The sequence below is a fragment of the Mus caroli genome, unplaced genomic scaffold (assembly GCF_978045245.1).
Source record: "Mus caroli unplaced genomic scaffold, Mus_caroli_1 scaffold_16, whole genome shotgun sequence".
Classification (NCBI taxonomy): Eukaryota; Metazoa; Chordata; class Mammalia; order Rodentia; family Muridae; genus Mus; species Mus caroli.
In genome coordinates this window covers 52,348,432-52,492,610 of record NW_028227271.1, presented here as the reverse complement: position 1 = coordinate 52,492,610, position 144,179 = coordinate 52,348,432, and the positions used below count along the sequence as shown (strand labels likewise).

General features: G+C 41.4%; 2 protein-coding genes and 1 long non-coding RNA gene across 3 annotated transcripts; 2 read left to right on the top strand and 1 right to left on the bottom strand.

The window, feature by feature from the left end:
• Positions 1-40,508: 40,508 nt before the first annotated feature.
• Rad21 (RAD21 cohesin complex component) lies at positions 40,509-68,483 on the bottom strand. Its single transcript, XM_021183432.3, has 14 exons — positions 68,377-68,483; positions 59,823-59,997; positions 55,587-55,716; positions 53,960-54,059; positions 51,802-51,908; positions 51,068-51,274; positions 50,164-50,289; positions 49,707-49,829; positions 47,877-48,100; positions 46,300-46,471; positions 45,750-45,898; positions 44,513-44,662; positions 42,840-42,923; positions 40,509-42,159 (listed from the first exon to the last, which is right to left on the bottom strand). The coding sequence occupies exons 2-14, from the start codon at positions 59,964-59,966 to the stop codon at positions 41,968-41,970; spliced, it is 1,908 nt and encodes a 635-aa protein (XP_021039091.1). The 5' UTR covers positions 59,967-59,997; positions 68,377-68,483; the 3' UTR covers positions 40,509-41,967.
• LOC147000779 (uncharacterized) lies at positions 68,483-107,293 on the top strand. The gene is made up of 3 exons (XR_015045602.1): positions 68,483-68,619; positions 104,980-105,081; positions 105,997-107,293. It is a non-coding gene; the product is annotated as an uncharacterized LOC147000779 (long non-coding RNA).
• Positions 107,294-121,233: 13,940 nt separating this feature from the next.
• Aard (alanine and arginine rich domain containing protein) lies at positions 121,234-126,881 on the top strand. The gene is made up of 2 exons (XM_021183969.3): positions 121,234-121,681; positions 125,964-126,881. Exons 1-2 carry the CDS (start codon positions 121,334-121,336, stop codon positions 126,117-126,119), a joined length of 504 nt encoding a protein of 167 aa, XP_021039628.1. The 5' UTR covers positions 121,234-121,333; the 3' UTR covers positions 126,120-126,881.
• The last annotated feature ends 17,298 nt before the right edge of the window (positions 126,882-144,179 follow it).

The following is a 144,179-nucleotide window of genomic DNA, read 5'->3' as shown; positions in this document are numbered from 1 at the left end:
TATGGAATCTGCTCACTAGTTTCTATAAAACTCCTGCTAAGGTCTTCAATTAAATCATGTTGAAACGATAAGTGACTGTACAGATTTGACATCCAAGCAAGTTTGACCTGTATGTATTCCGTGTAGGAACTTAGCTTCAGAAATGGCAGGAAAACATCAGTAATAATGTCTAGTGGGTTTAAAAAGTTTACCTTTGGTTCTCTATTTGCAGCACCCAATCGTCTTTTGCAACACCAGTTAGGACTGGCAGTGGCCAACAACAAGCATCCATCTTCCAGGGTTAAAAAGCTCATGTTCTCTGATCATTCTGTATTGCAATGGCCTTTGTCCAAAACTGGTATCTCATCATAGTCAAGGGACTTTTATACATAACATTTTTCCCATTAGGCAGAAGAAAGAAAAATATCAATCAAAATCCAGCCAACTGGGTTTCGAAAGACCATGAGGTCCCTCCTTCTGTCCCATATTTTCGGGCTTTCATGTATTTTTCTTTTTTTCTTCCAGTTCAGAAAGAAAGATATACCCTTATCCTGGGTTGTAAAAAGCAAGATGAAAATGGCTATAAAAGAAGTGGCCAGGAGCAACTGGCTTATTCTTTTACCTCCCATGGTTTATGCACTTCGTCAAAACACAATAAAAGTAAAAAAATAAAAAATAAAAAATAAAAAACTAAAACCACAAAATCTCTTTTCCAAAGGTGCTGGAGGCAGGAAGGAGAGGTAGGAGATGTGGTGGTTTGAATTAGATATGACCCTTCAAGGCTCAGACTTTTAAATACTTGGTCCTGAAACTTGGTGCTGTATAGGGAGGTGCTTCAGTCTTGCCAGAGGAGGTACACAACTGGAGTGGATTTTAAGAGTTCATAGCTGGTATGAACTTAGCAGATACCAGTTGGCTTCCAGCTTTCTCTCTCTGCTTCTGAATGAAGACGTGATCTCTCAGCTCCCTGCCCTGTCTGCCTGATGCCATCCATGCTTTCATTACCATCTCAAACTTTGGGTTCAAACCCAAATAAATGCTCGCTCCTAAAAGTTTCCTTGTTCATAGTATTTTATCATAGCAATAGAAATATAAGTAATAGCAGAGGGTAAACTGCAATGGGAGAAACCCAAGTATTTAAGTCCTTCCAGGCACAGGAGCTGCAGAGAAACCTGTGGTCCCTGTAGACTCAGTGTGATGGTGGAAATCTACACACAGCTGTCAGAAACATTCAGCCCTCCGTGACAGTCCCAGCTCTCAAGGAGAAGGAAGCATGCAGAGAGCCCTTGGCATCACATTGACTGCCCCTGCTGAGGAAAGAGAGACAGGAGATGCTTTAGCCTTTGTCCTAACCCACCCATCCTCCACGGCCCGCAAGTGTCTTCAGCTAGAGATAGATAGATCGAGGTCTCTGTGGAGATGGAGTTGGTCAGGGCTGACTGCAAAACCTGTCTTGAGGAAAAGGCTGTTGCTCATGTCTGCCTCATGTATGTCGTGCTGACAGAATGTTGTTGATATATATGATTAACAGAGGAGTTCAGTTCCCAGCATCCACATGGCAGCTCACAACTGCCTGTAAATTGAGTTCCAGGGTATCTGGTATCCTCACACCAATGCACGTGAAATAAAATTAAATAAATTATTGGGAAAGAAAACAATAATAGACAAAACTAGGAAGAGGTGCCGGAAACAGTCCGTTTTCTAAGGAGATGGCGATTGTACTGGCTGGTTTTGAGTGTCAACTTTACACAGCTGGAGTTATCACAGAGAAAAGAGCTTCAGTTGGGGAAGTGCCTCCATGAGATCCAGCTGTGGAGTCTTTTCTCAATTAGTGATCAAGGGGGAAAGGCCCCTTATGTGTGGAACCATCTCTGGACTGGCAGTCTTGGGTTCTATAAGAGAGCAGACTGAGCAAGCCAGGGGAGGCAAGCTAGTAAAGAACATCCCTCCATGGCCCCTGCATCAGCTCCTGCTCCCTGACCTGCTTGAGTTCCAGTCCTGACTTCCTTTGGTGATGAACAGCAGCATGGAAGTGTAAGCCGAATAAACCCTTTCCTCCCCAACTGCTTCTTGGTCATGATGTTTGTGCAGGAATAGAAACCCTGACTAAGACAGCGATGAATAAAGGGAACAAGATAAGAGATGGGGCAGCCACGATAGTGTAGGGGCCTCCATTGCTTCAAGGAAAGCCAGGCTAGCTTCACAAAGCCAATGCATTTAGCTTCAGATTTATCAACTAAGGAAACCTAGAAATTTTAAGGATGCAAGAGAATAAGCATCGTTAGGTTTTTAAGGGGGAAGGTTGTACATATCATTTGGTTATCTGGAAGTAGTTTTTTTCTGCTTTATAATGAAAGTTTCACAGGACAAAATGAAACAGTTTATTCTACTGGCCTTGTTCTAGAGATGGCTATTATGGAACAAAACTACCTGAAAAGATGTATCTTCAAAATCTGGGATAGCTGGCTATCTGGGGGGGCGGGGGTGGTAGCATTAGGCGGTACAATTTCTAGAGCCACTGATGTGGAATAATATTAACACTTATGACAATAATATTTATTTTTATATTTACAAATATATTATTATATTACTATTATCATTATTATTTGGATACTTGTTGCATATAGAAAATCCACTCTTTTTACAGTATATATAAGTATACAATAATCCCAATGTAGAGAGACTTTATCTTCATTTTCTAAGTTATGGAATTGTTCAGATAAACATAATAACAAATTCTTGGTGCTTCTCAGCTACTGAAAGTTACAGATGAGATTTAAAACCAGATCAATAAAATTCCAAATCTCAAATGCTTGCACCATGTGGCATGCTACAGGTACTATAGCTAGCCACATTAGCTGGGAAGACCTTAAAGGACCCAGAATTAAAGGTATGTGGATATAGCTCAGTGCTACATGGTTTGCCTAGCACGTGCAGGACCCTGGATTTTATTCCCCAGATTTTGGTTTCAATCTCAAACACTGAGAACAGAAAAAGAAGTCAAGAAGTTAGTTTTATCTTCACCCACCCTCAGCAGAGCATCCCGAGGAAGGGATTAGAGCTGTCATCAAGCTGGGCTGGCCTGGCTTGACTCATTCCAGGGCAAGATCAATGAAGGGACTTGGATAGTCCTCTCATCATGAATTCATTTGAAGGTTCAGGGCACTGCTGAATTCTGCCCTTTGAAATCTTAAACTCAACTTAAACAGAGATTGACAGGTTTCCCTTAGAAGAAATACCACGTTTGCCCAAAGCTTGGGGGTGGGGGGAGAGTTGGCCAAGATGTCATGTTGTTCTGTTTTAGCAAGTCCTTTGAAAATAAAATCAGGAAAGTTGAATTTTCATGATCTTGGGTAGGAGCTCTAAGGTTTTTTCTGTCGCTGAGGACAGGATTCAATTTAATCTAATTCAACAAACATTTACTAAATAGCTTGTATATGCCAGGTACTGTTTTTGACTAGGAAATCAAAGAAGATGAGACAGAGTTCTTACCCTGTAGGAAATCAGGGTAACCATGGAGATGGATACAGTCATTACAGTGGGATGGGATAGATACAACAAATAGAGAAGATGAGGAGCTGCTGGGGAGCAGAGACCCAGCATGGGGCTGGGAATGTCAGGCCCGGACTCAGCTGGGGTCACGTGGTTGTTTCCTGTGCAGGTTTTAGTCTGAAGACTTTTACTACCAGCCTGTCCTGTCCCAGACACGTGGTAGTCATGCTGCTTTTGTTATTGTTGTTTTTGGTGATGGATAGTATAATTCCAGACCTCTGCTCTCAGATTAAATGGAGAAGAAGGGAATTTCAGGTGGAGTTGTAATTTGCTGACCCTCCGGTGTGCTGTGGGACTTAGAGATGTCACTCAGCCTTGAGTTGCCATACGGAACTGATCATGTAAGACTTTGTTCAGTCACTTGCCAGATCTTAGTAGGAGCAACCAAGAGGTTTTTCTGCAGAAGGGTATGGCAGAAAGAATCTACCCTCGAAGGATGTCTTTTTTCTGAAATTTGTGTTGAAATTATACAATACTATGATTATATTCTACAGTCCCAGAAAACAAAGTGTGAAATTATTATTAATAACTCACCTTATAGAAACCTATACTTCTTTAAATTATTTTTTCTTTAAAAACCTGTACTCCATCAAATTGGAAAAATCTAAAAGAAATCGACAATTTTCTTGATACATACCACTTAACAAAGTTAAATCAAGCTGAGCGTGGTGTCGTACGCCTTTAATCCCAGCACTCGGGAGGCAGAGGCAGGCGGATTTCTGAATTTGAGGCCAGCCTGGTCCATAAAGTGAGTTCTAGGACAGCCAGGGCTATACAGAGAAACCCTGTCTTGAAAAACAAAACAAAACAAAACAAAACAAAACAAAACAAAACAAAGAAAGAAAGAAAGAAACAAAGAAACAAACAAAGAAAGAAAAGCAAAAGATAAAGAAAAGAAAGCAGTTTAAAAAAAAAGTTAAATCGAGATAAGATGGGGCTGGAGAGATGGCTCAGTGGTTAAGAGCACTGACTGCTCTTCCAAAGGTCCTGAGTTCAAATCCTGGCAACCACATGGTGGCTCACAACCATCTGTGATAAGATCTGATGCCCTCTTCTCGTGTGTCTGAAGACAGCTACTGTGTACTTATTTATAATAATAAATAATTTTTTTAAAAAAATCAAGATAAGGTGAACAATTTAACGAGTCGTATAATCCCTAGTGAAACAGTAATGACTGATTAAAGAAGCAGTAATTAAAAGTTTCTTAACCAGCTGTCAGGCTGACCAGCTGAGCTACTACTCAGGCTCAGATCCAGGGCCATGACTTGGTCCATCCCAACATCTACTCCATCTATGAACTGCTGGAGCATGTGAAAGGGCCAGCCTTGAAGAACCAAAGCTGCAGGATTTCTGTGACACAGGGCAACAACAGGATATCAGAGAGGAGTCTCAGTGAGGATCCAGCATTGATAGTGTAGCAGAAACCAGAGGCCTCGAACCAGACCAATGACTCATTGCAATGAACATTTATAAGAAAAACAGGTTGGGCAAAAGGGAAGACTGTGTAACACACTGTCACACCACAGCTTCCACAGTGAGATTTTGTTTGTTGGTTGGTTTTTCTTCTGGTGAGGAGGTTGCTAGGGTTTGGAGTGGATATGAAGGGACAGGGAGATGAATAGGATTGGGGTCCATGATGTGAAATCCACAAAGAATCAATAAAAGGTTATAAAAAAAAGTATCCCCTCAAACAGCACCCGCCCAAGAGGGCAAGATGCATTTAGCACAGAGTTCTACCAGACTTTCAAAGAAGAGTTAATGCTAATACTACTCAAATTATCCCACAATGTAGAAACAGAAACCTTTCCCAATTTGTCCTACAAGGCCACAGTCATCCTGATAACCACACAATGATTCAACAACAAAAGAGAATTAGAGACCAATTTCCCTTATGAACATAGATACAAAAATTCTCAGTAAGATACCTGCAAACCAAACCAGAGAAGACACCAAAAAGACTATCCACCATGATCAAGTAGGCTTTATCTCAGAGATATAGGGATGATTCAACATATGTACACCAATAAGTGTAATCTGCCATATAAACAACCTGAAGAGAAAGTGGGGACTAGCCTTGAACTCACTGGCACAGGAGACTTTCTAAACAGAACACCCACAGCACAGGCACTATGATCAACAATTAATAAACGGGACCTAGTGAAACTGAAAAGCTCCTAAAAGGCGAAGGACACCATCATTTGGACCAACTGACAGCCTACAAGATGGGAGAAGAGTTTTTGCCTACTTTGCATCTAATAGAGGGTTAATATCAATTCAGGCAATGGTGTCATGTCTTTAATCCCAGCTCTTAGGAGTCAGAGGCAGGCAGATATCTATGAGTTCAAGGCCAGCCTGGTCAAAAGCACAAGTTCTGGGGCAGCCAAAGCTACATAGAGAAACCCTGTCTCAATCCAAACCAAACCAAACCAAAACAAAACAAACAAAAACAAAACTAAATATCAAGGAAACAAATAACTCAGTTTTAAAATATGGTACAAATTTAAACAGAGGAATCTCAAAAGAGGAAACTCAAGTGGATAAGAAAGAAATTCTCAGCACCCTTAGTCATCAGGGAAATTCAGGGTATGCAAGGCCTGGCTATTTCTGTAAGGTCCAGGGGAAAGATCCATGTGTTCTTTTCACCTTCCAGCAAACACGCTCAACCTTTGGGTTGTAAGAAACTCCCATTTTTGAAGAATATCATTCTGATTTTGCTTCTGTCATTATACACCCTCTCCTCTGACTCCTCCTGTCCCCTCCTTTATAAGAAACAATGTGACTAATTCAGTCAACTCAGAAAATTCAAGATACTGTGTTTCAAGGCCTTCAATTATATATATATATACATATATATATATATATACATTCCTCATTGCTATACAACATAATATTCACTGATTCTATAGTTAGAACATGTAAAATAATTGGAGGCCCATTATTGGTTTATAATGACTTCTATTGTTGTTTTGATATGTTGAGTTAATATGCTTTAAAATGGTCATATAATTGTTACTCTTCACTGGTATTAGGCATTTTCCATTTAACTTGTGCTATTTGCCCATCTCCATATGATTTTTGAAATGCTTTTCGACATCATACTTCTCTAAGGCTATATCCTAATTTATGTAGTCATTGCATTACATCTTGTTTGTGTTAGGAACCTTGATTGTAATTATAATTAATGCAAATCTAATTTTTGTCAGGTAAGCAAAGGGAGTGATTTGTGCCAGCAATTTGGTAAAGTGTTTACCATGCTTCATGGGTTCTGGGAGCTTTGGAAGCCATTAAAGCTGGGGATTTCAGAGGAATGGTTATATGCACACACCTTGTTCATGTTTCCTGTATGAAGTGCTGCCACCTTACTCCCAATATCATGGTTCTTTCACTGTGGGAGTGGAGTAACATGACCATGCACAAATTCTCTTTTTAATCAGATACATTCATACCATTAACAAGAAAAGAAATCCCAACACCTCAAAAGCCTGGACTTTTTTATTTTAACATTTTTTTTAAAGATTTATTTATTTATTATATGTAAGTACACTGTAGCTGTCTTCAGACACTCCAGAAGAGGGTGCCAGATCTCATTATGGATGGTTGTTAGCCAGCATGTGGTTGCTGGGATTTGAACTCTGGACCTTTGGAAGAGCAGTCGGGTGCTCTTACCCACTGAGCCATCTCACCAGCCCCCAACATTTTTTTTTTTATTAATTCTTCGAATATTTCACACAATGTATTTTGATCATATCTTCTCCCTTAAAGTGGAAATTTCTGGTTTCTTGGAGACCCAGTTAGGTTATAATGAAAAAGACATGTGAAAGAATGTTTTGCTGAAGCAGACACAGGTGAAAGATGTTTTGCTATAGCAAACATGTGAAAGGTTACACGATGTTTAGAAGGAATATAAATATGACCCCACCGACAGTGGGAGCTGGAGCCCTGGCTCTATTTGCTCCGCCTTGCTAATCTTTGCTTACCACATACGTGTATTGGTTCGCCTTGCATTGTATTGCTGAGCTTCACCTGTGGTAACATCATAGAGAGAAACTCACCAAAGAACCTTCTCATGAGGTTCCTGCAGCTTCCTCCTGCTTCCTCTGACTCATTACTTTGTTTTCTTTTTCTGGATTGAACTGCCATTGCTGATGCATGTGTGGTGTCTGCTGAGTGGAGTGGACTGCAGCTGCTGAGATTCATGTTTGGTGTTTGCTAGTGGACTGGACTGAGAATCACCTCAAGGAACTATTTCTAAACAGGTTCACTTCCCCGGTATCCTAGTAACCCCACTGTGGGTCAGTTAAACCAGAATACCCAAAACCTGAGACAGTGCTTTTTATAAGTTGTCTGAAGCACCTTGAAGAAAATATGGCTTTGCCAAGGAAATGGGTTGGGCTCTATCCTTGCTTGGTTCTTCCAGACAACTAATTAATTTGTCCTCTCACAAGTTTGTAGTTATGGAAACACAATGGGTCCATAAGGGTGAGGACATCATGATGTGATGTCATTTTGTCGATGTCTGTGAAGCTTTTTTCCTTGGTACATAAGTCACCTGTGGGGACTTGCAGCAGGGGCTGCTCTGGTGTCCATTCTATTAAGAAGCATGTGGCTTTCATATCGTTGCTAGCCAAGGGAATGTTCAACTCTGAGGAAAACATAGGAGGGAAAGCCAAGAGGATGTGCAGAGGGTAAGAATGACTTAAAAAAAAATCTTCCAAAATGTGGATGGGTAGGCAGCAGAGCTTTCAGCAATGCACTTACAATGTAATAGACTTGAAAGAGAGGTATGGACTGTCTGTGTTTGGATCCAAATCTTAGATATTATATTGATCAGAAAAATGACTGTAGTTTCAAGTAGCAAACCTTATAATTCCTGAGAAATAATAATAAGGTCATGGATTTTCTCAACCTCTGTCTGAAAGAGGCACTGAATGACTGAAAGCTACGCCCATCCCCTTCGTTTTCTTTCATTGTTTTCTTTTTATTTTCAGTGGTCTTGCTACACAGCCAAGACTGGCCTTGAACTCTTTTTTTTTTTTTTTTTTTTTTTTTTAGTATAGAATAGAGTTTATTCAGGGCATGGGGAGGGGAGTTAAGAGAGTAGTAGAGGCAAAGAAAGGCAGAGAGAAGGAGAAAGTAGAGAAGCAGAGGCTGGCCATGACCATGTGGTGGTGGTGAGGGGGAAGGGAATGGGAAAAGAGGGGGAACAAGGGGGCAAGAGGCGAGAGAGTAAGAGTGCCTTGAACACTTGACATCCTCCTGTCTCAGCTCCCTAGTGCTGGTATTACTGGCATGAGCTACCATACCTAGCTTCCCTGAAAGCCTTCCCATTCTGTGCTTTGTCTGTGAACATTCTATTTAGATTTACAGAACGGTACATGTTTTTATGGCTTATACTATATACTCATGCCTGCACCTGCAGTAGAAGTCAGAGTAGCAAAGCCAAAATGGGTAAGACTATAAAAATGTATTCTCTGGACTTGATGATGGAGCTAGCCTTCTTAGGGGAAAAAAATACAATTCTCAGAGGAGTAATAAAACCAAATGTAGGCTTGTGTGGAGAAAGAGGAAAGGGCAGAGTGTAGATGGATGTGAGCTGATGACCTACAGCATCAGTCAGAAGGCAGAGCAGCATCTCCAGCTAGGGAATTCAACAGAATCTGTTCCATGGCTCAAAAGAAGGATTTAAGGAGGAACAGTCATGGCTGGGGTGATGGTTAAGAGCTTGCAAGGCTCCTGCAGTAGATCTGAGTTTGGTTCGCAGCTTCCATGTTAAGCTGGCCATAGCAGCCTATAACTCCACTCCATAGGATCCAGTACCTCCTCTGCCTTCATATATACCTGCACTCATGGTCTCTCTCTCTCCCTCTCTCTCTCTCTCTCTCTCTCTCTCCCTCCCTCCCTCCCTCCTACTCTCCCTCTCTCCCTCTCTCTCTCTCACACACACAAACACACAATTAAAACCAGAAGATAAATCTTCTAAAAGGAAGTTCCCTGCATTAACAAAAAAGGTCTCCAGAGGCTTTTCATGCAGAACAAAAATAAATATTGCCAGAGCTGGAAAGGTATCAGATTCAACCATATTTTCAGAGAATAAATCCTACCTCATTTTCTTTCTAATTCTACAGGGTTGGGGAAGAACCTCTAGGCATCTTTCTGATCACAGGTGGGATGGAATGGGGGATGTACAGGAGCAATTTGGAGGTAGACATAAAATACATGACCCATCTTTATAGGTGTGTATCCTCATGGATGGATGTCAACAACCTTGCTGTGTTGCTGGGATATAGTTTTATAAAGAAGAAACTGTGAGAATGGTAGCTAGGTTATTATTTCTTACAATTACATGTAAAGCTAGAAGTTTTTAATATAAGTTTTTTTTTTTTTTTTTTTTTTGGTTTTTTGAGACAGGGTTTCTCTGTGTAGCCCTGGCTATCCTGGAACTCACTCTGTAGACCAGGCTGGCCTCAAACTCAGAAATCCGCCTGCCTCTGCCTCCCAAGTGCTGGGATTAAAGGCGTGTGTCACCACTGCCCGGCAATAAAAGACATTTAAGTAACATATTGCACCAATGTAGTAGTATATTTCTTCATAACTGTTTTTTGTATCTATTAATCTTTTCCATGACAAGCATCTTTATTGCCTGACTCTCCATTCCACACTTAGATTATGTTTTTACTTCATTATCTTCACTAAATAAGGTATCATTTGCTCTGCTTTAGCTTCTTCATCTACAAAATGGGAACAACAGCACTTCTTTTTATGGGTTGGTTTGTATGTATGAATGAGACACACACACACACACAGGTGCAGAGAGAGAGAGAGAGAGAGAGAGAGAGAGAGAGAGATTGTCATTGTCTTCAGGACTAAATAGAAATGCATACAAAATAATTTGCCCACAGCTAGACAAATAGTCAATTCTAGTTAAATGTTCTTTCTATAAAACTCTATCGGAACCAAATAACCGGAATACACATATAGTTACAGAAGATTGGGTAAGAAGAAGTTTCATTTTGTTCAATGCTGTTTCCAAGTAACAGAGACAGTGTGGGTCCTAAAAATGCACACATCCTTCCAAGTTGAGTTGCGTAACTGTATGGTTTTAGCAGTCTCACAGAATCTTATGCTTGGTTTAATGTGTTGTGGTTACCACCTTATAATTCGGATGAATTTTTCTTCAGGAGGCTTTATATACGTGTATTTGTGTATCCATGTGTATGTACATACAACATTATACTCATGTCTGTATATATATATATATATATATATATATATATATATTTTTTTTTTTTTTTGGTTTTTTGAGACAGGGTTTCTCTGTGTAGCCCTGGCTGTCCTGGCACTCACTTTGTAGACCAGGCTGGCCTCGAACTCAGAAATCCGCCTGCCTCTGCCTCCGGAGTGCTGGGATTAAAGGCGTGCGCCACCACGCCCGGCTGATGTCTGTATATATACACCTATTTTTACATTGACACAAAAATTAACATAGCTCGTCCTTCTCCCCATCCAAACTGTCAAAGCCAGTATCTGCCCAGAGTGAGCAAGACTCGCCATGCCATTGTTCCCATCCAATGGTGTAGGCTGGAGTCCCTGTTCCTCTGAATCCAAAGCAGAGGCACCCTTGCTGCTCTCCCATGAGCGTTCAAAGATGTTATCCAAACCCACCAAAAGTATACTTATCCACAGGCGGATACCTCATGGGTTTGTAAATACAGAAAGCTAGGGGTGTCCTGGAAAGTATGCCATCCAAGTCTGTGGGTTTACTACTTTTGCCTCGCCGTTGTTCATTAGGTAGAAGGATTCTATGGACAAGCTCATCACTCTTCACAGCCACAGTAAAAATAATAATCCATGGGTCTTAAAGAAACAGAAGAGGTTCAAGAAGAAAAACAAGGAAAAATCAATAAACGATTGCTTCAGTTGTATTTCCAAATTGCCCAAACCACTATGGGGGCTGTGGTGTGAGGAGAAGCATTCCTGGGGTTTTACAGACAGCATGCGGAGGGCACTGCTCTGCGGGATGGCTGAGGATGCAGACAGGAAAATGATCCAGCAAAGAAATATTGTCCTTGGAGCCAAGAGGTGCGAGTCATGTTTGTCCAGGTGCAGTGCTTGGGAGCAAATGTGTGCACTCAGCGGCTGTGCCAAGATGGCCAGGTGTGCCCTAGGTCACCTACTTAGCCTCTGGGAGGCTGGACCGCTTGTGAAGCCCAGAGGAACTAGGGGAGGACTCTGTGCTGTGCCTGGAATGACAATAGACGTCAATCAGGACTTCCAAGAAAGCTTAGCAATGACGAAAGTAAAGCAAAAACTTACCTGGGGTTCAGATTAGTGAGGCCTCTGACAGTTCCTAAGTCAACCAGGAAAAAGCTGTCCTAACCGAAAAACCAGGAAGTGGCAATTCATATTAATATTAAATGAATTATTAATGCATTGTTAAATGAATATTATCTTTATTATTATGAACACTCCTGACTCCTCTCTCTAGACACCTTTTCTTCATTCATACTGGTTTGTTTCCACCAGGAGACAGTGGGACATATTGGCACCTAAAATGTGTCCTGCCACCCATGGCTATGTGAAGATAGGTGTTATTTAAGATCTCTGATTCTCAGCACATCCCTGTATAAATGGATTTGATAGTAACTGTATATTCTAATTGTTCTTCAAATATTTTTTATCAATCTAGAGTGAGAAAGACAATTAAATAACATCATGCAATAAACTATATCCATACACTCCCATGGCACGGAAACAAGAGATTTTATGAACCAGTATTTCCAATGACCACATTTGTTTGATACAATCATAAATCTCTTCTTTTCTCATTTCATTTTTTACATAAGAAACACTGGTTGTGACCAACAAAAGTTATTCCATAGCTGAATGTTTCAAAACCATTAAAAATCATAATATGTTTAAGTGTTTAGCTCATAGTGTTCAGTAAATATGAATTCCCATCTTGCTTTCCTCTCAGTCAATTACAGTATCATTCACTACAGTTTGTGCTTTGGAACGCTATGACATTTATATGTGATGCTTATGTTTACAATTCAATAAGCTGGAAACATCACATATCTGTATAGATTATTTGGTATGAACACACAAGGTTAGATACTTCTGAGCATTCATGATGGAAATCATATGACCCACGATCGTATTTAGTTTACAACAAATTAATAATCCAAGAAGTAAACGTTTGTGCTTGTTTGGTGTTTGTTTGTTTGTTTGTTGAGAAAGGGTTTTTCTAAATAGCTCTGGCTGTCCTGGAACTCACTATGTAACTAAGGGTGACTTTGAACTTCCAGAAATCCATCTATGTCTGCCTCCTGAGTACTGGGGTTAAAAGTGTGTGTTGCCACACCTGGCTAGAAGTGAATATTTTTAAAAAGTTGTTAAGGGCCATGCTGTGATGGCACATGCTTTTCATCCCATCACTCTAGAGGCAAACAGGTGAATCACTGTGAGTTCAAGGCCAGCCTGGTCTACAAAGTTCCAGGCCAGCACTAGGGCTGTTACAGACAAAGCCTGTCTCAAAAAAATATATTTAAGAATCATATTTATGTCCTCAACCCTATCTATAGGTTACAATAATGTTGGGGGAACCTTCAAAAGTAACCAATGACATTCTGACCATGGGTTAATCTATTGTGTTGCCCAAGTGGCATAAAGCTAAGAAAATGATGCAAGTGGATAAAAACATGGTAAGTACTGTCTACCATTACTCCAACTGCCTAATCCCTCCAACAGTACACATAAAAATTCTCTGCTGGAAAAAGAGTTTGACAATTTGTTTGAATTACTGTATGTGCTTTCAAATTATAAAATGAAATGCTTTAAAAAGCATTCCCAATGCAGGGTTTAGTATGAATTGTAGGGTCTACATGCATTTTTTTTTCCTTAAACAGGCAGCCTCAGGAAGGTGGACTGCTGTTTGTCCATGCCTGTTCATTCCTGTTATCACTAACAGCAGCTCCCTAATTTCTGTGCCCATCACGTTGGTTTCTCTCTGCTATCATTCTCTTCAAACTCTACTGAGATTCCCTTCTTTCCAAACATGTTTCTCTCAAATGCTTTGAGCCTTTAGAGCATGCGCCATTGACTCTTAGATCCCTGCCCCCCCCCCCCGACCCCTACTAGCACATGGCCCAAGGGGTAGAAACTCAGCCAACTTTGTTGAATGAATAAATGAGCACCGTTGATGTGTGGTTGTCTGGGGTTGTGAGGCAGAGCTGGGCTGGGCATTAAAGTAACTGTAGCAATAGACGATTGATACTTCTCAAATCCTTCTAGTGGTGGCAGGGCAAGTTCCTTGCTACCTGCCTCAATATTCTGGGTTTCTGAATGAAAAACACATACACAGACTTATATTTAATATGCCCCAAGCAGCTCAATGGTGGGGCCTCTCCACATGGCTAACAGCTCCTCTCCAAGACTCATGAATTATTACTTACTAAAGTTGATATTCCATCTGGGTTGCCCTAGACCCTATGGGAGTGAGGGGAGTCCCTGGGGCTGCTCTTCCTTGGCTCTGGCATAATTGGTAAGTTCTCTCTTCTGCAGCTCTCAAACTTGGCAACCTTATTTACCAGTCAAGGCCAACTGGAGGCAGGGACCATCAGTGTCTTACATGCAGAATCTCATGCAGTTTTGGGAATCGAATTAACATAATATAAATGTTAAACCAAATCCACCACAAGATTCCCCCAGAGGGCCCAAGGGGTAGAAACTCAGCCAACTTTGTTGAATGAATAAATGAACACTGTCGACATGTGGTTGTCTGGGGTGTTGTGAGGCAGAGCTGGACATAAACATAGCTTCTGAGTCCCTTCACTGCTATGTAAATGTCACTTTTATTTCCTCAGATGACGCGATGAGATGAGAACTGTACCCAAGTTGTATCCAAGTGAATACATGGCTTAGGCTGAGCCTAGCATGTTTCCTTCTCTGTTCTAACTATTCCCGGGCCTAGGCCTGGAAGCTGCTAGTCTTCATACAATCTAATCTTCTGTAAGCTGGGACCTCGTAGGCTTCAGCTTCCAGCCTCTGTGTGCTATGCTAGGCCAAAAATGTTTCAGCCTATGCTTACTGCCAAAGAAGCTCACCATTTCTAGCTCTTTCTGAACTCTGGCTAGCTGGTTCAACTCGGCTATTCTGGCTCAAATTCCTCTCAGAGCTGACTGATTCAAATTGGCTTCTCAGCTTCTGATTGAATTGTTCTCCTAGGAAAGACTGAACTCCACAAACTGAACTGCTCTACTCTGAATTGAGCTCAACTGCACTGAACTGGTCCAAACTAAACTCAGCTTCTCTGAACTGAACTGAACTGAACTGAACTGAACTGAACTGAACTGAACTGAACTGAACTGAACTCAACTGAACTCAACTGAACTCAACTCAACTCAACTCAACTCAAGTCAACTCAACTCAACTCAATTCAACTGAACTCAACTGAACTCTGCTGTACTGAACTGAACTGTCTCCCTCATTGCCTCTTTCCTGTCTGTTCTCGTGAGAGCTGGGCATATGCTGTCTCTGATTGATTCTACCAAATCTTTCTCTGATTTGTCACTTTGTCTGCCTCTCAATGATCGTTTGGGATTAAAGGTGTGTACTAAAGGCCCATCTGTATTTCAGCAGATGGATTAAAGGTGTGTTTTCCAGCCAGATCGTATGCTTGGATGCGATCCTTGCCAGAGCAACCATGCTGCTGGATTAAAATTTTTCGACACTGCGGCATCCCTTTTGCAAGAAAGATGGATTGCTTTACTACAATGACAAAGTGAAATGTCTTCTGCTCACCATTAAACCACAATAGGGTGTGATGGTGTCTGTCTGTAACCCCAGCACTCTGGAGTCACGGTGAGGAGTATCACTTCAAGTTCAAGGCTAGCCTGGTCTCCATAGCTGGACCTTGTCTAAACACACAAAACAAAAGCCCTAAAGAAGACAAAGTCTATAACCTGATATGCAATCTCAAGTTCTTCCATGGGTTTCTGTAGTTTGGCATCTGTTTGTCTTTTTAAATGCGGTGTAATGACACGCACTTGCAGTCCATCACCTGAGAGCTGGAAGAGACTTATTAGGAGTTCACAACTCTGCTATATAGCAAGTTCAAGGCCAGCCAGACTTGTATGAGATTCTATCTAAAGCCAATAAAAAAACGACGGCAACCAAACAACTTTTTATAACTTCTAGTCTGATCATAAAAGCAAAACACTAAAAAAAAAAAAATCTATGGAAGTCAGTAAAACCAATCATAGTCTAACTCCACGGGGAAATATTGAAGGTATTTTTGTGTACACATTTGCAATATATAATTATGTGTGTATGAAAATATTACACACAGCTTTGCAACCAAAATATTCACTTTAAAATATGTATCCAGGTCCTGAGAATTTATGCACAGTTAATGGTTGATAGGGATCAGGAGAGAGACATTTCCCCCCTAATGGTGTAGCCCTGGCAAGGCACCTATGCCCTGACCCACACTCCTGTAACAAGGTCAATGAAACTAACGGAGTTTACTCAAATGCAAAAAGATGCACACAAGCACACACACACAGAGACAGAGAGAGAGACAGAGGAAAAAGAGAGTGAGGTAGAGGAGGGATAAGGGGAGAATGGAGAAAAATTGAGTAAATATCAAAGTACATGTGTACGTTTATAAAAATGTCATAAAGAAAACAATAAATAATAATATTCAGTAAGCTGGGGAAGTACTTTATTGATAGAGTACTTTGCCTAGCATGTGTTGGCTTTTATTTGCAGCAAGGGGAAAAGGCACTAAAACCTGTAAGTATCTCAAGATAAAATTGTTCTTTTTGTTATTATTATTATTATTATATCTAAGTACACTGTATCTGTCTTCAGACACACCAAAAGAGGGCATCAGATCTCATTACAGATGGTTGTGAGCCACCATGTGGTTGCTGGGATTTGAACTCAGGACTTTCAGAAGAGCAGTTTTAACCGCTGAGCCATCTCTCCAGCCCGATAAAATTGTTCTTATCAGGGCTGGAGAGATGGATAGCAGTCAGTGGCTACTCTAACAGAGGACCTAGGTTCAATTCCCAGCACCTACATGCTATCTCATAACCATTTGTAACTCCAGGTCCAGAGATTCTGATGCCCCTTATTGGCTAACGCAAGCTGTGCATGAATGTGATACAGATGCACACAGGCTAAACAACCATACATATAAAATAGAAAAAATAAAGAAAAAAAATGCTCTCAACCTTGAATACCCTTCAAAACCATCATCTTTATCTAGTCCAGGAATCTGCTACCCGGAAGTTCTCACGAAAGCCATCCATCTTTTCCCAGGCCAATGGTGTTCTTATCTAATTCAGAAGCAGAGTACCTGCTGGGCACACAAGGTCTTGAGGCACACCACTGGTGCTCCGCAGTACGAATGGGACTGAAGGACATAGCCATCTCCACAGCCAATTTCTGTGTGTTTAGTACTTGTGCAAAAGGGCTGTTCCAGGAGGTGAAATTGCAGACACGCTTCCAAAAAGACAGCCCTTTGATCTGGACACAGTCTGCCCCTTACAGAACTATTTGTCTCCTGTGAAATCTGTATGTAGTTCAGTGTAGTCCCTTTCCTCAGCAGAGGTAATCCCAATGCCCACCTCCCAGGGTGGTCCCAATGCCCACCTCCCAGGGTGGTCCCAATGCCCACCTCCCAGGGTGGTCCCAATGCCCACCTCCCAGGGTGGTCCCAATGCCCACCTCCCAGGGTGGTCCCAATCCCCACCTCCCAGGGTGGTCCCAATCCCCACCTCCCCGGGTGGTCCCAATGCCCACCTCCCAGGGTGGTCCCAATGCCCACCTCCCAGGAAAGTGATAGGACAAACCTGAACCTTCCTCTGAGTGACTGTGGAAATGTGTTCTCTAGACACCCTCAAGTGTGCAGTTTTTTTTTCTCTTTTCGGACCACCCACTACATTGGTGTTTCAAATTCCCTCTGATAAAAAGGACTGAATTAGTATCCTGCAGAAGCTCCATTCACCCGAGTTTAAAACGGGATTCCATCTCAAAGTGTTTTTATTTACCATCGCAGCTCATGTAATTCGGGCGCCTTTTGGTCCCTGGCAGTCTGGCTTGCTTTCAAATGGCATCTTTCAGCTACCCTTGATTTGCTTTTGATGAGCACATGCCCTCTAAACACCACCAAAACAGCAGGGTTAGATTATGTACCAGGAAAGAAAATCCTGGAGGCTTGTGTGGCTTATTCATTTATTTGTCTACACATTAATTCATTCAACACTGAACGTTTATTTGTGCCTGGCGTTGGGATAGGTGTTGCACTACAGAGGTAAAAAGTACTGTCTTTGCCCCCAGGGAGCTCACATTCCTGTGGAGCTGGCAGACACCCAGGAAACAATTATGTTGCAGCATAGTAACACTCTAACAATACTCTCAATATTTGCTTACCGTGTGCCAGGCTGTCTGGAGCTGAAGGTTGAATAGCGTATTCACAGAACTAGACACTAAAAAGTTTACATCCCAGTGTTAAGAGAAAGTTACAGTTGACTGCTGTGGGAACAGCTATGAAGGCATTTGAGGATATTTTGCCATTTCCAGGAGGAACCATAGAATTGAGGTGGGTCCTTTCAACGGAATGAAGGCTAAAGGTGATAGAAGGTGTTCAGAGGATACTCAAAACTCTCCTACAGCGCCAGGCATAAATAAATGTTTAGTCCGAGGAACTGTCCCCCAGTGCAAGTGGGTAAGGATGAAAAGGCGAGACCACAAGGCAGAATACTGGACTTAGTAAGGAGTGGAGACATCAGCGTGCAGAAGCTAGGACTGTGCAAGGGCTTAACTTGAAAACATTGGTGGTTTAGAGTGCTTTTGTTTATGAGACAGGGTCTCGCTCACCTGGCTGTCCTGAAATTTGCTATGTCAACCAGTCAGGCCTCAAATTCACCCCCTTTCTTTGACTCCCACCCTCTCCCACCCTCCCCCCTACTCCTAGTGCTGGGATCACAGGCATGTGTCATTATGTCTGGCTTTTAGAATGATTTTGAATAGCAAATAAATGATAATCAACCTAAAATCCATAGATCCAGAGAAGTCAGGTATAGAGGAAGGGACTAGAGTTGGTGGGGGGCGGGTCATGGATCTCCCTGGGAGAGGGAAATAGAATGATTTTACTGCTGGACTGGGGACAGGTAGAGATGAGAATGGGAGGGTCAGGTGGGGAGAGGAGGGAGTGAGGAGAGAAAGCTGGAATTGAGGGACATTTGAGGGATGATATCGAAACCTAGTGCAGTGGAAACTCCCTAAATATATGAAGGTCATCCTAATGAGGTCTCCTCATAATGGAGGAGACAGAGTCCCAACTGGTTATCTCTCATCACCAAACAGGACTTCCAGTGCTGGGATTGTGTGGCATTCAATTGAGTTATTAGCCAAGGCTGTCCCATGAAAATCCCCAAACAATCCAGGCTGGTGCTAAGACGATAGGTTGCTCTCCACAAGCTGACAGTGGGACCCCATGGCCAAGGACAACACCAACACAGTTCCCTTTTTTTTTTTTTTAGGTATTTTCTTCATTTACATTTACAACGCTATTCCAAAAGTCCCCCATACCCTCCCCCCACTCCACTACCCACCCACTCCCACTTCTTGGCCCTGGCGTTCCCCTGTACTAGGGCATATAAAGTTTGAAAGACCAATGGGCGTCTCTTCCCAATGATGGCCGACTAGGCCATCTTCTGATACATATGCAGCTAGAGACACGAGCTCTGGGGGTACTGGTTAGTTCATATCGTTGTTCCACCTATAGGGTTGCAGACCCCTTTAGCTCCTTGGATACTTTCTCTAGCTCCTCCATTGGGGGCCCTGTGTTACATCCTATAGATGACTGTGAGCATCCACTTCTGTGTTTGCTAGGCTCCAGCATAGCCTCACAAGAGACAGCTATATCTGGGTCCTTTCAGCAAAATCTTGCTAGTGTATGCAATGGTGTCAGCGTTTGGAGACTGATTATGGGATGGATCCCAGGACCAACAGTTTTAAGGTAAAACAGTTCCTTAAACAGGGAGAAGTTAAGCTGGTACCCAACTGGAGCCTTTACCCTTACATTCTAATGTCTTTGGTATGGGAGGGTACTCTGCAAAGTACAGAAAGAGAAACGTTAACACCAGTGCACCCACCCACAAAAGATCTGCAATCTGTCCTGCCTGCAAAAAATGCTAGGGCAATGGTGGTACAGATTCATGGGAGTAGCCCACTGTCTTAGTTAGGGTTTATATTGCTGTGAACAGACACGATGACCAAGGCAACTCTTATAAGGACAGCATGTACTTGGGGCTGGCTGACAGGTTCAAACGTTGTCTATTATTTTCATCAAGGTGGAAACATAGCAATGTCCAGGTAGGCATGGTGGGAAAGGAGCTGAGAATTCTACATCTTCATCTGAAGGCCACTAGGAGAAGACTGACTTCCAGGAAGCTAGGAGGAAAGTCTCTCAAAGCTCACCCCTAGAGCAGCACACTTTCTCCAACAAGGTCACACCTCCTAATAGTGCCAGTCCCTGGGGCAAGCATATTCAAACCACCACATCTACCAATGTCTGATTTGACTTAAAGCCTACTCCCTGAGTCAGAACCCATAATGGGTCACTGTTTGGGTGAACAAGAACCAGAGACTGGATAGCCCAGAGAGTTAAGGTAAAACTAATCACTACTGGTTTGAAAAAAATGATATTCTGCTACATTTATAGATCAGTGCCTTATTCAGTCATCATCAGAAAAGCTTCCTCCTGCGTCAGATGTGAAAAGATGCAGGGGCCCGCAGCCAGACATTACATGGAGAGAGCATTTTTGGAACACACAGCTCTAAATGGGATTTTCCATCAAATCCATCCCCTGAGAGCTCAGGGAAGCCCATGGAAGAGGAGGTGGAAAGAGCCGGGGGGGGGGGGGATGGAAAGCATCAGAACAAGGTCCTCTGAATCAACTGAATAAGGCTCATATGAACTTACAGAGAGGATGGGAATTGGAAGGAAACCTTAGAAAGGATGAAATTCAGACTGAATTTACCTTCCATGGTTAGCATCTTACCACAGGAAGGACTGTGTGTTGTTTGGTGTTTTATGACTGTGACAACATGCTCAAGAAAACAACTGAAAGCAGTATGGGTTTATTTTAGCTTGTACCTCTGAAAGTCACTTTCATAATCAGCAAGTGACACTCACCTTGGGCCCGAGGTGAGACGGCAGCTCAAGTGCATTAGTTATGTCATTGCTGTGACACAATATAGTGGGAATTCAAGGGTGCAGTCCATCATGGTGAAGCCCTGGTACCAGGAGCTTGAGGCAGCTGACACATCGCACTGCAGCCAGGAAGCAGAGGACATTAACTGCTGATACTCATCCTGCTTTCTCTGTTATATTGGTCCATCAGTTAAAGTGGATCTTCCCATCCCAATGATCCTAACCTCCATAGTTCCTCACAGACTGTGCAATGTCCAGACGTTGGTCTCCAAGGTGATTCTAGATCCTGTCAACTTGACAATCAATTGAATGTGTCACAGTGAGCAGGCAGTTGAGGAAGCCGCTAACCTCATGGCAGCCGAGAAGCAGAGAGCAGACAGGAAGGGGCCAGACCAAGGCATAGTCTTCAAAGGCGGGCCCCCTCGTAACTCTCTTCCAATTTGTCTCCACTTTTCACACCTCTACCACCTCCCAATAGTCTATCCCAGTGTGGTACCCATTAATGGACTGAATTAATATTCATTCTTTTCATGTTCTAACAATCTCTTGATATACCCTCGAAGACACACCCAGAGCTCTCCTAAGTATCTCTCAGTATAGTCAAATTCACAAGTTAACCATTACAAACTAGAACCTCATGGAATTGCCTTGGGTGGTTGTTGGATAACTTTCAGGTTATTCTGTAAAGATGTCATCACTGCCATGGTAAACAACGTGTTTGATGACTTACACAAGTCCTCTTAGGAAAAAAATACAGTGGTGGCATATGTGCCCTTGGCTGTATCATTATCCATGGGCTTATGGATATTGCTTCCTTTTACTTTTAATGGCATGTTAATGTATCAGGGCATCACTGAGATCATGGGCCTGGGCTCTGGAGCCAGTACAGCACAAGCCTTAGCTCTCCACTCCTCACTTGAGGACTAAGTGTGGATGAATAATGGAACTATTTGCTTGATTATGATTCCCACCCTCAACCCCTGCACAAAACTCTCCTAACAATCCCACCTACCTCATAGGCATTTTGTGAGGGTTAAGTTAGTTCCTTGCTATTGACTTAGACTATAGCCTATCTGGTAAAACATAACTGCTAAACAACCACCAAGTCTCCTTGCCAGGATTGAATTCACAGAAACAAACGCAAGGGTTTGCGATGCTTCTTGAATGGGCTGTCTGTCTATTGCTTACCTGAAAAGCTCTGGCTCCCCACCAGACCTGTGGTGATGGCTCTGGATTTGTTGTTCTCTTCATCCATTTTCACAACAGAGCTATAGGGGCCTGCAGTACAATGATCCCAATGTTAAAGGAAAAAAAAGTACAGTGAATGGTGGTGCAAACCATCACACAGCTAGCCTGCAGAGGAAGCATGCAAAAGAAAACTGCTTGACCCATCCCCATGGTCACATGAGCTATTGTGAGGGCAGCCAGGGGCGAAAGTATCCAGATGTTTCCAGGGGGAATTTATGCCTCATTTGGTTTGCAACTATCCATTGGAACCTAGTGGGTCAACAGTGGGCTCACAACTGGCAAGGATTTCCCTCTCTCCCTCAATCTATCAGTAGCAAATAATTCAGTGGGGAAAGGTAGAGCCTCTTGGGCCCCTGGTCCATTCATGCCTGACTGTAAAAGGACCTTTCTTGTAAAGACCCAGTGTAGTCATCAACAACTGCTTAGATCATGACTGTAATTGCGATTACCTACACAGTATCTTCAGAAGATGGGGCTCCTCCAGGGGGGTCAAGGACACCAAAAAAAACCATGGCCCCACAGAATGAACTAAGCAGGGCTCTAGTGGTTTGAATGCTTGACCCAGGGAGTGTCACTGTTTGGAGGCATTGCCTTCGAGTAGGTGTGCCATTTAAGATCCTCTTCCTAGCTGCTTGGAAGTGGGTATTTTCTTAGCAGCCTCCAGATGAAGATGTAGAACTCTCTGCTCCCCGTGCACCTTGCCTGTCTGGATGCTACCATGCTCCCACCTTGATAATGGACTGAACCTCTGAACATGTAAGCCAGCCACAATAAAATGTTGTCCTTATAAGAGTTACCTTGGTCATTGTGTCTGTTCACTGCTGTGTAAAACCCTAACTAAGACAATTGCCTCTAGAGGCTCACAGAGACTTCAGTAACAGTGATGGAGCCTGCATGGATCTGAGCTAGGTCCTCTGCATACATGTTGTGGTTGTTTAGCATGGGATTTTTGCAGGACTTATAAGAGTGGGAGTGAGGGTGTCTCTGAGTCTTTTGCCTGCTCACGAGACCCTTTTCTTTCTACTGGGTTGTCTTGTCTGGCGTTGATATGAAGATTTGTTCCTAGTCTTATTGCATCTTGTTATGCTGTGTTCAGTTGAGATCCCTGGGGAGGGGGGTTGCTCTTTTCTCAAGGGAAAGAGAGGAGCAGTGGATCCAGGGGAAGGGGAGATGGACAGCATTTGGAGGAGTGGGGGGAAGGGAGACTGTTGTCAGGATGTATCGTATGAGAGAAGAATAAAAAAGGATGGGGTTTGTGATAGTTTGTAGATGCTCAGCCCAGAGAGTGGCACTATTAGAAGGTGTGGCCCTGTTTGAGAAGGTGTGTCACTGTGGGTGTGGGCTTTAAGACCCTCATCCTAGCTGCCTGGAAGTCAGGATTCTGCTAGCAGCCTTCACATGAAGATGTAGAATTCTCAGCTCCTCCTGTGCCATGCCTGCCTGGATGCTGCCATGTTTCCACTTTGATGATAATGGACTGAACCTCGGAACCTGTACACCAACCCCAATTTTAAGTGTTGTCCTTATAAGAGTTGCCTTGGTCATGGTGTCTGTTCATAACAGTAAAACCTTAAGATAGGACTTCTCAAATTCCATCATGACTAGGGGCTGGTAAGAACCCCTCTATCCCCTAGGAGCTATTAAGAACCCAGATGACCCTCAACAGAGGAATGGATACAAAAAATGTTACATTTACACAATGGAGTACTACTCAGCTATTAAAAAGAATGAATTTATGAAATTCCTAGGCAAATGGTTGGACCTGGAGGGCATTATCCTGAGTGAGGTAACCCAATCACAAAAGAACTCAAATGATATGTACTCACTGATAAGTGGATATTAGCCTAGAAACTTAGAATATCCAAGATATAAGTTACAATTTGCAAAACACATGAAACTCAAGAAGAACAAAGACTAAAGTGTGGACACTTTGCCCCTTCTTAGAATTGGGAACAAAACACCCATGGAAGGAGTTACAGAGACAAAGTTCGTAGCTGTGATGAAAGGATGGACCATTTAGAGACTGCCATATCCAGGGATCCATCCCATAATCAGCCTCCAAACGCTGACACCATTGCATACACTAGCAAGATTTTGCTGAAAGGACCCAGATAAAGCTGTCTCTTGTGAGACTATGCCGGGACCTAGCAAACACAGAAGTGGATGCTCACAGTCAGCTATTGGATGGATCACAGGGCCCCCAATGGAGGAGCTAGAGAAAGTACCCAAGGAGCTAAAGGGATCTGCAACCCTATAGGTGAAACAACATTATGAACTAACCAGTACCCCGGAGCTCTTGATTCTAGCTGCATATGTATCAGAAGATGGCCTAGTCGGCCATCACTGGAAAGAGAGGCTCATTGGTCTTGCAAACTTTATATGCCCCAGTACAGGGGAACGCCAGGACCAAAAAGTGGGAGTGGGTGGGTAGGAGAGTTGGGGGGAGAGTATGGGGGACTTTTGGGATAGCATTGGAAATGTAAATGAGGAAAATACCTAATTTTTAAAAAAGGAATTAATAGATATTGGGAGAAAGGAATCCTTTTCTTCAGTGATGGTGTCCTTCACCCATGTTCATGTAAGGAACCCTCATAATCACATCGAGTCAGGAAACAGAAGACATGAAAGGAAGGCAGGGAATTGTTTGGAGAAGGGTTCCTCAGAAGAAGAAGTGAGCAGGAGAGGAAATGGGATTAAAATGATGGAAGTATATTCTGTAGGTATGAAATTGTCAATGAATAATAAATGAACAAGTACATAAAATAATGGAGTCCGTTGGCCTGAATTTTGTTGAGCATTTGTGCATCTGTGGTTAAAGGCATTTTTAGCAAGTGGATTCCAGTTTTGTTAACATTTCTCTCTATGACTTTTAATTTCTTTCTGCTTTTATCTTCACTGCTTCCTTTCCTACACTTATCATGGGTTTAATACGTTCTGATACTAGTATATTAAATAAAATTTAATACATTAAAGACATTGACAGACCTCTATTCTTCAGTGCAATGAACATCTATGTGCTTGCTTAGCTGAATTTCATGTGGTTTTGTACCCCTAATTTTTTATTATGTATCTGAATTGAATGTGATATGGGGCTTCCTTATTACATTTTCATACACGCATATAGTGTTGTTTGATTATATTCATCCACTAGTATAATTTGTCCCTTTTTTCTCCCATCTGTCTCTTTCATCTTTCTGTCTTCTCTACTTTCAGGTCTTTGTGTGTGTTTCTTAGATATATGGGCAAGGACTTATTTATATTAGCGTGATTAACTTAGCTAGTAGTAGCTAACTAAAGAATATGCACCCTTCCTCCAGCAACTATGAATTACTTCTTGATCCTCAGGGAAGGGTGTTGCCTAGTGAGGTCCTTCTGCAGCTATTAAAAACTGACATAAATCCTCAGGCAGGGTTATGATTAAATTTCATATACTGTAATGGTTTATATTTTCATTTTCACCAACTGAAATTGATCTGTAACTTCCCTTTTGACTTATTTGATGAGTCATAGTTTATTTAAAAGTCTGTTACAGCCGGGTGTGGTGGTGCACGCCTTTAATCTCAGTACTCCGGAGGCAGAGGCAGGCAGATTTCTGAGTTCGAGGCCAGCCTGGTCTACAAAGTGAGTTCCAGGACAGCCAGGGCTAAACAGAAACCATATCTCGAAAAACAAAAACAAAAACAAAAACAAAAACAAAAAAAGCCTGTTACTTGAATCTGAAGTTTTCTAGTTGATTTCTGGTTTAGTTTCTTGGTAATCACAGATCGTGGAGTTGATTCACTTCTAATCCTTAATTATTATTATTTTTTTTGACTCTTGCCTTTTGGTACAGGATACGGCACATTTTGGTAAGTGTTGTGTACATGTTTATAGAGAATGTGCATTCTACTTTTGTTGCTCGTAGAGTTCTATAAATGTCATGTAGGTCAAATTGATTGACAGTTTTGTTAAAGTTGGTCATATCCTTAGAGATTTTCTGTCTCCCTTTTCCTCACAGTTTTTATGAAAGAGATGAGGAAAATACACAACCTAATTATGGATTTGCCAATTTTGCTTTGTGATCTATTGAGCTTACTTCATGAATGATGAGATTCTGGCATTAGGAGTATAAATATGTAAACTCCTATATTGTCATAAATTGACCCTTTTCTGATTTTGAGAAGCAATTTCCCTGGTAATAGTTTTTGTTCTCAAATCTCTGTGTGATATGAGTATATTCACTCCAGTTTTCTTTGGGTTATTATTTGCATAGTCTACCCATTTCTATTCCTTTATAGTTAGTCTTTTGCATTATTAGAGTAAAAATGGATTTGCAAGTTATTTGATTTGCTGTGTTTCTGATGAAAATAAATCAACTGTTTTCATCTTGGTTCTCTTCTGCATAACAGATCTTGTTCTTTGGTTCTTCTTTTCTGGTGCTTTTAGACAGTTGACTGTACTGTATAATCCATCATGTTTATTATATTGGGAGCTTTCTGTTCTTTGTGGCTTTAAACATGTTTGAGAAAGTTTTCCCCATCATTTTCACAATTTTCTTTTCTGTCCCCACCTTTGTTCAGGGACAAATAGTCTCTCGAGTGTTCAGTTTTATTTATTAAGCTGCCTGAATTTTTCCAGGGAGCTGATTGTCTGTCCAACTTATGTGAGTTGCTTTCTCTATGTTTCTTTTTGGACAGTTCTAATGGCACATCTACAGTTTACATTATTATTTTTTTTTTACTACAATGTCTCATAGTCAATTGATATTACTCATTTTTTCATTTCAACCATTATATTTTCCACATCTAAGAGTTCAGTTTTGATCTTTAATGATTATACTGTCGCTGCATCTGTTCAATCCTTGTTTTCTTTAACATAAGGAAAAGAGTTGTAATTACCAATAACTGTTTGTCACTAATTCTGCTATCTGTAACATCCTGACTCAATTGTTTCTTATATTTTTTTCTTCTTTTAAACAAGGGTGGAAGCTTTGGATTTGCTTCTGTGAATTGTACTAGGTTGGATGCTAAATAATTCCATATTTCTGTGTTCTTAAGCTTGCCCTTCTGTTTTCCTTTCTTCCTTCATCCCTCCTTTCTTCCATCTTCCCCTTTCCTCTCTGCTCCCTAAGTGCTTGTATTATAGGTGTGCAGCACCTGTTTCTCGGTGTTGTGGTTTGAATAAAAATAGCCCCCATAGGCTTATAGGGAGTGACAGAATTAGGAGGTGTGGCTCTGTTGGACTAGGTGTGTCCTTGTAGGAGGGAGTATGTCATGGGGGTTGTTGAGGTTTCAAGTACTCAAGCCAGGCCGAGTCACTCTCTCTTCTTGCTGCCTGCTGATCTAGATATATATTTCTCAGGTACCTCTCTAGCACCATGACTGCCTATGTACCACCACACATCCCACCATGATGGTAATGAACTAAACGTCCTTAGTGTAAACCAGCTGCAATTAAATGTTTTCTTTTATAAGAGTTGCCATGATCGTGGTGTCTCTTCACAGAAATAGAAGCCCTAACTAAGACACATGGAAACACTTGGATCCTTCCAAGTCTGTCACTTCCTATTTAGATGCAGAACAAAATTTTCTTTTTCTTGTCTTCACTACTGAGGCAATAATCTCCTGAGGTCTTTATTTAACCTCCATTCATTATTGGACTTGGCACTGTGAGAGATGGAACACAAACTCTTTCCATCTCTGTGCAGTCTCTTGGTCCTGAGCCACAGCTTCCTCTGTGTGGGTCTTTCCCAGGCTCTCATACTCCACATATGTGTGCCAATCAGCATTCAGGGGCAGAGTCAAGGTAGACTGGCCAGCGTTCAAATGCTGCAGTTCTTTCTCTACAGTGTCCTGTTCTTGAAGGTGACACTGAATTTTAGTCGCTTTGACTTTGTAGAAGTCCCAGTTCCACCTAACCAAATCAGTCGAGCTGTCAGGAGCCACAAAGGTTTCCCAGTTCTGCACTGAAACCTGGGGACTTTCTCCAATTGGTGAGCTGAGTTTGGATCAAGATGGCTTCCCCAGGGACATGGCCCCCAAGGAAAAGACACACACAGCTGCTTTAGTGATCAGCATTTGAAAACCACTGAACCATGTATGTCCTCTCCTTTTGGTTTGATGTAGAGTAAATCTGTGCCATGTCCTGCACTTGGCTAAGAAGGGAACATCTCTTAGAGATGTTTTAATTTCTTTTTAAAAACTGAGTGTAACCTTTAACATATTTAAATGATTTTTTCATTTATTAGACCTTCCTGTATGTTTTGCTCCTGTTTCTATATCAGGCATTCCTTTTCCATCTCTAAGAATTCTTTATGTTATAAAAATTGGTATCTTTTTTTTTTTTTTTTAACAAATCCTTTCTTGTCTCTAATTCGTATGTCTTCACTTTGTTTAGAATTAGTACTCATTCCAGAGCTGTTAGGGAAAACAGTAAGAATGCCCAGCGTGAAGTTTCTTAGTAGTTTGTTAAGTGCAGTATTATGTGTTTAGATAAGATTCATTTTATTTACAAATGTTCTGACCAATGATTAACACATATTAAGCTTCCCAAGTTGAGGGATGAGATGAGCCACATTATTTAAGACTTTTATCGATGGATTATTTGGGGTGGGTCATGGAGGTGAATCAAATGAATTAGTTTCTCTCCGTCTCAGGATAGAGTTTCATTTGAAGTCAGACTCTCAAGGGATCTCCCCACATGAAGGCAAAGGAATAGCATCCTTATCAACTCCTGATTGGAAAGCAGCATTCCCTGCCATTATGCACACAGGCAGGCAGCCACCCATTAGAGTGTCAGCAGGGGAGCCAGTGGCCTCGTCACCTAGAAGAAAGCACACACGTTTCCATCTTACTCTCTAGATACTGAAAGGGGACAGGTGTACAGTCTCTGCTGTTCAGTATTCATAGTCACATTAAAATTTATGGCTGAGATTAACGTAGTGTCAGATCTTGCTATTTAAATTCATTAATAAGGAGCATTATTCTTTAAAATAAGCGTGTTTAAAATAGTTGATTAACTATACTTCAACAAAATTAATTTTCTTTGTCACGTACCTTCTAACTTTGGATAAGCATGGTTTTGAGGATCAGTCTTTTCAATGGCTAAAGTGATAAAATAGACGCCTGGTTGGAGGCATCTTAAGAAGAGACTGGGTAGTCATAAAGCACTTCCTGTGTTTTTTTTTTTTTTTTTACTTCCAGCTCCACCACAGCTGGATGACCCCGGGCGTAACCTGACTCTCAGAGAATCTGACCTTCTGTACACATTTCAGGCCCAGTGAACTGCAGGAATCCTGCAGTTCTGACTTGATGGCTTCCATCAGGAACGGCGCTCAGTAGATTTGAGGGCAGATAGGTCTCTGCAAGGCTTCACTGCTTGCCGGCCAAAGCAGCTCTCCTTTCCTGATGAGACCATGCCAAGATGACTTCCCACACAAAGGAAACAGTTTCCCGGCTGACATTCCTGCTTGGGGCTACCTTCATTTAATCAGCACCATCCAACCTCTGGGTTGGAACTCATTATATTCAGGGCACAAGGGCTGTATCATCTCACTGGCTCCTGCCTCTGCCCTCCCGATCCCCCTTCTTCATCCTCACCCTCTCCAGCTGGGGCAGGTGATGAAGCCAGGAGACTGCTAGGCTCCAGCATCCTGGCCTTGCCAACCCCTGCTGAGACAAGCTATCAGTTTTCACTCTTGACAAAACAGGACACAAAATCAAATCCAAAGCAAAGGTCACTTGGAGTTGAAGTCTCTGATCTTGCCATTTTTGAGACCAATATTCTCTGACCCAGAACTCTTTCTTTAAGATAAACCCAATGAACAAAACTTTGTTTTTTCTGTTTGTGTTAGCTGAGGAATTTTTGCTGCACGTGTTGCTACTTTTTGCTTTAACTTAGCAAGAAAAACCAGCATTTATGGTTTCCCAAGTGCTTTCTTGTAATTACTTAATTGTGAGCACGACGGTGGACATCAGGTTTTCTTGTTCCCATCTGACATATAAGAGTATCTGATGGCCACGAAGACAGCTCAGTGGGTAAAGGTGCACGGTGACGGTTAGGTTTCGTTCTCAACTTGAAATGACTTAAGAGTCATGGGGAAGAGAGTCTCAGTGAGGAAGTGACTGTATTGGATTGGTATGTGGGCTTGTCTATGGGGACTGCCTTAATTAAGTCAATTGAAGTAAGAAGACCCAGCCCACTGCGGGTGGCACATTCCTTAGGCAAGGTTGCTCCGGAATCAAATAGAGGTATATAAAAGTCCTGCTGAGCAGTAAGCAACCAAACAAGGAAGAATTCATGCATTTATTTCTGTCTGCTTTTGACTGTGGATGTGACTAGCTGTTTGAAGTTCCTATCCTGACTTTCATCCAGTGACTGACTGTAATCTGGAATTGTAAGCCAAATCAACCATTCCTTTCCTAAGTTTTACACACACACACACACACACACTAGATGAGTAGATTTTTTTTTTTTCAAAAGCCATCTTAGCTCCAGATAGTTTTGAGACATGAGCTGGGAGTCTGGCATGCCTACCTCCAGAGGCAATGTTAGTTCTACTGCCTCCAGCTATAGGATGAGATGAATGTATAAATTCACTGAAGACACCTCAAACCAGTACTCACTTAATTTTTGTGTGTTTTATTTATAAGGTGTATCCCTTTCAGATAAAAATCACATGATTTCAGTATATTTGGAAATTTCAGGCTGTGGTGATAACTCAGTTGTAAAATACTTTCATTACTAGTGAGGAAGAGATAGGTAAACCCTAGGGCTTGCTGGCCAGCTAGTCTGGCTTAGTGGACAAATTCTGAGACAATGACAGGCACTATCTCAAAGAAAATGAGGTGGACATTACTCAAGGAGTGACAGCTAAAGTGTGCTCAAGTACACACACACACACACACACACACACACACACACATACACTACATTATATAAACAGATATTTAGAAGAACGTTTAAGTAAGTCAGTTTAGTAAAGTAATAAATCGCTCCCTTGAGCATTATGACCACCCTCGACATAGTTCCTGATGAGGTTCACAGTACCAGTATGGGCTCTTCTGGGGAGCAGGTCCTGAATTCACTTAGAGGATGATTGGTTACCCTCATAACCATTGTGCTACAATGACACAGATGGGGACCTCTTTGCTTGGCCAGTTGGTTTTATAGTTTGTAGCATTCACAGATGGGTGAGACTACTGGTACCCTTTCCCTCCCAGTTGTCTGCTTAGCAGCCTCCAGCACTTTGAAAGCTAACCCCCGGGAGGATCTTTCTAGCTCAGTTCCAGCTTGCCTCTGTCTAGCAACCAAGGTGTGGGGTGTCTTCAAGCAACGGGGTCTTATCCTCTAGAACTGACAGTCTTCGTGTTCATTTTTAGCTTGATTTTCCCGGAACTGTAAAAGTCTGGGTTTGTGATTCCTTATAACGTCACTTATTCCCAAACCTTTGTAGTGATCATTTTGGGCAGTTCGAGAATGCGTGGGTCTCTAAGCTCTGCCATAACTCTAGTCACCAAGACTTCTCAGGAGTGCTCACTAGTCACTGGTCCCTTGAAAACATCCCTCATTTATTCAGATCACTAAGCCACTGGTTTGATGCTTGTGGATCATCATCCTTGAAGATGTCCTTTTGGGGTTCAACCTTGACTTCCCAGTGAGCCTCCTTCAGTAACCCTTTGTGAGAAAGGCAGAGGGAGCCAGAAGTTGTCTGCTGCGGAGAGCCAGTCAGGTGGAAAGAACCCTTTTAGAGTTTGTTATGTGTGGAATCTCAGGAATTCACTGTGTTGGCCCTATGAAGTAAGGAAAGAAAGCTCAAGGCGGATGATCACACTCCTGATTCATACTCCCTAACAAATTTGTAAAATTGTATCTTGCTTCACACTGGAAAGAGTCAGTGCAATGCTTTGAACGTGGGCTCCGGAATTGGTGACTGGGAAAGTCCCAGTGTAACAGTGTTCAGGGGTGAAATCTGAAAGGAGACATGATGGCCAACATTCATTGTCAACTTGGTGGCCTTTAGAATAGTTGGGAGATGCAACTCTTGGTTTATGTTTGAAGGTATCTCCAAAGAGATTTAAGTGTGCAGGGGGGAACCTACCCTGAAGGTGGGTGGGGCCATCTTATGGATTGGGACTTTCAAAGGTTAAAGGTAAAAAGAAGCCAGCAGGGTATCAGCCCTCACAGCTCTACTTGCTGACTACTGTGGATGTAATGTGATGGGCTGCCTGGCGCTCCTGTCAGCATGCCTGCCTGCCATGATAGGCTGTTTCCCAAGCCACAAACCCAAACAATCCATCCCTTCCCTTAGTGCCATTTTCCCACAACAAGGAGGTATTGTGGTAATGAGAAGTGCACTCATGGATGGATCTGTCTGCTTCGAAAGAACTTACATTTCTGAGTTCGTCCGTTGTATCTTCGCCAAGTAAGGGCACAGACTTCTCATCTGGAGAACAAAGCAACAGGGTGGGAACCAGAGGCGGAACTTGCCAGTGTCTCCATCTTGGTTTTCTCGGGAACCAGAAATATGGGAAATAAAAATCAGGCCTTTGTAAATTACCCGGCTTCTAGTATTCTGTTACAGCAGACCAAAGTGGAGGAGGACAGAGACCTGGCTGTTATTTGCATGGGAGCTGCTACTCTCCCCCTCTGCCTCAAAAGTGCAGGGAGAGTCAGCCGGGCGTGGTGGCGCACGCCTTTAATCCCAGCACTCGGGAGGCAGAGGCAGGCGGATTTCTGAGTTCGAGGCCAGCCTGGTCTACAGAGTGAGTTCCAGGACAGCCAGGGCTATACAGAGAAACCCTGTCTCGAAAACCCAAAAAAAAAAAAAAAAAAAAAAAAAAAAAGTGCAGGGAGAGACAGACTGTGAATGTCAGGGCTTGAAAGAGGCTTATGACATCTCAGATTTCATTTTCCCAATTCAGACTTCAGTTCAGAGAACCTTCTCTTCTCTTCTCTTCTCTTCTCTTCTCTTCTCTTCTCTTCTCTTCTCTTCTCTTCTGAAAATTTACTTTTTCAAAAACAAGATCCCGAGAGGACCGGATCCATGTCTTACAGTGTCAGATTTGATTTCTTGAGGATGGGCTAGGCAGGGTGATTGTGCCACGAGTCGAGTGGACCACAGACAAGAAGTACTTCCGCATACCACAGGCACATGCTTGGCCCAGTGGACAAGGAAAGAGGCCAGAGCAACCTCTGGGCGATATCATTACCTTTGTTGAACATTTATCCTCATGTGTATATTTTTTGTGTGTAAGGTACCTGTCAGGGGATGACTTGCAGAAGCCGATTCTCTTCTTCCTTCATGCAGGTTCTAGGGGAAGAACCCAGGTTCATCAGGCTTATACAGTCCATGTCCTTTACCCACTGACCTATCTCATCAGTCCCAAGTAACGTTAATATAAGATCTTGCTGTATTTTCTCAGTTGACCTTAAATTTCAGTCTTCTCAAGTTCTGGGTTTACAGAACTGCACCAACACACTTACTTTGCAGTTACTTTTCAAAAACAATCTTCTAAGGCATCAAGGGCTCTATGTGAAATACAATATTATCTGAATGCTGACTCAAAGTAGTCCAGAAACAGGACCAGAGAGCCTCAACTTATATCTGGTCAGGGCCTGTTGTCAACCAGCAAAATCGTGCTCTCCCAAGATGCCTTTATGTCTCAAGCATAAGCCACATGGATGCCTGTGAACTTCCAGAAAGCAGCCCAGTGGAGGCTTTGCACTTTATTTGTTCTTTGGCATTTAAAACAGCTTCAGGTAGGAAGAAAAGTGCTGTGTTCAGAAACAAAAACCTGGGTGGTCCTAGCTAGTGAATAAGGTCAGGTGACTGAGATACTGTGAGGCATTTACTTTTTTTTTTTTTTAATATTGCAGAGAAAAACATTGCTTGAAGGTTATGTTAGAACACAAGACAGGAAGCTAAAAAGGAATTCAGATGACAAGGCACAGGGGCCAGAATACTCTAGTATAATTATTCTAGATTTCACTGTATAAGATGATACTCTGAGCAAACTTCAAACAAGACAGCTTGGATGTGAGGATAAGCCTAGATTATCTTAATGGATTTTTGATGGAATACCAAAATTTGGGAGCAACCGGGCTATGCTTTAATTAAGAAGTAATTCTCTCTCCAACCCATTTTTCATTTTAATGTGCAGCATGGTAGCTTGCTCATCACTTTTCTTTCTTTTTCCTTGTTCATGATAATCTTGAGTGTATTTTTTTTTTTTCCAAAGAGCATCCGCTGACAGTCCCCGGAGACCTGGTGCTGAGCTCTTATTCCTGTGGGCAAGCAATTCAGGTGATATTGTTCTTAGAGTTCAGCCATCTTTCTCAGTTTCATCTACTTTCTCAGCTGCCAACAGCCCCCTCATTTATCTGTCTGCTTCCTCTCATGCCAGGCCATTCTGAGAGGCCACTTGTCATCTTGTCAGCTTCCTTATTCCAATGGCCCATTCATTTTCCTCAGCCGTGTTTCCTTCTTCCTCGCTCTCCTCCCATGACAGCCTGGGTTGAGGAAAATTTTAAAGTGTTCAAGAGTTGACAGCACAAGATTTCGATTGGAGTAGAATGCAAAGATGAGTTGATTTAACAGCAGTGACAGGCTTTCAAATCAATCACTGCTCTTGGTTGTGAACAGTAGAAACTCAAGTTGCCTTATGGAAGGGGGATATATTGACAGACTTACTAGAAAATGATTGCAGGGTGTCTTTGTTTGTTTTTCGAGACAGGGTTTCTCTGTGTAGCCCTGGCTGTCCTGGAACTCACTCTGTAGACCAGGCTGGCCACTAACTCAGAAATGCACCTGCCTCTGCCTCCCAAGTGCTGGGATTAAAGGCGTGCGCCACCACACCCTGCTGATTGCAGGGTGTCTTAGAGTTTCTATGGCTGGTTTGAAATAAGGTGGCCAAAAGCAGCTTGGAGAGGAAAGAGTTTATTTGACTTACACTTCCATATTACAGTTTATTATCAAAGAAAAATCAGGGCAGGAACTCAAACTGGGCAGGAACATGGAGGCAGGAGATGAAGCAGAGGCCATGGAGAGGTGCTGCTTACTGGCTTGCTGCTTGCAGCTTGATTGGTTTGCTTTCTTACAAAACCCAGCCTAGAGATGGCAACACCCACTGTCTTAGTTAGGGTTTTAACACAGAGATACATGAATGATACCTTCAACCACAGGCCACTACAACCATACAAGTGAGAGTTTAGCTGTCATCTCATAGATGTGTAGCAAACTGTTAAAATTCAGGGAGGCTGAATGGGTATGAATGAAGGGCCTGGAGGATTTAAAAACTTCAGTAGTAGTCAAAGGAATGACTGAATACAGCGAAGCAAGAGAATGATCGTCACAGTGTTGTGTGAGAAGCAGTCACTGGTCATGGGATTTGTATACTATTCCAGGAAACCATGGGAGAGGGGAGGAAAACCAAGTTATAGGATGCTCTGCTAGTTAAAAAATTTTGTACAAACATTTGAAGGAACTGTGAGTGTAAGATAATGAAAAGTATTTGCCTGTGTGACTTGTTTTGTTCACAGAATGCCCATAAGGGCTCTATCCACGTTGTGACAAATGACAGCATAGTACTTCATTCTGTATATGAACTCCCATTTTCTTCACCCATTCACCTGTTCTCAGGTATTTAGTCTGATTAAGAGAAAGGCCAATGATTGACGACATATTCCGGAAAAGCTGACTGTGGGGCAGCTGCTTGTGGCTCACTGTAGGCTAACCTGTTTGCTAGTACTTGCCAGGATGCATGTCAGCAGTCCAGCGAAGAATCTGAGACCCCAGTGTTCTCGGATGCGTGTTGTCATTGTGAGACTCTACTGTAGCCACAGATATTACCGAGTGGCAGCTTGGGTTTCTGGCAGTAAGCTCACACCTAAAGAGAGCTGGAAACAGCACTTACCATGTGGCGCTACTCAAACAGAAAACTCATTTCTGGGAATACTTTTCAGCCTTCTAGTCTCTGGTTTGCTAAGGTATGTGACTCCCTATAACCTGAACAAAAACTGACTGGGAAATGTTGTAGAGGTATTTGCTGGTATAACATGTTGCACTATAGGAAGGGGAAATGAAGAAAGGAGCAAGCCTGTCGCCAATCGTCTCCTCTGTCTTAGTTCATTCTTGTTCTCTTGACCATATTGACTTTGAGTCCTTAGACTCAGGCGTCCGGATCAACCCAGCTCCTCCTCCTGTGCACACCCTTCTTTGGAAGATCCTCCCCTCCCTCTCATGCTCTGTTCACAGTCTGTGAAAAGGAAGCACTGCTCTTTCTTCAAGGTCCTGTTGAAATTCTACTCATAGCCTCGAGTGATGGTATAATGATATGCCCCCGGCACCTAGCACACCATCCTCTACTCAGCAAATGTCTAGTTTGAAATACTCCCCCTTTCTCCACTGATTTCATCCTTTAGGGAATATTTTAGAGAACAACTGTGCCAGAATTCCAGGGTGTCTGTGGGTAGCTGCTCCTGCTGGAATCCCTTTAAGAAAACCTTTAAATAAACCGGGTGGTGGTGGCTTCTTCTTTCTCCACCTTCTACCTCCCTCTCCACATGATCCTCCTCCTCAGACCGGAAGCAGAATTGAAACCTCACCTACCTTTCTTCGGCAGTTGGAGGCTGTCAACATCTTTAGTCAACCAATAGTTTGAAACTCACAATACATGACTTTACTGCCCTGAGGTCAACCGGGGCCAGTATTTAGCATTACAATACGTAGCAACAGATCAAACCTCAAGAAAAGCTGACTCATTTGTGCCTACTGAAATTGTACCTCGAGGAGGGTCTGTTTTGTCCAGATTGGTACTCCTGGCACCAGTCACTCTTCGTTCAAAGAGGAGTATTCAGGATCTGTGGCCCGTGAAGCAGCTAAGACGCTCTAGCTCTCATGGGTACACACCTGTGGTGGGTTTTTCTTTGTGCTATGCTAATCCCCAAGAAACGTTAAAAGATCCCTAGAGGAGCGGTATGTAAGGAGTTAAGGTGGTTTCTAGTTAGAAGGAACACTGAACACACTGGACTCTAGTCTCCCTTGAAGAGCTGAAATGTTCTACGTTACTATCTATTCATTCATAGCACTTAGGGCACTGTCAGCAGCTGGGACAATCAGAAAGGGACGTGAAAATCCCTTTGACCATATGCCTTCTGGAAATAACGCGGTACCAGTTGCTCATGTTGGCAAGCCACGTTACATCCTTACACTGTACAGGAATTCCCACGCAGCAGTTGTGGGCCAAATGGAAATGCATTAGTCCCTGATAATCACTAAGAGCTGATCAAAGGACATGCTCCCAGCTGGAGCTCCTGCCAGTTCGCCAGGCACTTGACATGGCAACCTCACTTAGGAGTTGCCTGTCTCATTTTCACAGGAGTGCTTGGTACCACTCTGGACTACCTCTTAGGACAGAAGACCCAGCGCCTTCCACACGCTTATCAACATGTGGAATCCCTGTGCGGTTGGGTTTGGAGGTTTGAGTAGGGATTTCCTCTCTAGGTTTAAAGTCTTGCTTTCTCCTAGGTAGGGATTGTCTGTACAATAGTTAAAAGAGTATCATGGTGTGTGTGTGTGTTTTTAATATCAGAGAAAATATGTGATATGCTGAATCTGAGGGTGTGTCTGCTTGAAACTCTAGCACTGAGACCATGGCAGCAGGAGGTCAGTTTGGGCAACATGGTTGAGACTCTGTCATAAACAGAACAACACACAGTCACACATCATGAGGCCAAAATTTATAGGTCTATCTGCAGTATGGCTTACATGGCATTGAAAACAACTGTGATTAGAATTCATGTTTAAGTGGGAGTGCCCATTTTATCTGCCAAAAAAAAAAAAAAAAAAAAAAAAAACAACCAAAAAACAATGCTGATTATGGTATGATGTTTTAATACAGACACACAACACAAAAAGACCAGAATGACTGGTCATCTCAGGTGCGTAGCATTTTACAACGTTCAAGATCCTGTTTTCTATTTATTTCATACATCCAACTAATTAACTGCAGCTATAGCTAGCACACTGTTACACAATCTCGGCCATTATTCCTCCTACCCAACTACACTCCTGTACCAAGATACCACTCTCTCTCTAATTCTCCCTCCATCCCAATGTCCCCAGACCAGGCAATACCTGAAGTTCTTTACCATATCAAGCTTATAGCTTCCTATATGTATGGAACATGTCTGACTTTAATTATATATTTACATATTTCAGTATATATATTTCATACAATGTATCTTGACTATATCCACACATTCCCCAACTCTTTCCAGACCCATCTCTACTTCTCAGTACTTCATACTTACCTTTCATTCTTGATAGGCCAGTGTCCCCCAATTTGTGCGGCTCCTGGATATGGAGTATGGTCCACCAACCAGAAACCACACCCTCTAAAAACACCTGACTCTCCTTCCCCTAGAAGCCACCACTTGTCCAATTTCTCAGCTGAGGGTGTGGGCTTATGAACCCCTTCCCACTCCAGGCTTATACGCTGATTGGGTTGATTATATTCAGGTCTAGTGCGATGTGCCCGACTTATGTCACTCAGTTCTATCCACATTGCTTCACATGACAAAATTTCACCTCTTTTAAGGTTCAATATTCTACCATGTACATATATATTCCTCTTTTATACAGTGATCTGTCAATGGACATGGATAGGTTGTTGCCATCTTTGGCTAGTGTGCTTTTGTAGGCATGTGCATCTCTTATTTAATGTACTGACTTCAGCTCCTTCAGTAATGGATCATACTCAAGTTCCATTTTAATTTTCTGAGGAACCCATATCAGTTGCATAGTGGCTTGACTAAGACATTCCTACCACCCGTATGAAGGTGTTGCATTTTGAAGTTTCCCCCAAGGCTCCTGTATTTTAAACACTTTCTCATTGCTTAGTGAGGTTCTGGGTGGTTGTAGGCAATGACTGGTGGAATCTTACTCTTTATTCAGCCTTGTCTGTCCTAGAACTCACTCTATAGTCCATGCTGGTCTTGAACCTGGAAAAATCCACCTGCCTCTGCCTCCTCTTGAGTGCTGAGATTAAAGGTGTGTGCCACTACTGGGCCTCAAAAGACATTATTTTAAGAGGAGATATTACCATTTGATCCTTGTTATGTATTTCTACAAAGTGTCAACCTGCCTTTGGGCTAAGATTTTATCACAGGTGACTATTGAAGGACCAACCCTGAGAATTCTGAGAGTCGGATATTTCACATATATTTAGCAATACATAGTCAAACTAAGCAGAAGACTTTAAAAAGACCTTAAAACTGCTTCAAATATTGCCAATTATGCATGTCAGTTGTTAATTCGTTGTAAGTTCATTTTCTGGGAGCCTAAAGAGCATTCAACCAGAAAGCCTGACCTAGTGTAGCACAGGGTGTGGATCAGCACAATTTCCCTTGAGGAATTTACCCTCAGCTGAAATCTGAACAGTAAGCAGCATTTACTGCCTGCATAAGCAATTCACCCTGCAGACAGCGAAGGCAGTCTGCTCAAAGGAGGGACTGCCAGTATATAGATACCTTTAGTCTTTCCAGTCTCAACACTCCACCATGATCAGTCCTGAAAGCAGCCTATTTGTTTCTTTTTTAGATACTTCTGTATTCTTTATGACATGTGATATTCAAGACTTCGAGACCAAATTGTATCATCACTGAGAAAATCAAAACCCAAGACCACATTAATGCTAAAAAGCATAGGGGAATTTCAAATCCTGGTCCATTTTAACTGCAAGTATCAAGGCTAGTTGGCACTTCCTCAGATTCAGGTTAACGGTGGCATGGTGCCAGGGATTACTCGCATTTTACTGCAAAAACACATTTAGAAGCATCAATGTTACTGCAAGCTTGTGGCAGTAGACTCCACCATTCACCCATTCATCCATTCAGTTATTACTGACTGGGAAGCAAGAAGTCAGAAAACACTTTGCTGGGAGTGGGCCATCGATCTAGCCAGTCTGTCCTAAGGTTCACTGGATGTGTGACCGAAACGGCAGCAATGTGAAGTACAGCCACACAAAATTTGAGTTGTAGAAGCTTTTGTTCCACCTATTAATATTCCATTTAGACTTCTAGCTATACTGGTCTTTCTTTACCTGTCTCTAGGTCCCCCTTCTGCAACACTTGACCCATTTATTAATCACCCTCTTCCCTGGTCTAAATTTTCAAATCTTTTATTGCTCAGAAACTCACCTTCTCAAAGAGGTATATTCTGACTACCCTACACTAATACTGCAGCCAACCAACTATCTGCACCTATGACTTCAGTTACTGTGTCTTGTCTCCCTGTCGGACACTAAGCACTCTGCTTAGCTTTAGAATTACCTTAAGACACTGCTGCCTTTCAACAAGCTGTCAGACAATGGTCAGTAGTATTCATGGAACTACTAACTTTAAAAAAAAATTCACTTAATTAGCACAAAATATTCCTAGGTAAAGCAAATGAAATATTTGGCCATGTTAACTTTTTCAGTCAATATTTCTCTTGAGACATATCATCAACTGAGTATGTTCCAAAATGTACAGCTTGAAACACAACTTTTATTAGAAAAGTTATACATAACATAGCATTGACTATTTTCAGGAACAATATTAAACCCAATAAGCGACAAAAACTGGACTAACAAAATGTTTAACAAGAAACTAACGACCTTTCTATAATCAAACATTCAATTATCTACAGTGTCTTTTTACAAAGGGGACATCCATGGTTACAGGCACGTCGTATTGAAAAGAAAACTGCAAGAGCAATTTTATACAATTACCATTCTCGAGAAACTGAATCATTAAAGTAGTAATTACGAGTTCACAAATTTAAAATATTTCACATAATTTTAAATTACTGGGTATACATGGAAGTCTTAGTTTTAAAACTGATTTCCCCCCCATAAAAGTGCCAACACTTAAGCTAGAACTTTTTAACATAATTTTGTCCTACAAAGTGAACACGTTCTGATATTTATATAGTCACATAATTTCTGGTGCTATCTGGTCTGTTAATAATAAAGCCTTTATTAGGATGTTTTTCTCCACTTAAATTATAGGAAACTGATACAGGATTATAGTTGCAAAGTTATTAAAAATAAGTTGCAAATACAGGAGTGTGCAGCCTTGGAAAAAGATGAATACTAACATTTATAATAAATATCAGAGAAGCCGTTAGTTTTTCCAGCACTGTTTGCTTAAAGGAAGTCAATCTGGTGTAGTCTCTCATTGGTTTGCCCTTCAGCAGGCAGGGGAATTTCTACTTCCATGATCTCATTATTCAAGCAAACATCTAAACACCTTTGAGAAAGTGATCAGCAGCCCCTGAGGAGTCAGCCACTGTAGACGTCTGATCATTCTGAGCTGCACGTGCATGCATAGCGTCAGAGTTCCTAAGACTCGCGGAATGATTTCAGAACATAATAGTCGGAGAAGATCAATCAGCACAATCTCACAAGTCCTCGCTCATTATGGGTTTACTTTAAAACATGATCAAGAAGACAAGCACGATGCTCCACACACTATCCCTACTACAGTGCTTAACCAGACCGTTGGTTTCACTGATGGGAAGACATTTTTCTCTTCCTGTCAAGGGACTCAAACCACAGTTCTTAAAGTGTCAGGCATTTTCCTAGGCAGGTTTTCCTTTTCAACATAGTAATGGAAAGCTAACATAAAAATGGTGACTTTTGGCTGTTACTCCATGTTCTTACATGCACCCATATTGCACACATCTGTTCTGAACTGTTAAAAGTCTTCTGGGTTCGTGGGGTACTGTTTTCTCCAGGAATACAAACCCAACCCAAATAAGCAGTTTCCCTTAAAAATATGGTTGACAAAATTAGAAACACTGGGGGGAAAAAGAAGAAGGAAAAGGCAAAGATTTTTGTACAAACAGAAATCTAAAAACTTTCTTAAAGGGTTTTGGTGCCCTGCACACGGGGGCAATTTGTATGTACTAGTGAGTTATCACTAGCTCTAACACATCTAGCTCCTCAGATAATATGGAACCGTGGTCCAGGGGTTGCAATGATGTCACTGTACGGCTCTTCCTGTGTGAGCTCGATGGCTTGCTGCTTTTTAAGAACCAAAAAGCTGTAGAACTTTGCTGCTGCCTGTTTTCGGTTTGTGTTTCGACATAGCTCAAGCAAACTGATAGACTCTGCTCCAGTTTTAGCAAGAGCTCTCTGAAATAGAACAAAACAAAGCAGATGATTTCAAGTAACTCACACACAAAAGTAGTAACTAGAAGATACAATTTTGGCACTGGTCAAAGTGAGCTCCATTTGGCTGGAGCTGAGACTGGACATTCATGTAGTTACACAAGTGGTTCCCATGCTAGGCACTAAGGTAAAGGCCACCGCATATTATCTAAAGGCATACAAAGTTCAAGAAGTAAGTGAAGGTGCTACAACAGAGATGTGAGTTAGCAAAAACAAACGCTCAGCAGATTTTAAAGTGAAAACAAAACCAAAATCAAACCAGCCCTGATAACCTCCCAACTCTAAGTACCATCCATTCCCATGTGCAGAAATGAAGGGACTTGGCAGAACTGTCACGGGGGCTCCAGCCTCCCCTGTATCTGGAACCCGAGCTGAGGTTGCTGACTTCTGGTGCTCTATGACTTAGCACATGGCCTTCGCTAATCAAACAAGACAGTACGAAGCTGCGCTCCCCACACAGCACCATACATCAGATTTTTAGGATAATCATGGCTACATGAACTACACGCTCTAGATTTACCCCTGGCTTAACACTTCATGTATGTAATTAAGATGCTTTAAAACAATGTAGCCCTGGAGAAATTCCTAGCAAGGCATGCTTCAGGGTTCTGGGAAAGGACTCTTTGTGGACTATGCTGGCATACCTGAAGACCGTGAAGCATCTGCTGAGTGCGCTTGTTCCATCTCCTTTCCTCTTGATCCTGATCACCCCCTGAAGCATCTTCATCCTGAATAAATGGCCACCAGAATTGAAAAAAACTGCCTGCTGAAATGATTACTTCCCCATATCCAGAAACCTTTTGATTAACAGACTCAGCAACAGAAAACTGCCATCTTGCCTTTTCAAAATCATTTGCCATCTGCTATGAACTCTAACCATAAAGGATAGCTCTTGTAAGCAAACACTGCACATAATGTCTCTGCAATGTTCTACAAGTCATACAACATGGACTGTTGAAGGACACCTAGTTAAGAACCCTTAAACAAATAAGTAACTGGGAACTTTAAAAAAATAATAATAAAAATAAATTACAAAAGGCCCTTGTGCCAGGACTCAAACCACATTAAGTGCAATGTTTCTTTCAATTATATATAGCTATTATAAATAAATAACAGCAAAACACCAAGACGTGCAAACACTGGATGGTGCCAATCTAGATACTGGGAAAAGTTCGTTGATCTTTGATACTAACTTTGTAGTGTGATATTCTACATCATCACTGAACAATATCAAAGAGCCTGCATTGTATCTGAGCAACTCAAGATTGTTTGTTAATTATTAATATAGGCTTTATTTTACCTGAACTGTCCAAATAATTTTTTTGAACCCTAAGGTAGTACAGGCCAGGAGCTGCCATGTTGCCCACAAACACTGGTATTACACAGCACGCTCTAAGAAAAGCTAGCAATCAGCAGCTTCACCTAGAATGGCAATCGTGTTTTAACACTGCTTCACAGGAAAATCTGAGATGACACCATAATCTAACATTTGGGAAACTAAATTTTAGTTTAAAATACATTACACGAAACAAAATTATCTGCTGTCACTGATATGAAGATAACTAGAAACAAATGGCTGTTAGTAAACTGAATTCAATATATAAACAAGGGGCATGAGAAACAATTTTAACATTTCATTTAGTTATCTGGAAAAAAGTGTAATGGTAAAGGTTTAAATAGACACATGCATGATAAAAACTTTAGAGAGGACCTTACATAGCTGAAGGAGAAAAGGGGGGCATGTATAAAACATCTCCACTCTGTAAAAAGTAATAGTGCTCCAAGCTCTACTCACATGAGCCAGGGCTAACTCTGGATTAATTAAAACAAAACTGAAGCTCAGACAAATGGAGTATGTCTGCCTACTTGATTTCTAGGCCACAGGCAGGTTAGACCAGAGGCTGGCTTTAATAGCAGTAAGAATCGACTACTGACCACAAGATGATAAAAACGCAGCTATAAGCCATTTACAAGTCTAGCAACAATCTGTAAGGGCAATCCCCTGTCTTTCCTGAGGGAAAGTTGGAATTACAACAGCACAAAATCCGATGATTCACTACACTAAGAATCTAGTTTAATTTTTATTCTTTTAAAACTTTTAAAAATAATTTATTTCATTCATTTTACATCCTAATCATGGTTCCCCTGTCCTCCCAGCCCCAATACCAACCCACTCTGGCACATCAAGTCACTGCAGGACCACATTTCACTGACCTGATGCCCAAAACTGGCTAAGCTCAAACAGGAAAGGTCAAGAAGCTCTGCCACACCAGGCACAGGAATGTCTACTCGCTGAAGAGCTCTACAGCGTTCTTACCTCCTCCTCCTCTTCTTCTTCCTTCTCCTTCTCTTTCTCCTTCTCCTTCTCTGGTAGGAGCTCTAACTCTGGGATCAGCTGACAGATATTTGGAGGCTCCTCTGGGGGAAGTTCTACTGGTGGTATTTCCATTTGCTCTACCTGCTGAGGCTTAAACAATAAAAGAACAAAGTTAAAGATGCAGGTCTGAATGGTAGCTGCTCTAAAATGCAGGATCAGATCAACTACTTTAAAGCTATCACAGTAACTTACTATCCATCCCTCGCTCTTTCAGAAAGACCTTTGGACTCAGCAGCAGGTAACAGGGACAAGGACACTGTTTCCTGAATTCATTTATACTATTTCATTTTTCGTTTTTCTTTCGTTTTTTTTTTGAGACAGGGTTTCTCTGTATAGCTCTGGCTGTCCTGGAACTAACTTTGTAGACCAGGCTGGCCTCAAACTCAGAAATTGGCCTGCCCCTGCTCCCCAAGTGCTGGGATTAAAGGCGTGCACCACCATGCCCGGCAGCTGTGTGTACTGTTTCATTTGGAGTTTAAGGTAACTGAGGGCATTAGAATAGTCTTTAAGAGACAGACTACCAGGAGAGCAGTGGTACAGCTACTGCTCTGTGACCTCTTACTGACAAGGAGAAAGAGCTCGGACTGACAAGTCCTTTCCAGCATAGGGCACAGAGAAACTTCTCCAGGCTGGCAATCAGCTGTCCTGACAGGAGTTTCTGATGAGGACTGAAACAGGAGCCTAGTATTACCGAAGACCTGCTTTCCCTTCAAAATAATTTATTCCACAGACTTAAAATCAGACATCCTAACATGATGGCTTCATTCTAAGCTAGTTTTTCTATTCTAGCCAAAGACTGCAGTTGTCAGTTATCACTTCATTGGTTTTCAGTATATACTTGAATATACCAATCATTTAATAACTTGTCCAGTACTTGAGAGATGTTAAGAATTTTCATATAAACCAGTATGGTTCAGAGCCACTGACCTCACAGATTAATAAGGTTACTCATTTTGGACCACTCAGAAGCAAGTCTATTCACAAAGAGCCAAAAAGTCTCTGCTGAGTGCATTAACAGCTTTCCCCATATGACAAAGACTGTGCTCCTAAGTTCTGCTGTCATTTTCCGGATCCACTTCCAGATCTAAACCAAGAGACTCCTAACTCAGACTCCTTAAATGCCTCTTGCAGCTAACTGCATGACCATCTCTCTTTCAATCTTTTTCTTTTTCCTTACAGGTATTGAAGGCTCTGGGTCTATTTGTCCGGCTTTCCGCTTAACTCCTTGAGGGGGTGGTGGGGGCATGGCGGACTCTTCTATGGTTGTTCTGCTGGCCTCCATCACTGAGTCCTGGAGGCGGCTTGGCTCTTCTATAATGGGCTCATCTGCAATTATCACAAGAAAAGAATTTAGTTTTCAGAGTTTTGGGACAATCTGCTTCTAAGATTGGTATCTTAAGAAAGACCCAGCTAGAGTTACTTTGCCTAATGAAGAAAGCCAGTAAGTAAAGCACACAGGTGATTCCATTTATAACACTGCAAGCACAGGGGTTGAGGAGAAATGTTAAGGTAGCTCACTCCCCTGTCCCAAGCAGATATTCTTCTAACTATCCCTTCAGTCAGCAGAGTCCTACTGCTTTCTGAAGGTGAGGAGATCCATGCACTTCCATTCCTCCAAACCAAACAGCCCGCTGCCCCCTCATCCTAGAGCACCTAGGTGCTCTGACAGCACAAAGGTGAAGTTTAAGACATTTCAAACTTCAGCTTGGAATGCTCCCAGAACTAACCGATGACATCTCGCTGCGGCTGCGGCTGCTGCTGCTGTGGCTGCTGCTCCTCTCTGGGAACCTCTGGATTCTCAAACTCTTTGAGGAACTCATCCAGATTATCTGCCTCTCCCCCTTTCCTTCTCTTCCTAAGGTCTTCTGGTACAAGTGGGGTAAGGCAGCGTGTGAAGAGCTATGGAGACAGAAGCACAGCATCAACTGTAAAGCCCCAGAAGGGAAGGCTCATCGCCTTCCGCGCGCTCTCTGCTCGCAGGGAGGAACGCTGCAGTTCAGTTCCTAAGCACTAAGCAGCATGTGCGCATCTTAGCAGTTTTACTTCACGTTCTCACATTTGTTCTGAAAAATAAGTGTTCAAATTATAACTGCAGCCATTTCAGAAAGTGGAAACTGGTATCTATTAAGCTTCAAGGTTTCTCATTTCTCTCTGCAGCTATTTTCATTGATAAATCGAACATTCAACCTGTCACAGTGCTCAATAGTTTACATTGTGCTTGTATTCACAAGGTTTAACTACTATGTGAAATCTTACACAACACCACATAACACTCTTTTTTTTTTTATGAGACAGGGTTTTTCTGTGTAGCCCTGGCTGGCCTCGAACTCAGAAATCCACCTCCCTCAGCCTCCTGAGTGCTGGGATTAAAGGCGTGTGCCACCACGCCCAGCACCACACAACATTCTTACTTATTAACAAGCATGTAAAATACGTGAGTATATCACAGATGAAGAGCACCTCATATTACACAGGTACATGTGTAGGAAAACCACTTGGTTTTCCTCAAATTTTACATTTTTGCCTAGAAAAAAATAATGAACCTACTGAAAAAAGCTAATTTTAGATTTTTATTAGCCTACATTCATATAAATAGGGTTTATTATGACATTTTAATACAGGTACATAAGCTAGTCCTTCTACATTCAAGTGTCTCTTTTTTTCTTCTGTGAGCCAAGCACAGTAAGTTTAGGGATGCACACAGGAGGGATTATTTATACAAACAGAGGCATATGACCAGTGGTTGCACCACTCTTAAAATATATCCTTCTAAAGCATAAACATTTCTACGGGCATTCTTCAAAACTGTTTGACAGTGTTTCCATTAAAGAACAGCCATCATCATACCCTTGCTGCTTTGGAGTACTGTAGAGAAAAAACAGCTGTTTCTCTGCACATTTTAGCTTACAAATCTAACAGCATCATTTCCACCACCAGGTGCCACGCAGTTATTTTACAGTAGTTTGGAACTCACATGAGCTGAAAACTGCTAACTAGTTAGTATGTGTCTGGGGGTGTGGAGGGGCATTTCCATTGAGCCAGGACTCTCCTCCTTCAGGAGCAGCAGAGCTAACTGCAGAGTGGAAGCACCCACCGGCTCTGAAGCCAGTGAGACTATAGAGCTGTGTACTACTCCCCACAGTGGCATTCTGCACCTGGGAAAACTCATCCCATCATACGGGAGCCAAGCTGCCCTCAGCATGCCGTGATTTAAGGTAGAAAACAAGAAGCACCTATCAGTTTGAGCACAGGTTGTAGGAATCAGTGTTTCTGGAAGACAGACAATCTCTGCCCAGGGCACTACCTTCAGTAGCCGGTTATTCCACAGGGGCTGTGCTGGTAAGGAGAAGAGCTTTTCCACTCCTCCTGTCTCTTTCCACATCATAAGCTTCTTGGTCGGCGGAGCCAGGTCCAGAGTCGTAACAATATCAGAATAATCACTAAGCTGGGCTCTAATGGTCTTACTATCCAATTCTTTGACACTGTCAACAATCAGCTTCCTCTTCCTCTTGGCTTTTGTTTCTTTGACTAGAATAAAAGAATATAATAAGGTCACTTTCCTGAGAGGCCAGCCTGGAACACCTTCCTCATCTTGGGCTGGTGTTATCCTCTGACTTTCTAGACACGGAGCCTAGGTGAAAGCTCTCATGAAGACAGTATGTCTAAACTCATGTTTTCCAAGAATTATTTACAACAGAGATATTCAATAGAAGTTTGCTGATTTTTACTATAAAATAGGTAAAATAATTTAAGGCTCAATACCTTTAAATCTACATAGCTTTATTCTGTAAATGGTACACATAGCGCACCTGTCAGACACTCTTTTAAAATAATGCATATGTATCTTTAATTCAATCTTTACCTTTTGAGAATATAATTATACCACCCCCCCGCCCTTCCCATATGTTCCCCTTTTCCTTTAAATTCATAGCTTCTTTCCCTTTCTTACTGTGTGTGTGTGAATGCAAGTGTGCATAAATATATCCTGCTCAGTCTATACAACAGTACTTGTATATATGCATGTTTTCAGGCTTGACCATCTCTTAGTGATTGGCCAAGTTCTGATTTTTTTTTTTTTGGAGACAGGCAGGGTACTTGATATGAAGAACAGTCTAGTCACCAAGTTAGAGAACTACCTGCTTCTGCCTCCCAGGTACTGGAATTAAAGACATATGTCAGCATGCCTGGCTAGTTCTAACATTTTAAACTATGACTATGAAAAAGAAACTAATTTCTAAACTAACAAAATGAAAAAACTTTATTTTGTTTGTAATAGGCCAACTATTTGTAGGCACTACCACTGTCTAAAGTAGACAAAGTTGCCAACAAATGGCCCCAGTACTATGGCGTTTACTGCACTACTTATGATTCATACATAAGAGCTATGCAGAGCTGCTTGATCAAGGGGAAGCCGCTCAGGATCAATCATGGTCTGGAAACGCATCCTGACATCCCTCGGCTGTTTGCTTCTCATTCATACCACTTTGGAATGAAAGTGTAGTGACTGCATCTGCAGAGACTTCTGAGATTGATTCAATCTCACTGTCACACATTAGCCCAGGTTTCACAAAAAAGCATTCACGAGGTTAAAAACAAACTAATGATGGGTCTTTCTCCATAACTGTCCTCCAGCTACAGTGCCTTCCCTTCTCCCAAAGTGAGCTATCATTCTTACTGACTAGAATCCTCTCCACAGAAAACCCCCACCATGGCATTCTTCCTAAAAATGCATTAAAAAAAAAAAAAAAAGAAGAAAAAAGATTGTGTGTTCATGTGTATGTGTGTATGTAGGAGCACACGTGCAGGCCAGAGGACAACTTGGGGGTATTGCTTCTCCTTTTTCACCACTGGGATTGAAGGAAATCAGATCTTCAGGCCTGCTGAGAAACATCTTTACCCACCGAGCCATCTCGCTGATCTCAAGATTACTGTTGTTAGTATGTAAGGACTCCCAAAGACTAAAACACAGTTACAGAAAATCTGTCCTGTAATTTTCCACCTTGCAGCTTCCTGTCTAACTCTTCCCAGACATCACATTGTAATGGGCAGAGTGACGACTGTTTCCGATGAATGAGCAAGATGCTCATCACCTAAGGACCTCATGTTCCACACACTGTGAAGTCTATCTGCTCACCAGTTATATCAATGGGCTCCAACGCAAAAGCTTCCTCCTCATTTGGGACGAGAGTTGTCTGATCAGTCATAGTTGGCATGGGTTCAACAGGATCCACAGAGTCAGGACTATCAGGTCCACCCACTGTAAAAGCAACATGGTTGTAACACGCTTAGCGATAGCATTCAAACTCTACAAAGGGAGAACGAAATCCCATTCAGGAAGTGGAACAAACCCCAAGGGGTTCAAGAAAAGTTTGGATGCATTTGCCAGGCAGCCCCCGCAGAGTTCAACTCCAGTGTACCAATGAGGGGAACAGTACAGAGTAATCAACACTGAAAACACAAGAACTGGCAGTCACTCGTAAGCAAGCCAGTCAAGGGTGCTTAGTCACCAGGGGGTAGTTCTGTGTCACCATCTGCTTTGTGATCGCCAGGAATCCCAAAACCCCAAGAATCCCAAAACATAAAATGCTCACATGAGCCATTGTCATCTTCATCCATATCATCATGTGCAGGTTGCTCTGGCAACATGACCCCTGCCTCAGACAAGGCAGGGGGATCGTCAAAGATGCCACCATCATTATTACTTATAAGTTTGTCATCTGAAATAGAAAAAGTGTAACAGTTAAAAATCTGAAAATAAAGTGCTATGATCACATTAACTAATTCACCCAGGGACAAACAGGTTTAAGGGGAGATTAAATTTAAATCCATATTCAATTTGTTTATCTCAAGGTAGTTTATAAAAGCAAAAGCACTTAGTATCTGAAAAAAAATCTTCCACTTATAAGTTCATACTTCCAGGCTGGCAAGATGGCTCACTGGTAAGAGCATTGACTGCTCCTCTAAAGGTCCTGAGTTCAAATCCCAGCAACCTCATGGTGGCTCACAACCACCCGTAATACAACCACCCGTAATGAGATCTGACACCCTCTTCTGTGTGTCTGAAGTGAGCTACAGTGTATTTATGTATAATAATAAATAAATCTTCAAAAAAAAAAGGTTCATACTTCCAAAAACATATCTACTTATAGTCGACTGTGGCAACACAGGCCTTTAATCCTAGCCCTCGGGAAACAGAGTCAAGTGGACCTCTGTGAGTTTGAGGCCAGCTTTGCCTACAAAGTGATTCCCTGTCCGGATCCTCCACCCCAAATCTACTTATTAGGTACCAAACACACGCTGCAGCTTGAACAACTAGTGAAATTTAGATTTTGATAAAAGCCATGTACACAAAGCTAAATGTTTTTGGCTAGTTTTCTAGAAAGCTTTAGTGAGACAACAAATCCCCATTCATATGCTGTCTAGGCAACTGCTCAGCACTCAAGAGTTGGTGACTCTTCTGAAACAGAATTTACGAAACAAAGCACAACCACCCACCTAATATACCGCCATCATTCCCTTCTCCAAAATTGTCGTCTTTGTACTGGTCTTCATACTCTAAATGGTTCATCTTTTCATTCAGGTTGCTGGTGCTCTGCTCTGGCTCGAGGAGGAGGTTGGAAGCGCTGGTGCTCACTAACATGTCGTCATCTTCAAAAGCACTGCCTTCTCTCATTATTTCACGGTCATCCATTCCGAAGTCACCTAAACACATGAACTATGTCATTAGCTGTGAAATGTCAGAAATGCTACTGTTACAACAGTTGATGTTTTATTACAATCATGATACTGTTTTGCTTCCTGAAGCCTTATGTGGCAAATATTAAAATATCTGAGGTAAACTTTGTACCTCTGGGGAATGCCTAACAAAAATCAGATTGCATAAGGTAAACAAGCATGCACAATAACATTCACAGACTTCCACTTTGATAGAAAGTGCTGCTATGCATAAATGAATGTGACTTAGTGCCAATTTGACCACTTAAGGTTTTGAATAATGTTTATAATAATACAACCAACTGTTCCAAAATGGCTAGTTCAAAAGGAAACATTACTATACTGCTTGGACTTTCCACACAACTTCAAATAACAGGTCCTCTCACTGAACAATGAATAGGAGGAACAAGAATCCCAACTCTGGTACAGTAATGGGAACGATGTCTGACACACAATAGCACTGGCAATGTAACAGCATATTAAAACATAACTGATGACCAGCAATTTGTCTTTACCAAAATCATTTTCCTGTAGGATGCTGATGTTTCCAACTTCTTCTCTCATGGTTATCTCTTCTACTCTGCTTTGGTTCAGGCTGAACTGCTGGGCGACGTCAATGTCACTTTGAAAGAAATTGAAACACATCAAGTTTCACAAAATGCCCCAATTTCTTCTAGATACCCCTTTGAGAAGTTTAATATTATATTAAATATTAATATTAAAATTAATACAATCCAAGCTTAATTTGTATTTAGAAATTTAGAGCCATTAATGACAGGAAAGAAATTATCATACATTAAAAACCACTGACTAAGGTAATTTGGTAAATCAGGGCTTATGAACTAGGTGAAACTTACAGGATCTGTATGAACTCTTTTAACTTTCCCTACTTTCCCTAGTGTTTCTAAAACTTGCTCATCTGCCAACCATGACCTTCTCTCATATAATTTGAAGTACATAATGGTAAACACTGATGAGAAAACCACTGGCAAATGCAGAGACAATGATCAGTAGATGGAAAGAGATGCAGAGCTAGGGATCTAAAGACTGGTATTTATTGGATAGAGTAGCCAAATGCAGTCTGCAGACTTCATGAAGCCCTCAACCAAAAAAGAAAAATGCTACAATGTAGAGAAATCAACTGGGATATTTAAATGCTGATTGAATATATTAAGAATCACTGGCATTTCTTGTGATGGATGGTGGTGGTGCATACCTTTAGTCCCAGCACTCAGAAGGCAGAGACAGGGTGAATTTGAGGACAATGTGGTCTACATACTAAGTTCCAGGACAAACTGAGCTAACACGTGAGACATGGAAAAAACCAAAAGTACCAAACCAAACAAATGGTAGTATTATGGGTGTTTAAAAAATTCTTTGTCTCTAAAAACATCACCCACGATTAGAATAAAGCGGGAAGATGAGTTTGAGAAGCTGATATTAGATGCATCAAAAGGCTAAAGTAATTGATAGTATTTTTTTGAGGGGTGGAGAAGTTGGCAGCTAGCACCAAGCCACAACTAATACAATATAAAAAATTGGAAAACAAACAACCTGCTAGGAGTCACAGATCTTTTCAAACACAGGAAAATTTGTTGTGAAATACATAGAGAATTCAGTCTGGAGGGCTGGTTGGAACACAGTCCAAGAATGAAGTAGTGTGAGATTTCTTGTGAGAAAACTCCAAGTAAACCAAGAGCCTTGCTTTGACTTTAATTTCTTCAAAGCACAGAATTATTTTTGGGATGAGTTTCTGCGCTCCTCTCAGGTGCAGCAGACAGGAGTTTACTTCAGTTGTTATTATTCATGTGGCACATATAGCCTGTCCTTGTGATTTTGACTTTTTTTTTGGAGACAGGGTTTTCTCTGTGTAACCTCTGATGCCTGCCTCTGCATCCGCAGTGTTGGGACTAGAAGCTCACAATGCACACTCAGCCACGTGACTCTTAACCCTCAGAGGGACACTGTGTATAAAGTTGGCTATTTCATGAACCTTTAGTCTGCCTCATATTTAGAGGCAACTCTCCTAAGTTCACACTGACAACTAGGGTGGTAAACAGGCTGGCTGTCAACTGTGCTACCCGAAGACTTAGTAAGGTATACTGACACCTGCCATCACATCATAACAGCTACATTTTAATGACTGGGGAAGGAAGGAGAACAGACAATAGTTCTCTGCCAAAACAAACATCTCCATGTAACTTTTTCCTCTTAAATGTGTGTGTAAACAGTGACGCTTCTGTACTCTTTATGCCATTATGTTAATTCAGCATATACATGTATTTTAAAAGGTGCAGCTTTCAGTAGTTTAAGACCTCAGTACATAACTATAATACATACCTCTGAAAAAACAAACTTGAAACAAGTCCCAAGCTTACTGACAGCACCATATAAAGAACTTATCTATACAGGTGTTCAGACACATGAGCCTTGCCTAAGTTGATACCCACATGATTTTCTCAGAGGAAAAAAAACACTTCCTAAATTGTACACCTTGTAATTAACATACTCCCAAATCAAAGTATATGCATTTCAGATGGCTGGTACCTTAGTATCAAACACTCTTAAGGAAACAAAACTGGAGGTCAGAGATGCAATCTAAACAATCTAAAAGATGAGGGATTAGGACAGAGGAAGGGAGTAAGAAGGGAGGAGAGACACAGACAGACATACTCTAAATCTGGCAGTGGCTGATCAAAATCGTGGAATTCCTCAGGTAAAGTGATGGCATTATAAGCCGCTTCCCGATTTTCCTCAGGTAGATCGACAACACCTGGAAAAGAGAGACGAAGCTTGAAGGCCTCGATGAGTACATTACATGTAGGTCAGAGGTAGCACATGCCAAGTATCTCCAGATGGAAGCTAGCCCTATCTGCTGTCATGTTAGCATGAGCCACGGCCCTTGTTCTACACAAGTAGTCCATGCTTTCAAAACAGCATGCCAACAAACAAACACGGTTGGTTAGTCTACTCCTGATAGATTTCATGGTAAAAAGTAGGAGTAGTATCAATGGTTACAAAGAAGTACAATAAATATATATTTTCTTATTCTAATTGTGTTCTCCTTGTGAGCAGTGTGGAAAGACAGAGGTCCAGGTCAGGGGACTTTCTCCAACTGCTCGATACCTTTCTTGACACAGGGTCTCATTGCATTTGGAACTCAACAATTAAGCAGGCCAAGGCTGTAAAAGAAGTCCAAGGGATTGTTTCTTCTTCCCTGGCACTGGGATTACAGGTGCCACTGAAGCTCAGTTTTTGTCGTCCTTTTCTTATAATGTGGGTGAGGGACTCATGCCCTTCGTGTTTACAGAACCAAAGCAACTCCCTAAGTAGGAGTTAGTTATCTTAGGAAAAGGATCACAAAATGTTAGCTATGTTCAAAATTTTCCATGATAAAAGTATTTAAAAATAACATGACAACTATTAAGGACAAAAAATTACTGTCTAGCATGCTATATGCAATAAATACACTTTATTACACAAAAATAAAGTAGTAGGTAGTTTACTATCATGTATTAAAATAGAAGTATTAGAATATAGCATCAACGGAAGCTGCTATATAAAAGCACCCTGATACATCCAAAGTTACTATTCTTGTAATGTTGTTGAGACAGGATCCTCTCCCTCAACATCTATCTCACCGATTCTGCAAAGCTAGCTGGTCAGAGAGCCCCTGGGATGAGCCCATCTCCTCCCTACAGTGCACAGCACAGGCAGGGGCCACCATTGCCAACCTTTTCCATGGGCACTGGAGACTGCCCTCAGGCCCTCTGTGTTTGCCTCCAAGCACCCTGACAACTCCGCTATCTGAAGCCCATAGTCTGATCATTTAAACAGCAACATTTCATCATTTCAAATTGTAAAATGTGAGTCCAGATGAATACTACAGATACTATTTACTTTGGTTGGTTCTAGAACCAAATCTTACCTCAAGCAAAACTGTAAAAATGACACGGCACAAACCATTAAATGAAATGTCTCAGGATTAAAAGTGCATGTAATTTTAAAAGTACGTTAAGACTGTTCAGGGAGAAAATAGCCAGCCCCCCGCCCCCATCCAGTTGCATTTTGAGCCACCTTTTATAATTCACATATCAACAGTTTTCAGCATGTCTGCTCCGATGACTCAGCTGCTGCAAGCTGCTGAGACTAGGTAAACACTGAGTCTAAGAATGGACAGAGCTCCCTACGAAGGGAGCTGCTATGAAAAAAACCACACCTATCTAGAACACACAATTAGCAGTTTCCACCATGGTATGGGAAACCTCACAGGTTAAAAAAACAAAGAAAGGCACACTACCTGGCCGAAACGCCATCTTTATTTTAATAAATGCTTCATTACAGTCTGCGAGGAGGTATTTGGCTTTCCTGTGATAGATGCGGACTACTCCCAGGAGAAGGTGTCCTGACGTCCGCAGCGCCATCTTCACCTGAGCAAGAGATGAGCATTATATCCACGGTCAATGGATTACATTCGAGGGCAGTGTACTGGAAAGTGCATCTCCTGTGCTATTTATAAGGATCTTTTGCTTTTTCTTTATTTTCTGGGTGATTTAGAGTTGGTTAATAAATATTTGCACCTTACCATTTCCTAACTCCCCTAACATAGACTAAACGACAGTAATTCATAAATTCACTTAGACATAAAGGTAGCTATGAAGCAGGAAGCCAATAATCTTCCCATGGATGTTACCATTAGCACATCAAGGATTATGATTTTGTTTTAGAAACAAACACTCCTGGCCTTAAAAAAAAAAGAAAGATTATTTCAGACCTGTCGGTTAAAGCTTCTTATTGACCAGGCACACACACATACCTCAGTCAACTGAGAAAGAAGGGTGGGGTTTGCCAGCGAATTTCTGAGAAAGACTTTTGAAATAACAGAATGTCTTTGTCTTCTCCCTTTCCTGCTGTGTGGAGACGGGGTGATGGTGTACCAAAGGACAGTCAACGAGCTAAGGCTTTGGCTCATCTCTGTGCTAGTGACCAATTAGATCTGTCTTGGAATGTCCCTTTAACGCTTTTCCTTTTGTTAAGCACTGTTAATTACTTCCTAATACTAGATCAGAAGACACAATAATTACCTAAACAGACACAGAAATATTCAAAACTTTCCTGGTTACAAATAATTCAAAGAATAAAAAACATGAACTCAAAAGTTTCCCCAGATAGTTCTTCATTCAAATCATACCATAAACTCAAGCTTCCCAAATTCTATGGTAAAAACATACTCATTAAAAGATATGCTTAAAATTATGTTCATTGTATGTGAACACTGCATCTGTCTAGGACTCCTCTGCAATCTAGTCTCTGTTATTTATGGTCATCTTATATGATTTAAAGCAAGACTAACAAACTTGCTACTGTAAATTTTTAGACCTCTCAAATAATAACAAATCTCATCAAATCCAGGACACAGAAAGAATGACAGCACCTCTTCCATGTCTAAATGAGCAACTTCCAAATGTAGCGCTTGTACTAGTTTGGTTTAGAGTGGGTAAAATTAGGTAAGACGTGCTTTAAGCAGAAGGATGTAAATACAGTAAGTCGGCCACGGGCTATATGCTAAACAAAGGGGACCTGGGATGGTTCTTCAAATGGGAGGAGTTGGGAAAGTTCATAGAAGCTCCCAGGTAAGGTAGAGCAACCCCAACCTCAACAAATAAACCATTTCCTCAGCATGAAATGCTCAGCAGTTTCAGGTCAGCTCCCTGGGCCAATAGCTTCACACCACATTACACTAAACCCTAATAAAGACCCACAATGATTGAAAAATGTTAAGTGAGGAATTTGTGTGGTCCACAGTTATCTATAATGTCAAACTGTCTATATCTGCTACCACACTCTTATCTCTCAGACTTTTTGTAGTGTACAAAGTACTCTATGCACACTATAACACTATAACAAGTATCCTTAGAGCCAAAGTAGTTTTGAGATTTAAGGATATTAAAGAAAAGAATGCACCGGGTGTGGCGGCGCACGCCTTTAATCCCAGCACTTGGGAGGCAGAGGCAGGTGGATTTCTGAGTTAGAGGCCAGCCTGGTCTACAGAGTGAGTTCCAGGACAGCCAGGGCTATACAGAGAAACCCTGCCTCAAAAACAACCACCACCACCAAAAAAAAAAAAAAAAAAAAAAGAAAAGAAAGAAAAGAATGCTATCTCTCCAGTCTCATCTTCTGTCAACAAGTATGCGTGCGCGCGTGTGTGTGTGTACACACGAACTTCTGCTTTCCAACTAGTGCACAGAAAGCATACTGTAGGCTTTGTGTGTGTGTATGTTTTTATGTGCAGACACAGTAAGCCCTGCCCATACATATAGTTCCTTAAGTGCATGTTTACTGTACATGGCATTGTATTTTTAGGACTGAATTTTAAAAAGCTCTATTCAGAGCTCTAGTACAATGTCTGCTATAGCCAGCACATTTTCAGAGCACCTTTTACTCGCACATGAGTAAGGAAAAGTAGGTATTTCCTGTACACTCCCCTGTTCCAGCAGGAGTGGCCCACTCTGTATCACCCGGCATACTGGTACATTTATAAGTGATAAATTATACAGCAATAAATATATGGTAACCCAAAGCCCACTTTTGGTTTTCAAGTACCTCTACACTTAGACGGACTAAATGGACAGGGTCATGAACTCACCATCACAGTTATGGCAGACAGCTCTACTGCTCTAAATCAAGCCTGTGGTCTGCCCACTCATACTTCCTTCTTGCTCCAACTCCGCAGTTTTTCACTACCTTTGTAGCCAGCCGTGCCTTTCTAAGAGTGTCCTGCAGTCAGAAGAACCCTGCAGCAGAAAGCCTTTGCAGAGCAGTACTATGCATAGGCCAGTTTTTATCAACACACCCATTGAGGAGCTCCTAAACGCTTTGTATGTTGGGACAAGTCTGAGTAAAGATGCTATGAACATCTCTTTGTTTTTAAATATAGACCTTAAGTTTTCAACTACTTCTGGGTAAGTATCAAAGAAAAAGACTTTGGGCTTACAGTTAACATCTGCCTAAAGTTTTTGGCATATTTCATCATAGGCTTTTTTTGAGTCTTAATAGGTTATATTATAGTTTTATACTTCACATATTAGGTCTATGACCCTGAGTTAACTTATTTTTACAATAAAAAAGGTATGTCTCCAGATTTGTCTTCATACACGCCAATATCATTTGTTCTAGCACTATTTATTAAATAAGACCACCCTTTAAGAAAAAATTTACTCTTCAACTGTTAAATATATGGGTATAATGTTTGTGTGCATACATGTCTATAGGATTACAGAACAACACCAGGGCTCAGAATTAGCCCACCACCATTTTTTCCAATTACATTTATTTAGTGGGTACGTTTGTCTGTTTGCTAGAGGACAATCTACAGGAGTAGGTTATCCCCTTCTACCACACAGGTCCCAGAGACTCAACTCACATGGTTAGGTCCACCTTAAGCAAATACCTTAACCTACTGAACCACTGTAGGGCCTTTCCGCGTACGTTTGTCTGTCTGTCTTTTTTTTAAAGGTAAACAAGGGCCCCTCTCTCCTAGCTTACTGTGAGCTGCAGTGTAACTGCCTAGGAGCCTCTGTTCAGTGGGGCTGGGGGGTGGCAGGCAGGAGGAATTTCCTTTTTCCAAAGCCTTCCTCGCCACAGGATCAGAGCCACCTCAGTCTGCTTTTATCTGAGTTCTAGGGACCCAAGATCAAGTCATTAGGCTTACACACCAAGCACTTTTACTCCTTAAGCCACCTTTTCTCTACTGTATCATTCTGCTGCCATAGCTTCAATGGCTGGATTACACAGAACAGAATTAGGAGTTCAAAAAGTTAGAAATAATGTAAATATCCCAACAGAGGAGGCTAGAAAAGTCACATTCAACCCAAACAATGACTTATAATTCCAGACTTAAAGTCTTATACTGATCTTATGAATGACTTCACCCCAGCTGAGGTCTGCTTCAAATCCTGTAACTTCTGCAGGTAAGGGACTCTGGTGCTGTGCAACAATTAAATGAGCTATAAACATAGTTTCTGAATGTAGTCAATTACAAGGCAATATAACTTACTCCTATGTTGACAATAAAACTAATACTGTGTACAACACATGCAGTTTCAATATCCTAGCAGAAAAGCAAATACTATTCTCTAGGTGATATGGCTGTCAAGTCTTCCTGTTGCTAAAAACTTCAAATTAGAACTGTTCTAGGAAGGACATGACCTTCCATCCCAGCTCATTACCCTCCGGATCCCTCACTCTTCCTACAGTAACTATATATCTATATCTATCTATATAGATATAGATATATACATACACACACACACACACACACACACACACCAATGTGAGTCAGGCTAGCGATTCTAAAGAGAAATTTTCAATCAGTATATACATTATGATCATTATTATCTTAAATGGTTAAAAATTAAAATAATGAAGGAAAATCAGAGAATCTACACATTGGCTTCTCTTGCGTTGGATACAGTTACAGTTGTTTTACAAGTTCCATTTCACATGAGTAGATAAGCGTCACCAGCACCAAACCTACCTTTGGTGAGATGATGCTCTCCACACTGCTCTCTAAGTTGCATTCAAATACATGGGCTTTGGTTAGCTTCTTGTCCCAATGGGCCGCCAGCCAGATTTTGGCCAGAGGCCCTCGTTTACTGAGGACAAAATGTGCGTAGAACATTTTTCTTATTTACTATGAAATAAGAAGAAACCTGAGGAGAGAAAATGTTTCTATTAGTTTCATGTGAAGACTGAAATATTTATTAAGATGTATAAAATGTGAAAACACTAGTTTCTTACATTGAGTATGAGAATATAAAGAGCCCGAAAGTACAGCAAGCATTTTACAAAATAATCCTATTATTTTAGTATAAAGGCAAAGTCCACCACCAAGTATTAAGACGGATAGGGAAAAGAGACATGGGTCAAACTGCTTTTATGAGTTGCTATTGTAAAGACTGTCATCAAAAATCTCTTATTCTAAATCCAAGCAAGTATTAAATCCTATTTCTAATCTAATTACTGATGGCAGACATAATTCTGCTCATTGACTAATATCTACATGGAAAGAAATGTTTAAGCCTGGCACATATGAGGCCTTGGGCTTAATCCCTAGTATCAGAAAAGAAAACCCACCAAGTCTAAGAAAGGCACTGTACAGGCAGCAGGACAGTGCAGCTGAATGACACAGAGTAGGTGGATGGTCCCACTGGCCAGGTGGAGCCCATCAGATCTAACTTTTGATTACCCTTTAAGACTAACACTTTTGTTTTATGTTACTTAATTCCCCCTTCACAGAAGATGTTAAGCCCCACCTTTTTTGTCAAATGAATTTGTGCCCTTTTCTGAAATACCAGAGGCCTACTTTTAAGAAATAAAAAGCATACCTTTAACAGAATATGAATAGTTTTGGCTTTTTAACCGATTCAATAGTGATATCCTGTAAGCTAAGACAGCACACTGGCTCAGTGTGCGTCTCTACGCCACCATGCCGAGGGTGCACAAGTGTACTCAACACTATAAACAAGACAGCCAACTGTTTTCCCAGACAACTGACTTGCCTACCCCTGCCCCCATGTCTAAGCCTTGGCAAATAAAACTGCACACATTTCATTTTGATATTTTCATTAAATACCCCGACAATAAAGCAAGTCATACAGAATGGGCTTTCTTTTGATTTAGCACACTGTTGCTGAAATTCCCTCACCTTGCTATTTATTAATAGTACATTCCCTTTATTACTGAGGAACATCATGAGAGGGAAGAAGCTACAGCGTCTACTTAGCCACTCACCCATTGAAGAACATTCAGTTACTTATTAAATCTGGGCTACTGCCGATAAAGCTAATGTACATACAGTGTGCACACTTACTGGGAGCCCACTTTTCTTTACAGCCAAAGCTCTAAAGTATGGCTGCCCGGCAGTGCAGTAAGATTACACATGGTTTCAAGGTTATTTTAACACAATGAACAAAACTGTGTGTTTTAAGAACCATAGGTAAAATTATTCTAAAATTAATAGGGAGCAGCAAAGCAGACAGAAAAACTAAGATGACTTCAAAATTGAAGAGTAAAACAAAAAGCAAGCCCATTTAGTTTTAAACCTTACAGAGCTGTACACCCACCATGGTAATGGCAGAAAGATACACACAGGGACCATTGCAACCAAGCAAAAAACTCAGTCACCCATGTATCTCCAAACTGGCTTTTTACAGAGATGCAGAAACAAGTCAAAGACAAACTGTACCACATTCAACAAAGCCTAAAGAGAGTAGAGATCTCAAAGTTTTAGTTTGAAATCATTCCATCTGGCCATTTTACATTAACCCCAATTAACTTCATAGGATACAAATTAAATATGAATAAAAATCTCTCTAAAAGATTAGACCACAGCCTTAAGTGTAAACTACAGCACTTTTAGACAAAAGATACCAATATATGGATCTAGCTAGAATAATCTAGCTAGATCTTGGATATGTAAAGAACTGTCAAGACAGGTAAGTTTAAAAAAAAAAAAAAAGAGGAAAATCCAGTAAGAAAACAAACAAAATTTCACAGCAAAGACACCCCCACGAGAAATAAGAACATAAGTATCAGTAAGCCACTAAGAAAATGTACTCTTATCACAATGGTTTAAGTTAAAAAAAAAAAAAAAAGAAGCAATATCGAATGTTGGCGAATATGTAAATGTTTTATATTAGCTTTAAAAATAGAGTATCTATAATTTCCTATTTTCAAATGAAAGGGAATAGTAATTTTTAAAATGAAAATTTTGCTTACATTTTAACTAACAACATGCCATTCTTTCTATTGATCAAAAGAAACTTTGTTTTAAATATATCATAGGCAGGAAATTTCATGTATGCCAAAAATATTATTTGTGGAAAAAAAGCAAAAACAACAAAAATGAAATGCAGGTAAATGCACAGAACTAGTAAAGATCATATTGAGTGAGCTAACTCAGAAAGACAAACATTGAATGTTTTCTCTCATGTGTTTCCTAGATTTAAGTGTACCCAGAGTACTGCTGAAATCAGTGCGGTAACAAAGGAAGAGGAGGCAATAGAGAGAAATAGCGGGGTATAAGTGATCTGAAGAGGGAAATAGGGTTAATTAGGGAGGAGGCAGGGACACAATAGAGAAGGACGTCTGAAAGTCATAAGGAATCATATTATCTACCTAAAATTACACATAATATATAAGTTGGTGTAAAAACACAATACTTTACATAAAAATCTCCCCTGTGGACTGACAATGCTTCATCCAAGAGCCAAAGATCGCCTAACCAAAACTCAACACAGGCATGAAAAGCCCCTATTAGTCTTCTGAAGTTGTCAGGGTTGTCCAAGAGACTCCCCCAGACATTTCAACTGACCTTGGCTGTCCTGGGTAAACAGTGAGTTCTAAATGGTATTGCTAAAGACATCATACACTTTGGAGGCCGGGTCACAGGACCCAAAGGGAAGCAACCATCAGTTCTACCTAGCTACTATGTCTCTGAACTACAATGATGACCAGCATGGCACAGTAATCCTAAGGGTACAGGAGTGGCATGCAAATCTTGATGACACCACAGCTCTCTAGTTGGGCTTAAGCTGTGCTCCAGGGACATCAGGCCTGGTACTGGAAACCTAGCCAGTCCCTAGGGCTAGTGAAGTCATGTATCTTGGAGGAGAACCTACAACTGTCATTTTACTAAACCATCACAATTCTTACAGTCTAAATCATTATCCTTAGACCCACAGATACAGTTCTCAACCCTCATCAAAGAAACTTCTCTTTGCAACAAACCATTTACAGAAAGCCACAACTTTCAGAATCCAGAATAGTGGGATCCAGTCCTAAAGGACACATCTACTACACAACTATACCCAAGGCTGGGGGGGGGGGGGTGTCACTGAGGAAAAGTGAGAAATGTTAGGTTTACCATTAGACTGTGTCTACTAGAAATGTCAGAGAAGCCACACCCATGAAGTCTCACCATGAAGCCTGCCAAAACTTGATCCAAACAAGAACACCACCAATAGACAGGCCAACAGGGGGTAGGGGGGTAGTAGCTCATGAGGCTTCAACCCTAGACAAAGAACTAGAGGCAACTAAGGAATGCAGAGAGCAGGAAGGCACACCAAATGGTCAGCCCAGAAAACAAAGTTAACACACAGACTCATCCGCTTTTATTTTCATATTCATGAACACACACACGAGAGAGAGAGAGAGAGAGAGAGAGAGAGAGAGAGAGAGAGAGAGAAGAGGAGGCCATGAATTTGAAGAACATGGGGTACAAGGGAAAGTTTGGAGGGATCGAAATAGAAAGGGAAAATGATATGTTCTCTATGGGACAGGAGTGTAATAGCAAGACAGACACAGTCAGGTTTGTTTCAGCTCCCCCCTTTCCAATACTTAGTAACAAAGGATGCTCAAATTCTATTTTCTGAGCCTAATATTCCAAGAGCATCATTAATTTACAGGAGAAAGTTTTCTCAATTAAAACAAGAAGCCAAGCTTCATCAACTCTTTATTACACTGTAACCTTTCTATCAAATATCAGGTTGAGAACTAATGAATATTACAGCAGAAAACAATAGACTAAATGCTCTGTGGTGTATGAAATAATACTTCATGGATACTAAATGTTTGCCATTTAATATTTTATAGAACAATATGCTTACCATAATCATGGAAGCCGGGCGTTGGTGGCGCACGCCTTTAATCCCAGCACTCGGGAGGCAGAGGCAGGCGGATTTCTGAGTTCGAGGCCAGCCTGGTCTACACAGTGAGTTCCAGGGACAGCCAGGGCTACACAGAGAAACCCTGTCTCGAAAAACCAAAAAAACAAAACAAAACAAACCATAATCATGGAGTCTTTCATTTGTAATTCAAAGATTTCAAGCATTAGAAAGTTTGCTACAGAAAAACCTCAACTAACTCTAGTGTTATAAACAAACCTAGAGAATGTATGGGAATGTATGGCAATGTGTTCTTAGCAGTCACTGTACTACATGAAAATCCTCAAAACACCCTGTTCCAAATAAGAGAAAAACTGGCTACAATAATGTTGGCCATATGACAGTTACTAAATATGTGGTTATTAGGAAAATATACTAACTAATCTCTTAATTAAAAATTGTAAAAAACCAAAACAAAACTGGTTCAGACTGAAACCCACTACTATGTTTCAACAGGTGTCAGTAGTTTATGGCAATACTGGAGCGGCTGGTCAGAGGGCTGCGCCTAAAGCATTCCAGCTATGCAGAGGCAGACTCCTAAATAGACTTTGGCATGGGGTGGGAGATGGTAAGTAAAGCAGAGGAGAACTAAAATTAATCTGGGAAACAATTGGTAACAGGAGAGCACTCTCCCAAGAAGTGAGAGCAGTTACAGTAAGTAGTCCTACTCAGCTACAGCCTGTATCTGAATAAAGAAAAAACCCACAAGAATCATTACCCCCTCTCCTTCAGTAAATCTAAACTTTACAATATGGCTGTTTCATCTGCAGAGATCTTGGAGATTCTAAATTCTCTTGACCATAGCTGATGGTATTTAGAACATCCTCACTGATGCAAAACTACAGCAGTTTCTTTCTATTGCTGAGAAAGTCCAAGTGAAGTTCCTGCCTCTGCTCCAATTTCAGTCCTCACCAGCATCTTCCTCACCTACTAGGAAGTGACGGAATAAGCTGTTCCACCCTCCTTCAGGAGCAATTTGGCAAGGTCTTAGGAAAATTTCACACATTCATGCTTTCTGGACAGAAACTACACTTTCAGTAATCAATATTAAGGATACACTGGAATGTGTGGAGAGACAGAGGGAAAGAGAATGAACTAAGTATGTATCAAATGTTTTGCCTAATTTCCTAGTGACTAAATACTAGCACACTTTACAGAATAAGGAGTCTACACACCATCACTGTACTTCCTAAGTGCTTGATGGAAGTGTAGCTTTTGTTGATTTGACAGCAAAACTTAGAATAGCGGTGGGGGTGGGGTCTTTGTGATTTAAAGGTTGTGGTCTATGTATATACAGCTGCCCCTTAAAATGTAAAACTTCCATATTCTTAGATTCAGCCTACTGCAATTCGAAATATTGTTTTTAAAGTGTGTCAGTAGTGAGCACGCACACCTTTCATCCTTTTCATCATTCCCTAAACAATAAGGTGTATTAGGGAATTTAACTATGTCCAGGGTTTTTTTCTGGGTATGGGGGGGGGGGAGCTGCAATCCCAGGGGCACAGTGTGCCCTGGAGCCAATTTCTTATAGACACCAAAGCACACTGCACCCCCTCCCCCCTTTTTTTTCTTCCCTGAGACAGGGTTTCTCTGTGTAGCCCTGGCTGTCCTGGAACTCACTCTGTAGACCAGGCTGGCCTCAAACTCAGAAATCTGCCTGCCTCTGCCTCCCAAGTGCTGGGATTAAAGGTGTGTGCCACCACACCCGGCTACAATGGCCCTCTCAAACTTTAACACATGTACATCTCAGAGCTTGGTTCTAGACCATTGCTACTGAGTCAAAGGAGGTTTTTGCTTATCACTATGCATAAAGTTATTGTTTTAGGGTATTAATTGTACAATAGCTTTGTGTCTAAGAAAACTAGGTGCACACTGTAAGTAAGCAGCATTTTACTAACCAAATGATCGAATCATGATCTGAATGTAGGGAAAAAAATGGCATCTATCTATAGGTTGGCTGGGTAAAGGGTTCTTACAAACCTCCCACTGGTTTAACAAACAAAACCTGCCATAGTAAATATGAAAGGCAACAAAAGATGTTACAGAGCATCTCAAATCCGCAGTTGGTTAAGCCCCCTCTGGGGAGCTAAGAGTAAGTAGGGTCATCTGTATATACTTAGGGGCATTTGCATAAGTTCAAAGTATCTGTGGAGTACTTAAAAATCTGGTGACAGCAGTGCCCTCTGGAAACGGGGCTCTCCACTTCTGTACTATTTTGTGTATAAGTGGATATTTAAAAAACAAAACGTAGGCATACCTACCCAAAATTGAAACTATCACCCTAGAAGTCAAGACGAATTCCTAATCTGCATCAGCTATCAAGTTAGCAAAATACCCAACTGTGATGTGTGTTTTCTAACAGGAAAAGTACACTACCTAAAGGGTAGGCTGCCGACTGTGGAAAACATCAATACCCAGTTCAAACAGAGAGAGAGAGCTGCCTGGTAGTGGCCTGAAAGGTAGGGGTGTAGGGGTGTGTGTGTGTGTGTGTGTGTGTGTGTGTGTGAGAGAGAGAGAGAGAGAGAGAGAGAGAGAGAGAGAGAGAGAAAGCATGTTATATTCAGCTTACATATTACTACTGCTCAACTCTCCTTGGCTCTAATATCGACAGAATGAGTTTTATTTCAAATTTAAACTCCTTTACTTAGTTATTTGCAATAGTTAAGAAGTCATTTCATGTCTGAAGTTTAGCCTGGCCTTGGTGTCATCCTAGGAGTCCTGAGCCTGAGGCAGGAGGATCTTCAAGGGCAGCCTGGGGTACATAATCGGATTTCCTCACCTCTCCTAACAACAATAACAAAACACAACCCTGGCTTTATATCAACTACAAAGTGAGCATAATATTCATTAGGGATAATGACAATTAAATGGAACAGCACATGTAATCCCAAAAGTAGATTCAAACAGATGTCTCAAAAATCAACTTGCCCAGTTAGAATATTCCTTTAAGGTAGGATGAAAAACAAAATATATTTCTCAAGAATTAGTTTTCCCAACTACCCAAGTATAAATCTGCATGTTTTGCTAAGTCTGAAAAGAAATTCCCAATTTACTGTGCATAATACAAAAAGCACCGTGTTCACTCCTTAAACAACTCTGTAACTTTGGTTATACAAACTCTAAAATAATTCAAACACTGGACAAGGCACACACCTTCACCAATACCTTCTTAAAGAAAGTTGCCTCTAACCTTAAAGGTATTTACAACTTAAGAAAGCGACTTCAGTCTGTTCCAAAACTCTGCAGTCTTTCAGCTCACTGGCATTTGATTTTTAATAGGATTTTGCACCCTTGGTGGGGGTGGGGGGCACGGGACGACGACGAAGCTCTTCCAATACAGTTTAAGAAGAGCAAATATTAACTTTCTTTTGTAAAGAGAAGCCGAAGTACAGAAGCCACTTCCATAAACCATTCAAACACCAACGCGTTTTGGAACGCTGGAGACAGCTTAACAAATCAGAGAGCACGAAGAAAACGTCCACAGCGTTTCCCTCTTAAATTTGAAGAAGGCCGCTTGGTCTAGTTGAACACCTCGACAGTGTCACCTTACACTATCCTGGCAGAACCTTCTCAAAGCCTTTCTGTGCCACGAAAAAGGCACCCAGCCTCGGAACGTCTCTACAACACTCGATCATTAGCCATTAAAGAAAAAAAAAGTTTATAAAAGTTAAGGGGAATACCAGTTACACTCATGTTCTTGGAAGCAATGTTATTCGATCGTGTTTTAAAACAGCCGGTCCAATTTCTGAGATGCCCAACACACAAATATATACATTATAGAGAAATCCGGTTGAGGGAGACAGAAGAACAGGCGAGCGAGTCCCCGATCCCTGCGGCCAGCACACGCCTGGCGCGACCCGGACCCGGGACCCCACACTGGATGCACCGCGCCCGCCCGCCCAGGAGTCTCCCTGACGGCTCCCGCCCTGAGTCCCGCGTCTTTGCAGACAGCCATCTTCCCCCCCGAGGGGGCGGCCAGCTCCGAGAGCGGGCTCGTTCAAACCTCCCCTCCTCTCCCCGTCAGCCCCGGGTTCCCGCTGTCCCACCTCCGCGCGGCCGACAGACGCTTTTGTGGGCCGTGGACTGCGGCGGAACCATTAGGAAGTCAGCAGGCGCGGTGCACGGCCCCGGGGCAGCGAGGAACCCCCCAGGCGAGGGCGGCCCCGGGACGTAGGGGGCCCCGGGAGCGCGAGGTCGCCGGGCGCTGCCCGGGAGCTGGCAGCACTCGGGGGCCGCGGGGGCGCAGCGCCGGACGCCTCGCACCGCAACTGCGGGCCGCGGAGCTCGCGCCCCGGGAGCAACCCGGCGGGGCAGAGCACCGGGGAGGGAGCCAGAGCCCGAGGAGGGGTCGGCCCGATCGCTTACCTGGATCTCGGCGGGGAGCCGGGAGGGGTGGGTGGCCCGGGGAGGGGGGGAAGGGTCGGGGGAGGGGGCGGGGAGAGGGGGAGCCCTTGTGCGGTGTAGCCTCGGAGCTGCTCCCGCCACCGCCACAGCCGCCGCCTCCTTTTCCGATTCACTCAAACAAACAAGATGGCGGCCGTTACGGCGCGGCTCTTCCGGCCGCCCAAATCCTCGGTTCAAATCGGCAGGATGTTTACGGTCAAAAAGGTACGTGTGCGCCTGCGCAACCCGCCGGAGCCGCCCCCCCACCTCCAGAAGGGGCGGCGCAGGCGCGCTGACCACTTCCTTGTCTCTGGACCAGCCATCTATTGGCCACGGAGCAGGCGCAAAGGGTTCTTGAAGAGGTTTGCGGCGCGTCAGAGTTGGCAAATGCAGCGCCTGCGCAAGACCGAGTAGCTAATTGGGGTTTAACTTGAACTCGAGTTAAAGCAGGTCTTTGCTGTTGGCCAGTTTTCTGTGCGCCCGGCAAAAATAAAAATTATTTTAATGACCTTGTAGAGCGACGAAGGAAACAAAAATCTTAAGCTAGCTGCTGGAAAAGTAAGGACTAATTGGTTCGGCCAACCTGTGCTTATATTAGGTTTGCAGCAAAAAACATGCTACCGAGGCTCTGGGAGAAATTTTTGGAGAGTAGATTCCTTTTACACGCAGTTCCTAAACTAACTTTGGTCTCCCATTCATGGAGTCTCATATATGTTCTTGGAAGTACCCGTTAACAGCATCTGATTCTCTGGCGGTGGTGGTACATGCCTTTAACCTCAGCACTCGGAAGGCAGAGGCAGGTGCATCTCTGGGAGTTCAAGACCAGCTTGGTCACAGAGCAAGTTCCAAGACAGCCAATACTAAACATAGGAGCCCTATCTTAAACCAAAACAACAATAACAAAAACCAATAAAACAACATTTGGTTCTTTGGAGCAGATGCTTGCTTATGGCTCATGTCATCAGTAAATTTCTTCCTGTGGGAGTTAGCTACTGACAGTTTGGAAACACCTGCTGAAGGTGCGTGTGTCAACTTTAGGCAGTTTGTTTAACAAACCTTTGACAGGACAGATTTAATTGACAGATTTCACCTCTTTTCATTGGAAAATAATCCACTTTCCTTTTTTGGCTACGTAGTAATGACTTTTATGATTTGACTTAATAACTGTCCGAGAAACTGCTTGCTGTCATTCTCTAAAGCCTTTTTATAAAGCAGCTCTGTTCTGCTTGTCTGTCTCATGGTAACACACAACACATTTGAGAGAGGAAAACGGTAGGGGGATGATAAAACATACAGTAGCAGATTTTGGTTTAGAACTGTACACAGTTTTGTAGAGCTGTTCCTCGGAACTGATCAACTCTTGAAAAAGGATTATATATGTCAAAAACACTAGAGTAAGTAGGAAGCTTAGAGTAAGAGGATTGACGAGAGTTTTGGGAATATCACAATGTGTTTTGGCATAACTTTAAAGCTTTTAGAGTAAACGAAAAAAATAAGGTATAAAGCATTTGTTTAATAAAGAAAACTTCCCAAGTGAAATGCCTTAAGGTCTTGGACTAAGCAGAAGGAAATGGGCTTAAAACACTGATAAAACACTGATAATGATTTTGCTGTCTATCTGGATTTTGATAAGAAATGTCATTTAAGGATAAAATATGTAGTAAAATATTATAATCAGGCACAGACATAGAGAAGCAAAGAAGTTAGGGATAACAGTCCGTATTTCAAATGACAACTCAATACAACATGTATGAATTAAATGAGTGAAAATAATCCCTCTATGTGTGTGTGTTTTACATTTAAGTTTAATTCATAGTTACACCCACCTCATGGGAAAGGGAAGATTTGAGTCAACTCCGAGAACAGGATTTCACAGACCAGGTCAAGGCTGGGTGTAGGATCTGCCCAGGCATATGGGTGAATCACCAAATCAAATCCATCTGGGTTCAGGAGTGGGCCTAGAAAGGATGGAGAGTGCATATGTTGATCTGAGGTTACCAAGACCTGAAGGGGGTGGGGCGAGGCAGAACCTGGATTAGAGCCTATATAGATCATTAAGACTTTTGTCCAAAAACTTCGTCATATTAACATTTCAATACCAAGAACATTTCAGTTACCTCCCTGGAAATATTTGACAGTGACCATTTTGATAACAGAAATTTAATAAAATAAGATTGACAGTATTTTTTCCTGGTGTGTTGTTTCAGTTTGGTATTCATTGTTTCTTTCATCCAGCAAAAATGCCTAGAAAAATTGACAAATGGGCAAATAGAGCTGGGGTGAAGCTCTTAAAATAATGTCAGGAAGACCTTATGATGTTAAAAAATTTACAAATTAAAAAATGTATTAGTTGGGCATGGTGGCGCATACCTTTAATCCCAGCACTTGGGAGGCAGAGGCAGGCGAATTTCTGAGTTCAAGGCCAGCCTGGTCTACAGAGTGAGTTCCAGGACAGCCAGGGCTATACAGAGAAACCCTATCTTGAAAAACAAACAAACAAACAAACATTTAAAAATATATTAAATTACTACCAGTTGAGGAAAGGATACCAACAATATAGTACTTTCACTGCAAAAGAATTAAACGTGTTTGATGAGGGGCATAAGGAAAGAGAGAAACTGCTAACTTTGATAAAGGAGAAAAGTGGAGTGAAAAGGCAAACTCCTAAAGACCCTTCTAAGACTGCATGGGGGTCACGAACACCAACTGGTTCTTGTCCCTTGATAGGAATAAAATTAACTACTGCAGTTTCTGTTATTTGGAAATCATCATATTACAAAAACCATACAAACAGTTGGTGTAAAGATTTGCTCTGTATTATGACACTTAACTTTTTTCCTGAAGAAAAAGTCTGTTTATTGCTCTGTCTCTGGTATACTTGTGCAGGGTACCTGACAGTCTTGTTTTCTAATTTTATTTGGTTTACTACTTGTCCTGAAAGATTATTTCAACTGCATTTGAATTAGAGAGTTTAAGTAGGCCTGAGAATATGCTTTATAGACAGTTTACAGGTAATTACAAGTCTTCTGCTATCTAGATCCTATTTTTTGAAGGCAGAGTTTGGAATCATGTAGGCCTGAGATTTGATTACAATCTTCCACTTAGAAGCTTCTGGCTTTCAAGTTGCTCAACCTCCCTGCAGTTAAGTTTTGTTTATGAAGTCAGGCAAATTTTATCCATCTGGTTGGTGCTATGGTGGTTATTACACGTGATAATGTATATAAAGTACTCAGCAGAGCATTTGGCACATTGAAGTCAATAAATTAAAATTGTTAGTATTATCATGATTGCTCATAGTAGATGTGGGTATCTGTTTACATACTTATTCTCCTCAACATTTACTGATTTTTCTTCTCTATTGATCTTTTATCTGTATTGAATTATATAGTAATTATATAGCCAATTATATAGAATTGATGACTCCCAAACTCTTTGCCTTTAGTTTGGCATATGCAGGTTACCTAATAGACTATATTCCACAATCAATTTTCCATGGAAGTATAAATGAGTTCATATTTATGGAATTGAGCTTGGTGCATTTCTTTACTTTCAGAAATCAGGATGCAGGGGCAGGCAGATCTCTTGAGTTGGAGAGCAGCCTGGTTTGGAGAGCAAGTCCTAGGAGAGCCAGGAATATACAGAGAAACCCTGTCTTGAAAAACAAAAAAGGGCCAAGCTTGGTGACACACGCCTTTAATTCCAGCACTTGGGAGGCAGAGGCAGGTGGATTTCTGAGTTCGAGGCCAGCCTGGTCTACAAAGTGAGTTCCAGAACAGCCAGGGCTACAGAGAAACCCTGTCTTGAAAAACCAACAAGAAAAAAAAGGAAAAGAAAAAGAAAGAAAGAAGGAAAGAAAGAGAGAAAGAAAGAAAGAAAGAAAGAAAGAAAGAAAGAAAGAAAGAAAAACAAAAAAAGGAAAGGAAGAAAAAAAGAGAGAAACTCACTCTATGGTGTTGACATTGAGGACCAAATCAAGGGCCTTGTACATGTTATGTAGTTGTAACACTGAAACAAAGCCCAGCTAGAATATTTTTTAGTCAAGGTTGTGTATAGAAAATTTAAAGGTTTTTTGTTGTTGTTGTTGTTCTTGGCTTTTTTTTTTTTTTTTTTTTTTTTTTTTTTTAAGGGAGAAGGCTGTTCTTCTGTTTATTCTTTCTTGCTTCTTGGAACACAGGTTCAATGGTTAACACCAGGCAATGGACTTGAACAATGAAAATAAGTGTTGAAGTAAGAATAGAGAAGCTTGGATATGGAAAACTAGATGTTTGCATGTAAAAAAAAAAACACAAATAGATCCATATCTATCACTCTGCATAAAACTCAAGTTCTAGTGGATCAAAGACCTCAACATAAAACTGGATATACTAAATCTGATAGAATGTAAAGTCAGGAATAGCCTTGAATTCATTGGTACAGGAGACAGCTTCCTGAACAGAAAACCAGTGGCTCAGGCTCTAAGATCAACAATTGATAAATGGGATCCATGAAACTCAAAGCTTCTGTAAGGGAAAGGGCAACATCAGTAAGACAAAATGGCAGCCTACAGATTGGTTAAGGATCTTCACCAAACCTACGGCCAACAAAGGGCTAATATTCAAATTTATAAAGAACTCAAGAGATAGATACCAACAGTCCAAATAGCCCAATTAAAAAATGGAGAACTGAACTAAACAGAATTCTCAACAGAAGTATCTTAAATGGCTGTGAAGCAGTTAAAGAAAATTTCAATGTCCTTAATCATCAGGGAATTGCAATATGACCCTAGGATTCTATCATAATGGCAAAAATAAAAAACTCAAGTGATAGCACATGCTGGCAAGGATGTGGCGAGAGGAACACTCCTCCACTGCTGGTGAGAGTGCAAACTTGTACAACCACTTTGAAAATCAGCTTGTTGGTTTCTCAGAAAACTGGAAGTAGTTCTATCTCAAGACCCAGCTATACCACTCCTGGACATATACCCAGAAGATGCTCCACTGTACCACAGGGACATTTGTTCAACTATGTTCATAGTAGCTTTACTTGTAATACCTAGAAACTAGAAACAACCTAGATCTCCTTTAACTGAAGACTATCCAGTTATTAAAAACAAAGACATCATGATTCTTTCAGGAAAGTGGATGGAACTTGAAAATATCATCCTGAACTCTGTAACCCAGAGCCAGAAAGACATATAAGGTATGTACTCACTTATAAGTGGACATTATGCATACCATGCAGGACAACCATGTTGCAATCCACAGACCCAAAGAAACTGGTAATGAGGTCCCAGAGGAGGATATTTGGATGAATCACGCTCAGAAAGGCAAACTAAATGGTCATTAGAGGTGGATGGGGAGAGGGAACTGGGTAAGAGAGGTGATGAGGGGGGGAACAGGTATGGCAATCAGGTGTGGGAAAAGTGGGGTGAGAGAGGGCTGGGAGTGAGAATTGAAAGGGGGACATCTCTGGTGACTAGCTGAAGGCATGGGATGGGAGAGCTGAGATTCCTACTAGAGGGGGGCTATAGAGAGACTGACTTGGCCACCTACAAATGCACAGGGATAAAGATGGAGCAGAGACTGAGGGAATAGCCAACCCATGACTTCCCCAAGCTGAGACACATTCTGTATGAGAGCCAACTCCTGACACTATTAATGGTATTCTGGTATACAAACAGGAACCTAGCATAACTGCCTCCTGAGAGGTTTCATCCAGAAGCAGATCTTCATCTATTCAGAGACCCACAGCCAAACATCAGGCTGGGCTGAACCTAAGATGTCTTGTGGAAGAGTAGGGGACAGAAGCAAGCAAATCAGAGGGGTCAAGGACATCACGAGAAAACCCACAGTGTCAACTAACCTGGGACCATGGAGGCTCACAGAGCCTTGGCCACCAACCAGGGAGCATGCAGGAGCTGAGCCTAGACCCCAGCCCCTACACATTTGTAGCAAATGTCCATGTTGGTCTTTATGTGGGTGCCCTAACAAGTCAATGGGGGTTATCTGTGACTCTGTTCCCTGCCATTGGATTCCCTTTCCCCTACTTGGACTACCTGGTTGGGCCTCAGAGGAAGAGGATGTGCCTAATCCTGCTGGAAGTTAATGCCCAGGGTGGGGTGGTACTCAAGGGGAGTGGTAGGTTTTTTAAGGATGGAACTGGGAAGATAGAAGGGTAGGGCCTGTGATCAGCTGTAAAGTGAAAAAAACAAAAAAGAAAAAAAAAACTGTATTCACTTCCTGTCAACTGGTTGCTTGCTCCTTCTCTTGAGCTATGACTGACTATTTATCCTGTTTATAATATTCAAGCAGAAAGCTCTTGGATTAAAGGTCTGTACTAAGGCCTAGCCACATCACAATGAAAGGCAGGTTTTTTTTTTTTCCAGTAAATAATACAATCTTAGGGTTCACCGTGTAATCAGATATCCTGCAACAGTGAGGAGATGAAGGAAGGACAGACACAGAAACGACGTGATTAGATTGTTTGGGTTCTCAACTGGAGAAACTGCAGCATCTCGAAGCACAACCTGTTTATTAAATACAGTTGAGCAGGGGGCAGGGATCATTGCACACAGCTGGACAAGGAGGCAGAGAGGTTACACACAGCTTTTGTCAAGAGGAGCAGTCTCTGTAGGAGAACAATCTTCAGGCTGAAAACATCTAGGGCAGTGGTTCAGAACCTTCCCAGTGCTGTGACCCTCTAATACAGCTCCTCATGTTGTGGTGACCCTTGACTATAAAAATATTTTAGTTGCTACTTCATTACTGTAATTTTGCTACGGTTATGAATTGTGATATAAATATTTTTGAAGATAGAGCTTTGCCAAAGGGATAGGGACTCACAAGTTGAGAATCACTGATCTATGGAGACAGTTAAAATGGACCTTTTTAATGCATATGTCAACATTCAGACTCAGACCCAGGGAAGGCTTTGTCCTCCCTCCGAACTTCATCTGAGTAAGACTTTGCCACTCCTGTGGGGCTGAAGCATTGTGTCCTTGTTCATGTCAGCAACACCCATGGACTTAGGACTTCATTCTCTTCCTGAGTTCAAATTCCAGCAACCACATGGTGGCTCACAACCACCCGTAATGAGATCTGACTCCCTCTTCTTGAGTGTCTAAAGACAGCTACAGTGTACTCACATATAATAAATGAATAAATCTTTTAAAAAAGATGCTAGTTCAACCAATGATAGAATTTTTTTTTTGTTATCCCATGCAATGCTTCCCTGCTCTTTTTTTTTGATTAATTTTTTTATTAGGTATTTTCCTCATTTACATTTCCAATGCTATCCAAAAAGTCCCCAATACACTCCCCCCCCCACTCCCATACCCCCCCACTCCCACTTTTTGGCCCTGGCGTTCCCCTGTACTGGGGCATATAAAGTTTGCAAGTCCAATAGGCCTCTCTTTCCAGTGATGACCGACTAGGCCATCTTTTGATACATATGCAGCTAGAGTCAAGAGCTCTGGGGTACTGGTTAGTTCATAATGTTGTTCCACCTATAGGGTTGCAGATCCCTTGAGCTCCTTGGGTACTTTCTCTAGCTCCTCCATTGGGGGCCCTGTGATCCATCCAATAGCTGACTGTGAGCATCCACTTCTGTGTTTGCTAGGCCCCAGCATTGTCTCACAAGAGACAGCTATATCTGGGTCCTTTCAGCAAAAACTTGTTAGTATATGCAATGGTGTCAGCGTTTGGAAGCTGATTATGGGATGGATCCCTGGATATGGCAGTCTTTAGATGGTCCATCCTTTCGTCACAGCTCCAAACTTTATCTCAGTAACTCTTTACATGGGTGTTTTCCAATTCTAAGAAGGGGCACAGTGTCCACACTTTGGTCTTCGTTCTTCTTGAGTTTCATGCGTTTAACAAATTGTATCTTATATCTTGGGTATCCTAAGTTTTTGGGCTAATATCCACTTATCAGTGCGTACATATTGTGTGAGTTCCTTTGTGATTGGGTTACCTCACTCAGGATGATGCCCTCCAGGTCCATCCATTTGCCTAGGAATTTCATAAATTCATTCCTTTTAATAGCTGAGTAGTACTCCATTGTGTAAATGTACCACATTTTCTGTATCCATTCCTCTGTTGAGGGGCATCTGGGTTCTTTCCAGCTTCTGGCTATTATAAATAAGGCTGCTATGAACACAGTGGAGCATGTGTCCTTCTTACCGGTTGGAACATCTTCTGGATATATGCCCAGGAGTGGTATTGCTGGATCCTCTGGTAGTATTATGTCCAATTTTCTGAGGAACCGCCAAACTGATTTCCAGAGCTTACAATCCCACCAACAATGGAGGAGTGTTCCTCTTTCTCCACATCCTCGCCAGCATCTGCTGTCACCTGAATTTTTGATCTTAGCCATTCTGCTGGTGTGAGGTGGAATCTCAGGGTTGTTTTGAGTTGCATTTCCTTGATGATTAAGGATGTTGAACATTTTTTCAGGTGCTTCTCTGCCATTCGGCATTCCTCAGGTGAGAATTCTTTGTTCAGTTCTGAGCCCCATTTTTTAATGGGGTATTTGATTTTCTGGAGTCCACCTTCTTTTTTTTTTTTTTTTTTTTTTTTTTTTTTTTTTTGGTTTTTTGAGACAGGGTTTCTCTGTATAGCCCTGGCTGTCCTGGAACTCACTTTGTAGACCAGGCTGGCCTCGAACTCAGAAATCCGCCTGCCTCTGCCTCCCGAGTGCTGGGATTAAAGGCATGCGCCACCATGCCCGGCTTGGAGTCCACCTTCTTGAGTTCTTTATATATATTGGATATTAGTCTCCTATCTGATTTAGGATAGGTAAAGATCCTTTCCCAATCTGTTGGTGGTCTTTTTGTCTTATTGACGGTGTCTTTTGCCTTGCAGAAGCTTTGCAACTTTATGAGGTCCCATTTATCGATTCTCAATCTTACAACACAAGCCATTGCTGTTCTATTCAAGAATTTTTCCTCTGTACCCATATCTTCGAGGCTTTTCCCTATTTTGTCCTCTATAAGTTTCAGTGTCTCTGGTTTTATGTGGAGTTCCTTAATCCACTTAGATTTTACCTTAGTACAAGGAGATAGGAATGGATCAATTCGCATTCTTCTACATGATAACAACCAGTTGTGCCAGCACCATTTGTTGAAAATGCTGTCTTTTTTCCACTGGATGGTTTTTGCTCCCTTGTCAAAGATCAAGTGACCATAGGTGTGTGGGTTCATCTCAGGGTATTCAATTCTGTTCCATTGGTCTACTTGTCTGTCATTATACCAGTACCATGCAGTTTTTATCACAATTGCTCTGTAGTACAGCTTTTAGGTCAGGCATGGTGATTCCACCAGAGGTTCTTTTATCCTTGAGAAGAGTTTTTGCTAATCTAGGTTTTTTTGTTGTCAATGATAGAATTTTAAGTAGTAGAATAAAACAATTCACTCTAAATCATCTGGAACCATCCAATTCCATGAGATGCTTAGCTCTGATAAGTACCAACAATTCCAGATAGGATTTATCATTTACACATCTTTCTATCAGTATATATTAAGGATCCTTGTCTATTGTTTCAATATCAGAAGACAATCTGTGGTTGAATCTAATTGATGTTTGAAGAAGTATATCAGTTAAGACATGTTCTCCTGTGGTTTATAATGTGGTCTGAGTGCCATTGTTGGCTCATTTATTGGCAAATGACTGTTAGTGGATAGTGTTGCACAGGTCATTAGGAACTAAAACATTCAATGGCAGTCTTCATTTGTTCACCCTGAGGTGAACGTGGACACCTTCTATACTTTGCTAGTCATACATCTATTCATGAAACACCTTTTAATAATTACTATAAAATGGCACTATATTTGATGTTTTAAGCATCTTTCCCTCCATCCCATTTTTTCATATCTATTTATAGCACGACTTCCAGAAAGAATTGATCATGTTTACTATGTTCAGTTCCTCTTCTCTAGTCTTTTTGTGATAAATTACATGTAATACTCAATTCATCACATTGGTTATATAAAATTGTATAATTTAATGCTGTGCAGTACACTTACAAAGTTGGATAACAGTCACCATTTTCTAGTTTCAGGTTAATTATATTATTTCCAAAGGGAGCCCTTAACCCTGCTTAGCAAATCTGTCCTTATACCCCATTTCTTTTCTTTTTCTTTTGAGACAAGGTTTCTCTGTGTAGCCCTGGCTGTCCTGGAACTCACTCTGTAGACCAGGCTGGCCTCAAACTCAGAAATCTGCCTGCCTCTGCCTCCCGAGTGCTGGGATTAAAGGCGTGGGCCACTACGCCCAGCTCATGCCCCATTTCTGTAACTTCTAGAAATTCATTACCTGAGGACTTGCCTCTTCTGTGTGTTCAGGTGTTGTTGTTTAGATTAAAAACATTATTATTAATGACCTTTTTGCATTGTAGGTGTGAAAATACATGACAGAAAACCACTTAAAAGAGAAAAAGAGCCGGGTGTGGTGGCGCACGCCTTTAATCCCAGCACTCGGGAGGCAGAGGCAGGCAGATTTCTGAGTTTGAGGCCAGCCTGGTCTACAGAGTGAGTTCCAGGATCAGCCAGGGCTACACAGAGAAACCCTGTCTCAAAAACCAAAAAAAAAAAAAAAAAAAAAAAAAAAAAAAAAAGAGAGAGAGAGAGAGAGAAAGACTTACTTTTGTTCATAGTTTCAGAGACTGAAGCCCACAGCTGCTTGGTCCCAGGCTCAAGGGTAAGACATCATAATAGAGGGAGTGTCTGCCCTGGGGCAGCTGTTTACATCACGAGAGAAAGAATCAGAGAATGTTGAAATAGCCAGAGGCCAAGGATTGTTTTCAAAGCCCCTCCATCAGTGACCTACTTCCACCAGCTAGGCTCTGCCACCTAAAGATTTCCGGGGTTCTCAGCCTGGCACTAGCAGCTGACAAGCAAGCATGTACAATGTGAACTCGTGGGGCCACTCCAGACTCTGACCAGAACAGCATCCCAGAGGCTTATGTGTAGAAGGTTTGGTTCCCAGAGCAGTGTTAGTCCCTGAGACCTTTGGAAGATGTTTGGGTCAGGATCGTTGACCTTATTTATGAATTAATGCATTATTGCATTCATAACTTAAAAGACTTGGGAAGAGGGCCCTTGTAGTAAAAGCAAGTCTCTCTCTTCCTCTCTCCCTCCTAGCCACTGTGAGGCCACTTAGTCCTATACATTTTGTCTATCATGCCTGCAGCATGATAGCTGAAATGATAGGAATGGTTTAATTCCCAATGACCTTAGCAACATTAGCCACTAACATTCATTTGCCCATGAATAAAACCATCCAGCCTAGGTGATCATGGATTAAACTCTGAAAGAATGAGCCAAAATACCACCACCACCACCTTTCCTTTTTTAACTTGATTTCTCAGGTACTCTGTCATAGAAACACATCATTAAAAAAAAAAATCATACAGTATGTTACTTTTTGCACCCTGGTTCTTCCAATTAGCACTGCTCTCCAGTTTGATCCACATTAAAGCATGTGTCTGCATTTAATTTCTTTTCAAAGCCAAACAGTACTCCACTATTAGATCAAGCACATTTTATCTGCTTGCTGGTCATGGAGGTGTTTGCACTTTCTGGTGAATATTTAGTGTTGTTATGAACACTTTTTTTTTTTTTTTTTCCGAGACAGGGTTTCTCTGTATAGCCCTGGCTGTCCTGGAACTCACTCTGTAGACCAGGCTGGCCTCGAACTCAGAAATCCACCTGCCTCTGCCTCCCGAGTGCTGGGATTAAAGGCGTGGGCCACCACGCCCGGGATGAACACTTTTATACAAGTTTTTGTTTCAATATTTGCTTTCAGTTGTGTTTTGGGTACACATGCCTAGGAGTATAATGGCTCGGTCATCTGATAACTTCACGGCTAGCTTACTGTGAAATCACCAAACTCTCCGCCATAGCAGCTGAACATTTGCACCCCACCAGCAGTGCATCAGGAGTCGGTTTTATACACCTCCGTCAACATTTGTTATTTTTATTATGTTCATGTGAGTAGATAGAAAATTATCTCACTGTGGTTTAAATGTTTATTTCTGTAGTTATCAAATGACACTGGATTTTTTTTTCCTGCTTATGTTCATTTGTGAACCTTCTAAAGAAACACTGTCGCTTTAGTTCTTCGTTTATTTTATTATTATTATTATTATTTTGGTTTTTCGAGACAGGGTTTCTCTGTGTAGCCCTGGCTATCCTGGAACTCACTTTGTAGACCAGGCTGGCCTCGAACTCAGAAATCCGCCTGCCTCTGCCTCCCCAGTGCTGGCATTAAAGGCGTGTGCCACCACGCCTGGCTTCGTCTCATACCTGGCTTCGTCTATTTTATAGATATTATTTATTTTATGTGTATATGTCTCTGTGCATACCACATGTGGGTGCTTGAAGAGGCTGGAAGAGGGCATTGGATTCTCTGAAGCTCTGGGAATAGAATTCATACCTCCTGGGAAAGCAGCAACTACATATATATATATGTGTGTGTGTTTTATTTATTTATATTTTTTAAAGATTTATTTATTTATTATATGTAAGTACACCGTGACTGTCTTCAGACACTCCAGAAGAAGGAGTCGGATCTCATTACAGATTGTTTTGAGCCACCATGTGGTTGCTGGGATTTGAACTCAGGACCTTTGGAAAAGCAGTCAGTGCTCTTAACCACTGAGCCATCTCTCCAGCCCCTCAGCAAGTACTTTTAACATTAATTTAGTCTGTTTTGCTCATTCTAAATCGAGATTTAAAAAGTTGCTTAGTTGTATTAGTTTTTACTATATTCTGGAAATGAATTTTCTCTCTCTGTCTCTCTCTGTTTTAGTTTGTTTGTTTGTTTTGTGACAGGGTTTCTCTGTGTAGTTTTAGACCAGGCTGCCCTTGAACTCACACAGAGATCCACCTGACTCTGCCTCCTGAGTGCTGGGATTAAAAGTATGAGCCACCACTAACCATTTTTAGAAACTAATCTCTTATCAGATTTATTTTTGGATATCCTTGAGAAACAATAATAGAAAACTTAATTCTCCAAAATCCTCTGATACTAATTTGTGTAAGTTGAAATTATGTTAAATTGTAGTTTGTCTATGTGTTCATTGGTCATAGAACTAAAAAAAAAAAAAACTCTCAGACTTTAAGTTATAGACAATCATTTAGCTTATTACTCAAGCATTTTTTTATTTTTTTATTTTTATTTTATTTTATTTATTTATTTATTTTTTTTGGTTTTTCGAGACAGGGTTTCTCTGTGTAGCCCCGGCTGTCCTGGAACTCACTTTGTAGACCAGGCTGGCCTCGAACTCAGAAATCCGCCTGCCTCTGCCTCCCGAGTGCTGGGATTAAAGGCGTGCGCCACCACGCCCAGCTCAAGCATTTTTTTAAACTATTAAACATTGAGGTTTTAGTGGTTTTGTTTTTTGAGAAATTTTACTATATAGCCAGACTGACCTTGATCCACAGCAATCCTCTTACCCCAGCCTCCTGAATGCTGGGATTTCAGACAAGTGCCACATTCCTGACTAAAGTAGTGTTTCTTTTATATTTTTACTAGTGTTCATTTCTGTGGTTCTGGAGTTTGAATTTGGACAAGTGCTTTGACACTGAATTATAACTCCATCATGCATTACAAACAAACATAGTTTTCGATGTTTAATTTAATCCTTGGGCTAACATTTGAAATTTTACCGTGGAATCCCAGTTACAAAATGTTAATTGAGTTTAAAAAAAAGGTCAATATAGGAGAAATTCAATGTTGTTGAGTCTCCTGATTCTTGGACCTTTTTAATACTACATTTTGGTTAAATTAAATGCACTAGGTTACCAAGATTAGCAGGTTGACCTTTCATGCCCACCATTACGATCAACATTACAAACAATTCATTTCAGAACTTAATCACCTCCTGACTTGTATACAAAATAAAAATACTATATGCAAAACTCCTATGAACTGCTGGGCGGGGTAAGGAGGGATAAAATCTCCTACTATCAATCAGAATGGAATATTGCTTCAGGCAAGGTCTTGCTGTGTAGCCTGGCTTGGCCTCTGGAGTGCTAGGATTTCAGGAATGCACTACCATATGGTGCTTAAAAGAAAGCTCATATGAACTCGGGACATGGAAGCAGCAACCAAAGGGCTTGCACAAGTCTGTACAAGGTACTCTGAATTTATCCTGTGACTTCCAGTTTAGCATTTTTGTGGGACACCTAAGTGTGAGAATGAGAGGGTCTCTGGTTCTTGTGCTTTTTCTTGGGCTCTTTTCCTTCTGTTGCTTTGCTTTGTCTGACTTCAATGTGATGGTTTTGTTTTATTATACATGTTTTGTTTTTATTCTTAGAAGTCTGCTCTTTTCTAAGGCGAGACAGAAAGAGTGAGGATCCAGTTGGGAGGGGATGTGGGGAGGAACTGGGAGGAGTAGAGGGGGAAACTGAAATCAGGATACATTGCATGAGAAAATATTTTCAATAAGAAGGACGAAAAGAATTACAATGAAAGGATAATTAACTAAACAAAGATAACTACTTGTACTAGTTTGAATTTCTATTGTTGCAAAGAAACACATTGGCCAAAAAGCAAGTTGGGGAGGAAAGGGTAGGTTTATTTGGCTTACACTTCCACATTGCTGTTCATCATTGAAGGAAGTCAGGACTGGAGCTCTTACTGGGCAGGAACCTGGAGGCAGCAGCTGATGCAGAGCTCATGGAGGGGTTCTGATTACTGGGCTTGTTCCCTCCAACCCAGGAACATCAGCCCAGGCATGGCACCACCCAAAGGCTAGGCCCTCCCCCATCAGTCACTAATTAAGAAAATGCTCTACAGGCTGGCCTACAGGCCCAATCTTGAGGTATATGAGGTATTTTCTCAATTGAGGTTCCCTCCTCTCAGATGACTTATCATTTGTGACAGGTTGGGATAAATCTAGCCAGCACACTGCTGAACAACCAGTTACAACTTGGTAATAAGAAGGGATTAATCATTAAGTGAAGACAGTGCCTCAGAGTGTAAGAATAGCAGATGTGGTGAACACGTTTACAATAGCTGAGCCTACTTAACCATAGCGGAAGGAAAACTCAATGGCAAGCTTGAGGCTCACAGCCTGGCAACAGTGTAGATAGAGTATGGTTTACTTAATAAACTACAGATAAAAGGTGCTATAGATAAAAGAAAGCAGAGATGGATACAAGTGGCCGGGGCACCAGTGAAGGAGCTGGGACTCTGCCCTCTGGGATATGGGTAGGACTCACAGAAATGTAGTGAAGCTAGCAAAACTAGCAAGAACATGAATACTCTTGGAAGTTCTGCTGTTTGTAAAGGAGAGTGGCCTCAGGAAAACCATACAGGGAAGTCAGCCTCTTCCTCTTTGCCACATCTCTCTCCCACCTTCTGCTGAGAAGGGAAATGTGAATTATTACATCAGACTCTTCCATCACCAAGCAAGATCAAGGCGGAATTCGGAGCTTACCAGCAGTAAGCAGACAACTGGCAAAGATGGTCATAACATTTGAAGCAGCAGCAGCAACAACAACAACAACAACATCAGACTCATCAGGAAACATTTCAGATATGGTTAAGTGATTACTCGTGTAACCCAGCCATGGATATAAAAGTTTAACAATATCTGACCCCAGTAGTCAGTACTAATTAAATACTAGGTGTGTTGAGTTTACCTGAAGGTGTGTACCCAAATAGCCCCTTAAATAGGAAGCAGACTTTTGGGGAACATCTTCAAACAATGCACATGGCAGGTGTTATACAGGCAAGTATGAGTGGATACTACATGTCCAAGATGAATGCTCTATTAAGTCAAAAATTGCAGTTGTCAGCAAGCCAGGTCCCCCTGGGTAGGGGAGGATGCTTCAGGGAAAGATCTTTCAAATCATGTTTGGCTATTTCTGAGGGCCTTGAAAAAAATTAGAAACTCTTCCCTTTACATATATTGAGTTAAGATTTTTTTTTTTTGGTTGCAAGGAATAAATGATAAATAACAGTAGTTTCAGAAATAAGGATCAAGATATTTAATAAACTCATGCAACAAGCTATCTGGAGGAGGCTCATTAATAACTTCACAGTCTCATATGCCCTCGCATCTTTCAGATCTGTCATAGTATTGGCTTTTTGCTTCATGGCTGGAAGATAGGACTCCTTATTTTAGACACTATTTTATAATTTAGACAAGAAAAAGAAAGAACTGTGTCCCACATCTGCATTCAGTAGATATCAGGTGTCAAGTTATTTGACAATATTTTGGAACCATCGAATGTACAGAATGTGTCAGGCTATATAATTTAATTATTAGTGTAGAAATATATAATCTTGGCTCTCCTGCAAGCTCTATGGATCCAAATATGAGACTCTATTTCCACCTCATGGTATGTCTCACTCTGTGCATACAGAGAAGGGTTGGTCTTCAAGCACACACACCTACCAAAATTCTTCTTCCCCAGCCTGCTTGGTATATACTTTGGGAATTATCCTATTTACTTATAGTTACTATATGGTGTATTTGTGGGTAACATTTTTTGTAGCAGTGTTTTGTGCTGTAAAAAATTCCGTTAAAATATATGTATTGGTAGAGTGAAGATTTTACTCTTTTTCTTTTTTTTTTTTTTTTTGGTTTTTCGAGACAGGGTTTCTCTGTGTAGCCTTGGCTGTCCTGGAACTCACTTTGTAGACCAGGCTGGCCTCGAACTCAGAAATCCGCCTGCCTCTGCCTCCCGAGTGCTGGGATTAAAGGCGTGCGCCACCACGCCCGACTGATTTTACTCTTTTTCTACTCGTCTCCCCAGACTAATAAAATGTCAAATGATATGAAGCTGCCTTTTAAAGGGGCATTTTCTGTGCTGCTAGTCTTGTTTCTGTTTGATGTGAGCAATTAAAAGTTGACTGAATGACAAAGAATATTTTAGTGATGTTTAGATAGTTTCCTGTTGTCCAAGTTGTATCTTTACTGGCGTAATTCATGCCTTCTCTGCTGTTTTGGATCATTAAAAAAAAAAAAAAAAGATTTAATCCCAGCACTCGGGAGGCAGAGGCAGGCGGATTTCTGAGTTCAAGGCCAGCCTGGTCTACAAAGTGAGTGCCAGGACAGCCAGGGCTACACAGAGAAACCCTGTCTCGAAAAACCAAAAAAAAAAAAAAAAAAAAAAAAAAGATTTATATATTTTATTTACATGAGTACACTGTAGCTGTCTTCAGACATACCAGTAGAGGGCATTGGGTCCTATTATAGATGGTTGTGAGCTACCATGTGGTTGCTGGGAATTGAACTCAGGACCTCTGAAAGAGCAGTCAGTGCTCTTAGCCACTAAGGCATCTCTCCAGCCCCCTTGGATCAATTTTTTGAGAATGGAAAAATTACTTAAGTAGAAATTTTCAGTGTGGTTATAAAAATTCAGTGTAAGTTAACTAACCTAGTGTTATTTGATAATTTTATGTTGCTAACTTTCTAATATTACTAGCAAATATAATTTCTCTATTCATCTTCTAGCTCCTCTGACTTTTTAAGGTTTATAAAGTAGAATTTTCTTTAGCTTCTTTAGAGGGGGAAACTGCCTTTTGAGTTGTTTATATATAAAGTTATTTAAATAATGAAGATCATTTTTTTCTGCCTATAATGTTTTTTTTTGAGATGATGCTTTCTTGAAAAAAATATTTTCAAAGGCTGAAAACAAATCCACAAGAACTCAGTAAACTCAAGAAGTGTTTAACTTCATAATCAGACTGTGCAGAAGATAGGAAGCAGCAGCCGGATCCACAGCCTCTGATTGTCTCAAATCACACGAGTCATCAACTGAGTACTCCGAAAAGGAAAACAAGCCATTTTCAGCTAAAAGATATGAGCATAATGTGTACCTTAAACTCACAGTGGCTGTTTTAGAACCAAGAGTGTTTGTGACTTAATTTGAATTTCTCAATGCAACATTTCTCAAAAATTCCTTAAACGTCATAGATGATCTATTATGTACAAAACATGACTGTTGAGAAACTCCATTTCCTTGCCTTCCGGGAGGAACCTTAGGAAACATCAGCAGCAGGTGCAAAGTATTCCATAGAGAGAGGGCTGGCGTAAAGAACATATTTATTCATCAGTTCCAAATTTCCCTGCTTCTGAGGGCTTAAGAAGAGGGATTTCTTGAGCTGAGGAAATTAAAAACAAAACAAACAACTATGCTGAAAGAGGACTAGAAATGTTCTGGGATATTGTGAAATCTAGACTTGAAATTCATCCTCATTTCCTTATGCACAGCTTTTAACACCCTTGGTTTCTTCAGAGTAAGGATTTTTTTGTTTCATGTTAATGAAGCGACTTGTAGCTGGAAGCCATTAGGTAGTGGTTTCAAAAGAGTAAAGAATGATCCAAAGTTTTAGTTCTACCTCTTAGTCCTTAGAAAGGAAAGAGAGACCACAGGTTCAATTGGACACCAGGACCAGTAATAATTCAACTTGCCTTTAAAAATGAAGCCTCCACAAACACTCGAAATATAAAGAGATGGCTGAACATGTGGAGGATGGTAATCCAGAAACTCTGAGAGCCTACTCACTCACGTTACCTTTATACATCTTTTTCTTGTGGTCATTCACCCATCTCTTGGTAATATTTTAGAATTTGGGGATCAAAGAAAGTTGAGTTTGATATGCATGCCATTATCACTGAACGTTTTCCATGCTCAATGTTCTTGTAAATATACATTGCTGTATTTTTCAAGGCTCAGTTGTAGAGACAATTGAAAACATTTGGATGATCTAAGAAGCAGCTAGTTGTTCGTGTGACTCTCTGGAGCAGATTATATCTCCTAGATAAATTCTTAGTGTATCAATTTTGAACCTGTCCATCAAAGTAAGGTCTGTGCTCCTTCTGCAACCTTCAGAAGCCAGAGTCAGGAAGGCAACTGTTTCAGATTCTTGATTCCAGCACCACACTGCTGTAAGTATGCAATGGAGTAAGAAGCCATTGCTATTGGTGTAGACTCCTTCTAGGTCATATTCTGCTTTCAGTACCCACTCCAGTGAAACAGATGTCATAAACACCCCACTTTTTATTTCTTAATTACTGAAGCACATATGTCCTGAATACTCACTAAAACAAATAATGGCACAGTATCTTTGAAGGGGATGAGAGCAATGCAGGAAAGTTGTCTAAGTAGTGGGAGTAGAAACCATAGAATGGGTCAAGGTGACTTTCCTAAGCCAGTGATGCTTATGTGAAGACTTGTAAAAGCTAAGTAGGTAAGCCTGTGGGTATTTAGAGCAGGGTCCTACAGCAAGAGCACAACATGCAAAGACTCTGAGACAGAACTTGTATGGAATGACCAATGATGGTACCTGAATGGCTAGCATCGATGAACTCTCTGCTAGAGATTCATACTTATTCCAAAGAAGAAACTTTTTAAGTAATCCCTTGCTTGGTTTGCTATACAAAATGTATTTTGAATTTTGATAGTCAACAGTTTTTGTAGCATTCAGACTAATATATGCTTCTTGAAAGACAAAGAGAAATCTCCTAATAGTGCCATATTTGGAGTTACTATGCTGTAAAATAATATTCTTGCTACTAAAAATACTGTTATCTGGGTTAGTGTGTTGCTTTTTTTTTTTTAAAGTAAGCATTAAAAAGTTAAAAATGAGCCGGGCGTGGTGGCGCACGCCTTTAATCCCAGCACTCGGGAGGCAGAGGCAGGCGGATTTCTGAGTTCGAGGCCAGCCTGGTCTACAAAGTGAGCTCCAGGACAGCCAGGGCTATACAGAGAAACCCTGTCTCGAAAAACCAAAAAAAAAAAAAAAGTTAAAAATGCACATGTCTGATTTCTGGATACAGTGTCCATTTTAAAAGGAATATTTTTAAAATTAATTTTTGAGAATTTCATACAACACATTTTGAATATATTCACCCCAAATTCCTTCCATTACCACCTTCTCCACCTTCTCATCACATTTCTTCCCTTACCTTCTGTATGTCCTTTTGGCACACCACCCAAACTTAGAATCTATTTCTCCCCTTGCCTTGTGTCTTAGGGTTTCATTGCTGTGAAGAGACACCATGACCAAAGCAACTCTTATAAAGGCAAACATTTAATTGGGACTGGCTTACAGTTGCAGAGGTTCAGTCTATTATCATCATGGTGGGAAGCATGGCAGTGTCCAGGCAGACATGGTGCTGGAGGAGCCAAGAGTTTTATATCTTGATCCAAAGGAAGCAGTAGGAGACTTTTTTTCAGGCAACTAGGAGGAGGGTCTCTTCTGCACTGGGTCGAGCTTGCACATAGGACCTCAAAGCTCACCCCATACATTGACCCATTTCCTCCAACAAGGCCATACCTTTTCTAACAAGGCCATACCTCCTAATAGTGCCTCTCCCTGTGAGCCAAGCATTCAAACACATGAGTCTAGGTGGGGCCAAACCCATTCAAACCACTACCCTGCATCTGAGCTGGTAAAAAGTTCAGCAGAAGTAACATCCTGCAACTTCCAAAGAAGAGTATAACAAACATTTCAGGGTCCCCTAAGGCCTCTGGGAGTGTGTTAAGGAAAGACCAAGTATGATGAGATCACTATGATGCAAGGAAATGCTAGCCATCTATGTAGTAAGACCATAAGGAGAAGGAGTGGTGTCACTGAAGAGACCATCTTGGACCAAGCAGTTCCAGCACTGTTGTATGGACAAGAGTCGGGCACACTGAAGCAACAAGCCCTTCATTCATCTTCAGCCATTTGGGAAACCTCAGATGAAGTCCCTGGTTTTGTGGAGTAGTTAGAAGCCTTTCCTCGAACAAAAGTTCTCATACAAAGAAATAGGAGGGAAACGAATTAATTCATCAATGCAGGTATATTGAAGAGCAGTTTATTACACAGCAATATGTCAATAACAGAAATTGGACCTATTTACATTGCAGAAATCAGGAAAAATTTAAACATTACTTTTCACTTTAACAACAGTAACAATGATGATCATAATAGTGGCAAAGAGAGCAGTGAACATACTGATAAGCTTGGAGACCCATGGCTCTTTTACTGCTAAATTCACTGTTTCATAGGTCTGAATCTCATATGATAATACAGATATACCTGGACATTTTCATATGGTTGATGAAATCATCCAACCAAAATTTATTTCCTCCCCCTGACTTTTTCTAGTTTTAAGATGTTTGAAAGTCTTGCATAGAAGGTCAAGAATAATGGACTTTTATGATAAATTCAATAAGTGGCCACTGATATGGTTTGAGTTATGATCATTTTGGCTTCTAGGGGAGCAATACCTTGTAGTGGCCTGGTGGCTTTTCAGTAATGGTCTTTCCACTACAGGGGGAGAAAGTTGAAACACAATAAAGGAAAAGAGTTTACCAACTCATCACAGGTGGGTAATATTGCAAAGCTTTACTTAGCACAATTTGGTAGGTGGACTTTTCCTCTAATTTTTAATATATAGTTCCAGAAAAGCATCATGGGTTGTCCCATACATTGGGAATGACCTGGTCCATTATGCAAAAATTTAATTTCCTTACTATTATTCTAAGAGATAACATCAATTACAATTTTATTTGGAGGAAAGAGCAAGGATACAATGTTTTTACATTTACTAACAGCGGGGCTTTACTAGGGAAGGGATGAGCCTAGGAATCCTGTGCCTAGGCTTTTGCATTGTTGGATGCTCACAGACAGATGTGATTATAAAGCCTTACCTTACCACAGAAAAATAAGGTGATACTGTCTCCATTCCCAGATGAAATCAGGAGGGGGAAGCTGGTTGAGGCTTCATTTTTTCTTTTCTTTTCTTTTTTCTTTTCTTTTTTTTTCCTGAGGGAACAGTGACCATAAAGTTGGCTTGAGGTGGCTGGTTCCTCACGTCACCAGACTGCTCTCATCTGGGGTACAGTAAAGGGCCAGGATTTGTAACCTTCAGGAGATCCTTTCAAGCTATGACCTTCTTAGGAAATGAAACTGTGATAGTTTCTCTTGTCTGGTTCACTGGCATTTGAATTAATTTGTATTTGGTCTTGAATTTTTGTAACTGCTAACTACATTTACACAGTGTGTTCTGCATGCCAGGCACTAATCTAAGTACCGTCTTCAGACTAATTAATTTACTTATTAAGAAAACTATCTGAGTTAATTTTCTGGATTCTACTATATGAATGCAGGCACCGATAATGTTTTGATGGAAAATGGGGAAATTATGGCTGGTATCGACCTCTGGTTTGGAAATCAAAGGTTCCTCATGATGACCTGTTTCTCAGGAAGCAAGTAACTTGGTCCTTGTGAACCAAGGTGTCAGAATATTAAATACAGACAAGAAAACTGACAGCACAGTTTTCTAAGTTATCCAAGATCATCATCAGGGAAACCCTGAAGGGCTAAGAATGTGGCTTAGAATGTGAAAAAACACTTGGATTTAAACATTGGCACATATACATTTCATACACTTGGAACTCTAGCTTTTAATTAGTGAACTGAGATTGGTTAATTGTTGCCAGTAATAATTTAGATAATCACTTTTATGTTGAACATTTGCTTTATGAAATACTTGTTTGGGTAGTAAATAAAAGTAGATATTGGCTTTCATTCTAGAAAGAAGTAAAAGGAAACACATACAATATGTATTACATACAATATGTATTATAATACATTGTTTATTCTGAAGTGGACACTATCTTATCTCTGTTTTCAGAGGGGAAAGTCTGCAAATTGGCAAGGCTTGGGTATAAATAGGTTAGTAACTGGAAGACTCACTTCTAGACTTGAGGTCCATCTGCAAATTCCTACCTAGGCATTGAAGATTTGATTTTACTAGTAGCTTTTGCTGGATCCTACAGATCTTTCTAATACTAGTATATTTTTGTGGGAATAAACACCTTTCTGCTTTAAGCCCACAGATTTAGCATTTCATAGCTTGTGGGTTGCAATATATTTGGGGGTTGAATGACCTCTTCTCAGGAGTCACATGACCTCTCCACAGAGGCTACATCTCAGATATCCTGTACATAAGATATTTACATTATGATTCATAACAGTTGCAAAATTGTAGTTATGAAGTAGCAACAAAAGTAATTTTATGGTTGAGGGTCACTACAACTTGAGGTACTTTTATATTAAAGGGACACAGCTTTAGGAAGGTAGAGAAACACTGTTCTAAAGATGAATTCCAAAATAAGAATGCATCCTGTCAATTGGGCAGTCCTGGTCCTTTTAAAGTGGTTTTATAACACATCCAAGGCTGCATTTATTACTCTGATGACTTGCTCAAATATAAGTTATCAAGATGAAGTAGTTGACCAACCCAGTTTAGTCAATCAATGAGTTCTTCAGGGAGGGAGCAAGGATTAAAGAGAAAAAGAAAATTAGACAACACTATAACATGAGCCCAGCCAGTTCTGAAGCTGAAGCAGGTTTATTTTTTCCCAGTCTGCTTTTAAACCATTTTAAGTACATGCAAATAATAAGGTCAGTTCTAGGTTAAGGAACAAACAAGGCAATAAACAAAGTCTCATGATCACTGTTTCTAGGGGCTTATCAAGATGATCAAGATACCTGAGCTGACTTCTGTGTACTAGCACAAAGTCAAATTTTTTGCCTAAAGCCTACTTCTTTGTTCTAGCCCAAAGTCAGATTCCTGCCTGAGCTTACTTCCGTGTCCTGGCCCATTGTTAATTCACACCAAGTTTCTAGAAGCGGCCCCCAAAGCTCTCCACAAGTAGTTCACTTCCTGAAACACAGTACAGTGTATTAACCTCTCTCTTAAAGTAGAGCTGAAGGACATAAGCAATAACTCCCCATGTTCCTATCAAGATAGATTATTAGTGTCTGCATTCATGTAGCTGAATCCATTACACTGCAGGAAATTTTCTCCATCTCAGAAGTCAAAGTTTCCAAGAGGAAAACCAAATTGGCTTTCATGTAATATTCTCAGTTCATTTATGCCAAGGAAAGTTGTACTATGTGAAGTTTTCTGAGTGTAGCTCAGAGGCAAATGACTCCTTCACTTTAAATAACAGGAAATATCTGGGAACTAGTTCTTATCTGTGAATAGTTCACAGAACTACATTTTGTCTAGTAGCTCTACTTTCAGGGTAAGTGACCGTTCTCTAATAGAGAAAATCCTTTGCTGCTGGTCTGAATTTGGTCTTGACGAAGGCTGTAGTTTGCTCATTGATTTAATTACGTGATACTCATCCCGATTTACTTTAATTTGTCTTTATAGGATTCAGTAAATGCGTTTTAACAAGGAGATGATTCAGATAAGGATGACTGATTGACTCCTATCACTGACAGTTGATCTAGTTATTAACCTGGCAGGCTGACAGAACCCCACTTTTCAAGAGCACACTCTCATCAGGTGGCAGAAATACAGACACTGTGCCATAGATCCATTCCCCTATAGAAACAACTTCATCTTCACAGTGAATGGTAAACATGAAATTCTCTATTAAGAACTTTCTATAATAAACATTTTGTTGAACATTGTCTGTGGAGAATTTATTCACTGAGGGGTTACAAGCCCAAACATGCATTCCCAACACTCAAAGCTTATCTCATTTATTTTAAATAGGGAGCTATTTTTTAGATAGTAGTGTAACTTGCCCACAAAAAGCTCATCCAATTTTTTTTCTCATCCTAAAATTGTAATAGTGTTATTGAAGGCACAAACATACCAAGAAATAAGCACTTACTAAATATTAACTGGATTTAAAGTCAGCGTTGAGTTCATATTTTTTTCTGTAGTGTCCTACATTTAACTTATACTAAACTTACCTATTAAAATCCCTCTAAGCAAAAGAAAATACTCTGTGCTAGTAAATCACATCTTTCTGTGTCTGTTTAGCTGTTTCTTCCATTTATCTTTAGTTAACATATTATTTGTAGATATTTGGGTCATGGCTTCTTAGGGTTTTTTTGTTTTGTTTTTTGTTTTTTGTTTGTTTGTTTGTTTGTTTTGGTTTGGTTTTTCAAGACAGGGTTTCTCTGTGTAGCCCTGGCTGTCCTGGGACTCACTCTGTAGACCAGGCTGGCCTCAAACTCTGAAATTCGCCTGCCTCTGCCTCCCGAGTGCTGGGATTAAAGGCGTGCGCCACCACGCCCGGCTGGCTTCTTAGTTTTGAGTTCTTCCATCATGTCATCTGAACTTTTTGGCTATATTCAGATCATTAGCAATAAATAAGGAAGCAAATGAATAATAAGGGTGGAAACTGAAAAAAATATAAAAACAAAATTCTAGGCCTTTAGGCCCAGGCTTGGGAATGTGACCTCTGTGACTCAATGCTCCAAGGTATGCTAATTATAAAACAGATAGCAACATTCCTCCACCCACCCACTTCCTGGGTTCAAAGAGTGTTCTTTTGTAGAAAGTCACCCTGACCATTGCCAGGACCGCTATGCAAATGTGCTATTGTTAGGGGCTCTTAGAAACTGTCTTGAGAGATAACCTGAACAATTACCAGGTATTCCTTGTGACTCTTGTGACTTTACACTTCCTTGTGACTCTTTTTTTTTTGTTTGTTTGTTTGGGTTTTGTTTTTTGTTTTTTGTTTTTAATTTTTAATATTTTTATTACATATTTTCCTCAATTACATTTCCAATGCTATCCCAAAAGTCCCCCATAGTCCCCCCCACTTCCCTACCCACCCATTCCCATTCTTTTGGCCCTGGCATTCCCCTATATTGGGGCATATAAAGTTTGCAAGTCCAATGGGCCTCTCTTTCCATTGATGGCCGACTAGGCCATCTTTCGATACATATGCAGCTAGAGACAAGAGCTCCGGGGTTCTGGTTAGTACATCATGTTGTTCCAACAATAGGGCTGCAGATCCCTTTAGCTCCTTGGGTACTTTCTCTAGCTTCTCCATTGGGAGCCCTGTGATACATCCAATAGCTGACTGTGAACATCCACTCCTGTGTTTGCTAGGCCCCGGCATCGTCTCACAAGAGACAGCTAAATTTGGGTCCTTTAAGCAAAATCTTGCTAGTGTATGCAATGGTGTCAGCGTTTAGAAGCTGATTATGGGATGGATCCCTGGATACAGCAGTCTCTAAATGGTCCATCCTTTCATCACAGCTACGAACTTTGTCTCTGTAACTCCTTCCCTGGGTGTTTTGTTCCCAATTCTAAGAAGGTGCACAGTGTCCACACTTTGGTCTTCATTCTTCTTGAGTTTCATGCGTTTAGCAAATTGTATCTTATATCTTGGGTATCCAAGTTTTGGGCTAATATCCACTTATCAGTGAATACATATTGTGTGAGTTCTTTTGTGATTGTGTTACTTCACTCAAGATGATGCCCTCCAGGTCCATCCATTTGGCTAGGAATTTCATAAATTCATTCTTTTTAATAGCTGAGTAGTACTCCATTGTGTACCATAATTTCTGTATCCATTCCTCTGTTGAGGGGCATCTGGGTTCTTTCCAGCTTCTGGCTATTATAAATAGGGCTGCTATGAACATAGTGGACCATGTGTCCTTTTTACCGGTTGGGACATCTTCTGGATATATGCCCAGGAGAGGTATTGCTGGATCCTCCGGTAGTACTATGTCCAATTTTCTGAGGAACCGCCAGACTGATTTCCAGAGTGGTTGTACAAGCTTGCAATCCCACCAACAATGGAGGAGTGTTCCTCTTTCTCCACATCCTCGCCAGCATCTGCTGTCACCTGAATTTTTGATCTTAGCCATTCTGACTGGTGTGAGGTGGAATCTCAGGGTTGTTTTGAGTTGCATTTCCCTGATGATTAAGGATGTTGAACATTTTTTCAGGTGCTTCTCTGCCATTCGGTATTCCTCAGGTGAGAATTCTTTGTTCAGTTCTGAGCCCCATTTTTTAATGGGGTTATTTGACTTTCTGGAGTCCACCTTCTTGAGTTCTTTATATATATTGGATATTAGTCCCTTATCTGATTTAGGATAGGTAAAGATCCTTTCCCAATCTGTTGGTGGTTTTTTTGTCTTATTGATGGTGTCTTTAGCCTTGCAGAAGCTTTGCAGTTTCATGAGGTCCCACTTGTCAATTCTCGATCTTACAGCACAAGCCATTACTGTTCTATTCAGGAATTTTTCCCCTGTGCCCATATCTTCCAGGCTTTTCCCCACTTTCTCCTCTATACGTTTCAGTGTCTCTGGTTTTATGTGAAGTTCCTTGATCCACTTAGACTTGACCTTAGTACAAGGAGATAGGAATGGATCAATTCGCATTCTTCTACATGTTAACAACCAGTTGTGCCAGCACCATTTGTTGAAAATGCTGTCTTTCTTCCACTGGATGTTTTTAGCTCCCTTGTCGAAGATCAAGTGACCGTAGGTGTGTGGGTTCATTTCTGGGTCTTCAATTCTATTCCATTGGTCTATTTGTCTGTCACTATACCAGTACCATGCAGTTTTTCATCACAATTGCTCTGTAGTAGGGCTTTAGGTCCGGCATGGTGATTCCACCAGAGGTTCTTTTATCCTTGAGAAGAGTTTTTGCTATCCTAGGTTTTTTGTTATTCCAGATGAATTTGCAGATTGCACTTTCTAATTCGTTGAAGAATTGATTTGGAATTTTGATGGGGATTGCATTGAATCTGTAGATTGCTTTTGGCAAGATAGCCATTTTTACAATGTTGATCCTGCCAATCCATGAGCATGGGAGATCTTTCCATCTTCTGAGATCTTCTATAATTTCTTTCTTCAGAGACTTGAAGTTTTTATTATACAGATCTTTCACTTCCTTAGTTAGAGTCACGCCAAGATATTTTATATTATTTGTGACTATTGAGAAGGGTGTTGTTTCCCTAATTTCTTTCTCAGCCTGTTTATTCTTTGTGTAGAGAAAGGCCATTGATTTGTTTGAGTTAATTTTATATCCAGCTACTTCACTGAAGCTGTTTATCAGGCTTAGGAGTTCTCTGGTGGAATTTTTAGGGTCACTTATATATACTATCATATCATCTGCAAAGAGTGATATTTTGACTTCATCTTTTCCAATTTGTATCCCTTTGATCTCCTTTTGTTGTCGAATTGCTCTGGCTAGGACTTCAAGTACAATGTTGAATAGGTATGGAGAAAGTGGACAGCCTTGTCTAGTCCCTGATTTTAGAGGGATTGCTTCAAGCTTCTCACCATTTACTTTGATGTTGGCTACTGGTTTGCTGTAGATTGCTTTTATCATGTTTAGGTATGGGCCTTGAATTCCTGATCTTTCCAAGACTTTTATCATGAATGGGTGTTGGATCTTGTCAAATGCTTTTTCCGCATCTAAGGAGATGACCATGTGGTTTTTGTCTTTGAGTTTGTTTATATACTGGATTACGTTGATGGATTTCCGTATATTGAACCATCCCTGCATCCCTGGGATGAAACCTACTTGGTCAGGATGGATGATTGTTTTGATGTGTTCTTGGATTCGGTTAGCAAGAACTTTATTGAGGATTTTTGCATCAATATTCATAAGGGATATTGGTCTGAAGTTTTCTATCTTTGTTGGGTCTTTTTGTGGTTTAGGTATCAGAGTAATTGTGGCTTCATAGAATGAGTTGGGTAGAGTACCTTCTGTTTGTATTTTGTGGAATAGTTTGTGAAGAACTGGGATTAGATCTTCTTTGAAGGTCTGATAGAACTCTGCACTAAACCCATCTGGTCCTGGGCTTTTTTTAGTTGGGAGACTATTAATGACTGCTTCTATTTCTTTGGGGGATATAGGGCTGTTTAGTTCATTAACCTGATCTTGATTCAACTTTGGTACCTGGTATCTGTCTAGGAACTTCTCCATTTCATCCAGGTTCTCCAGTTTTGTTGAGTATAGCCTTTGGTAGAAGGATCTGATGGTGTTTTGGATGTCTTCAGGATCTGTTGTTATGTCTCCTTTTTCATTTCTGATTTTGTTAATTAGGATGCTTTCCCTGTGCCCTCTAGTGAGTCTGGCTAAGGGTTTATCTATCTTGTTGATTTTCTCAAAGAACCAGCTCCTTGATTGGTTGATTCTTTGAATAGTTTTTCTTGTTTCCACTTGGTTGATTTCACCCCTGAGTTTGATTATTTCCTGCCGTCTACTCCTCTTGGGTGAATTTGCTTCCTTTTGTTCTAGTGCTTTTAGGTGTGTTGTCAAGCTGCTAATGTGTGCTCTCTCTAGTTTCCTTTTGGAGGCACTCAGAGCTATGAGTTTTCCTCTTAGAAATGCTTTCATAGCGTCCCATAAGTTTGGGTATGTTGTGGCTTCATTTTCATTGAACTCTAAAAAGTCCTTAATTTCTTTCTTTATTCCTTCCTTGACCAAGGTATCATTGAGAAGAGTGTTGTTCAGTTTCCACGTGAAGGTTGGCTTTCTATTATTTATTTTGTTATTGAAGATCAGCCTTAGTCCATGGTGATCTGATAGGATGCATGGGACAATTTCAATATTTTTGTATCTGTTGAGGCCTGTTTTGTGACCAATTATGTGGTCAATTTTGGAGAAGGTACCATGAGGTGCTGAGAAGAAGGTATATCCTTTTGTTTTAGGATAGAATGTTCTGTAGATATCTGCCAGATCCATTTGATTCATAATTTCTCTTAGTTTCTCTGTGTCCCTGTTTAGTTTCTGTTTCCATGATCTGTCCATTGGTGAAAGTGGTGTGTTGAAGTCTCCCACTATTATTGTATGAGGTGCAATGTGTGCTTTGAGCTTTACTAAAGTTTCTTTAATGAATGTGGCTGCCTTTGTATTTGGAGCATAGATATTCAGGATTGATAGTTCCTCTTGGAGGATTTTACCTTTGATGAGTATGAAGTGTCCCTCCCTGTCTTTTTTAATGACTTTGGGTTGGAAGTCAATCTTATCAGATATTAGAATGGCTACTCCAGCTTGTTTCTTCATACCATTTGCTTGGAAAATTGTTTTCCAGCCTTTCATTCTGAGGTAGTGTCTATCTTTTTCTCTGAGATGAGTTTCCTGTAAGCAGCAAAATGTTGGGTCTTGTTTGTGTAGCCAGTTTGTTAGTCTATGTCTTTTTATCGGGGAGTTGAGTCCATTGATATTAAGAGATATTAAGGAAAAGTAATTGTTGTTTCCTGTTATTTTTGTTGTTAAAGTTGGCATTCTGTTCTTGTGGCTGTCTTCTTTTAGGTTTATTGAGGGATTACCTTCTTGTTGTTTCTAGGGCGTGGTTCCTGTCCTTGTATTGGTTTTTTTTCTGTTATTATCCTTTGAAGGGCTGGATTCGTGGAGAGATAATATGTGAATTTGGTTTTGTCGTGGAATACTTTGGTTTCTCCATCTATGTTAATTGAGAGTTTGGCTGGGTATAGTAGCCTGGGCTGGAATTTGTGTTCTTTTAGTGTCTGTATAACATCCGTCCAGGATCTTCTGGCTTTCATAGTCTCTGGTGAGAAATCTGGTGTAATTCTGATAGGCTTGCCTTTATATGTTACTTGGCCTTTTTCTCTTACTGCTTTTAGTATTCTATCTTTATTTAGAGCATTTGTTGTTCTGATTATTATGTGTCGGGAGGTATTTCTTTTCTGGTCCAGTCTATTTGGAGTTCTGTAGGCTTCTTGTATGTTCATGGGCATCTCTTTCTTTAGATTTGGGAAGTTTTCTTCTATAATTTTGTTGAAGATGTTTGCTGGTCCTTTGAGTTGAAAATCTTCATTCTCATCCACTCCTATTATCCGTAGGTTTGGTCTTCTCATTGTGTCCTGTATTTCTTGGATGTTTTGAGTTAGGATCTTTTTGCATTTTACATTTTCCTTGATTGTTGTGCCGATGTTCTCTATGGAATCTTCTGCACCTGAGATTCTCTCTTCCATCTCTTGTATTCTGTTGCTGATGCTCGTATCTATGGTTCCAGATTTCTTTCCTAGGGTTTCTATCTCCAGTGTTGCCTCATTTTGGGTTTTCTTTATTGTGTCTACTTCCCTTTTTAGGTCTAGTATGGTTTTGTTCATTTCCATCATCTGTTTGGATGTGTTTTCCTGTTTTTCATTAAGGACTTCTACCTGTTTGATTAGGTTATCCTGTTTTTCTTTAAGGATTTGTAACTCTTTAGCAGTGTTCTCCTGCAATTCTTTAAGGGATTTTTGTGCTTCCTCTTTAATGTCTTCTACCTGTTTAGCAGTGTTCTCCTGTATTTCTTTAAGTGTGTTATTAAAGTCCTTCTTGAAGTCCTCTACCATCATCAGGAGATATGCTTTTAGATCCGTGTCTAGCTTTTCCGGTGTGTGCCCTGGACTGGGCGAAGTGGGAGTGCTGGGTTCTGATGATGGTGAGTGGTCTTGGTTTCTGTTAGTAAGATTATTACGTTTACCTTTCGCCATCTGGTAATCTCTGGGGTTAGTTGTTGTCGTTTTCACTGTTTAAAGATTGGAGCAGAAGCTGTGTTCCAATCACCAGCAGTTTCAAAATCCTGTGGCGGGGGTCGTGGGTAGCTGGCAGTACCCCGGTGCTGGTCCAGCTGGAAGAGGCCTGTGGTCCTACTCAGGCCGGTTTTCTGCTTCCCTAACTAATGCAGTCTCAGGTCCCGCGCGCAATTGGATTGGAGCAGAAGCTGTGTTCCACTCTCCAGAAGTCTTAAGATCCTGTGGTGGGTGTTGTGGGTAGCTGGCGAGTGTCAGCCGACCCTGCGCCCTAGCTACCCCGGTGCTTTTCTGACCGGAAGAGGCTTTTGGCCCTATGTAGGCCGGATTTCTCTCTCCCCAACCAGAGCAGTCTCAGGTCCCGTGTGATTGGACTGGAGCAGAAGCTGTGTTCCACTCACCAGCAGTCTCAAAATCCTGTGACGGGGGTCGTGGGTAGCTGGCGGGTGTCAGCCGACCCTGCGCTCTAGCTACCCCAGTGCTTTTTCTCCTTGTGACTCTTAACTGGTATCTTTGGAATTTTCCAACATCACTCTCCCCACTTCCTTGAGTTGTGGTTTCTTCCTTTAAATACCCACTTACCCAGATACTTGGGTCGCCAAGGTCCTCTACCCCGGTGTGGTATATGACTGTGGGCCCGAGAGCTCTCTTGAATTAAAAGTCCTCTTGCAGTTTGTAGCAAGACTGTTTCTCGTGAGTGATTTGAGGTGTTGCCTCTCCTGTGTCAGAACATGGGGGAGTCCTCACTTTGTGGGTCTTTCAAAACAAAGGTAATAAAATTCATTCTGCCTATTGTGTGTGCACACCAACACACACACACACACACACACACACACACACACACACACACACACACGCATGCATGTTTGACTCCAATATTAACATAGCTTTCTAACTTAAAGAGGTTAGCTCAATGCCAATGGATTGATTTGTAACTGAAAATGTGACTGTTGTAACTAACACTATCTGCTTTCCAAAATATCTGTCTGGAATTCCAATTTAGTAATCACATTCTAGCTTGCTGAGAGCTATACTGTACAACAAGGCCAAGACTTTAAGTCTTTTATATTATTCCATACAAAGTCCCAGAAAATCTCAATTTATCAGTAGAGTGGGTATCAAATGTAGACCAGCATTATTTCACTTATTTTAATTTTTTCCTTAAGGACCATGTTATTATTAATCATTGTTCCACAGCTTCAGTTGACTCTCACTAATTGTTAAGAAGCATTTTGTTCAGACTGGTAAGAGGGCTCTGTGGGTTAAGGTATTGACCATCAATCCTGTTGACCTCAGCTGGACTCCTGGACCTGCATGGTGGAAGGAAGAACTGTCTCCTGCAAGATAGCTTCTGATCTCCACATATAGCATGCATAGCATATGGAGACCATATGCATGCACATGTAGATAAATGCAATAAAATTTTTTATTGCATTTTAAAAAAGATGGCTTCTCCATCTTCTGGACTGTGGTCTACCAACAACGGGAGACTACTGCGATGGGGTGTCTCCCAGGTATCTTGACACTGTGAGTCTTGGTGACTCACATGATGTACATTCAGGATTGCTGGAGGACCTGGCTGAGAGGGCTGTGCGGCTTCTTCATGGTTGCTCTCTTCTCCACAGTCTCTCTGTTTCTGTCTTCTGCACCTTCCTGACTTTGGCCATCGCCCAGTCCCAAAGTCTCTAAAGACCCCAACAGCTACGACCGACCTCTACTGTATCTGGAGCTTCATTTCCTTCAAGTGGGCCTTCCTACTCAGCCTCTACGCCCACCGCTACCAGGCTGCCTTGGCCGACATCAGCATCCTCAGTGATTTCTAACCAAGGGAATGAGGTCACTACAGTCTGGGGGCCCTAGGGATCGGGACTCAGCTGCTGAGTCAGCAAGGAAGCTCGCCCCAACCCCTGGGGATTCCAGAACCATGGCAGAGTATATGGGCCCGTTCAGTTTCCCAGAAATCTGTCTGGTCCCCTTTTGGGGACCCGGCTAGAGGGCAGCTTAGACCTTCCCAAATGAATCTATTTTCTTAGCCCTCTGGGCGATTTCTGTAAGTAGGGGCATGACAATGAATTCAATGGGTAGGATTAGAACTATGGCTAGTGGCAGGAGCTGGGACAGTCTTCCTTGCTACCCCAGACTTCATTGAAGCTGTGTGTGGGGGAGGCATCAAAGGTCTGGTCAAGTGAGGAATCTTTAGTACAGATCTCCATCCCATGTTCCCCACCCTGTTGTCCAATTGTCCAACACTCAAGTGTTGGGTAGCTAAATTCATCGGTCCTTAGGGAAGTGACAATTGGCTCCTTCCCCAAGCAGCATAGTTGGACAGAATCCAGTGTCTGTCCCTCCTACCTTTCCATCCAGAGTTTGTTTCCCATGAGGGTGCTAGCACCCCCAATCATTCCCGTGTGTCGCACATGCACACATGACCATACACACCAGAGTAGGACTCCTTGGATAAGGCGTCGCACATGCACACATGACCACACATACCAGAGCAGGACTCCTCGGATAAGGCTAGACTTGAGGACTACAGGAAACATACCCCTGCACCTAGGAGGGCTTTGGGATTGAAGGTAACCTGGTGGGGCTAAGCGGGAGTTCCCCATCTGTTCTCCAGCCTTGCACCTCACCTGCCCCTCGCTGCACAAGACAACCTTGACCGTGAGGACCTCCCTGCATCAGAACCCAACACTGACCTTTTAACTTCTCTCTCTCCTGAAGGAACTCTTCTGAATGGACGTGGGCCCAAGGCCTTACCTAAGTGGAGAGGGAGGGCAGGGGCTGCTACTCGTATCCTTTGTTAGGTTGCCATTTTGCATGTCTACTTTTCCCCTGGGCCCTGCCCCCAGCCTTACCTGTGTCATTGGCACTTAAGCAGAAATACAGCGGCCATTTTAACCAGCCACCGGTTAAAGAAAAAAAAGGAAAAAGGAAGAAAATAAAAAAAAAAAAAGAAAAAAAGTTTAATTTCTTACCAGAGAGAGATCCCGAGTAACATTAGAAAACAGGCATCACTTCCCCAACTAGTTTTTGAGAAACTTTTCATTTTCTGTCAGAGGTAATGAAGTTTTAGGGCTATAAACAATCCAGATTTAAAAAACATATTACTTCAGTCTTTTTTGTATTGTTTTGTTTTTGTTTTTGTTTTCTTTTGTTTTTTCTTTTTTAAATTTATTTTTAATTAGGTATTTTCTTCATTTACATTTCAAATGCTACCCCAAAAGTCCCTCATACCCTATCCCCGACTCTCCTACCCACCCACTTACACTTCTTAGCCCTGGCGTTCCCCTGTACTGAGGTATATAAAGTTTGCAATACCAAGGGGCTTCTTTTCCCAATGATGGGTTTCTCTGTATAGCCATGGCTGTCCTGGAACTCACTCTGTAGACCAGGCTGGCCTTGAACTCAGAAATCCACCTGCCTCTGCCTCCCAAGTGCTGGGATTAAAGGCATGCGCTACCACTCCCGGCTTTACTTCAGTCTTATTAAAGAACTCAAATGTAGTTCCCTGTTCTTGATGATCGTGTGTGTGTGTGTGTGTGTGTGTGTGTGTGTGTGTGTGTGTGTAACACACTCCACTCTGTTAATCTGTGGATTGGATACAGGATGTGAAAAACTGCACCCTCAAGCAATGTGTTCATTGATGATAAAGTGGTGTTACAAAAGCATGTTGAGACAAAACCAGATGCAATTCGAGTCTTAACAAGGTTCTGTTTCAGGCCAGTGAGAGCAAGTCCTATATCTGTATGATGTAACACGTCTGCCAGTGAAATCAGTTTTGCCTTAACCAGATCATACAAAAGAAAGAAAGAGATTAATAAGAAGAGTTACATAATATGACCGTGTCTTAATTATCTGATCCTGGTTTGCTTTGGAAACAGATCTCTTATTTATTTTTTGGAATATATATTCTGTTGAAATACATTTAATGTAATTTAAATAATTTTAATACCTTATTTTATGAGAGATTTTGCTTTGTGCCAAGACTTTTCAGGAATGCAGACTGGAGAGTTTGACAGGAGGTTATAATCTAAATCAGTAAGATTTTTTTGACAGTATTTATTATTAGTATGACACCCAAGAGGAGAAGCGATGAGTGTTCCTGACAGATTTTTGGAAGTCTTCACACAGTAGGAGGGCCTGGCTGCTGCTGTGTGGATCAGATGTTAGAACAGTTTGGCTTTCTGTCTGGATTATCTTCTTCTTAGATGGCATGTTAAGTGATAAGAACATTTCGATTGGCTTGGTAGCTATGTGTTTCTATTGCAAATTAATATGTGTCTCTTTTTTTTTTTTGGTTTTTTTTTTTTTTTTTTTTTTTTGGTTTTTCGAGACAGGGTTTTTCTGTATAGCCTTGGCTGTCCTGGAACTCACTTTGTAGACCAGGCTGGCCTCGAACTCAGAAATCCGCCTGCCTCTGCTTCCCAAGTGCTGGGATTAAAGGCGTGCGCCACAACGCCCGGCTCAATATGTGTCTCTTTTAGTTTATCAAAACAACAGACAAAAGCTATGGGACATTACATCACAGCATTAGATAGTGGCTCAGAGCAACTTTCTCTACTACAGCATCTCTCTGTGCATTTGACATGAAAGTGGATTAATGGTCTTTCTTTAATTAAATACCAGTGCTACGGATAGGCTTTACCTTAGACTTTTAAAAATCATCACCAGATTCGGCACATTTCTATTTGAAAAGAAAAGCTATTAGCTAATAATATTTTCACATGCTATTTTAGTTATTTAGTACCTCCTAACAGATATTTATGATTCTTGGAATGTAAAATGAGCATTTGTCTTTGTAACAAGTGCTTACAATTATAAATCTGGGAGCAATAATTTTTTAACTAAGAGACATTGTACTGATATGCTTAATAGTAACAAGGATCAGACAGTATTATTAAGGATCAGGTGAATACATAAAATAATGTTACCCATGATTAAAATTTATCTTGATTCATTTCCTAAAAATTATTCTTGGTATATTTCATTCTCTGGTAGTTTTATTATAATATTCTATGAATATCATTTAGCTAGGTAGGCTATTTCATTAATAAAAAATAAATTCTACTAACCCAGGGCAGGAAATAATAAAGCTACATGTAAGTTTTAAGTTATCTGGGAATAAATGGTAAAATTAATCTAAAAAGATGGCAATAATAAAATTAAATTATACCAGCTAAAGAAAAATGTGAGAATCCAATTAAAAAGAGTTCCATTCTAAATCTGAGACAAGGTGGACAAGCAGGGCTGAGTTTCAAATGAAGAGAGATTTGAGGTCAAATCCATGACTAAAGTTTATGGGAAGCTAACACATCTTCATTTCTATTCATCCTAGCTCTGAGCTTCAGCTAACATGCATGTATTTTATGATGAATATTCTCTAGAATGATAATAGAAGGTATGGAGAACCACTCTGGAGCAATACAATGTCACCTAGGTGAGTGAAAGAAGACAAGTTGGGTGGACAAGTGGGACCAAGTCACTTTTGGACAGTAGCTTATTAATAAAAGCCCATTGATAAAATATGAGTGAGGCCTTAAGAGAGGAGAAGCTGTAATGAAGAGGCAAATCGCCGGAGCAAGGAGTTTGAGGGAAAAGACTCAGGCTGGATGCCAGAGAAAAGATGTGGCTTCAGATCTTTGCAGCTATGGTCCTAGCTCAAGCCCCAGCTTCAGCCTTTGCCAGTTACTTAACCACTGTAGAGTTCATTTTGCCTTACACTGAAATGAAGAAACTAGCTCAAGCGGTGTTGAAGGCAAAGGACGTGTCATGCATACGGAGTGCTTAGCACTATACTTGGCATAAAAAAGTTCAGACATGATTGAGATCTTGTTGAAGAGTGGTTGGAGAAAGACCGGTGAGCCATGAGTGGGCTCTTGAATCAGGGTGATTTGGATCTTGACGGTACCTCTAGGATCCAGAGGAGGGCTGGGATGATTTAGGGGAGATGATAAAAACATCTTATGACAACAATCTGTTGCCAGAAATGGTATAAGTAAGTTTTTAAGGCTACTTGTTGAATGTTGAACCCTGCCCTGCTAGCCTGGCCTGGGGGTGGAGGTAGGGGTGGCAGACAGGATACAAGGTATTGTGTTCCTTTGAACAGCAGGGGGCTCCCAGTCACTGGCAAGCAGTAAGCACAAGGCTTTGTTATTTTCTGTCTTGTGCCCAGTTAATGGCTATTGCTTGTGAGTGAGCTAGCACTCATCTGGTGCCACAGTTAAAAAGAAGCTGTGTATTTCTATAATCACATTGTATGATTTTTGCCGTTAAGTAGATGAAGTCCATTGCATACTATACAGTGTATCACAATACTCATGTATGGAACTTACTGTCCATCTTTCCATTCCAGAAGCAGATTACAGGATGCTGGACTAGACCCCATGGAAGAGGAAAGATGCTTGCATCAGAAAGTTAGATTAAAGGCAATATGCTAATATAGGAAAGGGGAAAGTGTGGGAGCAGAGAATGTAAAGGAAAGATGTAACGGAGGAGGCTGTACCCCATCTGGGGACTTATAGTACTCGTTAGAAGATGGCAAAGAAGAAGAGCCCTCAACGTATAGGGTCAGTATGTGTAGCAAATGGGGATGCAAAACGTCCAAGAAATGTTCCGGGTGCCATCTGTAGAAGTGTAACAATGGACAAAAAGAGGCTCAAAAGGAGGGAGAGTGTCTTGTGCAGACTCAGAGACCAAGTGAGGATAGCACAATTCTTCTGGAGGGTCTAGTGCTTTTTCTGATAAGGCTGATAAAGGTGAGCGAGAAGTGCTGGTATCCAGACAGAAGAAGCAGCCCTTTGAATCTTTCCCAACAGTAATCAAGAGATAACTCTGTGCATGAATGCACACAAGTATGAAGTATAAGTTCAAATCCTCAGCCCCCCACATCTAAAGTTGAGTGTAGCTGTAATTGTCTGGAACTCCAGTGCTGTAGGAGGTGGAGGCTGTAGGGTTGCTGGGGCTTGCCTTGGCTACCACACCAGATCCAGGTTCAGTGAGAGACCCAGTCTCAAGAGATTAATGTGGAGCATGATAGAATGGCATACTTGACCTTGTCTCTCTGCTCTCATGACATCATCAATCCCTTCCCATCTAAGCCTCGGGGACACGGAGCAGAAAGAATTTAAGAACAGGATTGGGAGAAGTTGTGAGACGCTATCTTCTGTACCTGACATATTGTCACACAGAATTTACAGCAGCTGTGGTCGCCTGCATGAGACGTGCACAAGAGCATCACCACTCAACACTCCAGCACCGATGCTGGAGGGGCTCCTGAAGCTACACTCTTACCAGAGAGCTATTGATCATTGGCGACGCTCCACTGTATCAGGAATAAATTAGATGCTACTAATAGACACTAAAGAAAACGTTTTGCTAAACCATTAGAAGTTGTATTCTTCTCATATGTAAGAATTGAACCGTTTTAAGAAGACATAATAATTCCTTGGTTCTTTTCACAGATAGGCTGATTTCAGTGTTCTTATGCCCAGTATGGCATCTATCTTCATGGTGACATCATGGTCCCAAAGTGACTGTTGAAGATCCTGTAATTAAGTCTTTATTTCGTGCCTAAAGAAGTGGAAAACATGGAATGAGAGTCATTGGTCAGTGAAGTTCACCTCTTAAAAAGAAGACTTTTCCCGGGCGTGGTGGCGTACGCCTTTAATCCCAGCACTCGGGAGGCAGAGGCAGGTGGATTTCTGAGTTCAAGGCCAGCCTGGTCTACAAAGTGAGTGCCAGGACAGCCAGGACTACACAGAGAAACCCTGTCTCAAAAAACCAAAAAAAGAAAAAAAAAAAAAAAGACTTTTTACTTTTTACACATTACAACATTTACATAATGATTTCTACTTATACTTCATAGTTGTATACTAATACATAGGTATTCCTGTCTGTGAGAAATTAAGAGGAATGTATTATCTTAGCAAAGCATATGAACACAACTAATAATAATTTTGTTGACAGGAGATGAAAGAATAGAGGGTGAGTAGGTGTCTGGCAATCTTTACCAAATTTATGGTTATATATTCTATTTTTTTTTTATAATCTTACTCTTTCAAATGATGTAAGACTACACTTAATTTCTTCCCTACAGTCTTGGGTTTTTGTTGTTGTTGTTGTTGCTGCTGTTTTTTTCTTCAAGACAGGCTTGCTTTGTGTAGTTTTGGCTGTCTTGGGACTCACTCTATAGGCCAGACTGGCCTCATAGAGATCTACTTGCCTCTGACTCTCAAGTGCTCAGACTAGAGGCATGTGGCAAAACTGCCTGTTTTTTTAATCATGTTTTATTATTATTATTATTTTGGTTTTTCAAGACAGGGTTTCTCTGTGTAGCCCTGGCTGTCCTGGAACTCACTCTGTAGACCAGGCTGGCCTCGAACACAGAGATCCACCTGCCTCTGCCTCCCGAGTGCTGGGATTAAAGGCATGAGCCACTACTGCCTGGCTTTTAACATGTTTTGACGTAACATTTTCAATAAATTCTCTGAGAATGTCACATCATGCACTTCGATCACAGTTGTTTCCAACTCCTTCCATGTCTGCCACCAACCCTTGTGACCTCTCTGACAAAAAAAGTAAAAATAAAAATTACAAAAATATAGAAAAAAAAGTAAAACCATGTCCAATTTGTGCTATGTGTATACTCACTGGAACATGAGAAACTCTCAGTGCTTGCCCCTGAAGTGGAAGTAACCCTTCCTTTACTGCACGCCCATTGGTAGCCATCAACTGTGGAGAGCTTCACTTCAGCATCCCCTTCATGGTTTTATTTTTTAAGACCATTCCATTTAAATAACCATTCCATTTGTTTACATCTCAAATGGTAGCCCCCTTCCCAGTCACCCCTCTATATGCCCCCCTTCCCATCCCATCCACTTTCTCCTCCCTCCCCTTTGCCTCTATGAGGGTGTTCCTCCACCCACCCACCCACTCCCTCCCCACCGCTCCAGCATCCCCCTACAATTAAGAGTTCAAATTTAGGTGACAGCAGATGCTGGCAAGGATGTGGAGAAAGAGGAACACTCCTCCATTGTTGGTGGGATTGCAAGCTTGTACAACCACTCTGGAAATCAGTCTGGTGGTTCCTCAGAAAATTGGACATAGTACTACCGGAGGATCCCGCAATACCTCTCCTGGGCATATATTCAGAAGATGTTCCAACCGGTAAGAAGGACACATGCTCCACTATGTTCATAGCAGCCTTATTTATAATAACCAGAAGCTGGAAAGAACCCAGATGCCCCTCAACAGAGGAATGGATACAGAAAATGTGATACATTTACACAATGGAGTACAACTCAGCTATTAAAAACAATGAATTTATGAAATTCCTAGGCAAATGCATGGATCTGGAGGGCATCATCCTGAGTGAGGTAACCCAATCACAAAAGAACTCACACAATATGTACTCACTGATAAGTGGATATTAGCCCAGAAACTTAGAATACCCAAGATATAAGATACAATTTCCTAAACACATGAAACTCAAGAAGAATGAAGACCAAAGTGTGGACACTTTGCCCCTTCTTAGAATTGGGAACAAAACACCCATGGAAGGAGTTACAGAGACAAAATTTGGAGCTGTGACGAAAGGATGGACCATCTAGAGACTGCCATATCCGGGGATCCACCCCATAATCAGCCTCCAAATGCTGACACCATTGCATACACTAGCAAGATTTTGCTGAAAGGACCCAGATATAGCTGTCTCTTGTGAGACTATGCTGGGGCCTAGCAAACACAGAAGTGGATGCCCACAGTCAGCTATTGGATGGATCACAGGGCCCCCAATGGAGGAGCTAGAGAAAGCACCCAAGGAGCTAAAGGGATCTGCAACCCGATAGGTGGAACAACAATATGAACTAACCAGTACCCCGGAGCTCTTGACTCTAGCTGCATATGTATCAGAAGATGGCCTAGTCAGCCATCAGTGGAAAGAGAGGCCCATTGGTCGTGCAAACTTTATCTGCCTCAGTACAGGGGAACGCCAGGGCCAAAAAATGGGAGTGGGTGGGTGGGGGAGAGGGTGGGGGACTTTTGGGATAGCATTGGAAATGTAAATGAAATAAATACCTAATTAAAAAAATAATTGGCTTCCTATAAAAAGAATTTAAAATGTAAATAAGAGTATTAAAAAAAAAAGAGTTCTCTTTGATGGCTTCCTGTCTAGGCTGTTCCCTTTGTCCAGAGAAGTTATGGGGATAAGGGTTGTCACAGAAGCTGGCTGTGTCCGTTCCACTTAGCTGCATCTACAGCCATCCATACACAGCAACATTCGCCCCCTTCATCTTCACAGTCAGCCGTCACAGCAATCTGTGTCTTTAAAATATAGGTTGATTTTATTTTCTACCATCTTGCATCCTTTTATTACAACATCACCCATTTTTTTTTCTGCTCTTGGCTCAAAGGAGAAAAGATACTACACTTTAATAAACGTGGTTGAACCTCACTCCTTTGAGCTTGATGGCAGAACACAGTAGCAGGTTATAACACTGAATCTGACCCAGAAAAGAACGATAAATTGAGGATAATCCCACCAGATTATTGCATTAACAAGCAAGATTAGTAACTCGAACAGGGATGGAGTGTATCCCCTGACTCCATGACTTTCAGAGGTTACATAATCTCTTTGCTTTGCTTGCCTCTTAGAAAAGTGTTAATTTTTCTATTTCCTTATAGGACTGGTATGTGGTTTTAAAGGAATGGACGTGGGGCAAAAGTTTGTGTGTAGTAAGTGCAGAATATGTGTTGACAGTTGTTAGCTATTGTGTCAGTGATGTTAAAACCAAACCAAACAACAACAACAACAACAAAGGTCCCTGTCTAATGATGAGAAGGGGGTATGAAGAGAGGGGAAGGTTCTGGTTAGAGTCAAAATCAACTTAGATGAGAGATTACAATGTTTAGTGAACAGTGAATTTAGGGATTATTGAGAGCAAGATTAGAAGATGGTCAAGATGAAGAGAACATGCTTTTGAGGAATGATGGACCCAGGGCAGGGCGGAGACAGCTCATCAACAGTGCTGAAGACAATGAGCATATTAGCTTCCTGCCACTGTGACCAAAATTTTTTACATGAACAACCAGAGGGAGAAAGAATTAGTTGGCTGGGCGTGGTGGCACACGCCTTTAATCCCAGCATTCGGGAGGCAGAGGCAGGCGGATCTCTGAGTCCAAGGCCAGCCTGGTCACAGAGTGAGTTCCTGGACAGCCAGGGCTATACAGAGAAACCTTGTCTTGAAAAACCAAAAAAAGAAAGGAAAAAAAAAAAACCAAACAAACAAAAAAAGAATTATTTGGTCTCCAATGGTTCAGCCCATAGTCACTTGGCCCCATACACTAGGGCAGAGGTCAAGGTGGCAAAGGTGTCAAGTGACTGGGAAGCTTAGTCTCTCTCTGACACACAGGACAACGAGCAAACCAGGAAGGGGCTGAGGACAAGATAATCTCAAGGACTTGCTCCTAGTGATCTGCTTCCTTCAGTGAGGCCTTGTTCCCCACCCCAGATTTATACAAACTTCTCAAATAATACCACCAGCTGAAGGCACCTTTAGGAAGGAGCACCAGCTACTTTCCTGGGTGAGCCAGGTCTTCATTCCTTCTACAGTACTAGAATGGGAGTTTTATCCTCTGTTTGGCTGCTGGCCAGGCTCTCCCTTTGGTCCTTTCTACCAGGCATGACAGCAGGTTTCCTTCCAACCCATGAACACATCAAGATTGAAATCAGTGAAGCTCATTGTTTTGGAAGTGATCTACTGCCCTATCTACTATGGCATCCTCTATTGGAATGGAATTACCACACCCAGGCAGAGGCACCTTGCTACAAATACTACAAATGTTCTGCCAGGTACCATGTTGTAAAATTTAATTCAGGGCCACTGAGATGGCTCAGTGCATTAAGGTGCTTGCTGACAAGCCTGATAATTTGAGTTTGATCTTCAGGGTCCAAATAGTGGAAGGAGATGTAACTCCCACAAGTTCTTTGAACTTCACACACACGCTCAGGTGCACACATGCCACATATAATACAAATAAAACAAATAAATACATGAAATAAAAAGATTAAAATTGGGCTGGAGAGAGGACTCAGCCTTTAAGAACACTGAATGCTCTTCCAGAGGACTGGGGTTCAATTCTGAGCACCCACATGGTAGCTTACAACTGTCTGGAATTCTAAGATAAGATCTGACAGGTCTTTGCCTCTGATAGATAAGGTCACAGGCAAAACACCAATGGGCCAAACAAACAAACAAACAAACAAGCTCATTTCAGCAAGTGAATGTTTTAAAAGGACAGATTGTTTTGGAATATAAATTTTAATTTGTGCCATCACAGATTGCAAATGGATTGCATTTGTCAGTGTCTTTCTCTGCTTGGGTGTCTTAGAACTAACTGCATCCTGTCATGTTCAGTTCTGCAAGTATATGCTCATTGGTGGCAAATATGAGGCAATGATATTCTCTAGCATCTATTTTTGCCAGAATATATAGAAATTTCAGAATTGAAATCTCTGAAGAAATTAGGCAGTTGAGAATTTGAGTATGTTAAACTAGAAATATATTCATTAGAGTGACTATCGAAGTTGTTTAGATAAATTTGACATTTGTTCTATTTTCCACAATTCTTGGCTCCCACAGTGCATAAGAGACCTTGTATAAAAACGCGCTGTATGTCTTTTAATCTCCATACTTCTAGGACATCAGGTTTTGTTGAATCTCAGAGGGCTGGAATTGAAGCATCTTCAAGATAAAGAGCCGAGAGATGTGATTAAATAATCAGAATTGCATTAAAAGGAAGTCTTTTTCCCACTTGATGCAGAGAGGATGCTGTGATGATCTTTTCAGACTATAACCTGGCAGCCTAACATTAAACAGCACTTGTACATATGAGATTTTATATATTCTCCCTGTTCATGTTATCTATATTTTATTATACCCAACAATTCAATGCGATAAAAGGGTAAGTGTGCATGTATGTTTGGACAGTTAAAAGAACTTTTTTTGTGTGTGTGTGTGTCTTTCAAAAGTAGGTTTTTATTGTCTGAGGCAAATTACTTCTGTAGATGTCTTTCTTCACAGTAACTTTTAGTTTAGATTTTAGTTCAGAGGCTTTCTAGTCTTCTGAATGGTTACTTCTATGTTCTACTCTTCGGGAGAAGGGATAGGTCAGAAGAAGAATCAGGCACAAGTGGTTTAAAAACGAAACTCTTCTAGTCATTATTTTTCATTCAAATCACATACTTTTGATAAGACAGCTTCTTCTCCCATGATCTTCTCATCCTAGGACCCACGGTACAGGAGCTGTCCGGCCTGGAGAGGAGTGCACGTAGACGGATTGACAGCACCTACTTTCTTTTTTTCTTTTTTTCCACTTATGATTTTTTGCTGGCAAATAACACATCACTCTTTTGCCCATAGTACATTTGTATGCAAACTCTACCTTCTAAAATCAACCAAGTGTAAAATATACCATCTTCCCATTGAGAGAAACAGACAGTATTATGAAAATCAACACAACCCATCATATCTACTTAGAAGACAGGATGGAAATGATTATATTGGTTTCATGTGGTCACTGGAAATTCATGGTGCTAGTCTAACTCATTGGAATAGTCACTACCTACCCTCAGCACCCCCCCCACTATAACCCTGCTGTCAGATTTGACTCAGTTTCTCTTGATATCCTAAGACTGAGAGATACCAGTTGTTTTGTTTTTTCCATATAATGCTTTGTGATGCTGTAAAACAATATTTAGTACTCTGTCTTTATGGTTACTCAATTCATATTTCTTGAATATAAAAGTAATACTGTTTTGAATTTTGTTGACGTGTGGAAAGGAGATAGCAGTATCCCCAGTGAAAAGGAAGGCTCACCAGCAGTGGTTATAGAAAATCCTGAGGCCCTCACAGAAAGTAGAACCACATCCCTAATCCAGCCAGGTCAGGGGAGGGCTGGTCCTGCCTAGAAGGTGGGCAACGATGCTGACTCCGTATCACTTCTACCTGCAGAGTCTATTCTGGCCTTCAGATTCCTACAGGACCCACAAGATGCTTAGAAAGGATGGAAAGATGTAGAAGAACAATTTAGAAGATAAACCACCAGATCAAACACTTTGAGACCTCTGTGATCATTTTCCAATGGTTTCAAGAAACTAAAGAACAGTCGGGTGAATTTATTTCTGCGCTGATTGAAGCAGATACCTATGAAGTCATTGGGAGAGGCTGATGGGATCACTCTTAGAGGCAAAGCGATCCTGGAAGTATGTGGTTTTGCTAAAAGTTAAGAGCAGGCACAGAAAACAAAAGAATCAAATGAAGATAAAACCAGAACCACTGAAACTGAAAAAACAAAGCAACCCAGATGGACAGACAGACAGACAGAGCTTCTGTACATGTCCATGAAACAAACAACAATGTTCAGAACTCCAGTAGAACATGAGCGGCCAGTGGGATGGTATGCTTTACCTTATCCCTTGAAGAGAAAGAACTTATAGTCTCTTAGAGTCTTTATTTGAAATTCTCGTGCTTCTGGGTGTGTACATAAGATGATTAGACCCCAGGTTTCTTTAGCCCTGATGACTCTCGAGCACTGCTCGAGAGCTGGGGACATTCTGCTGAAGAGGACTTGAGAAAGCTCTTTGAGGCCACAGCAGTTAACACCTTCTGCCCTAAACATTGGAGACAGGGACTCTAGAGATCTGAAAGGTGCCCCTGGGAATTAATGTTCAGGCAGGTGAGAGACTCTCAGTTCTTTTCCATTATCAGAGACAGTGGGTGAGCATGGTAGAGGGTGAGCAGCCAGCTATGTTGTGGAGGTAGTTCATGACTCTCAAAGCCCGAGATAGGAACTAGCAGGCTTTCTACCTCATAAGTGAATACAGAAATCTTGCCTATAAAATTCCCTTCTCATAGTAAGGACACTGAATATGGAATATTGTTATGGTCAGGCTTGTGCTGTTTTCAAAGCTTTTTTCCCCCTAAAGTGAAAGTTTGAAAAAAACTAAGCCGGGCGTGGTGGCGCACGCCTTTAATCCCAGCACTCGGGAGGCAGAGGCAGGCGGATTTCTGAGTTCGAGGCCAGCCTGGTCTACAAAGTGAGTGCCAGGACAGCCAGGGCTACACAGAGAAACCCTGTCTCGAAAAACCAAAAAAAAAAGAAAGAAAAAAACTAGACTTTTAGAGAATCATTCCCCAGACTACTCACAGAGTCTGCTCTTTCTCAAACTTAAATCCATAGTTGGCACAATCTGTCCCTGCAATGGAGGTATTGGATGCATTAGGAACAACAGAGAAAGATAGTTCTTTTTTTTTTTTTTTTTTTTTACCATTGATCACTATTTCTGCTTTTAGAACGTGAAAATGTAATTTCAGAACAGTGAAGAATGGGAACTGAATGGGTTGTGACATTTTCAGTGGGCATTCAGCCATGATACTTCTGACGTTTAGTGAACCTTGCTTTATGTTCAGATGTGACAGAGAAGCACACAGGGACAGAATTAGACAGTATGACTGTATGGCGCAGGGTTTCCACCCTGCAGAGCAGTCATGGGGTTTGATTGAATTTGCACCAATGTACCATCCTATTTTTTTAGTTCCGGCTGTCCTGGAACTCACTCTGTAGACCAGGCTGGCCTTGAACTCAGAAATCCACCTGCTTTTGCCTCCCAAGTGCTGGGATTAAAGGTATGTGCTACCACTGCTCGGCTTATCTTATCTTTTTTTTAATAATTAATTTTAAAAAATGATTCCTTTTTTATTTTTTATGTGCGTTGGTGTTTTTGTTTTCTGCATCCACGTCTGTAGGAGAGTGTTGGATCCCCTGGAACTGGAGGTACAGATGAATGTGAGCTGCCATATTGGTGCTGGAGCTTTTGAGCAATCTCTCCAGCCCCATAAAACATCTTATCTTTACAAGGTCCTTTGGGAAGAATGTCTAGGTACAAACTGACGTTTTTCTTGCAGCCAGTACCTCAATTGCACACTGCAGCCACTCCAAGGGGTGATAGGAAATCATGAGTTTTGGTTTAAAGGAACCAAAGATTTAACAATCATGTTTGATAGTGAAATGAAACTCTGGAAAATTTGACAAGGTTTAGCAAGGTGACCTCGGATCTCAGCTAACCTCTGGGAGTTACTGAAATGAAGCTCTAAAGTTCCAACGGTGGAGCATGCTATTCAAGAACTTGAAGCTATGTTTTCAGATTGGCACCTCAAAGATCTGAACTGCTTAGTTCTGGTTCCCCCAGTCACGGGGGACAGCATTAGAAGAAGACTTTGATACTGTCTTTAAAACTGCCCAATCCAACCCTCACATGCTCTCTGCTGAGCTTCACTGTTGGGAATCAGCTGGGAACACAGGGATGGCGACAGATGAATCTAACTCCCTGATGAGCAGTTTACTCCTAATGAGTGTGGATTGCTGAAAGTTGTGTGCATTCTTGTATTGAAGGTTCAGAATGAGAGCTACGGAAAAAATGGGTGAAAGAGTCTCCAAACACTCCAGGAACACTTTGATAGATCAGAGTTCAGGAAATGTGGCTTTGGTTAGCCTACATTTTGACCTAAAATGGGATCTGGATTTTATGAGGGACACATCGAATTCCACACAAGCCAGACCATCCCACAGATAACTCAGACACTATTGAAAATAGCAAGGAGATTTAAAGAATTCTCTTGGGGTCTATAGGTCTCTCAGTGTTTGCGAATACTTGTTGCCTTTGCAGAGGCCTGGTATTCAATTTCCAGCACCTGCAGTTTGCCTCATAATCATCCAAAACTCTAGTTCCAGGGGCCGTGATGGTCTATTCTAATCAGTGTGGGTACCAGGCACACGTGTGGTACATATACATACATGCGGGCAAAACAGTCATATGCAGGAATAAATCTTAAAAAAATAGAAGTCTTATATTTGACAATGGGAGAAAAGTAGGTGTAATTGGCTATTGACTCACTGAACAGCTCAGCATTTGGGTCTCTAGGATGCCCCCATCTGCCGTTGAGAATCTGGTTATTTAAATGGTCACTGTTTGAACTCTCTTGTTTTAGTTATTTTGTTTTTTTTTAATTCATCTATCTATCTATCTATCTATCTATCTATCTATTATTTATTTAAGACAGGGTCTCATTATGTACCTCTGACTATCCTGGAACTCACTATATAGACAAGACTGGCCCCCAACTTTCAGAGATCCACCTGTGTCTAACTCCCAAGTGCTGGGATTCATTTTAGACACAATGTATATTATCTCTGTGGTGGGTATTGAGTTACCAAGGTTTTGAGAAGGTATGGAAACAAAGTGTATATATATATATATATATATATATATATATATATATATATATATATTCTTACATTAACATCCACTACTAACTTTTGAGTAGTAGGAGTTTTGAGTGTGTCGTTAAGAGTCTATAATGGCAGCATCACGGAGACCTAGAAAGAGAATTCAAGTTTTAGGTTAGCCTGTGTTAGAGAATAAAGTCAAGACCAGACTGGACTACATAGTGAGAATCTTGTTTTTAAAAACCAACGACAGAGAATACAGATCAGTGGTCGAATATTTACTAGTATGTGCATGGCCTTGCACTGAAATAAATACATAAACTGTCAACAAACAAAAACAACTGTAATGGACAGCTACAAGGATTCCCAGAGAGAGCTTTGTGAGCCTAGTAGAGTTCTGGTGTAGGTTTTGTCATTTTTTTGATGAACTTAAAGGATGAGCAAGTTACGGTTAAAGAAATGGAAGATCCGGACATTCCTGCTCTGTATGTGGTGCCGCCAGTGCGCTCTTCCTTGGGGAATCTTCTTTGTTTTTCTATAAGCCTTTCAGTATGTAAATGTCAGATATGTCTGGCTCACACCATACGGCTGACCCTGAGGCCACTCATGAGGGAACTGGTTTGCCTCTCTCCATCTGCCGTTTTGAATGATTATATCTTTTGCCTCATCTTCTTTATTTGGAAGCAAAACCTGTAAAAGTAGAGGTCTTGTGGTTTTCTTAGAAACATTATGAAAGTATTATCTTTGATGAAAGAAGTCAGTTTTGGGTTGTTTGTTTCAATCTAAATAAACTATGATTTTTGTTTGAAAGCTTTCCCATGAATGGTTCTGAGGACTGTCCAGTGCCTTGCTGGAGGCTTCTGTTACTTTCCTGGACCGCTAAGTAAGGAGACGCTTTATCCCCGGTCCTTTATCTTACTTGTAAACAAATGAACCCAGAGTGTGTATACAAAGTCACATGGCCAGGAAGGGCCAGGCCTGAGAATCCTTTGCTCCCGGAATCCTGGGAAATGAAGTAAAGAAGACTGAATGGCTTTTGGACATTCCACAAGCAAAGAATGTCTGCTAGCCCCTAGTTAACCAGCTAAAGAACTGCCCATGCTCTCCACAGAACTGTGAATAGACTAAACGACTAAGCTGTTTGGTGAAAATATGACAAATATTTATTTTAAGGCTTATAAGAAAAATTCTCTTGTCTCAGAAGCCCGGAGAAGCCTGGAGACATACTTGTTTCTTTCTGCAAAGAGTGCTCAAGGACATTCTATTTGCAGAGGGAACACGCAGAGCCTATTGCTTGAAAGAGTAATTGTCACAGAGGTGGACTGAAGGAGTGACCTTAGACTGGAGCCTCCCAAGGCACAGATAGGGAATGAATAAAGGACTGGGAGTGAAGATTTCCCAGGGAATGGTGACTAGGCAGAAACGACCTGATGTAGCTGTGTTATTTGAAGGATGTAGGTGTGAGCTCCACTCATTATTTTATTCATCACTTATTACGTAGATCACTGATAATTTTGGTAACTGACAGATTTCCTTACAGCATTTCAGAGATGGCATTAGGGTTCAGTGTAAAGAATTCTCTGCTGTGGTTCGCTGCTGAACTGTATAAAATGGAAGCCCAATGTGTGATACAAACTCCTCCTGATGTCCAAAAGGACACAGAGATAAGGCTTTAAAATGTAAGGGCAGAAACATGATAGCAAGAAAAGATCTGCTCAGGTGACAGCACTACAGAACCAGTACTGTTTTTAGCGAGTCTGCCGTAGCTCGGTGTAACAGAAGGGAGATAACATGACCCTCGGAGCCATATAGATGTGAAATCAAATCCTGCTCCTGCCATTTCCTTACGTGTTGACTGTATTAGCCCAGGTATAATGCATTGCAAGGAAGCCAGTTGTCAGTTTGGTGCACTTGGCACTGCTGATGCGGCATGACCTAGCAATGAACTGTGTGACCTGCTTTGTACTCGTGAGATGAAGAAGCACACTGCAGGGTCAGGAGTCGCTTCTTTGTTTATGAGATGATACTCTGTCCTTTTCAGGAAGACCCACCTCATCATTTTGGAATAATTCTGGATACTTCATTAATATTCTGTGTTTATGTCAGTGCCAGGCTGGTCTGATCTGCTCTTCTCCGGGCCTGACTCCTTATTTTCTTAACTTACATATATTGACAGTCCCTTTGCATGGGGACAGCAGGGCTGGGCTGCTGTCCAAGTCATCTCCAAACTCATTCACATAGAAATGGAGGAATAATAATAAATATTGCCCTCCACTGTGTGTGTGTGTGTGTTGTTTGCAAGTGGGTATGGATGTTCCTGTATGTGGAGGCCCAAATTTGATGGTAGGGATCTTGCTCTGATAGCTCTTCTACCTCATACTTTGAGGCAGAGCTATTTTTAACCAGGCTCAACGTTTTCCTGTACAATTAGTTTCATTAGCCTGCTTTCTCTGGGGATTCACTGTTTCTGCCTTCCAGGGATAGATTCAGGTTGCCTGCCACACTCACCTGTCATTCCTGTGGGTTCTGCTGATCCAAACCCTGATCTTTTGGCTTATTTGTCAAGCGCTTTAACCAAGGAACATTTGCCCATCTATTTTATTGTGTTTTTATCCCTTCCCTTTCTCCATCTTTCCTTCTTTCTTCCCTTCCTTCCCCTCCTCCTTCTCTCTTTCATCACCACCCCTGCCCCTGTTCTGTGTGCACATGTGGAAGCCAGAGCTCTGTGGCCAATGTCTCTCTCAATTGTGCTTTATCTTAATTGAGACATGGCCTCACTGAGCCTGGACTTCACTAAGACTGGCTGGCCACCAAGCTCCACCAGTCTTTCTGTCTCCGCCTCCTCAGTGCTGAGATTACGGGCACTACCGTCTGGAATTTTCCCATGTGTTCTGGGAATACAAGCTTAGGTCTTCAGTCTTGTTTGGCAAGCATTTTCCTCAGTAAGCCATGTTCCCAGGCCCTAGATTTCTCACTTTCGACTACATCTTCAAATGTTTCTAGAGTCTCTTTACACAACGATCAGAGATGACCGTACTTAAGTTGTGAACTACCAGGCACTGAACTTGGCGATTATCCTCAGAGTCTGGGTAACCGTATTCCTTATCCAGTGAAGACTGAGGCCATTTCAATAGAGCTGAACTTAACGAGCCCACAGAGTCAGAGATCTTGCTTATGTGTGCAACATTCTCCCCTTGGAAGGAGTATATCTCAATGACTGGTGTGTGCAAACAAGCCAGGCTTCCTAGGTGTGAATTGTGAGCAGACCACTTGGGTTCGAGTGACTCTTTGGTGGGTATGCATGTGGACTTCCCCCCACCCCCACTTTCCTCATTTGGAAAAATATGGAAAAATAGCATATATCTCACAGGGTTGTGTAAGGATTATGTAGGTTAATAGGTGAAGTGGCTGGCATATAAGAACTATAATAATATATAACATACTATAAGGCATATAGTATAATATAAGGATGCTCTTGTTATCTTTTATGCCTACTATTGACACTTTAAGCAATGGAGCAGTCTTTCAGAGATGTACCCACAGTTCCTTGGGGAGAGATACTATGTGTTTGTTTCTTCTGTCACTGTTGTTTCTTCTTGCAATTGTCTATGACCACAGGAGTTTTGACTGTTCATTCCTGTAAAGAAACATTCAATTAGCTCCAAAAGAGGCATTAAAATATACTTTATATGATGCAGATAATCATTATTAGCTCATGATTACCTTGGACTGGGAATTATACCGTCGTAAGGGAAGGTGTTGGTTTTTTATTTTAAGCCTTTCATATATGTAGACTCGCCAAGAAGTCATCAGGGTTAAAGAGGAGCACCGAGTTTCAGAACTCCGGGCTCCTGTGATCATAGAAAGACTATTCTAACTTACAAAAGGATCGAACTTCTCACCATGGACTGTGGATGATACATGCGTATAGGATCAGAAGGGTGTCTAGATTCTACCACACCTGACACAGTATTGAAAGAGTAAAATGTCAGAGACTATTTCAAAAGTTCACAGTACTAGAAATAGGCAACTGGAAAGTTCTGTGGCGAACTCCCCCCCCCCCCCCCCCCCGTTGTAAATCGTCAGCTAGTTCCTCGTTTTTTATCTGGGTGGGTTGACTGTTCCAGTCTCCATGCATTCTCAAAACCAAAGCTATAACAGGCTGAAAAAAAAAAATCCAGTCAGAACTTCTAGTCACAAGGCCTCCCTCCGTTGTTGCTATGAGGTAGAGAAGACAGGAGATGGGCAAGGAGCTGAGCAGCGCTCTGAGTGGCCGGGCAGTAACAGCGTCCACTGCCAGGGTCCTGCCTGTTCCGTTAACTGCCCCCGCCCCCGACCCGATCGGCCTTAAAAAGCTCCAACTTGCAAGCAAATCCCCAGTCGGAGCGCTGCAGAAAAGGACCACGATGGGCTTGGGTGACTACAGCCACTGCAGACAGAGGATGTCCCGGGGACTCTACGGAGTCTCTGGAAGGGCTGCGCTGTGGTTCCCAGCCTTCCACCCGGTGCACCGCATGCCTTGCGGCACCTGGCGCATCGGCATCGAAGCGCCAGAGCACGTCCGGGCGTCCAGCCCGGTGCTGGAGCAGCTCCGCGGGCAGCTGGAGCGCGCCTTTCAGCGGGCGGCGGCACGCGGGCGCGCCAGACGCGCGCGAGAGGCGGTGGCGGCGGTGGCGGCCGCCGCGGCGGCAGCACGGGAGGAAAGGAGCCGGGCGCGCATGGAGTGCGCCCTGGCCCGGCTGCGCGCGGAGCTGGTGAGCGCGGGCTGTACGGCGGGGTTCGCGCTCTGGAGTCCGTGGGTTCGAAGCTGGAGCTTAGCCTGCAGGAGGACGGCAGGGGTGGGGTTGATGCCCGGGAGGGAGATCACTCCTGGGGACCCGATTTTCTCTGGACTCGGTGTTAAGGCCTCCTTGGGTCAAATCTCCAGAGATCAGAGCTTGGCCTACAGTCCAGAGATTGGCCCAGATTCTAGGAGCCCCTCCCCAGTCTGTTTCTGTAGTTTTCTATCTTCTAGAAGCTTCCCCATAGCAAACTCCTAGTATATCTATGGTTAGCGTGCTGAGAAAGAAATTTCAATTTCAGCAACCAAGATGGATGGAATAATTGTATGAGAAACTGAGTCAATCCAAGTATTTTTGTTTTAGTCCTTGATAAGAATTCAGAAACCGACTGGCTATTCAAAAGGGAGGAGTGTGCAAAGACCAATTTTTTTGTAATGAAAAAAAAAATAATAAATTTGACAATTTATCTCTAATGGAGACTTGGAAAGTTCTCTTGGATCGAGTGCGACAACTAACCGCTTCTTCAGAACAGTTAGAAACCTCAGTGGGTGGTCGAGTTCATTACTGGCTTTAAGAAGGGCAACATGATAGCGAATCCAATTTAACCATACTAACAATCTGAATTTGATAAGGAATGCATTATGCTTGATCTAATGGTGTGTGTGGTCAAAATGGTAAGCCCTAGTAGCTGGATGGTAAAGCCATCTCATTGCCTGGTGAGACCGTCTCCCTGCACTCCGCGAGGTTAGTGCTGTGGGCCAGTATGCCACACTGGAATGCCTAGGTAGGCCTGGCTGAACCAAACCCCTATGCTACTGAGTTGTTCTACATCATCCCTCCCCCTCCTCTTGCTGACCCATATAGAAGTCAAGCAGGACAAGCCCTGAGGCACCTTGACCCTTAACGTTCTAATAAGTGGCTTCATCAATAGGAGGTCTAGACAAGTAAGATATTATGAGTGAGAGAAGGCAGGGAGGGAATCATGGGGTCTTCGAATACCTGCTGGCCCTCCAGCTTTGAGACGGACTTAGCAGACCTGAGTTGGTTTACTCCTCTGTAACGTAGAGATAATATCATGAGATTACTGGCATATTATATGAGATAGTATTATATGACATGCCTCTGCCATATGCACTCTTTATTGACTATTGTTATTATATTATAGATCTTGGAAGTTGATTGTGCCTAGCAGGACAAATATGAACATTCCGAGAATTGAGAATTGAGCCGCACTTTAGAAGAGCTTGTGGGCAGGCCGGAAGACCCAAGTACAATCCCCAGTTCCCATTCGGTGGCAGGAGCCCCACTCCTTGCCCCTTGACACAGGAACACTGGTGGCACAAGCATGTCTGCCCTCACACATGCAAACACAGATATGCACATGTAAAGAAATGAGAAAAAATGTTTTTAGAGTTTTGCTTCTGGAAAGAAGCTGAGAATATATACAACAAGAATATATACAACCAGACGCAGATACTTGCGTCATGATCATCATTAGAAGTAGTTTTTGATCTGGGTCAGTAGCTAAATCTCTATGGGAATGAGTGCTCCCATGTGTGCAGAGGCATCATGGGTCATGATGGAGTTTATCTAAGGGACAACAATGTGCTATTATGTATGCTAGGCTCTGTTTGGCTTATTCCTCTTAATGGATGGCATTGATTTCTAGTTCTTTGGATTTCTGGAGTTAAACTTAAAAGTTTTCTAGGTATATAAAGTCCCTTTTTCTCACCCCTCAGAGAAGTTTTACAGCTTTCATCAGACTCTCAAAGGGATCTGTGATGAAAGAAATGTAAAAGCGTGAGTGTTTGAATTTCCTAAATAAGTGTGAATCACACATCCTGTCCATAGATGGGTGAATCATTATCAGTAATTGTGCCCCTTAAGACTTGACAGAGAAGGCAGAGGACAGATATCCATCACCTTATCATCTTGCCCCTTCCTTCTCTCAGTCTTTTAACAAGGACACCTTGCTAAACCTTGAGAACTTCCCATGGACGTGGAGGCAAGGCACTCCATATTGAGAATGCAATCATTAAAACGTACCAGTGTCCCATCCACAGCAGCCGGGGGTAATGCAGTCTCTGTGTTATCAAAGGCGTGTAAATGGAAGGCTGTTCTGTATGATTAAGAAAGAGGCAATGTGCCTGGCCTTGGTTAAGGGAGGCTTTTCAGCAACTCCTGATATCTATTTGCATTCCATAGAGAGAGAAGTGACAAACTGGCAAGCTGTCTCTGGCTACCTGTGATAGAAGCAGGCCAGGAGACAGTGCCAGGAAATGAAGCAGGGTGGGATTATAGAGCCTGAGGCATGAATCAGAGGACAGCCTTGTGGTAAAAGATGCGGGATTTTTATGGTGAGGGTAGTGCAGTTTGTTTCTTTTTTCTTTTCTGCTTTCTTTCTTTTCTCTTTCTTCCTTTCTTTCTTTTTCTTTCGAGACAGGGTTTCTCTATCTAGCCCTGGCTGTTCTGGAACTCACTTTGTAGACCAGGCTGGCCTCAAACTCAGAAATCCGCTTGCCTCTGCCTCCAGAGTGCTGGCATTAAAGGTGTGCGCCACCACGCCCAGTGTGCGGTTTGTTTCTGTCTTTTGGGTGCCTTGGATCTCTGTCTCCTTTATTGTAGCCGCCTGCGGCCACACGAACTGGGTTCCTGAGTGGGAGGCTGGAGCTGTAAAGGAGAGAACAGCGAGAGAAGAGACCAAGACAGACTTCTGATCATGGCTCAATGTTTACTAGTAGTCTGTGCTTATAAAATGGAAAGCAGCCAGGTGGTGGCGCACGCCTTTAATCCCAGCACTTGGGAGGCAGAGGCAAGCGGATTTCTGAGTTTGAGGCCAGCCTGGTCTACAAAGTGAGTTCCAGGACAGCCAGGGCTAGACAGAGAAACCCTGTCTCACAAAACAAAAACAAAAACAAACAAAACAAAAAACAAAAAACAAAAAAAATAAAGAGGGAAAGCCCGTCCCCTGCCATGCCAGGCTTCTTGATGCTTTGTTGCCAAGTTGTTAGCACTTAGTCTGTCAGAGCTGTTAGCATTAGGTCAGCAATTCCACAGGTTGTCAGCTCTATGTTTGGAAGACAGGTTCAGCCTCTCAGTGGTAGTGGAGAAGAGCAGAGGCTGGTGACAGAACAATAGAACCAGGTGACAGAACAATAGAACCAACTAGGTCAGAAGGTTCCACCCCAGGTGGTCTCATTCGCGGTGGCAGCAAGGTCTGAATCAGCCTGCTCAAGGCTGGGGGAGGCTACACTTTATCATTTCTAATTCTTGCTTCCAGAGAAGTGGTTCCAAGTGCAAAAGAATAAAAACCATAAATGTCAGAGGAAAATTAAAAGATACCTATGCCCAATAATTTATTTGGCCAATTGAGAAGGAATCACCACTCACTGCAGTATTGGCAGTTAACTATTACAGTGCCCTGGCTTATCCTGAGGGCTACTGTTGCTGAGCTGATCAAGATGGTACACAGAAAATGTTATTTTACAAGCCGCATGAAGCATGACTCAATTGAAGGAAGACCCAAGTAATTGATCTTTAGGCTTTAGGTTATAATACAGCTGGAACAAACTTTGTTGGTAGACTGCCTTCTAAGCAACCTGTCCTTGGAGATGTAATTTTTAAAATTTTATTTGGACTCACAAGGGCCTCATAAACTCCCACTGCGGGAGGTTATGAATCAGCCTTGCTCCATAACAGGCTTTGTTCTACAGTGAAAAGTGTTAGCTTATATAAGGACATATAACTATACATGCGCCTCTGAGGTGTCATTATATGTTTTTACTCAGCAGGGAGGCCATTTAAAATCCTGAAAACTTGAAATGACAAGTAATCAAGTAAATGGGCTCCAAACCCTGAGCACTCAGGTGGCCCCAGGCAGTTATCCCGTGGCTCAGAAAGCTCATAAAGATAACGGATTGCACTGCGATCCCACGCCATTGCTTGAAAACAGCCTTTGGTGCATAGGTATTTTTCACGAGGACAGCTTCGTGCATCAGCGCTTTCTGTTTTCATTTCAAGGCCATTTCAAAAGCTATTTATTTTTCTGGGTTTTACCTTGTTGTAGAAAAAGCTACTTTAATAGCCAGATCAGAATGGGATCGTAAGGTGCAAAAATGCATCTTTCTTTTTGTCTTATTTGCCTTTCCCACCCAGTCCTTATTGCTCATGTGCGGTTGGGGAGCCGTTTCGTTTGATCTATATCTCAAACTAATAACATCCCTTATTATTATTATTATCTATTTTTTTCTTTTAGCTGGAACTGCGTTTCCAGAACCACCAGTTGGCCCGAACTTTACTGGATTTAAACATGAAAATGCAGCAGCTGAAGAAGAGGCAGGACCAGGAGCTTGCTTCCAAACCCCAGAGCCCTCAGGATGAGGAGATGAATTCCGAGTGTGGAAGCGCATAGTGGAGAGTCTGAGGCCACCACTCCAAAGCAACCCTGAGCCCTCACCATAACATAGGGCGCTCTGAAACCCTTCTAGCATTAACACTAGCGATGCTTATGTGCGCTCTAAAGGACAATTTGTCCAGCGAAAATTTAGGCTTACGGAAGAAGTGGGGGGAAAAAAGCTAAGAAAGGGAGCGAGTCTTTTTTGTTTGTTTGTTTTAAAAATATTCATTCACTGGTTTGACTGGTTATTGTCTTATTAGTCGAAGGAAGGAGGGGTGAGGAGGATGGAGGTGGAAGACAACCAAAGCACTAAAAGTTTGCCTTAATGCCAGCTTACAACGCTGCATGTTACCTTCATGTAGTAGTGCCTGAACTTGCAGAATCTGTGCTAATTTTTACTTTATTTATTTTTGGCTGATCTAGTAGCTTTCCCAGTCCTCTTCTGATTTGTGAAACTGAGAATTACTTGTGTCTAGATTCCACCCGTACCCTTGATGTGGACAGTGAGAAGGGTTTCTCACCTTTTTGCTGAATGTGGACGTGTATTCCAGGACTTGCTGTCATTGAAATGGAAAATACTAACTATTCTTCTCATAAAATTTCTTGCTTCAGTTGATTCAAGTTTGATTTTTCAAGATGCACACCCCTAGATTCCTGACTAATTTAGTTCTTTTGTTCAGTTAATTTGGGAGTTTAAGTGGTTCTTATTGAATTAAAAGGTTGAATTGTACACCCAAAGTGCTTTACAATGCAAAAATGAACTTAATAAAAATAGTTGCAGACCTAATTGGTGTTTCTAGTGGTTATTTTCTATGAAATTATGGCAATGTGTATAATTTTAATTAAAATTCAAATAAGTTCTTGAGACAAAAGAACAGAAAGGAGGTAGTCTTTTTTTAAATAATAAACTTTTATATTATTATTACTTTTTTTTTCAGTCCAGTTGTTACCCCACTCCCATAGTTCCTTATCCCATTCCTCTTCTCCCTGCCTCCCAGAGGATTCCATCCCCACACTCCTGCCAGGCCTCCCCACTCCCTGGATCCTCAAGTCTCTTGTGGGTTAGTTGTCTTTTCTTTCACCGAGGCCAGGCCAGACAGTCTTCTGCTGTATATGCGTTGGGGCCTCATACCATCTAGTGTATAGTGCCTGGTTGGTGACTCACTGTCTGAGAGATCTCGGGAGTCCCAGTTAGTTGAGACTGCTGGTCTTCCTCTGGGGTAGCCCTCCTCCTCAGCTTCTGCCAGACTTTCCCTAATTCAACCACAAGGGTCCTTGACTTCAGTCAACGATTGGGTCTAAGTATCTGTATCTGTCTCAGCCAGCTGTTTGTTGAGTCTCTTGGAGGACAGCCATGCTGGCTCCTGTCTGTAAGCACACCATAGCGTCAGTAATAGTGTCAGGCCTTGGAATCTTCCCTTGAGATGGATCTCAAGTTGGGCAGGTCACTGGACCTCCTTTCCCTTAGTCTTTTTTCTATTTTTGTCCCTGCAGTTCTTTTAGACAGGAACAATTCTGGGTCAGAGTTTTTGACTAAGGGATGGCAACCCTATCCGTCTACTTGGTGCCCTGTCTTTCTACTGGAGGTGGGCTCTACAAGTTACCTCTCTCCATAGTAGGGCATTTCATCTGAGGTCACTCACTCGCTTTGAGTCCTGAATGTCTCTCACCTCCCAGGTCTCTGGTACATTCTTGAGGGTTCCCCCACATCTCACCCTCCAAGGTCATATATTCCCACTCATTCTGCTGGCCCTCAGGGCTTTTCTCCAGTTTCTTTCCGATGTCCGATCAAGTTCCCCTTTTCCTCTCTCCCTCCCTTCACTCATACAGGCCCCTCCATCCCTCTGCCTCCCATAATTGCTATCTTCTCCCTCTCAAGTGGGATCGAGACATTCTCACTTAGGCCCTTTGGCTTGTTAATCTTCTTGAATGCTGTGGATTATATTCTGGGTATGGCTGATATCTATTTATTAGTGAGTATATACCATGTATGATGTTTTGGATCTGGGTTACCTCACTCAGAATGATATTTTTTTTCCATCCACTTGCCTGCAAAACATATAATGCCCTCATTCCTAATAGCTAAATTGTATTCCATTGTGTAAATAAACCACATTTTCTGTATCCATTCTTCTATTGTAAGACTTCTGGGTTGTTTCCAGCTCTGACTATCACAGATAAGGCTGCCATGAACATAGTAGAGCACATGCCCCTGTGGTATGGTGGGGCATATTTTGGATATATGCCCAAGAGTGGTATATCTATTTCCAGTTATCTGAGGAACAGCCAGATTGATTTCCAGAATGGTTGCACCAGTTTGCAATCCCACCAGCAATGGAGGAATGTTCTTCTTTTGCCACATCCTCGCCAACATGTGCTGTCACTTGAGTTTTTTATCTTAGCTACTCTGATTGGTGTAAGGTAGAACTCTTAGTCATTTTGATTTGCATTTCCCTTTTTACTAAGGACTTTGAACATTTCTTTCAGTTCCTCTTGACCATTCCAGATTCTTCTGTTGTGAATTCTCTGTTTAGCTTTATACCTCATTTTTTGATTGGGTTGTTTGTTTTTTTGGAGGTTAGCTTCTTTAGTTCTTTGTATATTTTGGATATTAGTTTTTTAAATTGGCTGGATATAAAATTAACTCAAACAAATCAGTAGCCTTCTTTATACAAATGATAAATGGACTGAGACAGACTCTAAGAGAACAGAATTGCCAGCCAAGGCTACTATACACAGCAAAACTCTCAATACCATAGGTGGAGAAACAAAGGCATTCCATTAAAAATCAAATTTACACAATATCTTTCCACAGATCCAGTCCTACAAATGATAATAGATGGAAAACTCAAACACAAGGAGGGAAGTACAACCCAGAATAAACAAGAAAATAATCTACTTTCAACAAACCCAAAAGAAGATAGCCACACAAACATAATTCCACCTCTAACAACAAAACTAATATGAAGAAACAATCACTTTTCCTTAATATCTCTTAACATCAATGGACTCAATTCCCCAATAAAAAGACATAGATTAACAGAGTGAATATGTAAACAGGACCCAACATTTTGCTGCATACAGGAAATGTACCTCAGTGACAAAGACAAATACTACCTCAGTGTAAAAGTCTGGAAAAAAGAATCCAAGCAAATGGTCCCAAGAAACAAGCTAGAGTAGCCATTCTAATATTAAATAAAATCAACTTTCAACCAAAAGTTATCAAAAAAGATAAGGAAGGGCACTTCATACTCATCAAAGAAAGAATTTACCAAGATGAACTCTCAATTCTGAACATCTATGCTCCAAATGCAAGGGCACCCACATTCATAAAAGAAACTTTACTAATGCTCAAAGCACACATTGTACATCACACAATAGTAGTTGGGGACTTCAACACTCTACTCTCATCAATGGACAGATCATGGAAACAGAAACTAAATAAAGACACAGTGAAACTAATAGAAGCTGTGAACCAAATGGATCTAACAGATACCTATAGAATGTTTCATCCTAAAATAAAAGAATATACCTTCTGCTCAGCACCTCATGGTACCTTCTCCAAAACTGACCATATAATCAGTCACAAAACAGGCCTCAAGAGATACAACAACATTGAAATAATCCCATGGGTCCTATCAGATCCCATAGACTAAGGCTGATCTTCAATAACAACAAAAACAACAGAAAGCCCACATACACATGGAAACTGAACAACTATCTACTCAATGAAAACTTGATCAAGGAAGAAATAAAGAAATTAAATACTTTTTTAGAATTTAATGAAAATGAAGCCACAACATACACAAACTTATGGGACACAATGAAAGCAGAGCTACGAGGAAAACTCATAGCTCTGAGTACCTTCAAAAAGAATCTGGAGCGAGCATACACGAGCAGCTTAACAGCATTTTTGAAAGCTCTAGAACAAAAGGAAGCAAATGCATCCAAGAGGAATAGACAGCAGGAAATAATCAAACTCAGGGCTGAAATCAACCAGGTAGAAACAAAAAGAATTATACAAAGAATCAACAAAACCAGGAGCTGGTTCTTTGAGAAACTCAACAAGATAGATAACCCCTTAGCCAGACTAACTAGAGGGCATAGGGACAGTATCCTAATTAAGAAAATCAAAAATAAAAAGAGAGATATAACAATAGAAATGGAGAAAATCCAAAAAATCATCAGATCCCACTCTAAAAGTCTATACTCAACAAACCTGGAAATTCTGGATGAAATGGACAATTTTTAGATAGACACCAGGTGCCAAATTTAAATCAGGATCAGATTAATGATCTAAATAGTCCCATAATTCCTAAGGAAATAGAAGCAGCCATTAGAAGTTCCCCAACCAAAAGAAGCTCAGGACCAGATGGGTTTAGTGCAGAATTCTATGAGACCTTCAAGGAAGGCTTAATACCAATACTCCCCAAACTATTCCATGAAATAGAAACAGAAGGAACACTACCCAGCTTGTTATATGAAGACACAATTTCTTTTATTAATATCAGTGCAAAAATACTCAATAAAATTCTCCCAAACTGAATCTAATAACACATCAAAAATGATCCTTCACCATGATCAAGTAGGCTTTATTCCAAGTGTCTTAGTTAGGGTTTTACTGCTGTGAACAGACACCATGACCAAGGCAAGTCTTATAAAAAACATTTAATTGGGACTGGCTTACTGGTTCAGATGTTCAGTCCATTATCTTCAAGGTGGGAGAATGGCAGTATCCAGGCTGTCATGGTGCAGGCAGAGCTGAGAGTTCTACGTCTTCATCCAAAGGCTGTTAGTGGAAGACTCACTTCCAGGCAACTAGGGTGAGGATCTTATACCCACACCCACAGTGACACACCCATTCCAACCAGGTCACACCTATTCCAACAAGGCCACACCTTCAGATGGTGCCACTCCCTGGTCCAAGGATATACAAACCATTACACCAAGGATGCAGGGTTGGTGGAATATACAGAAATCCATCAATCGAACTCAAAGAAAAAACCCCCACATGATAATCTCATTAGATGCTGAGAAAGTATTTGACAAAATTCAACACCTCTTAATGGTAAAAGTCTTGGAAAGATTAGGAATTCAAGACCCATACCTAAACATGATAAAAGCAATCTACAGCAAACCAGTAGCCAATATCAAAGAAAATGCTGAGAAGCTGGAAGCAATCCCACTAAAATCAGGGACTAGACAAGGCTGCCCACTCTCTCCCTACCTATTCAATATAGTCCTAGCCAGAGAATAAGACAACAAAAGGAGGTCAAAAGGATACGAATTGGAAAGGAAGAAGTAAAAATATCACTATTTGCAGATGATATGATAGTATACTTAAGTGTCCCCAAAAGTTCCACCAGAGAACTCCTACAGCTGATAAACAACTTCCCCAAAGTGGCTGAATATAAAAATTAACTCAGACAAATCAGTAGCCTTCCTCTACTCAAAGGGTAAACAGGCTGAGAAAGAAATGAGGGAAAGAACACCCTTCACAATAGTTACAAATAATATAAAATACCTTACTGTGACTCTGACCAAGCAAGTGGAAGATCTGTGCTGGAGTTTAGCCTTGACAAGACTTGGGGTTTGTTAAGGACTAGAGATACCTGGTAGGCGAATAAGAAAACACACAATTGAGATACTATATTGACAGGCTGGCTTTTTTTGGCGTGCGAGCCTTTGAACTTGGGAGTTACAGTGCTTACCTAGACTTGACTTAGCTCCAGTTTTTTAATTGAAATTATATAAGGATATTGGGTTATACAATTTACGGGGGTGTGTAAATGCTTTTTTATTTTTTGTGCTAACATATTTTTGTGGTACAGAATAATATAGATTTAGAACAGAAAAACAGAAACTATATAATTTTAGATATAAAAATTTCATTCCAAGCACATTTTTTTTAATATATTTTTTGAGTGCCAGATTTTGGTGAGGTTGGGGACAGCAGTATTGCGGTTATAAAGTTAGTGTTTTTTAGACATATGTGAGACAATACAGTTTTATAAAAGGGCAAGCATGAGGCTATACTGCTGACCCTGCAGTTTTTATAATTTATGGACCCCATTTGTTTGTTTATAAAAACATTTTAACCTAATTTGTATAGAGAATTTTTAGGGGGCTGCCACCATTGTTTTTAAACCCAAAGAACCTACTGCTAACTTTTCTAGGAATTATTTGTATATTATTTTATTTTGAATTTTGTAATAAAAATATTTTATTTTTATTATATAGAATTGAGACTAACACTGGGAGACCAGCTGCAGAATGACTTATTTTTGCTTGTGACTTTAGGTTACTTTTACTTGTACCTAGAGCACGTGACTGTCACATATATTTTTTTGAATTTATGAATAGCTTTTATTTTAATATTATTGGTAAATTTGATTTTGGGATATTTAGTGGGCTTCTACTAAATTTTGCCAGGTTGCTAAATACTGGTTTAATAAGGAAGGAAGGAAGGAAGAAAAGGAATAGTAAATAGATAAAGAAAATGATAAGTACTAGGGATAATTGCAGAAATGACATCACAAGTTGCTTGTGCCAGAGAAGGCCTTGGGGCTTTTTAGTACCACAAGAGGCCATTGTCTCATGCTCTGAAATACAGTACCCCTGACAGGTTTTTTTCCTTGTGGGTCCCAGGCATCTTGAGTTTAATGTGGAGTATCTCCAACAGATCTCTATGACAAGAACTTCAAGGCTCTGAAGAAAGGAATCGAAGAAGATCTCAGAAGATGGAAAGATCTCCCATGATCATGGATTGGCATGATTAATATAGCAAAAATGGCCATCTTGCTGAAATCAATCTATAGACTCAAAATTCCAACTCAGTTCTTCATAGAGTTAGAAAGAGCAATTTGCCAATTCATTTGGAATAACCAAAAATCTAGGATAGCGAAAACTATTCTCATCAGTAAACGCATTTTTGGTGGAATCACCATCCCTGTCCTCAAGCTGTGTTACAGAGCAACAGTTATTTAAAAAAACTGCATGGTATTGGTTCAGAGGCAGACAGGAAGATCAATAGAATACAACTGAAGACCCAGAAATGAACCCACACACCTACGGTCACTTGATCTTTCACAAAAGAGCAAAAACCATCCAATGGAAAAAAGACAGCATTTTCAATAAATGGTGCTGGCTCAACTGGAGGTCAGCATGTAGAAGAATGTAATTTGATCCATTCTTATCTCCGTGTACAAAGCTCAAGTCCAAGTGGATCAAGAACCTCCACATAAAACCAGATACACTAAAACTGATAGAAGGGAAAGTGAGCAAGAGCCTAGAACACATGGGCACAGGGGGAAAGTTCTTGAACAGAACACTAATGGCTTATGCTCTAAGATCAAGAATCATCAAATGGGACCTCATAAAATTGCAAAGCTTCTGTAAGGCAAAGGACACTGTCAATAGGACAAAACGGCAACCAACAGATTGGGAAAAGATCTTTACCATTCCTACAACTGATTGAGGGCTAATATCCAATATATACAAAGAACTTAACAAGTTAGACTCCAGAGAAACAAATAATCCTATTAAAAATGGGGTACAGAGCTAAACAAAGAATTTTCAATTGAGGAATACTGAATGGCTGAGAAGCACCAGAAAAAATGTTCAGCATCCTTAGTCATCAAGGAAATGTAAATCAAAACAACTCTGAGATTCCACCTCACATCAGTTAGAATGGCTAAAATAAAAAACTCAGGTGACATCAGATGCTGGCGAGGATGTGGAGAAAGAGGAACACTCCTCCATTGCTGGTGGAATTCCAAGCTTGTACAACCACTCTGGAAATCAGTTTGGCCGTTCCTCAGAAGATTCTACCTGAGGACCCAGCTATACTACTCCTGGGCATATATCCAAAAGATGCTCAACATATAACAAGGACACATGCTCCACTGTGTTCATAGCAGCCTTTTTTATAACAGTAGAAGCTGGAAAGAACCCAGATGTCCCTCAACAGAGGAATGGATACAGAAAATGTGGTACATTTGCACAATGGAGTACTACTCAGCTATTAAAAACAATGACTTCATGAAATTTTTAGGCAAATGGATAGAACTAGAAAATATCATCTTCAGTGAGGTAACCCAGTCACAAAAGAACACACATGGTATGCACTCACTTATAATTGGATATTAGCTCAAATGCTTGGAATACCCAAAATACAATTCACAGACAACATGAAGCTCAAGAAGAAGGAACACCAAAATGTGGATGCTTCAGTTCTTCTTAGAAGTGGGAAGAAAATACTCATGGGAGAAAATATGGAGACAAAGTGTATAGCAGAGACTCAAAGAAAGCCCGTCCAGAGACTGCCCCACCTGGGGATCCACCCCATATACAGTCCCCAAACTGTGACACTATTGTGGATGCCAACAAGTGCTTGCTGACAAGAGTCTGATATAGTTGTCTCCTGAGAGGCTCTGCCAGAGCCTAACAAATATAGAGGCAGATGCAGGCAGCCAACCATTGGACTGAGCACGGGGTCCCCAATGGAGGAATTAGAGAACGGACTGAAGGAGCTGAAGGGGTTTGCAACCCTATAGGAACACAACAATACGAACCAATCAGACCCCTCATAGTTCCCCAGGACTAAACCACTAACCAAAGAGTACACATAGATGGACCCATGATTCTAGTCACATATGTAGAAGAGACTAGCCTTATAGGGCATCAATGAGAGGCCCTTGGTTCTGTGAAGGCTTGATGCCCTAGTATAGGAGAATGCTAGGGCAGGGATGAGGGAGTGGGTGGGTGGGGGAGCATCCTCATAGAAGCAGGGGGAAGGGAGATAGGATAGGGGGTTTGCAGAGGGGAAATTGGGAAACGGGATAACATTTGAAATGTAAATAATCAAATATCCAATAAAAAAAGAAAAGAAAAAAAAAGAATAGCTTTCTGGTTCAAGTTTAATTTTTTTAAAACTATTTTGCCAGTATGTAAACTATTCCAGCCCCTTGGTAATTAATCTCTTTTGTCTATGAAATTGGAATTCATTGAGTAGTAGACAGTACCCTGATGTCTGGCCACTGTATTATTCTGTGAGACCCTTTAAACGGAGCTCTTAGCTTTGTGTGTTAAGATTCAAGATGTGTGGCTGTTGTTCCTGCGGATGGGTGCGGGTTTTAACTTCCAGGGGTTGCTTTCTCCCTTTTCACCTCGTTTGACACAGGTCATCCTCCTGTCTCAGGCTCCCCACCTCCGCAAAGGGTCACACTGAGATGATAGACTCATATGCTACTTTATGCAGCTCTGCGTGTGTGCTCAAGTGTGACCATTGAACTATCTATCTTCTAAGTTCAATTTTATACACAATTTTAGGAAAGAGTTTGTGATATTCCTTGTAACCGCGTTTAATCTCTTTTTGACGTTTCAACCTAAGTGCAGGGACAGACATCCTCAAGCACATTAAGGTTAACCTCTATAAATCAGTTGATCTTGTTTTCAGAGAATGGTCGTCCTATAACCGTGGCACTTTACAGAGTGCAGAATACTGACACTGGTTAGTACTTCATTACATACTTTGGTTCCATTGGTCATGCATGCTGACATTAAAAAAAAAAGAAAACCTGAGAGAGTTTTGAAAGTCCATGACTTAACATTCTCAGGCAAAAAGGGAAAATATTCGTTAATTTATTGTGAAGTCTTGTCACAAACTTTTCTTCTATCTTCAGAGATAAACAATGGGCCTCTCTTTAGGGGCTACAGGTGCAGAAACAGACTATACTCTTTGTCTCAAAGGTGTCTTACTTATGAAGGGCCTAAACAGTGGAGTTAGCCTTTGATTTTGGCAGCACAACGTGGAAATCCAATAGGCGTTTGACTCATGGGACACTCTCACCACACGATTCTGTTCTCGTTATTACCCACGTTTGTTTTCTAATAGTAACCAAAGGCACCTGATCGTCTTCCTGCCTTTTCCTTGCAATGACGCACAGCTGTGTGCTGTTGGCTTGCTGTACTGTCATCCCACAGTGGAGACCCAAGGGAAGTCATTGGGAAAACTTTTCTAAGAGATGTGAGGATGAGCCATCTTTCTGTAGTTTAAAAATAAGCCAGGGCGACAAAGTGACATTTTAAGGATCTACATGACGGAAGCAACCGAGACTTGTGCCAGTTGGAGGGGAAAATGAGAAAATAATTATAACCCAAATTATGCAGCAGGGAAGGAGCAGCTGAAAACGCCCGAGGAAGGAAGACGTTTATAACTAGACTGGATAGGGAGTGCCAACATAAGAGCTACTCAAAATGGGCTTGAACCTGAAAATATGGCGCTTGGGTTTTTCCAACAGCCTAATTTCTCATAGTGTTAAATTGTGGGTTAGGGGATAAAACCCTATTAGCAGGAAATGGTCTTTTCACTCTATGCTGCTTGCTTAGCACCCACCAACGAGGAGGTGCCAAGTGATTTTAGACAATTAGGAGCTCTGCACAGGTTGTTAAGCTTCACATTCCTTTACAGGTGGCCTGCGTGAATCACATTTTGTTTGGCTTGCCAAACTGCTTCTGTTGGAGCAGGTGCTGCTGAAAGACCCAGCCTGGGGACTGACGAGTTTGCTGGGGAGAACCTCCTGAGAGCTGAGCCTGCACTAGTGTAATTATAAGAATCCTCTTCTCCTTGTCCCTTTCTGGCAGGGTCCAGTGCCCAGCATAGTCATCAACTCTGTCTATTTACCATGGTAATCACGGCTGACTCCCTCTGGGCCCGGGGCCTGGCACAAGGTTCTCCAGTGCCAGCTGCTTTCTTTCTTGTTTTTGTGGTTGTTGCTGCTGCTGCTGCCAATGCCTCTTTGCCCATACTTTTAATGAAGGTGAGGGTGTAATAGGAAGTGTGGCTAGGTTTTGCATTGAAGCTGGACTATATTGCCTACCTCTGGGTCTTTATCCAACTGAACAAATTTTGGGGTGAGGAAAATTCTGTAGATCCAAAAGTATGGGGGGGAAACAACAAACAAACAAACAAAAGCAGATATAGAAGAAAAATCTTTTATTAGAAAGTCTTCAAAACCAAGACCTAGGGAGATGGCCCAGTCAGTAATGTACGTGGAGCACACTCATGAATACCAGAGTTCTGATCCCTAACACCCATCTGAAAACAGGGCACGGCAGCACTCAGAGACAGAAGGATCTCTGGATCCTGCGCATCAGTCAAATAATTAAACTCATGGTTAAGTAAGAGAGCCTATCTTGTCTTTAAAATTAAGACAAAAGACAATAGAGGAAGCCACTCAACATTGACCTTCCCCACCTACATGAACACACACACACATACACACACCCACCTACAAAACCAAGTTCTAGGCTGTGATGGTTAATTTTTAACTGACAATCTGACGCTGTCTAGAACCACATAAGAAGAGAGTTCAAGGAGGGATTATCTAGATCAGGTTGGGCTGTGGGGATGCCACTGGGGAATTGTCTTGATTACATGAATTGGTGTGAAAAGACCCATCATAGTGATTGTCAACCTGGGGGTTACAACCCCCACAGGAGTAGCGTATCAGATCTCCTGCATGGCAAATATTTTCATTACGATTCAAAACAGTATCAAAATTACTAGTTGCGAAGTAGCTATGAAATAATTCTGTGTTTGGGGGGGTGGGGTGTCACTAGAACATGAGGAAGTATATTAAAGGGTCACAGCATTAGGACAGACGAGAACCACTGACCCTGTGCATTGTGGGTAGCATCATTCCCTGGATTTGAGTCCCAGACTGTATGAGAATATAGGAGATAAGCATGGTTGCGTTGAAGTTTCTTTGCTTGTCAGTGTGGATATGATGTGGTTAGCTGTCTAAAATTCTCCCTGCGTTGATTTCCCTGTCTTGATGGACAACCTGAAATTGTAAGCTAAAGTAAACCAGTTTTCCCCCTAAATTGCTTTTTGTCAGGGTATTTTATCACAGTAACAGATATGAAACTATGATACAGGCCTTTCAATGTAGGTTCCTCAAGATTTAAGCAGAACAAGTATCGCCATTAGATTTTGTTTTTTAGATAAAGATAAATTTTCTCAATATCTAGCAAAGGTATGAAACATATGGCTGGTCATGGCAGAGCTAAAACTAACCACGAAGGTTCTTCAAGTATGTCCTATAAATCACCGTGAAGATCAAATAAGATAACACAAATGCAGTCCTTGGCACAGAAGCTAGTCCATGAGTGGTAGCTGAAATCATTGCTAGTTTTGTGATTGTCTGTACCAGGCACATATCCCTCTTACACTGAGCCCAGCAGAGACAGATGGTGGGACTATGGCTCCTAAAGACGTGGAGCCTCTAACCCACCACATCCATCAGCAGCCAAAGAACTTGAAGAGTCCTCACGAGTGTGCTCCAGGTATATTACTGACTGGGCCATGTCCCCAGGCCTTGGTTTTGAAGACTTTCTGATGAAAGATCTTTCTTCCACAGTTGTTTTTGTTTGTCTGTTTTGTTTTTTTTTTATTTTCCCTATACTTTCAGTTCTACAGACTCTTACCACTGTTTTAGACTGGGAACTTTTGTGTGCCCTTTTCACTTTGCAGCTTTACATCTTAAATACTCTGTTGACAGTCTTCTCTGTTGACTGATAAACTATTTGCTCAAACATTGGAATAAAGAATAGGTGGTGGTCGTAAGATTAATAAAATCTGCTGCTCTCCAGCCCCTGGATATGCCTGGCACACAATGCTAGGGGTAGTTCAATGGAGTTGTCCTACTAACTCTGTGCAGGGGAACAATTGCTTTTCCCATTTTAGAGAGGAAGTATCTGAGAAGGGATCAAACTTGCCCCTGATCACTCAGTGAGCAAGTGGGAGCTGCTGACAAACACATCCAGGATTGGGATGAAGTGCAAATGAATAAATTCAGTATTATAACACAAATTACAACAGGGACATGTTCAGAGTGCTAACTTTGACTGTATAGAAGGTATGTCTCCAAGGAATTGGGTCCACTTGAATGAAAAGCCTTTCTTTGTGTCATATAACCTATCTAAGCTAGTTGGAAGATTTTTGGAGAGATCACTATATGTCTAACTGTTTGTTATACTTTGAACATGTGAGAGAGGGCAGAAATGACCCCTACCGAGTTCCTTTGATTTAGAAACATCTAATTTTCCCTTCTGTGGGTGGACTCAGCTGACACCTGTGTTAGGTACCATCTGTGGAACCCTACATCTGGCCAGGAAGCAGACTTTCCCAGGCTCAGTTCTTGTTTTGGTCACAGTCCCAGCTGTTGCAGTCTTGATGATGACAGAAATAATTCTGGTCACTCTCAGATATGTCCCCCTGCTCCTCTCAAAACCTGTAGTGGCAGCAGAGAGAAAATAATGTCTCATTTGCACTTCAGAGAGAGAGACATGCCATACTTAGGATCGTTACATGCTATGATTTTAGAGGCAGTGTTGTAAGTAGACATAACTGGTTGACTGTAACCCATCATGCGGTACAGCACTGCGGTCAGATGGCTGGGATGGAATCCTGGCTCCTTCACCTTGTATTATCTCACTGGAGTTCATCTGGCTTATCTGTTAAATGACAGTAATCATACACACCTATGGCTTTGTGTGCAGACCTCATGAATTAATGTCTTCAGAGTGGCTAGAAACACTCAAAAATCATTATTATAACAGCCTGCCTACGTATGGGTATTTTACTCATTATTCTGGCTAGTAGAAGTGCATCTAAGACAGAGACTGAGAGTGACAGTTTTGGTTTTCCATCCCCTCTTTCAGTACGTGAGGGATGAGGAATCCAGTCCTGTCCAGTAAGAGATAAGGAGAAATGTACTTGGAGTGTTAGTTGAGGAAGGTTCTGAAAATATTCTTTTCTTATAAAGAAGAGATAGGACAGAAACGTTCTCCCTATCCCCTCACTTTGTATTTTCTGCCTTGCAAACATTGCTACATGACATCAATATGCTTTTACCCACTGCAGCCATTCTGTGACCAAGGTGGTAGCCATGTGGACTCCTTGAGGATGAGAGGACAGAAGGATGCAAAAATAACAACACAAAAGGTTAACAACCTCCCTAACAACAACAAAACCAAAGAAACAAAACTAAAACCCCCAAACCAAGTAACCAAGCAACCAAACAACCAACAACCAAACAACCAAGCAACCAAAAAACAAAAGCAATGGCTTGACACTATCAGTCACTGATCTGTAGACTCAGTCTTGAAACTGCCTACTCCTGGCTACTCTTGCTCCACATCAATGATAACAACAATAAGACATTATTTGTCTTGATCACAACTATTTAGGTATCCAATCTCTTGCATCTGAGAACACCTTCATTGACACACTTCTAACCTAATAACTTTGTGGTATAACGACTCATGATGATATCTGTAAATATCATCAGACACCATGGGCATTGTGCCTTTAGTGAAATTTCATCCTGTGCAGTAGAAATCAACTAGACTGTGTTGGAGGAGGAATTCTCTGGAACCCTGAAGTGAATGTTGACTGTTAGAAGGATTTCTCAGTGTTTATGGCTGACTTGACAAGGCAACAATATATGAATATAGATAGCAGAATGTCATTGATTTTTTTTTTTATTGGCCAATAGTGTTAGTTCTACCCTAAATCTCTTGGCTATCTAGTCTCTGGTTCCAGTGCATCCAGTCAGTGTAGGACATGGACTCTCTTTCTGGCATTGGCCTCAAGTGAAATCAGACATTGGTTGGCCACTTCCACAAGTTCTGTGTCATCATTTCCCTAGCACATCTTGAAGGCAGAATGGATTGTTCATCAAATGGATTGTGTGGCTTGGTTGGTATCCATTTTTTTCTTTCTGTGGCTTGTGAAGTACCTCTGCATTCCAAAGAGATTAGAATGTAGAGATGAAGGCTGCATGCAGGCACCAGCTTGACCTCTCTATAGTCAATAAGCTGTGCAGATGTTGTACTCAGCAATGGGCCATCCACTGCCATTTTTCAGAGAGAGATACTCTATCCTAGCATCAGCCTGGTTTGTTTATAGGTATCTATGGAACCCCCCTCAGCCAACAACTCAATTGAATGCAACCTACTCCCACCATTGGAAGCCTTGCCCGGCTACAAAAGATGGCCAGATAAGATTCTGTATCATTCATTACTAGGGGTCCTCACTGGGGTCACACCCAGAATCCAGGAAGTTTCTACTGCATTAGATTTCCACACCTCCCCATATTTTCCTCATTTACAACAGTCTTTCCCCACACTCTTTTGCTCTACCCTCCTCCCTACCCCCACCCCTCATACCCCCATTCCACCTGTTCCTATTCTAGAGCACTCAAAAAAAAAATCTGGTGGTTTCTCAGAAAGTTAGGAATTCAATTACCCCAAGATCTAGCTATACCACTAGTGTGCATATACCCAAAGGTCACTCCATCCTACCCAGAAGGGCATTTCTTCCACTATGTTCATAGCAGCTTTATTTATAATAGCCAGACTGGAAGCAACTCAGATGTCTTCAACTGAGGAGTAGATAAAGAAAATGTGGTACATTTACACAGTGGAGTATTACTCAGCTGTTAAAAAATGATACAAAAATTTTTAGGAAAATGGGTACAACTAGAAAAATCATCCAGAACTGCAAAGACAAATATGGTATGTACTCACTTATAAGTGGATATTAGCTGTTAAGCACATGATAATCAAGCCCCAACCCACAGATCCAGAGAGGTTAGCTAAAGAGGAGGGCTCTGGAGGCAGGATCTGGGGGGACAGATGGATCTCCCTGGGAAAGGGTAATAGAATAGCTTTTCCTGGTAATGCTTTCCGAATCATCCCTTGAAACAGTGTTGTCAAGAATTCTTGAGTGGGAATACCACTGTTTTAGGTATGCATTTGGAGTTGATGTTGAAATAAACACTCTGGAAGGTGCTGTTTGAGACACCAATAGGTAAGATGTGGCTGTAGCTATCATGGATCTTGATACTTTTAGTTGATTATCTGAAAACACTGAACCATCAAAGTAGAAATATCCAAGGATGTTACAATCACTGACTAAAGAAGGGGAGAGAAGAGAGAAGAAAGGGAAAGATAATGAATTTAAGTTCTTTGTATTGTATAGCATTGCCATGGATTAACTGCACTGAACAGCATGAATTTAGCAGACTAAATACTCAATATCTCCCTTCCCTTCCCTTCCCTTCCCTTCCCTTCCCTTCCCTTCCCTTCCCTTCCCTTCCCTTCCCTTCCCTTCCCTCCCCTCCCCTCCCCTCCCCTCCCCTCCCCTCCCCTCCCCTCCCCTCCCCTCCCCTCCCCTCCCCTCCCCTCCCCTCCCCTCCCCTCCCCTCCCCTCCCCTCCCCTCCCCTCCCCTCCCCTCCCCTCCCCTCCCCTCCCCTCCCCTCCCCTCCCCTCCCCCTCCCCCTCCCCCTCCCCCTCCCTTCCCTTCCCTTCCCTTCCCTTCCCTTCTTTCTGCCTTGCTTTTGTATCTACTGGATGCCAGACACTGTTCTAGGTATGTGTTTGGTGTTGATTTGAAATAAACATTTTGATAGTAGTTGTTTGAGATGTCAGTAGGTAAGATGGGACTGTAGCTTTCATGGATCTTGTATTTTAGTAGATACTAGGTGGAGGATCAGATCAGGAAGAAATGATGATAAAATGTGGTAAGTACTATGGTAGAGGAAAGGCCTTAGCGCCAAGGGTGGAAAGCACACTTAGCCTGGACAAAGGGAATATGATCAGCTCGTTCAACTATAACAAATCTTGCAAGCCATGACTTCTGGCTCAGATTACATCTAAACAGCAAGTGAAGATGTTTCAAAACTACCTTAACATTGAACTTTTGTTATAGTCAAACTTCCATACAATAAAATAATTGTACTACAACAAAAATAATTCTATAACACAATGTCTTTTCATCCTCTGATGGGATGTCCCCATCACCCCAAACAAAGAAAACACCTTCTGTTTCTTGACCTTGTAAGTGCTTCTTTCTTCTGTTGACTTTAGAGCTTATGCATTCTAGCTACAACACAGGAGAGCTGGGGGTTTGAGTTCTCTCTCTTTTTTAAAAAAATATTTATTTATTTATTATATGTAAGTACACTGTAGTTGTCTTCAGACACTTCAGAAGAGAGAGCATCAGATTTCATTACAGATGGTTGTGAGCCACCATGTGGTTGCTAGGATTTGAACTCAGGACCTTTGGAAGAGCAGTCGGCACTCTTAATCGCTGAGCCATCTCACCAGCCCTTGAGTTCTCTTTATAAGTGCTCTTTTAGACATCATCAGTCTTCTTAGTATGGTAACTTCCCCCTTGCATTTATCTTTACAGTTTTTATTATCATTACCCTCTGAGTCAAGTTGTAGACCCTGATTGTATCTTGCTCCCTTGTGTAAGTCTTTATCTTTTTAATGATGTGACTTTGTGTTCTTGTAAACTTCTCGTCTCATTCCTCCTGAAGTTTGAATCAATACTGCCTACCACACGTTGCACCGATCTGCTTGCCTTCATGCCTCCCTCATCTCCTGGCTTTGAAGGTTGCAGAGATGCCCTACCTCACCCCACCCCTACCTCTGTATCAGCTGGTGAACAGACACTCAAAACATAACTCTGTGGAGGACACTCTAGACTTGAACTGTAACGAATTCTTTTGTGATGCTTGTTTTAAAGTGCTTAGCTGTTAGTTCTAAAATCTTTGTTCTGGATTGTGTTCAATTGATTGAGATTTCTTTTCATAATGAATCACTTTTCTACTTAGTAGTACACATAGAACATTTAATTGGATGCTAGACATTGTACATTTCACATTCTTATCTGCCAGACTTCCTCCCACCCCCCTCTCTAGCTCCCTTTCTGTAAACATCATTGAGTTATTCCCTGAGATACAGTTGCACCAACTTGAAGCCATTTGCTCATTTTATATCTTATAGTTAGGTTTTGTTACAGGAGACAAAAATGGCATTAATTCTAAGGAAAATTATTCCAAGTGACTGAGGACTTTTCTGAGTTCTCTCTCCAATGTCTTGTGAGCAATGAAATTTTCTGATATGGCTCTTGAGGAAGGTGTTCTTTCTAGTCCACTCCGAACACTGCTATTAACCCTTTCTGACAGCTCTGTGCTTATGAGCAACTTTGTATATGTGTC

Excerpts from the sequence above, each read along its gene's own strand:
- Rad21 (XM_021183432.3), bottom strand. The coding sequence starts at position 59,966 with ATGTTCTACGCACATTTTGTCCTCAGTAAACGAGGGCCTCTGGCCAAA. Across the intron at positions 51,275-51,801 it reads CCTACAGGAAAATGATTTTG|GTGACTTCGGAATGGATGAC; the intron begins GTAAAGACAAAT and ends TCATGTGTTTAG. Across the intron at positions 48,101-49,706 it reads GGAGCCCATTGATATAACTG|TCAAAGAAACAAAAGCCAAG; the intron begins GTGAGCAGATAG and ends CTTTTATTCTAG.
- Aard (XM_021183969.3), top strand. The coding sequence starts at position 121,334 with ATGGGCTTGGGTGACTACAGCCACTGCAGACAGAGGATGTCCCGGGGA. Across the intron at positions 121,682-125,963 it reads CCCGGCTGCGCGCGGAGCTG|CTGGAACTGCGTTTCCAGAA; the intron begins GTGAGCGCGGGC and ends TTTTTCTTTTAG.